Below are 144,179 nucleotides of genomic sequence, written 5' to 3'. Positions count from 1 at the left end.
CTTAATGGTATCTACGCTCTACCTCTTTAACTGTGCATCCCATCGGGCATCCTAGTATGATTTCATCACCTTTTTCACCCTTCCCTGAGACTTTTCCTTACTCTTCTTGTGTGCTGCTTGCATCCAAGCGTCTAATGCCTCAAACTGTGTCGGTTTAGGTAGAGGTTGTAATGAAGATATCACTCGCCGCAACTGATGTAATATGTCGGAATGACCCATACCGTTTAAAAGACAATTCTCCCTCTTTCACAGTAATCTTATGCCAATTTTGAAGCCAAACTATAGTATGGAGCCCTACATTCCTCGCCATGTAAAGTGTCAGAGTATCCTCGGGCGGTGCTTCCTCACCCACTTGAGTTACCACACCTCTGTCTCCTCTACACAGACCTCGTAACAGCCCAAAGCATCGCATGGTTAAGGCAAAATTATTTTCGCTAACAAATTCCTTGTTTCTGCCTCCTGATGACAACCCACCAAACCCAGCACAGAGTTACCCTAACCGACCTATCGCAGCGCGGTGCACTCTGATGTCACCTTTTCCTCCTTGCAGTGGTTCACCCTCCTTCACAATCGCACTGTACACATTCACTCTCACATTCATCAAACCAAGTAACTCTCTGCCTTTCAAATGACCAGACAGTTACAACAAACCACAACAAGTAATTGTCTGCCATTCTAAAAGCTCGATAGAGTTCACTCACTCATGAAAATTACAGGCACTATGACCCTTGACCTGAGCTAGCCACTCGAATCGTTGTAGTCTACCCCTGCGCACAAGGCTTTCCACATGCGATTCTAACAAATCCACTCACACAAAGTTTCCTGTCTCCAGCGGGTCATCAATAGTGCTCCATGACTTCCTAACAAAACAAAGGTCAGACAATTACAACAAATCAGTGTTTTCAACACCACAAATATATCCTGGGATCCTAGGCTACTCTTTAGGCCAATAAATAAAACAAAACCAAAACTTGTGTACCACGAGTGTTCAGTCCGATAAACCACATTCACTCACTATCATCCCAACTCCACAAGACACCACACAATCAAATCATCACAATATAATACACACATCCTCGATCATACTCATGCCACTGTTGACCGTTGTCTTCGCTGCACCGTCTCCGCGGGACTCAGCCAAAGCTCGTCAGTCTCCACTCTCAATCATTGGGCTTTATTTTGGGGCTCTATGGGTCTAAGTCAATTCTAGATATTCTGGGTTCTCCCCTCACTTTGAGAGGTAACCATCCTACTCTGCTACCAACTGATGGAACTGGGCTCCATGTTCTAGATGTACTATGGAACTTCTGGACGATTGTTCTTTGTTACCTGCTTTGTAAGTGTGGACTAGAGAGAGAAACTCATCTGTCAATTATACATTACCCATGACGCCGGAGAAATACAGACTCCTACTCCAAGTTTAGTAATTTATTACGACGCCAAGAAACGTTGAACATCCAAACTCCTCATGACGAGAGTGTAAAGATACATGGGCAATAATAGAAAACCAAATTTACAACTAAAGTTAGGAGGTGCAACTTGCACAGAATCACCAACTTAAGGATCAAAACACAAATGATTATAAGGACTACATCAAGAGATTGATTCATTAGTGGTTCATAAGTAAAAGTATTTAATCTGTCCCTACACTACTTCTACTGTGACATCCCTACTTAGCTTTTCCCAGGCAAGCTCCCTGAAAGGTGTCAGCACGTAAAGACTTCCTAAGAAGCGCACACACGTCAATTGGGTCGAGTAGCATAAAGCTACAGAGCTTGTTTTAAGATGCACTCCTCTCTTCAGGTAAGGAAGAAGTGTTCAAACTCTGTCCTTAACCCCAATGCAAAAGTCGAATACCACCCCCGAATACATTACCAGACCACTTCATCCAATTTGACACTTCTTGTTAGGTAACCTTCCATGAAGTAATGGAAATCCAGTCTCTTGTTCGACGACCTTGGTTCCCAGGCCTTTCCAGACACGAATGACATCCTCCTACATTATCGGCTCCGCTTGTTTAAAGGCATTCTCTCTTCCCTAGGTCTGTCCGACTCCAAAAACAAAGAGTTATTCAAACTAATGAGTCAACTCGGGCAGAGCTGGTGTAGTGCCACTACATGAAGTTCCACGGAGTTGGAAGGAAAATCCATAGACCTACGCTCTGCTCCCTTCCACCCTACCCAATGTAATTATAATAAAAAAGGCACTTACCTGCTGTGGCAGGCTCTTCCTCTACATGGTTTCTCTCTCCTTCCTCATCCTCGCCGTCCTTGTCCATGGAAACCCCTACTGATTAGTCATTCACCCACGCATTCACAAAGACACGTTTAATTACTCACTTATACAGTCAGTAAGACACTCGCTAAATCATCCATTCAGACACTCATACACCCAGTCATTCTTCAATGCACCATGGCATATATATATGTCATCAGTGATGTCCTTGCCCATGTCATGGGTGATATAATACGCGATGTCATCAGCACAGCATTGTGGGGGCGCGAGTTATAGTTAGCTCAACTAACTATAACGGCCGAATATCTCTGACTTTGAATGTGTGAATATCCAACTAACTATAACGTCCATACAACCTGTGGTTTTTACAGTGAATTTCAAAGGTTTTTTTAATGCTAATTTCTAACTATAACGTCCCTCAAACTACAAAACACATCTCTACATTTAATAATATATTTCAAACATCACAGTTCTTGAATAATTTTTAAAGTTTAAAAATAAAGCTAATACATAATACACCTCACAAATGTATAACTCACCTTCCAAATTGATTTGTACAATATGAAATATCAGAAACTCATTAAAGATTTTCTTATGCACACAATCAACGTAATGCACCACTCTCAACAAGGTAAAACCAGTAATGGCAAACTTTACCTCCCTTTCGCCACACAAATAAATGTAAGTAAGAAATCACAATGATTTCTACATAATTTCAAATTGTAATACACCATTCTATTGGTTAGACATATGAACCCTTACCAACTGACTTCTAAAAGTGCCCAAACTGGTTTTGGGATTTTCTGGAGTCGAGACTCCACTGTGCACCATCGCAATGGAGCCGCAAATCAGTACGGGAGTTCAAAAATATGTTACTACTAATAATAGCACTATTTTTTAAGAACACACCACTTCCAAAGATAGTACTGATTTGGAAATGTTACTTTAAAAACATATCACTTATATATAAATCACAATTCCATATTTTGAAACCACAGATAACATTCAACCCTTACCCCATTCTGCTTAATCCCAGTTTCCATAGTAGCAGTTTCTACAACATTCAACTGAAGAAACAGGTCACAAGTGCACCATATTTTCAAGTTCAGCACACAAGGTTACAAAAGCAAACAGCAGGTGTGGTTGACTTTTGGCAAATATGAACTTAATCTATCTACTGTACCTTTCAAACATGTTTTACTAGCCAATAAGAAACATGATTTTTAAATAAAGTAACATGCACCCTATTTTTGAGTGTACAATATTCCTAAACAGCCAATCAATTCTCTACTTTTTTTAAAACAGCATCTTGTCCACCATTTTAGATACCTCTCATTCTACCAACTGACTACCTCAGCTACAGACATCTTTTCAGTACTTCCAGACAACCCTTCAAGATGCTTACAAGATGGATTGTTGGACACAGCTATATTTTCTGATGCAAAAGGTATGCTGAACGCAGTTATTGACAAAGACCTAGCTTTGCAAAATGTGGATATTAAATAGATCGCACAGAGAGGATTAAAATGGCACCAATTGATGCCTTTGGTTAAAAACTTTTTGCATCTCCAACCCCCTGACCTCATGATTGTGCACTGCGGGGGCAATGACCTAGGCACATTGACTGCGGTAGGTCTGGAAATGCCAATGAGGACACCTTTGGACAACTGATGTTGCTCTTACCTCAAACTGTCTTTGTATACTCTAATATATGCCAAAAACAGAAATGGAAGTGGTCAAATCAATTCTGTCCACAGATTGAGAAAGCTAGAAAGAACGTCAATAAAGCTGTTTATGCTTACCTCAAATACCATAGGATTGGCTCCATCTATAACAACAATCTATGTTTTGATATGGATGACATCTACAAAAGTGATGGAGTACACTTCACAAATCAAGGAAACAGACTCTTTCTCAACAACCTAAAACTGTGCATCTGCACTTACATGTTGCTACAACAAACTCATAATGAAAACAAGGGCTCTATTTAGAGCCACCCTATAACACAATAGTTGAATCAAATTGTTTTTACACATACCTATTTTATTTTTTTTTAATTGTGGATTTGTGCACCCAACGTGAATCTGCAAAAGCATGAATTCAATGTACTACAACACAATACCCTTTTCGGGATTAACTATTAATTTTCAATTTTTAATATTTGTAACAACTCTATCAATTTTAATCTTACCATTAACTTCAATCACACTACCTCTTTAAAACAGCTTCACAAATACAACACTACCTTCTAAATTATATACTACTAAATTATTTATTTGAGGTGAATTTGCAAATCCAAAGCGACATTCCAAGGGAGAGCCACGTTGGAGTCGCAACTCCAAAATAGAAAGAAAAAAAAACGCCCCACTTCCATTATTTGGTATTTGCCCTGGGGACCCCATCCCCTGGTGCATTACCTCTGTTATTATTATTTAAAAATAAGGGATCGGGCCACGTGGCCCGCTTACCAGGGCCACTTTTGACCCCAGGACCCCATCCCCGGGACCTGGCCTCAAAGTTGGAGACCCCGGGGGAGCCCCAATGCCCCCCGGTCCCAGCTGGCCTCTTGCCTCCTGCAGGAGCCAGCATTGCTTTTGGACAAAGGGAGCTGCAGGCATGCAGCTCCCCTTGTCCAAAAGCAAATCTGCTTTGCTTCATGGAAGTGAGAGCAGGTTTTCTGCTCTCGCTTTCATGAAGCGAAGCAGAGTTTGCAATGACAGGGCGGGAGATGTACTCCCGCCCTATCAATGCAAACTGCAATGTGCTGGGGCTGGGCACCCCGGGACAATGCTGGAGCCGGCCCTGGGGTGTGGCAGTCCCCAGGGCCTTGGAGAGCTCCAAGATGGGGCACTGTGGCCCCCCTCCCAACATGTGAATGGCCCAGGGGAGGTGGTGGTACCCGGGGCTGAGGGGGCCTTGTACCCCCTGTGCATAGTAAATGAAGTCCCAGGGAGGTGGCGGTCCCTAGGAATGCGGGGCCCCCTGCATATATTTCCTCATTGCCCCAGGAACTGCCCTTTTTGGGGCGGATTCAAGCACCCAGTGTGAATTCAGCCATAAATATTAAAAAAACAAATTTGGGGGCCCTGAGGGTCATTGTAAGACCCCCTGAACAGGCCTACAGGGTCAGGGTGTTTCTACCCTGCCCCCTTTTCTTGTTTTTTTATCCTTTTTGTAACATATTTCTTGTGACTCGGTTTTACAGAGTAAGATGGCTGCCAACACTTCCTGACTTGGAGTGTTGGCAGCCAATCAAAATGAATCTCATGCTCGGGAGGGTACGCGAATCCTCCTCCGCCCTCAGATATTGATATATATATTTTTTTTAATCTCTCGGGAACTACTTAATGGATTTACACTATTTAATAAAAGCATGCTTTCTAAACCAAGATCTACGTTTTTGCCAAATTTGGTGTAATTCTGTTCAGCAGTTCGGGCTGTATTTCTTTATTTAATCATTTATAGGGTGCAACGAATCATCCCCAAGGGGATCTCTCGGCGCCTGAGAAGAGGACACCCATTAGGCAGTAAAGTCTTAAAAAAGCCAAGTTTTAAGCATTTTTTGGAATCAAAAAAGATCGGTGCAGGCACAGTTTTCATCAGGGAGACTGTTCCAGTGACTCCGAGATAAGTAGGAGAAAGCCCGACCGCCCATTTTGGCCTTCCTAATTCTCTTCATGCGGAGCAAGTTGCGATTACTGGATCTCAACTGACACACGGGATGATAGAATTTGAGCTTCTTCTTGACATATGATGGGCCATTCTCCTGGAGAGACCTAAAGACCGTATATAGTAGCTCAAAAATTGCGCATTTCCTAATAGGAAGCCAGTGCAATTGGCGTAGGAGAGGTAGAGAAGGCATATGAGCCGGTTTATTAAGGGTGAGACGAGCTGTGTTTGTTTCGCTTAAGTTGTCTTTTGGGCCTAAAATCAAGATGGCCGCCTGACATACTCGACACAATGGCCACCATTCCACAGGGTTTCGGGTGAAATGCGCTTGCGCCAACCACACGTATCAGTGGCCTCGACATGACCCCAGACTCGATGTACCCAAGCAAGGTCATGACGGGATGCCTGCCAAGTGTTTTGACAATAGACTTTTATAAAAACCGGATGGAACATGTAGGATGACCTAACATCCCGAACTGTGTGAAACCTCACCGGACGACCCCATACCGACCAATAGGATGAGAGCAAATTCTCTAAATTGTATCTTTTAGACCTTATTTCTAATATATAAATGATGTTAGAATAGAGAAGGATGTCTAGCTCTATCTCGTACTTTCCCTTTGCTGACGGAGACAACGGTGACGCTACGTGACGGCTGTGTTCCTGAATCTCTGATAGACTGAATTGCTGCCCAATTTCTTGATGAACTAAAGACTTCCGAAATCTATGGGCACTGATCGATACTTGCACGTCTCTGGTCTCTGACCCGATCTTTGGGACTGTAGCGTGCTGACAACTAAATTTGATGACTTAGAGGACGACCGATAGCCAGAATAGGTAAATATGGTGATTTGCGTAATGATTAATAAATTTACCAGATGGAACTAAAATTCTTGCAGTATTTAGATAAACAACATTATTGATTTACAAGAAAATGTGTTTGGTTGTTTATTGAAAAGGGGGTAGATCAGGATCTTTGAGTATGCTTTAGCTGGACTAAATCATCAATATCAAATCAACTAAATGGTCCATTGATCACGTGGGAGGAGTATCTTAATGTTTAGGTTTATGATGTGTAGGGGTAAGGGTATTAGTGCATAAAAGTGTAAATAATGTTCTCTCTATAGGTTATAAGGTATTCCTTTCATGTCAGTGCTTGGAACATTTATCTCTCCTGTAAGTGCAGGCCAGTGAGAAGAGAAGTGTGAATGTTGGTGTTATGGGCCCCAACAATGATTCTAGGAGTGAAGGTGTTAATGTGATACTTGGTCTGTGACGAAGGGAGGATATTAGGTACGGGCTTTGTCCTGACTCCCGTTACCCAGGTTTCTGCGCTGCAACAGTTTTTTCTGGTAGCAGAGTTATGGTTTTTATTGTTTTGGTTTGGTGATTATTGCCTGTAAATAGCTTATTGATTATTGGAAAGTATTGGTTCATGTATTAACACTCTATGTTGAGTCGTGTTGAGTTCTGTGTTGTTGGCACGGCTTCTGGGATGTAGGAAGTTGGAAGTTTGTAACGATTCCATGGTAGAGCAGAGGTAAGCGCTGCTCTCGGGAAAGACGGAATTGTTGTTGCCCTGTAGGTACACAGGGGAAACCTGTAACGAGTGAAGTTGCACAACGCATTGTCTGGGTTCGGTTCGGTAACATCGCCATGTGTTGCCATTAGAGACCTTTCCTGTATGAAAGAAGTGTATGGTAGAGAAGGTCACCTGTGAAATTTTGGTCTACCAGGAGTCCAGAAGGAGCTCTGATAACGCTTATCACTGGAAAGGTAATAGGTGTTCCCAAAGCTTGCTAGAAGTATAAAGTAAAGGGAAGTGCTACTTCGTTAACATGTGTCATAATTCTGTAGTAGGACAGACTGTTCGCTGTTCTCGGGAAAGACAGAATTCTGTATGAATTAACTACATTTTTCCCGTGTGAAAGTGCGTGAATGGAAAGGCATTTGGGTTAATTGTGAAACTCTGGTTTTATTTCTCAGGAGCATTGGGTCTCAAACTAGGTGTCTTAATTCTGGAGAAACGGTTAGCTAATGCTTGCTAGAAGGGTAAATTAGAGGGATGTGCTACTTTATCAATGGAAGTAACGATTCCGTAGTAGGGCAGAGGTAAGCGCTGCTCTCGGGAAAGACCGAATTCTTGTGAGAAAGGTCATTGACTGTTCTTTGGTTAGCGAAGCGGACAATGGTGACGTTTTTATGTTGTTACTAACAGATTTGTGAATTGGAAGAATGTAAAAAGCTTACAGAGAATTTTTTTGTAAAGGAGGGGTCAACAGGAGCAGGAGCTGCGGCAGCGGCTGCTGACGTCAGAAAGACCGTGCTGGGATTGGCCAGTTAGCCAGAGACGTAGACGCTCCTGATTGGTGCGTTAGTGTATGCCGCGCTAGGAGTGGAGAATTACAGGGTGACGTAGATGCTCCGGATTGGTGCATTAGTGTGAGTCGCACTGGGATTGGAGAATTGCAGAAGTGACGTTGACGCTCCGGATTGGTGCGTTAGTGTGAGTCGTGCTACGATTGGTTAAAATAACAGAACAGTCGTAAAAGTCGAAAAGACTAGCGATACACGAAAGACAAAAAAGATGTATTACGATCCACCTGAAAAGGAGAAAAAGTCCTGGTTTGGGAAAATCAAGAAATGGTTTAAAAGGGACAAACCGATTGTGACAGTTGCTTCCCCCACCGAAAACCCCCGCATCCTTCATGGTTGCGTAATACGGATATCATACGTGTATTTGGTTAGACAATTGGGTAAAATACACTAAGAATGACGGAGTTTTGGCATTTCCAGAGCATTGTTCATTTAATTTAGCGGTTTTGAGAAATTTGAGAGAAAGAATGATGAACCTAGAACCGAGACCTAGACCGACACAGTTTGAAGCATTGACCGAATATAAAATGAAATGCATGACAGAGAGAGACAGAGGAGTGGCGGAAGGTAAAGTACATGTTTGGTAGATATGGGCATGACACTCATGATGAGAGAATGAGAAGGTGGAGGAATGCAAGTATGACTGACGGTCTGTTTCCTGTAAGAACTGCTGAAGAACTTGGAGGTAGAAAATGTACGAAAAAAAGACATAATATAGAACCAAGAGGGTATGGAGTGAATGAGTCGGTGGACAATGTTCTCGATGACATGTTTTATAAAAATCCACCTCCGTATCAACCAGAATCTGAAATGTTAACACAAAGTGCCCCAATGAGAGAAACTTTGTGAATCATTAAGTCAGAACCAGTACCTCAAGAATTAGGGAAAAACAATTACATGAGAGAGATAGAGAGAAAGTCAGATGATAAAATGAGTGGTGAAAATTCGGCAGAATTAGCAAAAACAACTTTAGAATTAACGGAAAAGATAAGAGAATTGACCGAAAATGTAGAAGCTGTAACTGTTCCAGTGACTATAGGCCCTGTGATTCCTATATTTGATAAGCAGAAAGATAGTGAACATTGTTTAACAGTTCCTTATAACAGTAAAAAACAGACTGAAAAGCCAAAGCAGAGTCCAAATGAAAATCCATGGAGACAGACAATGAGTATAATTGAACCAAATGCTTCGATTAACCCATTTTTAGATCCAAATGTAGCAGAAAGGCATACAATGACAATGGAATCAGTGATAGAGACACAAAAGGACTTAGGATGAAATAATATAGAGAAACCAGTAGGCCCATCATCAGAAGAATTGGGCAAATGGTTGAGAAGCTTGCAGAGAAAAGACAAAAAATCCCAATCAATAGATGTGGCCAAACTACAAATGGTACGGGAAGAATTAATAGTAGGAACTATTCCCACAGAAAAATTAAAAACCTACCAAGATGAAGAGTTATTATTTCTGTGTAAAAGCATAACTTGGAGAGCGAAAAATCTGCATGAGAGATTAGAAGAAGTAGCAAATGAAATTGGTATAGATATTGAAAAGGTAAAGGCCCTACAGAAACCATATCGAATAGATTTTACTGAAAAAGGTATTGAAAATTTGAATACCACAGGACGGATAAGTCAGATTAAGGAAATAATGATCTTGCTGAGAAAATGGGGAGATGTGGATAAATGGAGAAGCAGATTGTATTGAAAACAAGATGATGCTTCCGATAAAACTTTTGCAGCTTTCCCCGTTAGAGAAAAGGAAAAGGTAATAACAGAATGCCCCATGAGAGAAATTCCAGGAGGAGGATACGTACATGTTCCATGGACTAGACAAGATATTTTGTAATTTACAAATGATTTCCCTCGACTACGCGAAAAGCCTGTCGAGTGGTATAGGCAAGTGGACAGATTTGTGAAATTATCTAAAGTATTATGGATTGATCTAAACAGCCTGTTTGACATAATAGTGCCAGCAGTTTTATAGACAGAGTGCAAACTGATGATAAATTGTCCCACACAAGAATACCCTAGGGATCCAAAGACGGGAGCCCCAGACCCCGAGGTAATGAAGAAATACAAACAGGTGACAGGTGTCTCCCAAAGAAACTGATTGGGTAAAAATTGACAGATCTCATCAGGAAAGTTAGGAGTCGGTACATGCCTATTACGAAAGATTAATTTTGGCCTTTAAACAGTTTAGTGGTGATGAAAATTTGAGTGAAAAAGATTTGAATCATTTTGTATACAGATTTGTATATGGTTTACGTTCAGAAATTAGTGAAATGATTAAGCAACATACTGTAGATTGGCAAAATAAGAAAATAGATGAAGTATTGAGACATGCAAAATATTTCAGTGATGAGATTGAAGCAAAACAGCGTAAATTAAAAGAGAAGGCTATGTGGGCACAAGTAAAAGTGGCAGAAGACAGGAAGCCCAGTTAGCGTAACAAGCGAATAATACAGGCCCCAGAAAATTCACTCCTGGTAAAGGTAAGGGAAATTTTAACATAGAAGAAGCCAAAAAGAAATTCCCATGTCATAATTGCGGTAGGGTAGGGCATTGGAAATCCGAGTGTAAATTTCCCCCAAGTACTAATAATGAAAATGCATCATTGAATTCACAGGTGCAGAATGAGGTGAGTGGTCAACCGCAGCGACAGCAACAGCTTGTTTCCCAACAGAATCAGGTGCCAAAACCGCCTTTTCCACAAAGCAAAAAATCACAGAAATACAGTAATGAGATGGGATTCTACAACGAAGAACAGGTAAAAAAGCTGCCGCGCGCTAGCGCTGTTTCGCAGTATTGGCTACAACGCGATGCGAGCGATTCAAAGGAAGGTTATTGACGGTGCCGAAGGGAGGAAGAAGAGTGTGTACTTGGCACAACTTTAGAAGTAGACCAGACAGGCCCATTTGTGGATGGGAAAATAAATGATGAAAACATTACTTTCTTAGTCGATACTGGTGCTACTCGATCAACTGTTAGGTCAGCTGATGTTAAGAATCTTCCTCTCTCGGATGAAACAATCCAAGTAGTTGGTGTATCAAACGGACAGATTAAGACTCATTTTACAGAACCAGTGAAAGTTAGCATAGGGAAGTTTTCCGAAATGCACCGCTTTGTTGTGTGCAACACAAGTCCTGTAAATTTATTACGTAGGGATCTGCTGTGCAAAATGAATTGCACCATTTTCTGTACCCCGGATGGTATAGCATTTGAGACCCCTGATGAAGATGTGCTGTATAAGATGACTATGACGAACAGAGAAACTGAGATTACTGAAGCCTATGCTGTATTTAACCCTGATGAATTACCCAAAGAATTGAAACAGACTGTAAAGGCAGAAGTCTGGGATGTCACAGGAGAAGATGTGGGACTAATGAGAAATGTGGAACCAGTAAAAATAACGGTGAAAGAAGGAGTAAGCTATTCAAATGTCCCTCAATATAAACTGACACCTGAAATAGTTGAAGAAGTTACTCCAAAAATTGAGAAAATGGTAAAACAAGGCATTTTGAGAGAGATAATGAGTAGTCCATGTAATTCCCCGATCATGGGACTGAAAAAGCCTAATGGAATGTTCAGAATAGTGCAAGATTTGAGAAAGATAAACAAAATTGTTGTACCTGAAAGGAGTAAAATTGGCCCAAGTAGCTGAACTTGTTGCTTTGACTAGAATGTGTAAGATTGGGAAGAGTGTGAGAGTGACCATGATAACTGACAGCCAGTACGGAGTCGGTGTGGTGCACGATTTTGGCCAAATATGGCTGCAGACAGGGTTTATGACGTCAAGTGGAACTCCCATTAAGAATGCTGAGGTGGTTGGAAAATTGCTTGAGGCGATACAGCTGCCTACGCAATTGGCTGTTGTGAAGTGTGCTGCCCACAGTCAGTCTGGCGATTACATCGCTATCGGTAACAAATATGCCAATGATATAGCGTAATACTGTGTACATAATCAGAATTCAATATACAGGGCAAAGGAGAAAGAAGTGACTTCTTGCATCTTATTGTTTACTAACATTGTGGGTACCTGGGAAGAAGTGAGACAATTGCATGAAGAAGCAGGAGATGAGGAAATGAAGCAGTGGGTAAAAGCAGGATGTGCACCAAGGGAGATAGACCATGTGTGCGTCTATCGGGATGGAAGACCAGTTATGCCTGATAGCATGATGTCTGCCATGGCACGGATGTATCATGGTGAGGGACACATAGGGCGAGATGCCATGATAAGGTCATTTAAGCAGCCCTTGTACAATGCAAAATTCAGACTTGTAGCAGAAAGTCGTTGTCAGAGATGCATTATATGTCAGCAGTACAACCCTGGAAAAAAGACAGTGGTGAGTCTAGGAACAATAGGTCGAGAAGGGGGACCTTTTACCAGAATGCAAGTGGATTTCATTGAGATGCCTACCTTTAACAGGTTGAGGTATGTTCTAGTTATGGTCTGTTTGTTTTCTAGATGGGTGGAAGCATTCCCTATGAGAAGAAATGTTGGAATCAAAGTGGCAAAATTGCTATTGATGGAATTTTTTCCTAGATTCGGGTTCCCAGTAACAATTGAATCAGACCGAGGAAGACATTTCCATAATGAGATCATAAAATTGATTTGTGAAGCATTGAATGTACAACAAAAACTACATTGTGCCTATCGCCCAGAGGCTTCTTGTGTGGTGGAACAAATGAATGATACTATCAAAAACTGGATAGGGAAAATTTATTTAGCCACGGGTATGAAATGGCCTGATGTCTTGCCTCTAGTACTCATGACTATTAGATCAATTCCAGATAGAACTACAGGGTTGAGCCCCCATGAAATTATCATGGGTAGAGCGATGCGTCATGTATTCATACCAGTCAACAAGCTGTTGCCTATAACTGATGACATGGTGTTGGATTACTGTAAAGCCTGGCTGACGCAGTTCATTCTGTGTTTCATCAGGTTGGAGCGGATGCCACCACCCCTGAAATGAAGCAAGCTCATGATCAAAGCCCAGGGGACTGGGCAAGAATCAAAGTACACAGAAGAAGAAACTGTCTGGTTCCGAGGTGGGGAAAACCACAACAAGTGATTTTGACTACAACGACAGCAGTGAAGTGTGCTGGAATTAAGAACTGGATTCATGCAAGTCACACATTAAGGATTCCAAATCCAGTGGATAGCACAGAAAGAGAATATTTTGATGAAACAGAATCTAGTACTGAATCAGATGAGGAAGAGACAAGGACAAAAGACAACCCTGAAAGGGGGGAATCAGAATCAGATCTAACTTTTGTCCCAATAAGTATTTCCCTGAGGAAGAGGTTACAGATTTCTGATACCAGCTCAGACTCAGAGACTGAACAAGGAACTCTAGGTTTAAGGAAAGAATAAGACAGTGAAAAGACAATAAAAGAAATTGCTGAGAGAGAAGTTCCAGATGAAAAATTGAAAGAAATTCCACCTGAAATAACAAATCAAGCTGGACAGGTGCCATATACAGAGAGAGAGGGAAAGATTTCTGCGGAAGACCCCCGAGGAGGTGTAGGGAACTCCAACATCCAGTCAGAAGAAGGGACAACTAGTCAGCAGGAAAATTGCATGCCGGAGATTCGAGGAGGGACAGAAGTAGGGAAAACAAAAGAAGTGGTGGAAAGAAAAGCTGTTGAAAGTAAAAAGCAGGTTGAAACAGAGTCAGAGGAAAGCGAAGATGAAGGTCGAGTTTTAAGAAAGAGAGCTAGAGAACTGAAAAGAATGATAAAGGAAGTAAATTGAAAAGAGCAGCAAAAGACGAAGTCTGGCCAAACAAAATAAAAAGGCTGAGATATCGACTGACACGAGTAAATTCACCAAGAGCAGAACAGGTGAATGAGGTGACAAGTCAAGAGAAATCAAAAGACGAAGAAATAATTGTAATAAAGGAATGCAAACGAACAAGAAAACCCAACCAGAAGTATAAGTCGCTGGAATGGACGTATGTGGCCCTGCCTGAAATAAAAGAAGAGGCGGATAGCCAAGGAAACCCAGAGGTGACTGTACCAGAAGTGGTTGAGGAAGACGAGGAATCGGAAATCCTGAGAGTTATCTTATCCGATATTGGAGAAGAGACGGATGTTCAGGACATTCTGTATTCAGATCATGAAGGAAAGGTGAAGGATGATGAAATGCCAAACTGAATGAGACAAGAAAGCTGCTAATGGAAAGACAATAAAATACGGGAAAAGGACAAAAACTGCTAGAACCAAGTAGGTGCTTAGAGCCTTGGATTAGACAAACTAGTTGTGAAGTAGAAGAGGCTAAGTCAAAAGACACTGTTCATTTTAACAAAAATGGCAAACACAGAGAGTAGAAACGGTAGATGTATATTTTTGAAAAGATGGTGTAAAATGTGTTGTTGTTGTACAGGGTTACTAATGCTTCTGTGGAGTATACTTGCTCTAATGATCTCATTTAAGGTTACCATAGACACAATAGAAGGACATACTGAGAACAAGACTAATGTAGAGAAGATTCAAAAGGTAGTTCTAACTAGAATAGATAGAAACTATTTGCATAAAGGCAGGTCAATAACTGATTTCTCTAACAATGTATTTTTGAAATTACTGTATGAATATGTAAAGACAATGGATGTAAGGGACTGCTACGTTTGTATGGAGTTACTTGCATCTGTTTCGGAGGGAGTGACTTATCACCACCTTCCTGTAACTTATGGAATAACGTAGTGTAATAGCTAGTTTATTTTACCAAACAGGAAAGTTAGAATATTATTTTTCAGATGTAGATAACATATTTTCACAAGTACCATCAATTAACAAGTTAAATAAGGTAAAACATGCAAAAGTATTAGGTGAATTTTTCTTAGAGACTAAAGAACTAACATTAGAGTATATATTTAGAAATAATTTGACTTGCAGTTTAAAGAAAGAAGAAAATGCGTTGTTGGATATGGTTGAAGAAAGGAGATTGAAAATGCAAAGGAAGGCATCTGAAGGAAAGGTGGAGAAGACAGTCTGGGATGTAGAAATGGAAAAACACTTGACAGGAGAAGCTAGTCCAACTATGGCTTTAGATTGGTCTCAGAAAGGGAAACTGTGTATTAGAAGGAATCAGACTGCATATGATAATTACTTTGTAGGTAACAGTGAGTGCTATGATACATACCGAATCATGGGTGGATGGGGATTTAAAGGAGGAAATGATCCAGTTTTTCCTGGATTATACTTTATTTGTGGGAACAAGGCTTATTATCGTTTGCCAGACCATTGGTATGGCACATGTTATGTAGTCCTGGTTTTCCCAAAGATATTTCATATGGGAAGAGGAGAAAAAGATGATGTACATAAGTTAGGTAATTATTTAGCACGTAGAAAGAGAGAATCTTGGTCAGAAATTGTAGGTGACAACTTTGGAGCATTGATACAAGCAGTGGGAATATCTCTGAATGTGAACAAAATTAGAAAGCTATCAACCGTAGTGGATCGCTTGTCAACAAGCACCGCTGGAGGATTTTTATTGGTTAATACTGAAATGGTTGCCATGCATGCCATGGTAATGCAAAAACGACTTGCCCTTGATATATTATTGGCATAAGAGGGTGGAGTCTGTGGAATGATTGAAAGTTCAACATTGTTGTACTTACATTCCAGACGAAAGTAAAGATTTGAAAATTTATATTAAAAATATAACTGAATTGCATGATGAAATTGCACCACTGGAGGTTGAAGGTGTTTGTAAAAAGATTGGTAAGAAAATATCTTCTATTAAAAATTTCTTAGTAAACTTAGGTAGTACCTTCTTAGGTAAAATCGTATTTCCATTAACGTGTGTGATTTTCTTAGTATTAATATTAAGATTAGGATGCCTTTGTCATAAAAGAAAGAAAAGTCAGAAAAAGTTAAAAAGAGAAAATTTAAGAAGAAAAGATAAGAAACAAGAGAGAGAATTTGAAGTAATAGAATTAGAAGAGGTGAAGGAAAATATGTATAAGACAGCCAAAAGAAAATATATTTGGGAAACTGAGATGTGAATAAAAGCAAGAAATCACTTTGACTGCATGAAAAGGGATACAAAATGTTAATGGTGTGGTGATAAAATCACTAAAGGGGGCTTTTAAAGCCAAAAAAGCAGAGATAAAGCCCTTGTTGATATGCCCCATTGTGTGCTGAACTTCTGACCTGTGAGCTTAGTGCAGTGTTCCATGACCTGTTTCTATGCTAACAGGCAGAAGGCAGATTGGGGGAAGGGTTGAAATGTCTTTCAGTTGGAAAGGGTTGAAATGTTTAACCAATAGAAATGTGTGTTTGCTTTTGAGTTTACGTGTGAAGGATTGTGATTTGATGTTTACATGTATATGTGTGGAAAAGGAAAGGGAAACTTTTCCATTCTTTGTTTTTGCTGAGAGGTGCACAGTGCAGAGATTCTGTAAAAGAAAATATGGTGAGTGACTGATATACTTCTTAATCTACAAAAGAACTTGAAAGATGAGTTAATTAATTGTGAGGAGATGTATGTAGACTATTTTGATTTTAATCAGACTAATGTATTTCCCCTGCTAAAGTGTAGGGATTACTTTTTTTCTCTACAATCTTATTGACAGTGTGTGCATGTAGAAACCATTCTGTGATAAGCATTTGTGTTTTTCTTGTGTTTGCAGACAGATAACTGTGCTGTTTTTATATTTTGGTAGAATTAGAAACCAGTCATTGTTTATGAGTTTGTGAAATGAGTTCTATTATGTTTCTATACTAAAATGCAGTACTACTTCTAGATGAAGAAATGTGTTTTGGTATAGTGCAAGGGATGGTGTTGTTTGTCTAGAATCACACAGTGAGTCTGTGTGCTTTTGGGAACCACTGTGAGAGAAGCATTTGGTAACATTGTGTATTTGCTGACAGATAACTGTTTTAACCTGTGATGTTGTGAAGTTTTAGTAGTATTAGAAGACAGTTATGGCTTATGATTTGATTAAATGAGTTAGGCTTTGACAGAAAAGTGCAGTCCTGAAATATGTAGATTGTGTGCAGTTCCCTTACCACTTGCACTGTAGTGAATGAGTTTTGGTAAACTCCTAGGGATAGTGGTGCTTGTCTAGAATCACAGTGTGAATTAGTGTGTATTTGGGATCAGTGTGAGAGAAGCATTTGGTGACATCATGTATTTGCTGACAGATAACTTTTTTAAAACCTGTCATGTTGTGAAGTTTTAGTAGCATTAGAATCCAGTCTTTGCTTATGCGTTGATTAAATGAGTCATGCTTTGACACTGATGTGCTGTACTTAAATATGTAGATTGTGTTCAGTACCATTAACTCTTCGAGACTAGTGAATGAGTTTTGGTAAACTCCTAGGATAGTGTTGATTGTCTAAAATCACACTGTGAGTCTGTGTGCATTTGGGTAAGGATTGTGAGAGAAGCATTTGGTAACATCGTGTATTTGCTGACAGATAACTGTTTTAAAACCGGTCATGTTGTCAAGTTTTAGTAGCATTAGAAGCCAGTCTTTGCTTATGCTTTGATTAAATGAGTCAGGCTTTGACAAAAAAGTGCAGTCCTGAAATATGAAGATTGTGTGCAGCTCCCTTACCACTTTCACAGTAGTGAATGATTTTTGGTAAACACCTAGGTATAGTGGTTGTTGTCTAGAATCACACTGTGAGTCTGTGTGCATTTGGGAACCACTGTGAGAGAAGCATTTGGTAACATCGTGTATTTTTTAGCAGATAACTGTTTTAAAACCTGTCATGTTGTCAAGTTTTAGTAGCATTAGAAGCTAGTCTTTGCTTATGCATTGATAAAATTAGTCAGGGTTTGACACTAAGGTGCAGTACCATGTACTATTCTGTTCACTGTGGCAGAACTGAAAATGTAAAAGTTTTACCTAAGCACTGTCCTAGAAGTAGTCTGATTATTTAGTCAGTTTCTAAGTACCAAATAGATTGCTTCAAATGTCTATGCAGTATGCATGTAGTGTTCTAACATACTGCACACTTGTCTTTTACACCTTCAATTCCCTAGTCAGTATCCATACACTTCCAGGAAACACCCTGTCACTCCCCTTGCAGTCCTCTAGAGACCCATTCAACAGCATGTACTAATCCATTCACTGTGCCAAAACCCAAACACTTATAAATTCACCAAGACACTCTCTTTCCAGTACTCTAATGATTCAGTCACTGCCTAAGTATTCATGCACTGAGCCAGGTCTTAGCACATGGACTTCTTCAAACCCCTATCCACTATGCATGCAGTCCTCTAACCACCTACACACTTGTCTTTCACACCTTCAATTCCCCAGTCAGTATCCATTCACTTCCAGCAAACACCCTATCACTCCCGTTGCACTCCTCTAGTGACCCATTCAGCATCATGTACTAATCCATTCACTGCGCCAAACCCTAATAAATTCACCCAGGCACTCTCCTTGCAGTACTCTAATCATTCAGTTAGTACCCAAGTACTCATCCAGTGACCCAGGCCTTAGTATATGGACTGCTTCAAACCCCTATCCACTATGCATGCAGTCCTCTAACCACCTACACAATTGTCTTTCACACCTTCAATTCCCTAGTCAGTATCCATACACTTCCAGGAAACACCCTGTCACTCCCTTTGCAGTCTTCTAGTGACCCATTCAGCATCATGTACTAATCCATTCACTGTGCGAAAACTCAAACACTTATAAATTCACCAAGATATTATCTTGCAGTACTCTAATCATTCAGTCAGTACCTAAGTATTCATGCACTGAGCCAGGCCTTAGCACATGGACTGCTTGAAACCCCTATGCACTGCAGTCTTCTAACCACCTAGACACTTGTCTTTCACACTTTAAATTTCCTAGTCAGTATCCATACAGTCCAGCAAACATCTTGTCACTGCCTTTGCACTCCTCTAGTGACCCATTCAGTACCAAGTACTAATCCATTCCCTGTGCGAAAAGCCTAGCACTTATAAATTCACCTAGGCACTCTCCTTGCTGTACTCTAATCATTCAGTCAGTACCCAAGTAGTCATGCAGTGAGCCAGGCCTTAGCACATGGACTGCTTTAAATGCCTATGCAGTATGGATGCATTCATCCAATCACCTACACAGTTGTGTTTCACACCTTCAATTCCCTAGTTAATATTCATACTCTTCTAGCAAACACCCTGGCCCTCACCCAGTGTGTCTCCTTATAGTACTGTAATCATTTAGTCAGTTAGCATGTAGAGTTTTAGTGAGGTAGGCTTTAGGGCATGAACTGCTTCAAAGTAGTATGCACTATGTATGTAGTGTTTTAACCATCGTCACACTTGTGGTTCAGGGACATAGTTTCTTAGTCAGTATTTATATAAAATGTGTTTGTACAGTAATGGAATAGTATAATTTTGAAAGTTATTAATATACATTTATTTGTGATTCTTTTTTACAGATACAGAACAGGAGTGTTTCTCATCTGTTTGCACTCTTCTCGTGCAAGATTGTTTGGATGAAGGGTCCTTAGGTGTTTCATCATACTTGCCGTGCCGCAAGTATTTCTTATTAGGATCCCCTCTCGATAGGACTCTTTTGAAAATCTTGCACGCGACCAAGGTGGCATTGGTCTTATTCTGCCCCTCGGGAAAAATAAAACATTTCCACACCACTGAAGAAAAACGTTTTTTGGGTGGTGCCTCCGTCAACAATTCATCCTCAGAAGTATGAGGTGATGCAGGTGATGCCTGCTGCCCTGAAGCCATTTTTGGTTGAAAAAAGTTAGAGCTAAGTGTAAACTTAGTCTAAAAAAATCTTCTTCTCTCCAAAGAGATGGTGCTCTAAAGAAGAATGATTGAAATGGGTGGGGTCTTTCAATAGTTAAAAGAGGAAGTGTAATGAACCAATCAAATCTCTTTTTTTGCAGGTCACATGGGATCCGCGCACCCTGCGCTTACGCAGCACGCACCCAGCGCGCATCCGCGAAATTCAATTAAAAAGAAATCTAGGATTAGATGTAAAAATATATTAGTTTTAAGACTAGTTTAGAGTTTGTCTTCAATTAATATTCACATGAAATACATATATATATGTTTTTTTAAATGTTAAATATTTTGCAGGATCCGCGCACCCACCGCGTCATAGACGCAGATGACGCATTGCGGAAGCGCGTAAATGGTGCGTTATGTACATCGATCGTGTCGAGTATAGGCTGGGAGTCCCGTACCTGTTGCATTGCGCACTAAACACGTACCCAACTCGTACCATGCGCGGATTCTATCAAGTAGGGATCGAGAACGGTGCGCATAGGGTGCGCGGATCCAAAAACATTGAAAAAAATGAACATATAGTTAAAAAAATATTTTGAAAAATATAAAAAAATATGTTTGTAAAACCCATTAAGTTCAAATAACATTTTTGAATTTTTAAAAGAATTGATTGAAAAAATAAGTTTAAAAAATGGTGATAAAAAAGTATTTAAAAAAAAATATAATTAATGAAATTGACACACTGAATTTGAAAAATATAGAAATCCAATCAAAATCATTAAACATGATATCTTCAGAGATAAGTTATAGATAGGAATTATCATTTAAAAAACCTTTGAAATTCAGTGAAAAAACCATAGGTTTCATGCACGTTAAAGTTAGGAATTGGCATTTAAAAATCCTTTGAAATTCACTGTAAAAACCAAAGGTTTCAGGGGCGTTATAGTTAGGAATTGCCATTTAAAAAACCTTAGAAATTCACTAAAAAAACCATATGTTTCAGGGGCATTATAGTTAGCTGGACATTTCCCTCGTACAAAACCCTAGAAATTACTAGTTATAGTTAGTTCAGCTAACTATAACTCGCACCCCCGCAATGCACTGCTGATGACGTCACATATGACATCACTGATGACATCTCAAATGACATCACTGATGACATCACTGATGATGTCATCCATGTGATATATTAGTGCATCTTCTCACACCCCAATATAACCTTTGATACACCGACTCAAAATTTTAGACGGCCATTTTGAAAACCATACATACTCCAATACCAATAACTTCATACCCACTCATTGACTCTTAGGTCTACATACATCTCCCCTCACTCACCTGTACAGTCACTCATACTTACAGTCACTCCGTACAGGACTATCATATGCATTTATACACCTATATAGACACTCACACACCGCCAATTATCCATTGACGTACTGACACACCTAGTCAGTCATGCAAATAATTAATCACAGTACAATTTACTCACCTATACAGTTAAACACACTCAGGTTCATCATGACATCTCCATGAGTATAGTATCCTCTGCTGATGAGGTCAAATATTACATCACTGATGACATATGTGTCTTTATGAAAAATAAATATTTGTAATATATGTATAGCTAAAGATACAGTATTAGCATCAACAGAGGATTGCGGTCGCGTGAGTTATAGTTGCCTGCACTAACTATAAGGGGGGAATTTCATTGGTTTTTTACGAGTGAAATGTCCAGCTAACTATAACATGTGTGAAACCTATGGTTTTTTCAGTGAATTTGCAAGGTTTTTTAAATGCTAATTCCTAACTATAACGTGTGTGAAACCTATGGTTTTTTCAGTGAATTTGTACGGTTTTTTAAATGCAAATTTTTTTTTGAGATTTTTGGTAAAAAATAATTTCCAACCTATGTATAAAATAATATATGTACTATATCTTGCATTATGGAATGGTTAATTTTTTAAAAATTAATGTTTACATACAGTTGTACATCACAGTTATTATCTTCTACAACTCTTGAAAAAAAATTGTATGCATTTTTTGCCGTGCGCGTACGGTACGCTGACGCTACGCGCTCCGTACGTCATAAGTATGGTGCGCTTACGTGATACGATGCGCGTACGGTAAGCTGACGCTACGCGCTCCATACGTCATAAGTACAGTGCGCTTACGTGACACGTACGTGACGTACGCGTACACGCATGCGCGTTGCGCGGAAGCAACGTCGCGGTTACACAGGGGCGTGTAAAGCGCATGCGCGAGTGCGTCTTACGTACGCGCTCTGTAAGCACTCCGTAAGCGTCACGTTTGCGCATGCGTACTTGTTTACGAGCGCGTACCGTAAGCTTACGGAGCGCGCACGGTAGGTCATGTGATCCACAAAGAACACTTTTCATTGGTTGAAACTTCCCACACCACACCCATTCCCCTCATTACTGCTTGAGATCCCCTAGGAGAAGGAGCTGAATTGACATTGAGATACAATGGCAGAGCAGCAGACCTCTTCTGAGAGTGAGCCTAGCAGCACCATCATCAGACAGAGAAGGAGGAAACAAATGGATTCTTTTGTGTGGGAGTATTTTACTTTTCCAGAGGGGCAGAAAAAGGTCAATGCTCCATTGGTCACTTGCACACTTTGTGACCGTGTTTTATCTAGAGGAGATCCAAGGAAGAAGTATTCCTTTGGAAATCACTCTATGATAAGACACATTAGGGATAAACATCCCAGGACCTTTGCTCATCATACTGAAGAAAACTCTTCAGTAAGTCACCGGAGCCCAACCTCAGAAGCTCAGCCGAGTACATCATCGGCAGCTCAGCTGAGCCCTTCCTCTGAGGTGGGAGCATCACCTTCTTCTGCTCCTCTGGACATTAACCCTCGATTTCGGAGGTTTGAATGAGGTGTACAATGTGTTGTGGTCTTATTGTTTTTGGGGAGACCAGTGTTTCCCTTATTAACAATAAGATAGACCAGCACGTTTGTAGACGCTCATAATATTCCCATTCTTTCTTTCCTCCATCCCTGTATTAACCCAACGGCTCTTTTAAGAGCCAACCTTACCTCACAATTTTTTTTAGTTTTTTTTAAGCTTTCCTTTTTGAAAACATTTTTTTGCTGTGCGCGTACGGTACGCGTAATCGCTACGCGAAGTTCGCAGAATTTTTTCTCGCGGAATTTCTCCGTTTAAGCCGTGCGCGTAGGCTACGCGCATTCGGCGATTTTTAAAAAAAAATAAAAAATTTATCTTTGCCCTTGGGGGTCCTTCTGGGACCCCCTGACAAAGGCTAGGGGGTCAGGAACTGTCCACCCTGCCCCCTTTTCACGTTCTCCACCTTTGTTTTTCACCCCCTCAGACTGCGAGAGACAAAATGGCGGCCGACACTTCCTGGTTTCGACTGATTCGAATGTTTACTGAGATCTAACAACCAATCAGAATCGCGCTCGTGCACGGCGGCGTGCGCCTACGGTAAGCTTACGGTACGCGCTCGGAGCGCGCCTATAGATATATATATTGATTTAAATGCTATTTTCTCAGGAAATACTGAACAGATTTACACAAGACCTTCAAAAGGCACATCCCTGACCTGACGGCTACCTCTCTGCCAAATTTCAACTAATTCTGTTCAGCCGTTCGGGCTGTAGCTTGGACTAAAGGTCTTATGGAAAAATGCATGGGGAAAATGTGTTTTGGGACCCCCCTTTTTCTCAGCCCCTGCTTGACGAATCCCCCCGAGACTTTCAGGGTAGGAGCGGAGCGGAGCGCCCCACCTATTTTGAGAATTTCGCGAGGATTCATCAATCGGCGCCAAAGTTATTCCTAATAGAATGTTGCGGATTTCCTATGGAAACATGGTCCTAACTATAACTATCTACTGGCGACCGCCAGTAGATAATATATATATATATATATATATATATATATATATATATATATATATATATATATATATATATATATATATATATATATATATATATATATATAAATTACTTACTGGTGGTCGCCAGTAGGTAGTTATAGTTAGGACCTAATTTCCATAGGAAAATCTTTTTTCATTTGACTACTATAACTTTGAAGTTGTCTGACTAATCTTCATTACATTGTTCCAAAACTGTGTCAAAATAGGTTCTGTGTGTTATAGAAAGTAGTGGTACTGACAGCTTGAAGATGGCCCCAAAGAAAGGTGCTAATACTGCTTCCAGGAAAGTGGCTAGTGACAAGAAGAAGGAGTTTACCACCACCACCATTGGTATGTCACCTCCGATGATTTTGGAAAACAAAAAACTGTGCCTGCTCTACTGGCCTCTGGGGAGCAAGCTGGGAGCAGAACCCCCAAATCAGTGGACCCACCCCAATCTAGGGTCAAGTCCATGTATGTCAAAGAGGCAGCCAGTCTAATCATGGCAACACCAACAAGCAGTTATGTTGACATTGACTTATCTCAATCACAAAGTAGTTCCCAATCTGTTCCAGAAGATTCATTGTCTTCAGGATCTCCAGCTAGAAAAAAGGAGGGTTAGTGGTGCATCATCTTCTTCTTCAAGCCCCCTTATGATGATCTAGACACCACTTGGATCCTGTCTCAGTCTGAGAGTGAGACACACCACGAGACATCTCAGACAAGGGCTAGGGAAAAGGAAGGTTCCAGAAAGTCTTAGTGTTATGGAGGCAGAGGTAAAAGAGGTGGATGACAATGCGCCAGTCATCATGAATGGTAGCCCAGCCCCAGCAGAGACTGACATTACCACATTCTAACTTCCACAAAAATCTCAGTAGAAGTAGGTACTGCAGAGAGTCAAATGCAAAACGCCCTCCTACCGCCAGTTCATCTGACATTGGTAGTAACACCAGTGTATAAGTTGATTTATACTGGCAGTTCTCTGCTTCATGACCAAATGAAGGATCTGCATTCTGCAATGTACCACCAGTCGATCATGGTGAGCACACCAGAAGAATAGGTAAATGCTAGTATGCATTGCACACTGAGTGATTGTTGTTTGTTGTGATATGAACTTGTTGTGATATGTCATCATCATGTGTGTTGAGATTGAGAAGAGATGATTCATGTGGTGGCAGGCCTTGTGGTACTGGGTGTTTGTTTGTTATGCTTAATGTGTTGGTGATGATGCAGATTTGAGATTGACAGTGTTGGTGGCCTATTTACTGACTGATGATCAATAATTTTCCTCTGAAGGATATTTGTTCCTTCCCCTTTGAGAGATAGGATAGTGAGATTCCTTCACCGAGCCCACTCCACACACTCCACACTGCTTTGTTTTTTATTGTTTTATGCTGTATACTCCTCAAAGATTCAGACCCAACCAGTCCCTTAGATAATGCAATGTTTGCAAACACAAGTCTAGTCTACCCCAAAAGTGGCCCAATCTTTCCCTTCTTGCTGTGCACTAACAAAATTGTACTACCATAGGCCAATCTATTGCAGTTTTGAGTCTGGACTCGGGACACTGTTGGTACAGAGTTGGACACCATACTCAGAGTCAGACTTAAGAGGAAAAGAGATGATGAAATGACTCAATGCATGGGGAGAGCATGACTACTTCATGGACTGCCACTAGAAGAAGATGGACATTTTCAAAATCACTGCAACAAACTAATTTGGATGATAGTTGATGACTTTGACTGAAAGTGGTACGTTGATTTTATACTTAATTGGGACAGTGATATGTTGTTGGAGTTGTGTGTGATGCTCACTGCTGTCTGGCAAATTTGAAGCAAAGTGGTGGTTGGGTGGGGGCCTGTTGTTTAAGGTAACTAGAGACTGACATATAGCCATGAATGATAAATAATCACATTATGCATGTGCTGCTGTTAGGCTACATATTTTGTTATATATTTTGTGATGATGAATTGATGATGATCAAGACAGTTTGATCAGACTGATTCCAATAGTTACATTACATGGAGCCACTTTTTGTGGTACTTTTGTTGGTTGTTGTAAAAGTGGTCTTGCCAATTTGCTCACACACCAGGCATAAAATGAATTAATGCTAGCCCCAAAGGACTATTCTTTTTACCTCTTGCACTTCCTCTGACTCTTCACAGTGCACTCCCAGTCCTCCTTATTTTAACTTCTTTCTTTCTCCTATTCCTTGACTCCTCAATATAATTTTTGTTTTCCAAACTATAGGCTTTCTTACCCGGTGCCGAACTGGAAAACCAACGCATATCTTACCGGATCATATCTGCCAGGCACCCAGCATTGACAGACCGTACAAGAGGAGTCAATGCAGATGCAACTCCAAGTCCCAATTTGGCAATACAGTATCATCTTTTCTATTTGTTATCATTTGAACTGCGTGTGTTTGTGTTGTTTACTTGAATCCTACAGAAAATTATTTTGTAATATAATCGATATCTTTCAAAGCTTGGTAAGACAGATCATAAATAATAATGTAACTTGGTCCTTCTTGGGCCAATGGGCATTTGGATTGGATTGGCTTAGCTGTACTATTTTATTCCTCTGGATCCTTTTCCTCCAATAAAAAAATTATGATGGTCGGCTGCTCATTGCTAAGATGAATGTTGTCCTTGTGCAGTATTTGTCGTTGTCTGACCTTTCTCCAAATCCTCCTTCCCATCCATTCATCAAACGCCTAACCCTCTTCCCCGGGCTGTGTGAATTATTGAGGTGTGACTTAATAATTTGTACCATTTATTGATCACACAATTGGTGGAGCGGTTGTGGTGAAAGCAACACCAACTCAGTGCAGGGTGAGAAGGATCTTATTCTTAAGCTCATATAGCCCACACTGGCAAAATATTATATGAGCCACCCCAATACAGTGTATGATATTTTTTTTCAGAGGAACATCTGATTGATAGCATCCTCATTCAGGCACTGTATTAATTTGCATCTAAGGTTAAGCTAGTCCATTTCATACAGTTCGTAGTAGCTCAACATTGTTCTGATTAATTACATTTTTCATTGCTTATCATACTCTCTTCTTGTACCTGAGCATGTTCTAGTAGTCTGGCCTCTGTTAACTGTCATTTATTCATAGCTTGCATATAATAAAGGCATTAACCTAGTTTTCCTTTAAATTTGTCTACTCCACTGCAGTGAATAGTCTCCACTCTCCTTTCCTTATCCTACAGTTTGAGTTCGCCTTGGAGGGATTGGGACCTCGCTTCAGTTCTGATGACTTTGCCTTCAATGTTAAAAGAAGCAATAGCAATGCATGCTGCTACTACTACCACCACCATGCCACCTTGGGAAACCATGCGGCCCTCACTTCATCTAATCAGGTAAGAGAAGTGAACTGTGGTTGATTGATTCATTGTTGAACAGCAATCATTCTAGACAATGGAAATTCACCCCCTGCGAGTCATTAGGGGCTAATAATAATATATAGTAGCAGAGCAGCCTTCAAAGACTAGGAGGAGAGAGTAGTAGGACTAGGAGGAGAGAGTAGTAGGGCAAGGGAGGGTGCCACATACCTATATTGTTATTTACACTATCAGCTGATTTTAACCCCTTCAGCGCGGCGCGGATTACCGCGCCGTGCTGAAGGTTCGTTGCGCGGGCGGGGCCGTGACGGAGCAGTTCCATCATACGCACAGCGCGACCGATGCGCATGACGGAACCGCTCCGTCATGCGCATCGAAAGGGTTAAAACTGGCTGCAGCAAAGGCAGCAGTGCACAGTAAAACAATAACCCCACCAACATTTTAAAAATCATTCATAATGTAAATGTATAAAAACTTTACTCCTTAAAAAAAATCTAAAAACTACCAAACCAACAACTTGCCGACCCCTCTCCCTAACCTCAACCAATGTCCAAGTAGTATCCAAGAGTAAATTGTCCATAAATGAAGAAAAAACCCAACAATGCCCTAACTCCCACTCACCCACCCAAAAAAAGATTTAAAAAGGGGCTGGATAGGGCTGTTAGTTGCTTATTCAGGTGCCTGTCCATCTGTGCATGCTTGGCTTCAATGTCCATCAGCCTTAGCATGATGCAGCACTAAAATTTGCTGAAATAAGGGGGAACAGCAGTAATGGTGGAACGGCAGCGGGCGCTCATTGGACCATGGTGATGGTGTGGTGTTGTTGTTCTTGTTGCCTGGCTGGGGCCTGGGACATCTACAGCATCTTCTGCCTCCTCAACCTCCAAGGCCACCAGCCTCTGGTACTCAGCCCTGATGGCCTCCAGTTTCCACTGCCGAGTCTGGGCTGTAATCTTCTGCCTGCTAGGTGGTTTTGGATCAGCAGCAGGAGAAGCTACATATCAAGATAGAAAAAAGACAAATTGAAAACAATGCTCTTAGCAAAACACATACAAAATTATGCCCTTTGTATGGAGGGAGGAAGGTGATTAATGATGGGTGGGTCGGAAGGATACATAATATGTTGTGCTTAAAAACTACTCTGAGTCCAGGGAGGAGTCTGAAAATTCACCTCCTCAAACCTTTGAATAAAAAAACCTTGAAAAACCCATTCTAGGCAAGTAAAGGTGAGAAGAACACCACTACAGGGGAGCATCTTAGTCCCTTGTTTATTCTGCCTCCCAAGGATTTTTCCATTCATCATTGCATTGGTTTTCAAATATTTTTTTTTGATCTTCACCCTTGGCTTTGCTACTCACCACCATTCAAGTTTTACATTCTCTCAATCCACTTGTCACCATTGAAACCACCCATCCAACCATAAAGCTATCCATCCAAACAGCCCCTCACTGTCTCACTCTAGTCTCATCTCAACAAACGTTTCAGCAACATACATTTGTCATTTTCCCACCCATGCATCCTTACGTTTCTTTCAATCAAAAGAAAAGACCACAGGATTACAATCACCCACCCAGGCAGGCATCTGTTCAGACATATACTTTCACCCATGAAGGCAGGCTTCCGAGCCATATACCTTTCATCCATCCTTCACCCACCCATGCATGCTAGCTACAGCTACCTATAGTATATGCATCCGGCGCTTTCACCCACGCACCTTTCTCTTTCAGTCATATATATTACATACTCTTTCCATCCTTCCCTTTTCCATCAACTCATAGTTAAAGGTCTTGTTCATGCAACATTCTCTAGTGAGTTGATGATAGTAGTGGCCATTAGTCACTCAGCTCAGCTTCTGTTGTGTTCACCTGTTGTTCAGAAGGCAACAACACTACATTTTTACAGTGAGTATATCATTAATTGTCAATAAGCAAGCAATATGAACTACTACCGCCAGTCACTGCCGCTGGCTCACCACCTACTGCAGCTGCATCTGCATCTGCAGACTGGTTGGCGCCGTAACTGCTGGTACCAGCACTGGTGGTCGGTGCAGCTAGGAACAAAATTACACATTTCTTGGATGCAAGATACGCCTCCCCTATTAATTTTTGTATAGCAAAATACACCCTACAAGTTGGATACATTGCAGACAGTATCTTCAATAAAAAATATCAGGTTGGGAGTTTTGGTAGTGGTAATTTTTTTAAAGCCTCAAGTCAAGACAAGCTGTTTAGGAGTGGCTGGAGCTATTTATTGCTGAATCTGATGTTTTGAGAAAAAATGGCATATGACCTTGGTTGGTAAATACAATGGGGCCATCCTCCTCATATGTCATCCCAGACTTGGTGCACAGTCATCAGTTCATTAGCTGTTGCTAATAATACTAGGCCTAGCTAAGAAGACACAACTTTGGGATGTCCAACGTGACCATGGCCACTCTCTGCTTTTAGAGATTGAGCCTTCTCATCTAAAATAACATGCATTGAATACCTTACTTGAGCAATGGGCATGCAATCTGCATGACAGAGGAGGAGGAGTAGTAGTAGTATGTGACCAATAGGTTCTCTGAGTCTTAGAGTACCACCACTAGGCAGTCCACAACATAAGGGGAGGACGTGATGGCGCAAGTGACAACGTGAGAAAAACAGAGCGTAGGGCGCAAGGTGAAAAGTAATATACAATATATACAGGATTGCTGTTTCACATAATGATTATTTGAAGTAGGTACGCTATAATTTTTCAGCGATTTAGCGAACCAAAGTACGGTATGCGCCTAAAATGTTTTTGGTGGTGGGAGAGGGCCGACGGCGTTTCAATCCTTTCAAGTTAGGATCATCATCAGGACCGGGTAGCCATATAGGTAGGTGCTGTAGCACAAATGGATCATTGCCCACAGGAGGAAGGCTTTGGGTGCCAATGCGGCGTCGCAGTATGTCAGCAGCAAATGGCTGATCGTGAAAGTGGAATCGTCCGATGACAGAAAAAGGGGGTTGCAGGGTCGTAGCCCCGATCCACTGCTCAGGAGACAGGTGGAGACCTTGGTAGAGCGTTCGTATCAAGGGATTGAATCCACAGATGGATCGAAACGCCGTCGAAACAAATATAAAGATAAAGGGTAAGACAATAAATAAAAAAGATTGGAAAAAAGTTTTAGACAGCAAGGATTGCAAAGATTAGTTAAGGATCAAAAAGTTGGCCCCAGCACCATAAACAGAGTGAGAAACAAGATGGCCGCATGGTGCAGTTTGTTAGTAAGAATGCACTTACTACTTTTGGTATTCACAGAATGGATTTACGTCCGCACTCGGGCCGAAAATTCCGGCCCGGAGGCGGTGCTTCCGGCCCGGAGGTGGAACTTCCGGGCTGGAGGCGGGGCTTCCGGGCCAGAGACGGAGCTTCCGGCCCCGAGGTGGAGATTTGTGGCCATGGCTAAATCTCCGCCACTGGCCGGAATCCCCACCTCCGGGCCGGAAGCTCCGCCTCTGGGCCGGAAGCCCCGCCTCCGGGCCAGAATTTCTGGCCCGAGTGCGGACGTAAAGTTAGTAGTCGTAAATCCATTCTGTGAATACCAAAAGTAGTAGGTGCATTCTGTGAATACCAAAAGTAGTAAGTTTAGGATTTTGTCTTAAGTTAATTCTGTGAATCGGGCCCACAGTATTCTGACAAAACAGCTGTAATCTAACGGCACTGCACTTGGTCTGCTGGGGCCAAGTTTTAAACGTTATGGTTATATTTTAATGTTTTATGAGAGTATGTTTGTCTATTAAGGATATTGCATTAGGTAAAATTGATGCATGTATTACATGGATTTTTTGTATCTTTGATGGTCATGTAAACCAAAAGAGGATCTTGACTGATTGATTCAAGTAAATAAAAACCAAAGATTGAGATGAACTAAGGAATAACAAAAAGTGGATGAAAAGACAAAAAAATCTAACCAAAAAACAGAGGCATAAACACTACAGTTTAAGGGAATTGGAGTTAGAATGTTTCATAGTAGAGTAATTGTAATCATACAAGAAGTATGAAGAAGTGTAAAAGAAGAAGAGAAACACTCAGGCAAAAGGAACGTGTTGAAAATATAGATGGCATGGCGTTTGCTTTGAAAATTAAGCTATTTACTTTGATTCTCCGGAGAATGAAGATACTGGGCAAAATAGTATTGTGTATGAGGAGATGTAGTCAAAAGAAAATACTTTTTAATAGCAGCAGCTTCTGCACCAGCAAGTCAAGATCTTCTTGGAGAGCCAATAATTCAAAATGAAGCACCAATAGCTATGAATGAGGTGGAGAATGCAATGCAGTAAGCAAGAGAGGAAAGTGTGGATTTTGAACAGTTATTAACACACCTGAAATTTGAACAGGAAGACATTTTAACAAAGTTAAAGACAAAATAGAACATGAATTCCTGCATGAGAAGAAAGAGTGTGAATGTTCTTCATTTAAACCAGTTCTATTATACATAACGGTCAAGCCAGCACTTGAAACAGCTTCTTAATTAAAGCACTCAGCAGTTATTTACAGAAGACTACAGATTCAAATTTGTCATCTGAAGTTACAGCACCAGCAGGATTAGTGCACATCACATGAAAGTTATTACTCTTTATCAACTATTAATGCTACCTGTGGAACGTGACAACAAACTAGAATACCAGAAATTATCTGGTGACGCTTGTCATGAATTAGCAAGAGTATTGAAAAAACTGAAGCTTCTAATTATTGATGAAGAGAGTGTGGCCTTAAAACTAATGCACGTATTGAAAAACAACTATGATATACTGTTTGATGGGAAACATGTAATACGATTTAGTGATCTACTACAACTAACACATTCAAAAAGACAACCCATTTTCAAAACACTTCTAAATGATGAAACAAGAACATTTCTGGGACGTATTGGGTATGTAAATAATTGGCAAATCCTTGAATACAAAGAATTGCTGAGAAATATGTGTCAAGCATCAGATGTACAATATGAAGATACACTGAAGGACATTAGAGTAGGAGTTCTCAGAAAAGGAGGAAAACATACTTTGGATAGTTGCCTGAACAAGAAACTATTTCAATCTAAAATTACAGCAGCACAACTTATGTAGAATTTCATTAAAGAAGAGAAGTCTATAGTGTGATTAGTGCCAACTGTTCCATAGTGCTCTAAATTTAATTAAGAATTATTACAACTGGAGGAGAAAGATATTTTGGAAATTACAGCTGCTGATAAAATGGAACAATACTACTCATAGAGAAACTTTAAGCAAAATTGGATTCTTTAGAAAAGTATATAAAAAACTGTAGGGTTAGAGAAGCGGTTATGTGTCTGCAAAAATTGTCGTATAATTTTGCGTCAGAATTTAGATGTTGAAGAAGTGTTAGTAAGTGGTGCAATGGGTAAAGTTACCCATTTATTTAATTTCCCCAACAGAGATGGGGTGGAATACTTGCTAATAAAATTTGATGAGGTAGATGGTGTCAAACAGATTGTTTGATCCGTTGTACTTTTTTTGCCAGTAAAAGACGTATACGTCCAGCAAAAGCAGTTTCCACGTTCTCTAGCTTATGCTGTAACCACCCACAAATCATAAGGTCTAAATGTAGATACAGCTTTTGTTAATATTGGAAGTACTGTATTCAGAGAAGGTGTTAGACCTGGCACCTTGGCGTGAGTCTCCCTTCCACTTTCTTGTCACTGTGCCACATGTGTTTTGCTGGTGTTAGCTGCTCAGAGCACTGTGCCACTGCCAACCAGTGCCACAGTGCAAGTGCTCCCTATTTAAAATGTATATGTTGGTTGGATTCCATGATTGGCTTATTTGGTTTACTGTCAGACCCCAGTAAAGTGCACCAGGAGTGCCCAGGGCTTGTAAATACAAATGCTGCTGGTGGGCTTGCAGCACTGGTTGTGCCACCCACAGAAGCGGCCTGGTAAAATGTATCTAAGGTCTGCCATTGCAGAGCCTGCGTGCAGTCTGGTACTGTCATGCTGACTGGGTAAGTGCACACACTTGCCAGTCCCTAAACCTTCCCTTAACTTCATATCAGTCACCCCTATGGTAGGCCCAAGGGCAGGGTGCATTGTAAGCATAAGGTAGGACAAGCCCTGATGTGTGTGGCATGTCCTAATAGTGAATTACAGCCATTTTCCTTTTTCACTATTGTAAGGCTACCTGTTTTCCATAGGCCAGAATGGGCTGTTAGAATTGTTACATTCTATGATCCTAACAGACCCAGGGAACATGGTAGAAATTCGAGTTTAGTATGCCTGAACTCAGAATAATAAAATACATCTTTTAGTAAAGTTTATTTTAATATTCTGTGTTTGCAAATACCACTTTTAGAAAGTTGGTATTTGCTTGCTTGACCATTTCAGCCCGCCTCTGCTATGATGTGTATCTGCCTGTCTGGTTGTGTGAGTGACAGGGCTGGGGAAACCCAGAGGGGCAGGGTTAGGCAGCCTGGTGGTGAATAGGAAGATTGGCAGTCAGATGGGTGGGAGGAGTACACCTGGGCTCTGAATAGGGTTGTGCTCTGCTACCACAATGCTGGCCCCACCTCCTGCGGAGCGGCTGATGTCTCTGCTCTGCACCCTGAATAGAAAGGCAGAGTCATGTCAACAGAGTGCTCAAGAACTGGTTTGGACCGGGCAAAGGCCCCTCAACCCCAGAGGAACAAAGGAATTAGGGGTATAAGTATTGGGACCCTGCTCCCAAGAAATTAGATCCTGCTGAAACAAGAAGAACCTCTGCCAGAAGAGAAGGAACTGGGAAAGCTGTAGGAGGAGTAACTGTCCCTGACCTGGGGGATGGGCCTGCAGTGGTTGCCTTGCTGCTGAAGGAGAGGAGAAAGACTACTAAAGACTTTGCTTCAACTTGTGCTTTGAAAAGATCTCCAAGGGCTTGAACTGAGCTTGCCCCCTGAACGAAGTCCCAGGACCAGTGGACGTCACCCCCAGCTCCCCAGAGTCTTTTGGAAGTGCCTGCTGCTTTTGTTGGGCCTTCTGAGGGACGGCGTGTCGCCAGGAGCTGGAAGCACGACGCAAGGAAGAAAAGCTTGCCGCCGTCGGAGCCGCTGTCGTCGCATCTCGCAAAGGGTGTCGCTGCTGCAGCATCGCATCGAGCTGTGAGGCCCGCCATGCCTGTAGACTGTCTGTTAGGGAATGACTTGGAGAGCTCACCTTGGGCTAAGGTGGAGCGGAGTGCTCACCTGGAGATGTTGGGTATGCCGGATTGGGCGTGTGTCACCACACGGTCCATGGCAGCGAGTAGAGGTACTCAAGAGGTCCTGCAGCCTGAGAGGGAGGCCCAGGGACCGGCCTTAAAGAGAAGGAGCAGGGGGCACGGGAAACCGGCCCCTGAAGTTCCCACGGTCCAGGAGGGAGCAGACCTTGAGGGGGATGCCCTGGAACCTACAGGGGAACAGATAGCTGAACTGGGTGACATGCCTGAGCTGACCCATTGGCAGCAGGAAGGAGGACCCTCCAGGGAAGAGTTCTGCAGGGAGCAGAAAGAATGCCCTTCTCTTGTGGGTATGCGGCAGCAGGCTGCAGACCAGGCCAACGGTGATCACTCCGGAACACATTTCATTTACTGGGAGAACGACCTCCTGTATTCTGAGCCTAACGTTGCTGAGCCTGGTTCAGCTCGTGTGCTGGTGGTACCCCAGCGCTTCAGAGCCTTCCTACTGGTGCTGGCTCACGATGTACCCTTAGCAGGACATTTAGGGCAGGACAAGACCTTTGAAAGGCTTGTCACCCACTTCTTTTGGCCCCAAATGCGCAGTAGTTCAGATACTCACTGCAGAACATGCCAAACTTGCCAGGCAAGTGGGAAGAGTGGAAGGAAGCAGAAGGCTCCACTTCAACCATTCCCTGTGGTCGGTACCCGATTCCAGCGAGTGGGGATTGACATTGTAGGGCCACTGGACCCCAGGACAGCAATGGGCAATAGGTTCATCCTGGTCCTGGTGGACCATGCCACCCGGTACCCGGGAGCCATCCCTCTGAGGACAGTGACGGCTCCCGTGGTGGGACGTGCGCTGATGGGAATTTTCTCCTGAGTGGTATTCCCTCTAGAGGTGGTGTCTGACCGAGGTATCAATTTCATATCTAAATATATGAAATCCCTTTGGCAAGAGTGTGGTGTAACCTACAAGTTCACCACACCTTACCACCCCCAAGGAAACGGGTTGGTTGAGAGATTCAACCGAACCCTCAAAGGCATGATAATGGGCCTGGAAGGACCCATGAGGCGTAAGTGGGACGTCCTCTTACCATGCCTCCTCTTTGCTTACAGAGAGGTGCCACAGACGTCTCTAGGGTTCAGTCCCTTTGAGCTTCTGTACGGACACCCAGTGAGAGGACCTCTAAGTCTGGTCAAAGAAGGCTGGGAGTAATCTCCCAGGAAACCTCCCCAGAATGTATATAGTTACATGCTGGCCTTCAAAAACCAGACTAGGCGTTTCAGGGAACTTGCTGAGGCAAACCTGGAAGCCAGCCAGGAGAAGATGAAGCTGTGGTACGACCAGAATGCCACTCTGGTAGAGCTTCAGCCTGGACAGAAGGTATGTGTCTTGGCCCCCGTGGAGCCCTGTGCCCTCCAGGATAAGTGGACCGGTCCCTTTGAGGTGGTGGAGCGCAACAGTCCGGTTACCTACTTGGTGGACCTGAAGTCTCCTAGGAACCCCTTAAGGGTCCTGCATGTCAACCGCCTCAAGCCCCACTTGGAGAGGTCCCAAGTGGGCATGCTCCTAGCGACAGATGCTGGGATGGAGGAGGAGACCGAGCCTCTTCCTGACCTTCTGTCAGTCAAGGAGCAAGATGGGTCAGTGGATGGTGTCATCCTCTCTTCCGCCCTGACCCCTGAGCAACAGAATGATTGTCGCCAGCTGCTGGGAACATTTTCTGACCTGTTTTCCCTGGTTCCCGGTGTCACTGATTGGTGCGTCCATGATATGGACACTGGGGATAGTACACCTGTGAGGCACAAGGCCTACAGGGTGACTGACAGGGTAAGGGCCTGCATCAAGGAGGAGGTCTCCAAGATGTTTGCCCTTGGGGTAATTGAGTCCTCAAGCAGTCCTTGGGCCAGCCCAGTGGTCTTGGTCCCAAAGGCTGCAGCGCCAGGAGCCACACCCGAACTCCGGTTCTGTGTGGACTACAGAGGACTCAATTCGGTCACCAGGATTGACGCACACCCCATCCCCAGAGCTGATGAGCTCATAGATCGGCAAGGGGCTGCCAACTACCTCAGCACGTTTGATTTAACGTCTGGGTATTGGTAGATCTCCTTGACCGATGGGGCCAAAGAGAGGTCAGCATTTTCCACCCCTGATGGGCATTACCAGTTCCCGGTTATGCCCTTTGGGATGAAAAATGCCCCTGCCACCTTCCAGAGGTTGGTCAACCAGGTGTTGGTTGGGCTGGAGTCGTTCAGTGCCGCCTACCTGGATGACATCGCAGTGTTCAGCTCCACGTGGGAGGAACACCTGTGCCACCTCTGGGAAGTGTTGATGGCGCTGCAGAGGGCAGCCCTTACGATCAAGGCGAGTAAGTGCCAGATCGGGCAGGGTTCGGTGATGTACTTGGGGCACCAAGTTGGGAGTGGCCAGGTGGCACCCCTTCAACCCAAGATAGAAACCATCCTGAATTGGGAGTCGCCCAAAACCCAGACGGAGGTGAGAGCCTTCCTAGGTCTCACCGGGTACTACAGGAGGTTTGTCAAGGGGTATGGCAACATTGTTGCCCCCTTGACAGCGCTGACTTCAAGGAAGCAGCCCAGGAAGGTGATCTGGACTGACACCTGTCAGAAATCTTTTGAGGCCCTGAAAACTGCTATGTGCACGGCACCCGTGCTTTTGGCTCACAACTTCTCCAAAGAGTTTATCGTTCAGACAGACGCTTCAGAGCATGGGGTGGGGGCTGTTCTTTCCCAGATTAATGAAGAGGGTCTAGATCAACCTGTAGCCTTTATTAGCGGGAGGTTACTACCACGGGAACAGAGATGGAGTGCTATTGAGCGTGAGGCATTTGCTGTGGTCTGGGCGCTGAAGCAGCTAAGACCATACCTGTTTAGTTCTCACTTCCGGGTTCAGACAGACCACAGGCCCCTCAGATGGTTGAAGCATATGAGGGGTGAGAATCCAAAGCTGTTGAGGTGGTCTATTTCCCTACAGGGTATGGATTTCACGGTGGAACATCGCCCTGGTACAGATCACGCCAATGCTGACGGTCTGTCCAGATTTTTCCGCCTTAGTGATGAAGAACTCCCTGGGTTAGGGTAATTCTCCCCACTCTTCAGCTGGAGGGGACACGTGTTAGACCTGGCACCTTGGCGTGAGTCTCCCTTCCAATTTTTGGCACTGTGCCTCATGTGTTTTGCTGGTGTTAGCTGCTCAGAGCACTGTGCCACTGCCAACCAGGGCCACAGTGCAAGTGCTCCCTATTTAAAATGTATATGTAGGTTGGATTCCATGATTGGCTTATTTGGTTTACTGTCAGACCCCAGTAAAGTGCACCAGGAGTGCCCAGGGCTTGTAAATACAAATGCTGCTGGTGGGCTTGCAGCACTGGTTGTGCCCCCCACTGAAGCAGCCTGGTAAAATGTATCTAAGGTCTGCCATTGCAGAGCCTGCGTGCAGTCTGGTACTGTCATGCTGACTGGGTAAGTGCACACACTCCCCAAACCTTCCCTTAACTTCATATCAGTCACCCCTATTGTAGGCCCAAGGGCAGGGTGCCTTGTAAGCATAAGGTAGGACAAGCCTAATGTGTGTGGCATGTCCTAATAGTGAATTATAGCCATTTTCCTTTTTCACTATTGTAAGGCTACCTGTTCTCCATAGGCCAGAATGGGCTGTTAGAATTGTTACATTCTATGATCCTAACAGACCCAGGGAACATGGTAGAAATTCAAGTTTAGTATGCCTGAACTCAGAATAATGAAATCTTTTAGAAAAGTTTATTTTAATATTCTGTGTTTGCAAATACTACTTTTAGAAAGTTGGTATTTACTTGCTTGACCATTTCAGCCCGCCTCTGCTATGATGTGTATCTGCCTGTCTGGTTGTGTGAGTGACAGGGCTGGGGAAACCCAGAGGGGCAGGGCTAGGCATCCTGGTGGTGAATAGGAAGATTGGCAGTCAGATGGGTGGGAGGAGTACACCTGGGCTCTGAATAGGGTTGTGCTCTGCTACTATAATGCTGCCTCCACCTCCTGCGGAGCGGCTGATGTCTCTGCCCTGAACCCTGAATAGAAAGGCAGAGTCATGTAAACAGAGTGCTCAAGAACTGGTTTGGACCGGGCAAAGGCCCCTCAACCCCAGAGTAACAAAGGAATTAGGGGTATTAGTATTGGGACCCTGCTCCCAAGAAATTAGATCCTGCTGAAACAAGAAGAACCTCTGCCAGAAGAGAAGGAACTGGGAAAGCTATAGGAGGAGTAACTGTCCCTGACCTGGGGGATTGGCCTGCAGTAGTTGCCTTGCTGCTGAAGGAGAGGAGAAAAACTACTAAAGACTTTGCTTCAACTTGTGCTTTGAAAAGATCTTCAAGGGCTTGAACTGAGCTTGCCCCCTGAACGAAGTCCCAGGACCAGTGGACTTCATCCCCAGATCCCCAGAGTCTTTTGGAAGTGCCTGCTGCTGTTGTTGGGCCTTCTGAGGGACGGCGTGTCGCAAGGAGCTGGAAGCACGATGCAAGAAAGAGAAGCGTGCCACCGTCGGAGCCGCTGTCATCGCATCTCGCAAAGGGTGTCGCCGCTGCAGCATCGCATCGAGCGGAAGCGTCTCGCATCATTCCAGAAGTGTCTCACAACGCCGAAGAAGCGTGTCGCCATCGCAGCCCTCGTAGCTGTCGCATTGCACCGCATCGAGAGAAGAGTCTCGCATCGAGGAGGAAGCGTGTCTCCATCGCAGCCATCGTAGTTGTCGCATTGCACCGCAACCAGAAAAGCGCCTCGCATCCACGGAGAAGCGTGCCGCCGTCGGAGCCGCTGTCGTCGCATCTCGCAGAAGGGGTGTCGCCGCTGCAGCATCGCATCGAGCAGAAGCGTCTCGCAACGTCGGAGAAGAGTCCCGCTGCCAAGGCCGCTGTCGTCGCATCTCGTCAAGGGTGACGCCGCTGTAGCTGCAGCATCGAGTCGAGCCTTCACGCAACATCGGAGAAGCGTAACGCATCTGGAATATCCCGTCTTTATTTCTTTTGCACCAAGAACTTCAACGCATCTGCATCGCTGCAACACTTTCATTGCCCTGCGTGTCGCATCTAAGGTACATTGACTTAAAGTGTCGCATTTAAGACCTTAAGAGAAACTAAGCAATCTTCTACCAACTAAGCAATCGTATTGTGTATTTTTAATCGTTTTATGGTCTTGTGATAATCCTATATAAAGAATCCTTATTTTTAATATAAATACCTGTGTGGTGTCCATTTGTAGTGTTGTCACTTGGTTACTGTATGTGTTCACAAATGCTTAACCTATAACGCTCTGAGATAAGCCTTGTCTGCTCGCGCCAAGCTACCTAGAGGGTGAGCAGGGGTTGTTTTAGTAGTGTAACCCCTTACCCTGACTAGAGGAAAGGTTGATTGCTTGTCACAAGTACCTACCTGTGCCAACCAGAGAACCCGGATTCTAACAGAAGGAATGTCATACGCAGCATTGTGAATTAGAACATTGTCCAGTTTATTTTTGATAGACTTTGATGAAAAGAAAGTTAGCGCTGATGGAAGCTGTGCAAGGGAATACAATTGGTTAAGAAGTCTATATGCTCCTCATTTAAGTTAGTGCCCTTTTTATGATAAATGGTTAATCTGTTCAAAGTGAAAGATTACAAAAAAGTGCATAGATGCTCAAGAAAAGGAAGGAGAGAAAGAGAATCCTCAAGGATCAAAGAGGAGAAAACTGCTAACTGATGGAGAAGTTGTAGGCTCCCAGTTTGAAAACAGTTCAGGAATCAACTGCTATGCACATTTTGTTCTGAATGTGCTGTTCCATTTGCCACATGTAGGAAATCAAAGTGAACAAAAAGAGATAAAATAATCTGTTGTGCATTATATAGTTTGCTCTAACGTTTATTGAATGACAGAACTATAATACATTCAATTCCAGGAATCTGAGATCCTATAGATATATCCACCGGATCAGTAGTGTTTTCTCTAAATTTTCAACAAGATGCACTAGAATTTATTATGGTAATGCTAACAGTATTAGAGGAAGAAGTAAATGTTAATGAGTTATTTGGGTTTAGTTACAAATAGAATCGTGACTGTGAAGATTGTGGATTCACGTCCAGCGCTGCAATAAATTCTAAACTATTCCTCTACTTGAAATTCCTAATACTAAACTGTGCCTTTTGACAAATTGTTAAAAAAGGCCATCCAAAATATGGTCTGTCCAAATTGCAGGAACATATATTATACTAATGTTACAAAGATGCAGAGCGGATGGCTCAAATTAGAAACTAAAATCACAAACTTCATCACTGGGCAAATATCAATTTTAGGAAGGACTTACCAACTTTGACTATCATTAGTCATGAAGAGCAGTAAACTCTCTATTTAAGATCCCGAACTGGATGGACAGAATGCAATGACTTTAGTCTAAACTCCAAACCAAGACTACCTATATTACCAAACTCATATATCTTCACCGATGTTCTGAAGTAAATTTGTTGATTAAAAAAACTGCTATATGGTGTTTTTATTAAGTGGTTAATCTGTTAATTAGACATTATTTGGCCTATTGGGGGTAATGTCTGAACAGTTGTTTAAAATGTGACATTGGTTTTACTTTTCACAAAGGACTTTAAATAGCATCTATATACTACATTTTCTAATTACAGTCAAAAACTGAATGGATGTATTCCAATTACAGCAGCTTTAAGTTGGAACTAAAAAGTGTTGTTAAAACAAACAAGCATTTGCAATGCAATCGGTCTTGCATTTGGGACCTTATATGTATTTAGCTATACAGCACATTAGTCTGGGTGCTAAAACATATACTGTTCTTTAACATGGATGTGAAATAAGCACCAAACTGTGTGACACACCTGGTATGGGAAGACATTGAGATAAGTATTGCCTTTCAGCGGGAAATGGTATTGTCCAAAGCTCTGTTTTTAATATAAACTTAGGACCTTCAGTGCGCATATCACTGAAAATACAAGATTTGAAAAAAAGAATATTGTCTACGGGTGCTTGCGGAAGACAGTTTGTATGGACCGGAATCTAGAGAATGCTAAAGTGATTCTGGTATTTTACTGAACTCTGCTGGTCGTTTTTCTATCCAGAGCCCACAAAGTACATACATATAAGTATATACTAAAGTATATAAGTATATACTGAAATATATAAAAGAGGTCTTGAATGCTCGACCTAAAAAAAAGTTATAACCCCTTTTGCTTCTCCATTAAAAACTTCTACACACTACAAAGTGGGATGTTTTGGCCTTTAAAGATACTTTTTTTTAAATGATCTTTGAAAATGATGAGTGATTTTATATTGCAGAAAAGAATTAATATGACAACTAAACAGAGCAATCTAATTAAATTCTGAATGTGGGTGGGCATACTCCAATCAAACACAACCTACAAAAAATTAAAAACTTGTCCCCTTCTGTTTCTCCAATCAAACTTTTGTGTTCTATTTCTGGCTAAAAAGTACTGTATGGGATTTTCTCTACATCGATCATCAGTAGTTTACACATCATTTGGCCTACCAGGGGTGATATTTTGAAAAGGATATCTCAAATTGAAGAATACTTCACATTTATTTCAGATATTGTCCAGGAGTTAATAATAGAAAAAATATTTTTAACATACGTTTTTTCAAAATACTGTGATAAATGTAAAAAAAGCCACTAATTATTTATTTGTAGTGAGTGTAATGCATAGTATCACTTATTTGAAGTGATCTACTGTGCAGCTTAAGGGATTTTATATAATCTGTTGATTGCTTTTTCCCTAATGTTTGAGGATGATGCATCAATCAAACCATCATTTAGGGTGAAGCAGTATGAACGCTGAGAAGAGTAAAACAGGGAACATTATATTCGTATTATATCATAATATAGTCTTACATTATAAGGAATGTGTTTTGTTCTGTTTCTGTAATGTTAAGGCTAAATACTAACATATGTGTATCTTCTTTTTCAATAGTCCCTGCAGTTCAACAATATTAGATAACTCAAAAGAGTTCTTCTATCACACACATATTACTGCCTGATATCCATACAGAGTATTTTTAAATATAAACTGCATTTGAAGTTAACATACAGTCAGTGATCCATGCATTGCTCATGCACTCATTCTAACATTCCTGTAGCTGAAACGCACTCATTCAATCATCCATGCACCATTCATTCACTCACTCAATCATGTATGCTCACACACACTCTAATATTCACCTGGAACTTATGCACTCATTTTTAACATCCAAGCACTACTCATTCACTCAATCAATTATGCATGCACCACTCATGCACTCATTCCCATATGCATGTATCCTTCAATCATGAAATCTAATATCCATGCACCACTAATACTCTCAAACTAATATCCATATACTTCTCACACACACAATTAATCATCCATGCACCACTCATAGACTCATTCTAACATCCATAGAAGTCTCATACATTCATTAACCATGCATGCATCAAATATGTGCTCATACTAACATTCATGCACGTCTCATAAAGTCATTCAGTCATCCATGCAGTGCTTATGCACTCATTTCATAATGCATGCTTGACCCATACACTCATTCAATCATCCATCTACCACTCATATACTCATTGAAACATCCATGCAGTTTTCATGCACTCTTTGTATCATTCATGCACTATTTGTGCACTTACTCAAACACCCAAGCACCACTATGTACTCATTTAATGAGCCATGCACCTCTCATCCACACATTCAATCATCCATATGCTACTTCTGCCCTAATCATTCTAACATCCTTGTACCACTCATTCTAAAATCCATGCATCTCTCAAGCATACAATCAGTCATCCATGCCCCACTCTTGCACTCATTCTAACATACAAGCACGACTCATGCAATTCTCCATGCACGACTCATGCAATTATTGAATCATCGATGCACCAGTAATACACTCATTCTAATATTCATTCATCACTCATGCACTCATCCTAACATGCAGGCACTGCTCATGCACATATTCAATCATCAATTGAGCACTCATACACTCATTCAAATATCCATGCAACACTCATACCCTCATTCTAATATATGCACACCACTAATGCACTCATTTAATCATCCATAGTCCACTCATGTACTCATTTATTCATCCATGGACCACTCATGCAGTCATTCAATCACACATGCACCACTCATGCACTCATTAAATCATACTTGCACCACTCATGCACTCATTCATAAATCCATATACCACTCATGCACTCATTCAATCATCCATGCCACACTCATGTACTCATTCTAACATCCATGCACCACTCATGCAATCTTCCATGCACCATTCATGCACTCACTGAATCATTCATGCACCAGTCACTCACTCATTCAATCACCCATGTATCATGTATGCACTCATTATAAAATGAATGAACCACTCATGTACTCATTCAATCATTCATACACTACTCATGCAGTCATCCAATTATTCATTCATCTCATACACTCATTCATTTATCCATGCAACACTTTTGCACTCATTCTAAGATACATCTACCTCTGATGCACTCATTCAATCATCCATGCACCACAAATGCTCTCATTCAATTACCCATGCACTACTCATTCAATCATTCATTTACCAGTCATGCACTAATTGAATCATCCATGCACACTTATAGAGTCATTCAACCATCCATGCAACACTCATGTATTCATTTTAACAGACATGCACCACTCATGCACTCATTTAATCATCCTTGCACCACACATGCATTCATTCAATTATGCATGCATCACTGATGCACTCATTCAGTCATTGATGTACCAGTCATACACTCATTTAATTGCACATGCACCTGCCATGCACTCATTCTAACATCCATGCACCACTCATGCACTCATTGAATCATCTGTGCACCAGTCATGCACTCAATCTAACATTTATACACCACACATTGAATCATCCATGCACTCATTAACTTACCCATGCAATAATCATGCATTCACTGAATCATCCATGCACCAATCATGCACACATTCATTCATCTATATACCACTCATGTACTCATTGAATCATACATGTACCACTCATACACTCATTTCGTCACCTGCGCACCAATCATGCACTCATTCTAGAAATCATGCATCACTCGTTCACTCATTCTAACATGCATGCACCCCCATGCACTCATTCAATCATTCATGCCCTACTCATGCGCTCATTCTACCATCCATGGACCCCTCATGCAATAATGCTTGCACCACTCATGCACTCATTGAATCATCCATGCACCAGTTATGTACTCATTCACTCACCCATGCACCTATCATGCACTCATCCAATCATCCATGCCCCAGTCATGTACTCATTCAATCATCCATGCACCAAGCATTTAATCATCCGTGCAACAATCTTGCCATCATTCAGTCATTCACACACTACACAACTCAACAATCGCTGCTTCAGCAAGGTGAATCCCGAAGGGGAAAAGCCAGGGAACATGGCGGCCAGCTAGTGGCGGGTCGTGGGTGCTCCTAAGGTCGGGGCTTTAAATATGTGAAAAGGGGCAAAATATCAGCACAGGACAGCTTACCTGCAGTGGGGGAGTAAGGGATCCAAGAGGGGTGTTGGGGGTCTTTTGAGCCCCCAAAGTGATGCACAACGGCATACGTGGTGAACCCAAAACTCAGAGTTGCGCTGGACTGAAGCCACAGCTCAGATTCTTTTCCAGGGAGGGAGGAACAGAGAGCACTCAGTTCGCCTGGGCAGCTAGGAAGAGCTTCACACTGGCTCAACAGAGGGTGAGAAGCAGAGAGCCATTGCACAGCTGCACAGGAGTAAGAAGGAAAAAGGAAAAGGAGGCAGTAATAAGAGCACACACTCGACACGGGTAGGGTGCAGGGGGGGAGACCCCCTCAACTAGTCTAGCAAACCTGATGGGTTGGAAGGCAGAGGGAGAGACAGCTCAGATTATTACTGATGCCCTGCTACTGGAGGAGGAAAAATATGTGGAGCAGGGAAAAACAAATAGATATGTAACACAAGCAAGAAGTGCATTAGGCCAGGCTGAGGCACTGTGTATCTCAGAAAACAAGTCAACAAGGTTTAACATCATAAACTACGCTACAGCAACTCTAGGAGAGCAGGTTGTAAAAGGAGAGGGTGGTGGTTAAAGGGCAAACATGACAAGATCAAAGAAAGGGGTGGAAACCCAAGGTAAAAAGCTAAAGATAAGAACCTTGCTCCTAACCTTTTTTAAGGTAATGCCAAAAAAATGGTTTTGAATATGGGAGAAGAAGGTAAATAGCTGGAGCTGGTCGCTCATAATAGAAAGGAGCTGGCGGAGAAACAAGGCCACATGGCAAAACTGGTAGGGTTTGTCCTGACTAATTCAAACAGATTTCAAGTCTTGACTGTAAAAGATTGTATCAACCCAGAGGAGGGTGTGCAAGATATAGAAGTAGGTGATACAGGTTTGGAAGTAGGCTCTTGTGCTGGTGGATGTAGGTTGGGTTAAACTCTGCAGTGAAAGAAGGATGGCTAGCACTACGAGATGGTGTAAGGAAAGAGCTGGAGATAGCAGAACTACCTCAGATGCATGCACCACCATTGCCAGTGTCGGAATTGATTCAGGCATTCACTATGAAGATAAGGAGTAGGTTTGGAACATCAGAAGCTAACCAAAAATATGTCAGACTGGCAAACAAAGCAAGCATTATATTAAAGGTAAAGAAACATCCAAAAGTAACTTTATCATCAAGTTTATTAGCATCCACCAGTGGAGGCTGTTCCTCCAGTGGTCTTTCAGTAGGAACTTCCAAGAACATCTCAACCGAGTGTTCTGATGATGCACTTACATTCCTAATGTGCATCATCAATTAAAGGAGAAATTACAACACATCTTCCCTTCAATACATTAAACAAAAGAAGGGACAAAAGCAAGCAACAACAATGAAAGAAAGGAACAGAAAGAAGAAGAAAAAACAGCACAGAAAAGAATGGAAAAAATGATAATAAGTACTAACACCAAAATGGAACAATTCATAAGAAAACAATTTAAAAAATTGAACAACTTAAGTATGGCAATCCACATTAACTAGCATTAACACAATACAAAATCCTTGAGATAAAGAGGAGAGCACCTCACCCTTTTTTCTTGACAGGAGAATTCAGGCTGTCTCTACTGAGATCCCACATTGATACCCTTCTCCTCATTAAACAAGGAAAGTCGAGACATGCTACAAGTGTTACCATCATCTAAATTTACCACATTTTTAAAAACCTTGGTGATATGTTTAGGCCCCAAAAAATTTGTTTCACCTTTGGGAGACCATGTAGCTTTCTTAACATAGACAAGATCACCAACCTTCCATGAACGATTACACACACCCATCTTAGCATCAAATCTTTGTTTATTCTTCTTTTGGTAATTTAAAATCCTGGTATCAGTAGTATTGGCATTACTGTCACGCAAACACAACCACAAGGGATTAGGTTTTGAACAAACTCTGCCTTTACGTTTCATGAAAGGTGAGCAACCAGTGATAGAATTGGGTGTGTTTCTGTGAGCCCATAGTTTTTCCCGTAAAATATTTTTGAGAGATGATCCTGACTAAAGGGCTGTTTGTGCACATGCTTTTACAAGCCTATTCATGCTTTCGACAAACCATTGGCTTGAGGAGAATAAAGAGCAGTGCGGTGATGGGTAATGGAGAGCTCTTTAAGGAAAACTTCCATTTCTTGCGAGGTGAATTGGACACCACACACGCAAATGCATCCTTAAGAAATTCAATGATGTTCTTAGTTATAATGGAACTCATACTACAAGCTGAGACCCATTTGGAAGTGTAGTCCACAAGGACTATAACAAACCTCTCATTTGGAGAAAGGGCTTCAAATGGTCTCACAATATCTATAGCCAATTTGGACCATGGTCGCTCAGGCAAAACAACAGGAGAAAGTGGAGCAGATATGATTTTTCTTGACATATCATTACTGGCACAAGAAATACATTCTTTAACACTTGCTTCAACCTGGTGATCAACTTCAGGCCACCAATATGTTTCTCTAACTCTGGCTTTAGTTAAACTGCATCCAAGGTGACCTTCATGCGCGAGATTGATAATCTTTTCACGCATGTCAGAAGGAGGAACTAACCTCTGGCCACGATAAAGTTCACCATTAACAATGTTAAGCTCATCACGTACTTTCCAAAATCCTCTGGCACACTGAGGAACATCTTGAAGAACAGGCCAACCATTCACAACAAAATCCATAACAATATTCCTGGATGTGTCAGTAAGCAAACAGGCTTCCCATTCTACTTTATTCAGAGCAGGTTCCTTGACCCATGCAACAATTCCATCATTACTTCCAGAAACAAATTTATCAAACGGCATCCTGGAAAGAGAATCAGCAGGAATATTTTTTAAACCAGGCAAGTATTCCACAGTGAAATTGTACTCCCAGAGTCCCTCCAACCATCTTTTAATTCTGGGGGTGGTGTTCTCAACGTTCCTACAAGCAAAAATATGAACAAGTGGTTTATGGTCAGACCTGACAAGAAAGGGTAAACCCCAGAGGTAAAACTTGAAATGGTTGATTGCCCAGGTATAAGCTAATGCCTCTTGTTTGATCACTGAGTAGCGTTCCTCAGCCCCCTTAAGAGAACGGAAGGCACAACCAATAACTCTTTAATTGCCATCACTGATTTGAGACAAAACAGCACCTTAACCACGTAAACTTGCATCTGTGGTAAGTATGGTTTTCTTAGTGACATCGAAATGACCCAAAGTAGGCATGCAAACAATACTACTCTTTACTTTGTTGAAAGCAAGGGTGCATTCTTCTGACCAAATGAACTCAGCACCTTTTTTAAGCAGAAGCCTTAATTGTTGTACCACACTAGCAAAATTATTAATGAACTTGGAGTAGTACTACGATAATCCAAGGAAAGATTTGACTTGATCTTTATTGTTGGGTGCCGGAGCTTGAGTTATCGCCTCAACTAAATCGATCTTGGGACTGACCCTTTTGCTGGAAATTGAATGTCCCAAGTAAGATACTGACTCAACCCTAAATTAAAATTTTTCTCTTTTCAGGGTGAGTCCCCGTTTTTGTAATCTGGATAACACTTTGCATAAGGTAACATCACGGCTGGCTTTTTCTTTACCATGGATAAGTATGTCATCCTGAAAAAACAAGACCGAACTAATGCCGTCTAGAACCTCCTTCATCAACCTCTGGAAGCATGTTCTTATGAACCTGTAAGTTCCCATGGGTGTGACAAAGGAGGTTAAAGCTCTGGAATCCTCATGTAGCATGACTTAGTGGTACGCGTACGATAAATCCATTACACTGAAGTAACATGCACCATCAAGTTGAGAAAGATCCTCATTAATGTTCGGTAGGGGTTGTCTGTCGACCCATATGCAGTTGTTCAGGCTTCTCAAGTTGACACACATTCTAATCTTACTTCCTTTGTCTTTGGGTGCCAAAACGATTGGGGCCAACCATTCAGAGAATTACATTTCCTCAATGATCGCCATCGCAAGTAACCTGTCAAGTTCTTGTTGTGAAGGTCCTATTATTACATTTGGTACTTTCCTAACTTTGTGAACAATGGGCTGTGCGTTCGTATTCAAAATTATTTTATGCTTGAAACCATTGATCAATCCTAACTTGTCACTGAACATTGTTGGGTATTTTCCAACAATATCATCATCATTACCCAATTGTGTAACACGCATAACTTGTTCTTTGGCATGCGAGTTCAAAATGATGCCAAGGTCTCTTTGGTGACGCCAACCTAACAAATGATCACCTCTTTTAGTGATGTATACTTTACCAACAGTGTTTTGTGTCCTTAAAAATAATGTTTTGAATAGAGTAACCAATCAAATCAATGCTTTTCTCACCATACGCAATGGGATCAATGTCAGGTGGTAACAATTCAATCTTATGTTTGCCAAAAGTTTCATCCCAAAAAGTATCACTGATCAGAGTGTAAGGCCAACCAGAGTCAGCTAAAACAGGAATAAGTTTGTTGTTAACATAAATATCACATTTTGGCATAGATACAACATCATTATTAACATTTTGTATATCATGTACAGCTTGGTTAGGAACAGCAGTAATAAGGTGACTAGCTTGTTGAGAATAAAAAGTGTAATCTTCAATCAAGTTTACTTTAGCATTTCTAAACATGCATGCATAATGGCCTTTTTTCCGCAATTTCTGCAAAACATGATTCTTGAAAAACATTTAGGATAGTTAGGACCATGGTTTTGACTACCACATCTAGTGCACTTCAACTCTGTGTCCTTATAAAAATTACGGACATTCACTTTTGTTTTGTCATTCTTTCCCACAATTTTATCATGTTTAGGATGAATTCTACAAATAGGAGATGGCAATTCATTTGAATCAATGTCATTGGGATCATAGTTTTTGACAACAGAAATATTATCGATGGATTGAGCAGGACTGCGTATTTCCTTAACCCAATGTGTGGTATGTTCAATGCTCTCTACAATACTGATAGCTTCTTTTAAATTTGGGTTTATAGAAAGTAACTTCTCTTGAATTCGAGGATCATTTGTGCAACGTACGAGTTGGTCACAAATGAGTGAGTCTTTCAATTGCTCAAATTCGCATGTTTGCGCAAGAGATTTAAGGGCTGCTACGTAATTGCCAACTTTTTCACCTTTAGCTTGTGTCCTCATAAAAAATGTATGTCTCTCCATAACCACGCTGAGACGCGGTCCAAAATGTGTTTGGAGAAGTAGAACACTCAGTTCAAAAACATTACCAGGCTCCCCATCACCTCTCCCAATAGGAATGGGATCTAAACTGTCATAAATCTTCCTGCTCTCAATCCCACGGTTGTGAAGAAGAACAGCTTGTTTCCTTACTGCAGAAGCGTTTTCACCACCGATGGCTATAAGATGAGAGTCAAAGAGGGGTTTCCATTTTTTCGAGGGAAGAACGGGTTCCCCACATTCCGATAAAAAATTGTGGTGGTTGGCTCATCCCACTAGCTGTAGACATGCTGGAAGGCAAGGTAAAGCTACAAACTAACAAAACAATCTAAAAAAATTATCTAAAACAATAGAATGGAATAACAAGCTAAAATAATAAAAATCAAATTAAAATTGTAACCTGTCATCGGTATGAGTTTGATAAAGTTCTTTAGTAGGTTTCAGTGGCCAATAAAAAAAATGTAAAATGAGGAAGAGGAAGAGGAAGAGAATAAAGATTTTCTATAAAGAGGAAGGTCTTTTTATTCTTCGTTTCTATCTTTTCCTCTTTTTTCTTGTTAATACTCCAATGTATTTTAACGCTTGTTTCTTTTTTCTTTTTGACTGGACGAAATGTTTGAGAGGCAAGATAGTGTTATAGTAGATCCGCTTGTTTCCGTTGTTCCTTCTCTTCTCTCTTTTTTTATAACTGTACAAGAAACGCTCGAGAGGAAATAAATAAAAAGAAATACCTTTGAAATGTGCAAAAACAACCCTCAGTTGAAGGGAGCATGTGAGAAAAGTTGCGGGTGAAGTCTTTATTACAGCGTTATGCGTTGCCAGGAAACAAGCATAAAGTAAACGGGATCACGGGGTGAAAGACGCAGGTGCGTCAAACATAGTAGTGCATCATGAACGTAATCCGAACGTAAGCACGATGACTTGCAGACTTCTGTGCGCATTCTGGGATTGCTGAGAAAGCGGTGGCGTGTGATCCTCGCTCGGACCTGATGTGCGTCTTCCCTCATACACAAGCACAACAATGGCAAGTCCAAGAGACAGCAGCTGCGTGAGACACACTTGAATGATGCCGATCTCAAACGGTCAAGACATCCAACAAGGTACAAGTTACACCAAAATAGTTTTTATGACAATCGCCCGCTTGTCCAGTATAAAAGACAATATATTAGATAGAAATATGATTTCTCCTTCAGTTTCTTTCAAAAGATTATTTTGAAAAAACGACTGTGACACTGACCTTGCGATAAGTTGATTACAGATTGCTTAGGCATGCTAGGTAAACAGGTGTGTGCTTGTCGTCACTCGTCGCCAGTATTACAAGTAAAGGAACAAGCAAAAGTAACTTTATCATTCAGTTTATTAGCATCCAACAGTGGAGGCGGTTCCTCCCATGGCCTCTCAGCAGGAACTTCTGAGAACATCTCAACCGAGTGTTCTGATGATGCACTTCCATTCCTAACGTGCATCATCAATTAAAGGGGAAATTACAACAAATTAGATGTCTCAAAGAAAGCAGGGCAGGCATGCAGGAAAAGTTGGAGTCAATAGAAAATAACCAGATGAGAAATAATTTACACCTCTTGAAAATCCTGGAGGGGGCGGAAGGGGACAATCTGAAAACATTTGTTGCAAAACTGCTTAACCTCTTGAGTGCCCATGACGAGATGGTCTCGTCATGGGCCGCGGTTGCGCTGTGCCCATGACGAGACTATCTCGTCATGAGCCCCGCCCGCTAATGAAACGCCCGGCACAGGGCGTGGAAAGGGCGGGGCACTCAAGGGGTTAAAGCGGGGACATTAGTTGAGTACTCAGAGCAAGAGATTATTGAAGATATGCAGAGGGTTCAGAGAGAAACTTTTAGGTTACATCCCAATCAAGCAAAGCCTAGGAAGATTTTGGTGAATTTCCTAACATTCAAAATGAAAGAAGAAATTCTCAGTAAAGCACTAAAAATGAAGTCCCTTAAAGGTGAGGGTTTGAAGTTTGAGGTTAGATCGGACATCTCCCATATTACTGCAAATAATCAATGGGAATTAGGCAGAATTCTGGAACCATTTAGACTGCTAGGTGTTACAGCACAGTTAAAATTTCCAACCTTGTTGCGGGCAATGTATAAAATAAAAGGCAGAATTTCAAGAGAGTCAAGGATGTGGAGTTGTTCATGGAATCTATTTCTAGAGTTGACACCACATAAGGAGCATTAAGTGAGGCTCTGTGCAGGCCTTTGTTTTTGCTGACCCCCGTACCCTCCACTTTGGTTATTTGGTTCTTTGACCGGATTGGCATGAATGTAAATGTTGACTTAAATTTGTATTATTTTTTTCTGTTTCTTTTTTTTGTTTTTACCACATTATTCATGTTTTGATGGTAGGTTGAGTGGCCCCCAATCTTTGCTACGGTGGCTTTGAAATGTCAGCCCCGACTTAGTGGCCCCATAGGCTTAGGCCATGAGGAAGGAAGGAGTGTTCTCCAGGGTAAAGGGAGGGGGAGTGGCAGTTTTGTGGGTAGGGTCACCGGGTGGGTAGCATTGAAGGGAGAAAAACATTTAAAAAAATTGTCCTCATTTACAAGAAAAAATGGTTATGCTCCCGTGCACGGGAAGGTTTTGAATAATGAAATAGCTGAGGGTCAGAATTCGAGGGTCGAGCTCCTGTCATGGAAAGTAAACGGGTTAAGAGTGAAAGAAAGGAGGGAAAAGATATTGCAGTACTTGACAGACATCTCAGCCCAAATTAATATTCTGCAGGAATTACACCGCACAGGTGAGGAAATGAAGGAGGTGTTTACATCTAAAAGCTGGGTGCAAAAGGTGGTGTATACTACCAAACATTTGATTGTAAGGGACGTGGCAATTGTGATTAAGAAAATCCCACAGATCTTGGAAAAACAGAGTACTGTAGACAGAGCAGGCAGATGGGTCATTGCAAAGCTAAAAATCTATAATGAAGGGTTTACTGTAGTAGGATACTACAGACCCAATATTGATGATACAAAGCCATTAAGGGGGCCTGTTGAAAGAACTACTGAATTTTACAGATCAAGCCATTCTGGCTGATGACTTCAATGTGTTTGTAGATGACTCATTGGACCGTTCCATTAATAGTCGCTCAGTTACAAATAGTAAGATGCAAACATTAATTAAGACCTCCATGGTACAATTAGGATGCTGTGACATCTGGAGAGAGAGGGTGGGGGCTTAGGAGGGCTTTACAAAATATAGTAAGAAATACAGGCACCAATCTAGAATGGATTTCTTTTTAGTTGACCAAGGGCTTAGAGACTATGTGGAAAAGATCACTCATGTGGGAGCCCATTTTTCAGACCACTCAGAAGTGGCCATGAATCTAGCAGTAGGCACAGGGGCAATACAAAGAAGGTGGACTATGGATCGTACCCTGTTGTTAGATGTAACTTTGATAGAGGCACCTAAATTCGAATCAGAAGAATTCTTTGCTATAAATATGGAGGGTGCACCTGCTGATAGATTATGGGACACATTCAAGGCGTTTTTGAGAGGAAAAATAACTAGTACCCAGTTACTAAAAGGAAAAGAGTTTACCGCAGGAGTTAGTCTATTGGAAAGCCATATCCAACAGCAGGAGCCTGACCTCCAAGAGAAGATGGGGGAAAGTGAGAACGTGACTTTACAAGCTTCTTTACAATCTGGAAAAGAGGCGCTGTCTGCCTTTATTGAAGATAGGTTAAGGAAAAGATGGAGGACGAGTTAAATTGTGTACTCTGAGTACAGTGAGGGCTGTGGAAAGCTCCTAGAATGGAAAGCGAAGGCAGACCAAGCAAGATCTTTTATTAAAGAGGTCAGGTCGAAGAAAACCGGTAATATCCTTGCTGGAAGCAAGGAAATTGAGGAAACCTTTCAGAATTATTTTGGAAAATTATATCATGAGCACCTGGTAGTCACTGAGCGTGAAGTTAAGGCATGGCTGGGTCAGGAAGTTCTGGATGGCATTTCTGATATCAATAGTATAGTGTTAAACAGCAGCATAATGACAATAGACATAAGGAAAGCAATAAGGGCAAGGAAGTAGAGAAAAGCAGCAGACCCAGAAGGATTACCTCTGTAATTATATAAAATACCAGAGGTGGTCTTCTTGCCACACTTGGCTAAGATGTTTTTAGGAAGAAATGGATAATTCAGCTATGTAAGAACTTGGGCATAAGGCAATATTTGGCTTTTTTTAGGGTCTTGAAAACAGATACAGATGCACTGATCGCCTTTACAGTAGCTAAATATTTACACTCTATGTGGATAACACGAAGGAAGCTGATAAACGACACTGTAGCACTTTAATAATAAGCCTATGACCATCAAGTCCTTAGACCTACCTTTTTATATTTTTAATGATCTGTTTCTTATCAATTTTAGTATTTTTTAACTTATTTAAATTATTTTAAAACAAAATGTCTAATAATCATCTAGGAACATGAGATTTATGTATCGAAATGTATTAATTGACTTGTGAACTGTATTGTTTTTTTTTCTGCATGTGCTTTTATGGTAAATCTAACCGCAATAAAGCTGATTTGACTGACTGCTAAGATGTTTTCTCAATTTTTTGATAAGGGTGCAGAGAGACTGAATGGGGTGGTAGGGGGCCTTTTCCATACTGACCAAAAGGGGTTTGTAAGAGGGAGAGGAATCCAGGAGTTGACCTTCAACCTGATAGGGGCAGCCGATATAGCTTCCACTTATAAACTCCCTTAGCAGTTATCTGCAGGTGATGTTAAAACTTTATCACTTGGGTGGGAACTTTTGTAAGGCAATAACCATGATATATAGAAATCCGCAGGCCAGAGTTTTGATCAACGGCAATCTCTCTGCACCCTTTAGTATTTCAAGAGGGACAAGACAGGGATGTCCGTTGGCAGCTAAGATTAGGAAAAAGAGCAGAGTAGTTCCCTTCAAATATAAGGATTGGGAAAATAAGGTTACGTTATACGCAGATGATTTGTCGGTCTTCACATCACATATGGACCTATCAGTCCCTCTATTAAACAACCTAACTTAACTGTTTAGCCGTATTGCTGAATATGCGGTAAACAGAGAGAAAACAGAAGTTATGGCATTGAATTTGGAGTCAAACCTTAATATCTGTAAAAAGGAGATGAGATATCTAGGCATAAAGATCACCCAGAATATTAAGAAACTCCCTGAAAGTAATTTCTGCAATATAATGAAAGAAGCTGGAATCCTGATGCTTAGTTGGTCTCATCTCCCACTGAGGCTTATAGGCAAAGTAAATCTGGTGAAGATAAAGGAGGTTGAAGAAATAACAGGAGAAAATTAACAGTTTTATATGGGACTCAAAAGGCCCTCGTATTGCTTGGAAGAAACGATGCAGAAGGAAAGAAAAGGTGGCTTATGTCTCCCACATCTAATGTACTATGCTATGGAGGGGTGTTGATAGTAACGAATTGCTTAAGTTACTAGTGAAGGATAATCTGCCCCTTATTAACTCATGTCTGTTATTCAAAACTCCGCACCTAAAGATAGTCAATGATTTCCCTAAACTTTGTACGGTCATCAAAACCTTACTGTCGAAGCCCGCTTCTTTGAGGAAACAGGACCCTAGATGGTTTGATGAAAAATGTTCATTGGCGAATAGGAACCTACGTAGGGCCCTTTCAGCCAAACCCAGGTGTGTCCCAGATGTGAAATTGGCAAGGCAGAATTATAATGCAGCGGTTAGAATCAGGAAGGGAGTACTCTTAAACAATCGCTGGGAAACCTTATCTCAGGCAGCCATAAATAAAAAGGGTAAAATGTTTTGGTCTGCTGTAAGGGATCTCCGATCCACAGAACAGTTACTAACCCCCATCAGCTGCACCATATCCAGTGAATCTTGGGTAAACCACTTTTCTAATATTTACGACACTTCTTCATCGGAGATGGACCTGTACGAATTTGGCCCATCCGCTGGCATCCAGATAACACTCCCCGAAGTAGAGGAAGCAATTCATCACAGCATCGGGAATAAGGCCCCCGGCCCAGATGGGTTACCGATAGATTTAATTAAATGGAACCCGGATTTCTGGGCCCCGCTCCTTCTGAACGTTTTTAACAATTTAATGCACGCCCCGCTACCTAGCACTTGGGCCAGGAGCATTATTGTCCCAATATTTAAAAAGGGGGATCGGTCTCAGCCTAGCAAGTATAGGCCGATCTCATCGATTGATAATACCCTTAAAATTTTGGGCAGAGTTTTATACAAAAAGATCCTGGAATGGTCAGAGGAGTGTAGTATTCTAGAGCCTTGCCAGTTAGGTTTCCGTAGCAAGGTTGGTACTAATGAACAATGCCTTAATCTCAACCTTGTAATTGGGAAGTATACTATCGCTCGGAACTCCCCGGTCTATTTGGCCTTTATGGATTTGTCCTCAGCATTTGACCTTGTGAACAGGTCAAGGCTGTGGGCTATTCTACTGGCCTATAGGCTGGATGAGCCACTGGTTCATTTTCTGGCATATCTCCATAAAGACCTCAAGGCTCAGGTGAGGATAGGTATAGAGGTCTCGGGAGTCATTAAGGTCGGAAGGGGGGTCAGGCAGGGATGTGTCCTAGCCCCCCTCCTTTCTATTATTTATATTAATGATCTAAATAAGTCTTTGGTACCTATGACCCAAGATGTCCCCATGATTCTCGGGAGACCTCTTCCTGTACTACTTTACGCAGATGATGCGGTTCTTATAGGCCGCCCTCTCCTAATTCTTTACGTATCCTAGTACAGTCCTTTGTTAAATTCATGGATAGTTTGGACTTGTGCGTTAATTTTAAAATATCATTTTTAATGTCCTGTGGCCCTAGAAAACGCCAGCTTAGTTCTATTGCTGCCGGCAATCAAAAATTGACAAGTACCTGTCAATTTCCTTATCTCGGAGTAGTCTTTGCTGCGAACGGCTCCTGGACTGAGCATCTTACTCACTCAAGGAGCAAGTTCTCAAAGATTATTCATTCTATTTTTAGTTTTCCCCACCCAAAGAACACAGGCGCTATTTTAGCTATTTTAAAAATGTTTAAATTACAATGTGTCCCTGTGGCCACGTATGGAGCTGAGATTTGGGGCACCGCAGATAGTTCCTACATTCAGCAGGAAGAAAACTGGTTTTGTAGAAAGCTGTTGAGTATCCCAATCTCGACCCCACAATACATTTGCCACAAGGAATTGAATTTAAATTATATATCTGATTTTATACGCGCTCGCCCAGCTCTCTTCTGGCTATCAGTCTGGAAGAATCAGGCAGCTACCTTAACTTAAAACATCATAACAGACTTTTTGAAGTGTGAGAAGGGGATGGATATTCCTTGGCTATCTGGAGTGTATCAAAGCTTATGCAGCGTCAATAAGGGCTGCATTTTCTTAAATCCTAGTGAAGCAGAAACTGTAAATAAAAGAGAACTTAGAAGCGCTCTTTATTCATTATATAACACCGTATGAACTGTGTCGGAATCAAATAAACCTACTGTTTCCAGTTATATGGCCTACGAACGGCACTGCTACCCCCTACCAAATTATCTCACCTTACCTATGAGTCGGTGGGAAAGGAGCCTCTTATTCCGCCTGAGGGCTGGGACAGTAAAATTTGCTTTGTGTTTCCCATTGGGTTATCATCCGAAACTCGATTCACTACCCTGCCCATGTGACGGGGTGAGTGGCCAATCAATTAAACACTTTCTGTTTATCTGCAAATAGTACATGAAATATATCAAGTGGCTTCTTTTCCCATTTTTTAATAAGAGCAGGCTTATTAGTTTGGTTTCTGCTTATTCATGTATGCTTGCCTTGGCTGATGAAGACCTTGTTTTTCGTCTAAGCACATTTTTGAGAATTGCCACCAGGGCGCGTAAGACAATGTCTAATCACTGAATTTTATTCACATACGGACAGTTCTTAGCCATCAATTGGATTGGTTTTATATATTAGTGATTTATTTATTATTGAGGACTCTTGTTTTATTCTGTCATCCGCATTTTATGATATTCTGTTTATACAACTGTAATTCTAACTATTATGTATTGTTACTTTTTTCCCTGTCATTTTTAACCATTGTCATACTTTTATGGATACTATGTTTATCCGAATAAAGTTTTGTGAGCTAGGGCTTTTCTCTTAAGGAACAGGAAGGTGTTATTAACCAAACCAGACAATTCCAACATTGGCAAAATGTTTAGGTGCATGTTGTCAGATATTGATGGAGAAATGAAAGGCATTATGTTCAGGTTTTGCGACCCCAAGTACTTTAAGAGAGTCTCAAAATCTTACAAAATATGGCAGAACTTTGGTCTAAGATTCGGAAGGAAGATAAACTCACGTACTATAGTAGATGGGCGCCGATGTGGAGGGCACCAGGATCTCCTAAATGGATGAAGGATTCATTGGCCAGTCCCGCTAAAAGAGGCAGGAATGCGGAGATGGGGGGATATGACAGAAGTAGGAGATTTGGTAACCTGGAACAAAGTGGTAGAGCTGTCCAATAACAATCTCTCCAGGTTTAAATATTTGCAAATAAGAGGGTGGTTTCATTCTTTGGAAGTGGAGATAGGTACATCAAATGATCTGGAAGATGACTTAATGTGTAAGGTACCAGAGAAGAAAGAAGTGATGAGGTGGTACTGGCTACTGGTAGATCTATCAGAGGGTGACTTCAAACGTCCTACCAATCTGTGGGGAAAGTACCTGCCGATGCAGCAGCTTGAAGACCTTTAGCAAGTATCCTGTAACTTCCTCTATTCTATGGTTTATCCCGCTAATGTAAGAAAGAACCACATCTTCTGTCTCCATACAATATATTGGACGCTGTATAGGTTATCGAATTTGGGGGTTGGAAGATCATCAAGGTGTATAAAATGTTGCCAGGAGAAGGCGGATTATATCCATATGTTCCTGGAATGTCCTGAGATTCAGAAATATGTAAGTAGAGACATCTCAGATATAAAGGACACTGAATTTCAGTTAAGCTTACATTTAGTATCTTTGGGGATATCATTTGTGCATGCTGATTTTACAAATGACAAAAAAGTAGTTTTTTTACCTGATTCTCTTGGCACGTAGAGAGATATGTAAAAAGTGGATACGTGATTTGCCTCCGAATCAAGTACAGTGGATAAAAGCTGTTAAAAATATAATAAGCATCGGAAAATAAAAGGAATACATTTTGGATGCCTATTTTAAAATGGTTAGAGTCGAAATGAAGCATGGTGTTATGGGAAGGGTTTGGTCTGATGATTATGTCTTTCTACCTTACAGTCTCTTAATTCTCCTGGATGCTTTGCAGTTCGGTCAGTTGGGTGCTGGGGCAGAGAAACAAGGAAGAACAATATGAGACATTAGGACCCATGGTAACAATCAAACTGCTCTGGATGGTGCTGGAACTGGGGACCCTAGAGCTGGATTCCAAGGTAAATGAGGACTATAAAACAAAATTGAAAAAATCATTGCTTCGGCACTCAAACATTCATTCAAGGATCCATGCAACATTTTCACCCCCATTCTAAAATTGCTGCACCATTCATTCAATCATGTCGGACGCGCGACAGAGTAAGGCTGCATTTTAATTGCTTTTACTCGCTAAAACTGAAATTGCTTTTAACCTTTTGCACTCACACTTGGCACTTTGGTTTCTTTATCTGGCACTCCTCTCACACTGGCAGTGACCCACTGCTCTTCTCCCTGGTCCACCATGTGTTTTTCCAATTGTGTGGAGGGAAATAGCAGTGGCGTAGCTCTTCACTTACGGGCAGGAGGCAGGGGTGGAGTCACAATTTCATCAGTCTAGCTGCTGGGCCTATTTAAACTCATGCCTACCCCAACATGCATTCGACAGGGGTGGCCATACCCCTTGTCCCTTTTCCTTCAGGTAAATTCCTCTATTCTTCTGACCACCTCTTACAACTAAGGGGGGCTATCACTGAAAATTGTTTCACTCCTTATCTCTAATTAAGGACAATTTTATCTGTCCCCACTGCTCTTTTAAACTCTGTCCGACTTTTAAACCCCAGACCACTTCTAAGACCACTTCTCAGAACACCACACCTTATAAAATGTTTTTATTAAACTGTAGGACTCTACCCAAACACTCTGCCAAAATCTCTATTCTACTAGAAGAGGAACTCCCTGAAGCTCTGTTTTTAACCGAAATGTGGCTTAACAATGAGTCTGGTCCTGACCTTGTATAATCCCTCCCCTCTGGTTACCACATCCAGCGGAAAGACTGTGAAAACAGCAAAGGTGGGGGCATTGCCAATATACACAAAGGTCAGTTTAAATGCCACATTACAGCAGATCCTTTTCCTGACTGCGAGAATCTCTCTTTTTGATAGGTTTCTCGCCTATCCATATATTCTCAGGCATTTTAATCTATCATCCCCCTTGAGCCCATGGACAACTTTTCAAAGTACTTCCTGAAACCGTCGCTAATCTAGCCAGCTCCCCTTCCAACTTTATGATTTTAGGAGACCTCAACCTGTATCTAGATGATCCTGTGAACTCAGTTGTCTCTGAGTTAGTTAGAAATCTCTCTGCATTTCAGTTCAAACAAAGAGTTTCTGGATCCACCCACCTCAAAGGTCTATTTGACCCTATCTTTACTAATAGTGGGGAAATATCTGTGGGGTTTCCTATCCCTCTGCCATTGTCAGACCACTTTTTGATTCCACTGTCATGGATCATCACAGGACCACCCTCCTCTCTTAGCACGGTCAGTAGCTAGGAATGCACACGGTCTAAACTTTCACTAGAACTGTGGGTCTCAGCTCTTGAAGCCACCAGGCCTTCCAGCGAACTGAACCTCAACTCTGCCAATGATAAATTTGACAAATGGATTGAGTCCTCTCTAGACCATGTTCTCCCCAAAAAATCCCACTGCAAAAATATCAGGACCAACACCTCACCGTGGTATTTCCCTAAGCTCCGTGAATATAAACAAGTCTGTAAAAGATGCGAAAGAAAATTGAGAAGGGACTACACGGCATCTATCAAACTAAAATATAGGGATGCCATCAAAATCTATCAAGCTGAAATTAAATCCGCACAAGCCTCTTACAATGAGGAAAAAATCAGACTCGTGTCCAATTCCCCGCAGGGTCCTGGGAATCGACGGTGGCCAGAAACAAAATGGCAAGCAGAGCAAAATTCAAAGGGTTAAACAGTCCGTGTATGCAAAGCCAGGAGCAGGATTCATGAGCAAGGAAAGTCAAAGTCACAAAAGGGGGGGGGCACAGTTTCAAAAACAGAAGCGGGTGAAAGGTAAAAGAGGCGTGCAGGCTCGGGACCACTGGGGCAGTCATAAAAGGCATTCCGCTGGTCCTGTCACTCGCACCCACAAATCAAGAAAATGTTTCACCGGTCACAAAGGCGGGTGGAATGGAGACAGGGCACGCAGGATTCAAGACTGCTGGGCCATCGGTGACTCCAATCCTCCGGTCGTGGCTCAGGCACCGTAGTACCTGGAAGAGGTCTTGCGGTTCTCACAAGGACATCCTGGCGGGTCTATGCATGGGGAGGCAGCAGCAAGGGCTGGCAGGCAGCAGATGGACGTAGAGTTTCTCCATGGCTGGCCTCGACATTAGCGGCAACTTGATCCGAGGAAGGGGGAAGGGGGAGAGAACAGCAGCAGCGGTAGCGGCATGAGGGATGACATGCCCCGATGTCCAGCTGGGTAGGATACAGCCGCGGGAGAACCCGGGCCGGACTCCTTAACAACCGAACCAGGCGGCTCCACTGGGCATCGGCTAAATCAATCTCGAAGTCCCGGAGCGACTGGAATCCAGTCCTCGAGCAGTCCAACGGCATCCAGAGCCCCTAGGAGGATCCTAAGCCGAGGCTGGGCGAACAACCGTAGGACGATAATTCTGAGGGAGGCGGTAAAGGCAGAAGTTGAAGCAGTATCGGTGGGAAGAGGTAAGCCCTGCCCGATGTCCGGCTGGGTAGGAGGCGGCCGTGGTTGAAGCCTGGGCCAGAATCTATAGCCGAACCAAGTGGCACCACCGGGCATCGGCAAGGTCATCTCCATATCTGCTGTTTGGAAAGGGGAAAAAGGCGGTGAAAAGGGGGGGGTTTCGGCCAGGACGGCATTCACTGACTGGGAGCTCCCGGCCAGAGCTCCTCACAGGGCGGTCATCTTGCCCCAAGTCCACTTTACTTCAGAGGGTCCCTACGGCCCAACAACCCCTCCTGTTACCACCAGTAAGGCCCACACCTTGGGATTGCTGAGAGCTTGTCGGTGGCCACGCCCCCATTCTCCACCACTCTGCAAAAAGGCCTCCTGGTGCACTACTAGTTAGAAGATGAAGTCCCCATGGCTGCTGAGGGTCCATGGGATGAACACCCCCTCCTGTTACCTCCAGCAAGTCCCACACAGCTGGACTGCTAAGAGGTCTTCGGAGTCCATGCCCCTTTTTCCACCACTCTGCAAATTCACCTCCTGACGCACTACTGGTTGGAGGTTAAAGTCCTCTTAGATGCTGAGGGACCTTGGAGGACAAGAAGCCCTCATGGTACCTCCAGTAATTCCAATACAGCAGAATTCCTGAGACCTAGTTGGAGGCCCACCCACCCTTCTTTGCCATTCTGCAAACGCAACTACTACTCAAAAGCATAGAAATTCACTGAAAAAACAAAGGTTACACAGATGTCATAGTTTGGAACTAGCATTTAAAAAACCTTAGAAATCACTGAAAAAAACAAAGGTTACAGAAACGTTATTGTTGGGTTCAGGTGTCACACATACAAAACTAGAAATATTCAGCCATTATAATTAGCTGAGCTAACTATAACTCGCACCCCCGTAATGCACTGCTTTTGACCTCACATATTACATCACTCATAACATGGTCAGTGACATCACTGATGACAACACTGACCATCTAATCTGCCCAATCTGACATTTTACTATGAGGGAGCCTCATAACCTTGATGCTCCCACGCTAAACTCATAGTAAATGGACTGCTCATGTTTACTACCAGTGCCCACCTTTTAAGATAAGGCACCTATGTTGCAGCAGGGGTAATGGACACTTGGCTGGTTACACGTGACCACAAGTATACATGGGTGTGCACACGTGTGAGGACTGCACAATTTAGATTCCTGTCATGCGCAGTCCAGGATCTTTGCACAGGTAGTCTGGAGCAGAATGGGCCCAGCAGGGATAGGCCTTATAATTTTGGTGTACACATACAGGAAAAAATCAGTGTGGTTTACTGTCTTGTCTGCAGTGAAACTCCATTATAAACTTAAGGGGAAGGCTGTTTCACAGTCCAGCTCTACTTCCCCTTGGTCTACAGACACCAGAGTCATACCGATTACAGCATAATCTGTGTGAAACGATCAACTCTGCAAAGTCCAAAGACATATCTGTACAGCTTATGAGTTCAGAAATGTCATATATCCCGGGCTCAGCTTAGGATCAGAGCCCAGTCCAGTTGTCCCCCTGCTGGGCTAGGTTAATTACTTTTTCTCTCCAGTCGAAAGAGGACAGGTCTCTCCCCACAAAGGGAACAATTGGCAGTGCTCAAGTCAGCTCCTGTGGGGAATGGGTGGGGGGTACCTATCTGCAACAATCAGTCATCTGTCACCCTGTGCCAGGAAGAGGGTATGCCCAAGCCTGCTAAAAAGGAGGGTTCCCATACCTCTGCAGTTAAACCAGGAGGGAGGGTCCGCTAATGTTTGAGGAATCCCTGGCAGTGATGTCAGCAAGGGGTGCAGCTGAGACCCCAGAGCACATGTGGCAAGTAACTCATGGGTGATGCCATTTTGAAATAACCCAGCAGGCTGTGCATGGAGGTGGGGACAGTGGAAGAGAGTTGATGTGGCAAAGCAGGAGAGGCCAAAGGTGCATCCGAGCTGGAACCTCCCACCGCCACTTAAATGGTCCTGAACAAGGGCGGAGAGGTCTCTCTTGGTGGGGCTTGTCTGCTAGACACTGGAACTGGAGGCAGCCACCTTCAATGAACTGGAATGAAAAAAAAAACCTGACTGCCATCTGGGCAAAGGATTATGTGACTAATTGACCCCAAGACTAGTGGGGCACTTCCCCAGGGCCAGGGAAGAAGGTCCCCTTACACCCCTTATGGACTAGTTGGGAGAAAGACTCTCTGTGCCAAGGAGAAGAGAAGCGCAGAGGAACAGCGAGGTGAAAGGCTGGTGCAGGAAGCCAGGGAAGTCACTCCCTGGAAGGGTTATTATCTTTGAGGCCAGGAGGCCTGCTGAAAGTGATCCAGATTTTTAGGGCTTGGCAACAGGTTGCAAAATGACACCCAGAGAGTGAAAACTGGACCCACAGGGCCCAAGTTATTGACAGATGCAGTTAGGCAATCTTTGACTCCCTTCACTGATGATGTAGCGAGTGTGATTCTGCCGCCATGTTCAGCATCGCCCCTGGGGTGGGCCAGGGCCTAGAGGATGCCCCTTAAAAGAAATGCTCCCCTGTGATGTTTGGAAGTGGCCCAGGACCATATCCCTGGGACGTATGCAACAGAAATTGGAGGGGACACCATTGCGAGGCCCCTTTCAAAGTGGAAAGGGGACCCAGGACCCCATTCCTTGGCCCAGTCGTAGAACAGGGCAAGGGAGGACCGGCGTGTTCCCCGCTAAGGCAGGCAGGGGTCTAGGACCCCATCCCTGTGCCCTGATGCGAATCAAGAGAAGGGGGTAGTGCTGCTGCACCCCCCCCACACAGCTGGCCTACCCTGCTGCCCCGACTGCAGGAGCTGGCAGGCTCGAAGAGGCTGCAGGCTTCCATGGTGGCACACTGGAGTGGTGTCTGTGCGGGGAGCCAGCAGGGACAGCCGGGAGTGGGCTACCTGCGCTGTTCCCCATCTTCAGACCTGCACGCAGGGTGTCTGAGTGGGACCAGGCACCAAAGCAATGAAAACGTGGTGCGAGGCCACCAGCAAAGAAAAAACAGATTTTGAAAAAGTCACAGACAGATAGCCATGAAAAAGTCCACATTTTAATAATAAAATCATGAAAAATATTACATACCCAAAGGCATATTTATGCTTGATTTGGGACTGTAGTTTGCATGAAGAAATAGTGAGGATAATAAATAAATTCAATCTTCAACTTTTTCCCTAAAGCAACATACTTTGATGCCCGCAAAATACAGACACATTAATTCTAGAGAAACATATCTAAATGCATTTTTCTTGCCAAACACTCTGCTGATTATGCAGAAAGTTAAGTCAGTCAAACTGCTTGTGAATTAAGGCTTAATTTGACAGAATTAAATACTCGCTCTGTTACATAAGCCAGAAATAAATCTTGCTCAACTAGTTGGACTTTTATTCAATAATTTCATTATGCCTAATTCCATCACGGAGAGTTTGTGTTGTAAAATGCATCCTGCGGTACTTCGCCTTGGCAGCTCCTGGCTTTTCGCATCCTAATTAATTTCGGCTTTTAGCTTCTTTATCCATCTCCCTGCGACACGTGGCGTGGTACATTACCTCCAACAGATAAGTGCAGATGAAGTCAATGAGGGTTGCACCCCCAGGTGACTAAGGACAGACCGTATAGCATATGGTAGTTGTGCTGCACAACCACTGAGCTATACCCCCTCCCTTCGTGGAGAAATGTTGCATGTTTCCTCCTAATGATCGCCCACAGGAGGCCAGACATCCCAGATTCCTACTTATCCCTTCATGTCAGTCTTGAGCTGGCAATATTTTGTACGGTAGCCTGTGGCAAAGACAGCCTGTAACGTCGGTTGCTTCCAACCTGTACATTTTTAGATGTTCTGCTAATGCTGCATCTGAGTCAGAGATAACGCGTTACTGCTTCACTTTCAAACGTGGGCTCTGCCATTGGTTGACAACATAATATATTGTCGTGGCGCTAAATTATTGTTTACATTTCTAAGAATTGCATTTGGGAACACAGAAGAATCTGCACGTTTACTATAAAAAGAAAGGGAGAATAGAAAGCGCCATGTGGCCATGATAATGAAAACTGGGCCATGATTTTAATTTCAGTTTTGTCGTAAGTGTTCTTATAAAGAAGAAGTAGCGCAGGGCGTTGGAAATTGGGGGGCAGATTTACAAGCCCGTTGCGCCTCATTTACGCTGCTGTTACGTCACTTTTGTGATGCAGCGGCGGCGCAAATCCTGCGACATGGTGCGGGATACTTACAACGTGACGTATCTGGGAGATGCGTCACGTTGTAAAGCCCTGCGCCACATGTAGGCGTTCCTGCACAGGGGGGGCGTTCCGGCGCAGGAACGCCTCCTAAAAGTGGCTGAGTGAAATCTACAAGATTTCACTCAGTCACTTTTAGACCCATGCTGCGTCAAAACACTGCGCCTGCCTGAAGCAGGCGTAAGGATTGACGCAGCATTAACAAAATAGGGCCCCCCAGAGCATTGCTGGAGCTGAGCAACTCCAGCAATGCGCCACTTTTACGGCACAGATGCGTGCTCCGCGTTGTAAATGCGGCGCATCCATGGTGGCGGAGCTGTGGCACACAATAACTGGCTCATCCCTCCTGATATGCAGGTATGCGCCAGTAAATAGGCCCCTCAATATCTTGGGGCAGATTTACAAGCCCCTTGCGTCACTTTTAACATGGGAAAAGTGACGCAAAAGTGGCGCAAGGGCCTTGTAAATCTGCCCCCTTTTTCCATTTCTGTGTAGTTTTTTTATTGTGCTGTTATATTGGTGTGTTATTACGTGCCACATTAGGTTGGATTAATATGTTGTGGTGCTGTTATTATATTTTGTGTGGTTGTGCTGTTTTGTTGGTGTACTTTTGCAGCGTTATGTCATGTTGCTTGTGCAGCTATGTATAACACAGCAATAAATCATAGTTTAGGCAACCGTAATTATGATAAAGAAATCCATATTTTACAGGAAATAGTGAAAAAAAATTCATATTTCATAGTTCCTTGGAACATTGGATTTTTATTACAGTGATAGACGAACGTACAAAGTAAGGATGTCTAAATTATGCACCACAAAGCACATATTATGCAGCAATTTCTCTCAAAGATTTTTTGTGAAATCTAAAAAGTATGTGGGAAATGCAATGAATCATAATTGATAATTATGTTTTAATGCAGCTCCTCAAATCTTGTAGCCCTCACGAATAATTGCTGATATTGTGTGTGTTACGGAATTTATATTACCGAGCGGCAGTCGCCAGCAGGTAGATTTAGTTAGTTAGGACCGTGTTTCCATAGAAAAATCTTTGATTGCCTTGCCTAAACCTTTGGTGCCATTTAAAGAATCTTCACGAAATTTACCCCAAAAAAGTGAGCCAGTAATTCTAGTTGTGCATGGGAGATTTTGGGGCTATCCATCAAGCCGGTACTGAGAAAAAAGGGGATCAAAAAAAGTGCATTTCCCATTTAAATTCCCATAGGAGCTATAAACACAACTACAGCCTGAACAGCTGGACATAATTACACCACATTTCTCAGAAAGGTAGCTTTTGATTCTCAGATCACGTTTTTAGTAGGTTTGTCGAGCAGTTTTTGATATATTAAAGGAAATCCAAATTTAGATACCTATGGGCGCATATAATTTGTGACGATTTTGCAATTAATCGCGAATGTGTGCGCCAACAGGAGTAGCATGATTGGCTGGCCGCAAACAGAGCAGAGAGAGGCGGCCAACATTTTTCTTCATTGGAACAGTCCCCAGGGCTCAAATGAAGTGTCAGAAATTGGCATAATGAGCTTAGTTGGATGTGCCCTGACCCCATGAGAGGAATATAGCGGTCTTTGAGGAACCCCTTATGTGTAGAATATGTAAAAAATAGGGTTTTTTCATTTGCAATAGTCACAAATTCGCCGCGACCCTCGGACACCCTGTGCAACACCATAATGTAGTCACAAATATCTGAGAAAATAAAATTAAAATACATTCACAGACTCATTCAGACAATAATGCATTCACCTTTAGACACACATAAAGACTCAAGCAGACACTCACAGACGCAGAGACTCATACACCTATTCACAGTTGCACTCAAATACTAATACAGCCATTCATAGTCTGAGTTTGGGACCCACGTATACACTCACAGACCAACTCAGACATTCATGCACCCACTCGCATTCCCACTATGACACCCGCACACCCACTCACAGACCCACTCAGACACTCATGCACTGTCCCACTCAGAGACAACTGCCTTCACTCAAAAAACCACTCAGGCACTCATGCACCCTTTCATAGACCCACTCAGGCACTCAAGCTCCCACTCACAGGCCCATTCACAGACTCACATACCAACTCTGAGACCTACTTAGAGATGTATGCACTTACTCAGAGACCCACTTAGATACTCACAGACCCACTCACACACTCACAGAGACACTCACTGAAACACTTTGAGGCTCATGCCTCCTTACAAAGATTCAGCGCTCCGTCCATCATCTCCTTGTGTTCGCTTTGTTCGCCCTAAGTTGGCAGGGTATGCCCAGACGTGGGTCCCTTTCTCACTTTGCCACCGGATTCAAACTAGCCTGGCTGATGAGGGCTGTTAGCCCAAAACCGGTCCCAGGATGCTTGTTTCTGATCCAGGGAAGACATGGCTTGGCAGTTTGGGCTGGAATGTTCTCATGAGGCACAGGGTCAAGACTGATTTGCATATAGCTGTGTCTGAACTGGGGTGGCAAAGTGAGCTAAAGAACAATGATGAATTCAACCCAGATCTGTGACTAGGGGTGAGTGTCTGAAACGTTTTAGCGCTCCGTCCTTCATCTCCTTGTGTTTGCTTTGTTCGCCCCAAGTTGGCAGCGTATGTCCAGACGTGGGTCCCTTGCTCACTTTACCACTGGATTCGAGCTAGCCTGGCTGATGAAGGCTGTTAGCCCGGAACCGGTCCCAGGATGCTTGTTTCCGGTCCAGGGAAGGCATGGCTTGGCAGTTTCAGGCTGGACTGTTCCCATGAGGCACAGGGTCAAGCCTGATTTGCATATAGCTGTGTCTGAACTGAGGTGGAAAAGTGTGCTAAAGAACGGTGATGGATTAAACCCAGATTTGTGACTTGGGGTGAGTGTCTGAAAAATGTCAGCGCTCCGTCCATCATCTCCTTGTGTTTGCTTTGTTCGCCCTAAGTTGGCAGGGTATGCCCAGACGTGTGTCCCTTGCTCACTTTGCCACTGGATTTGAGCTAGCCTGGCTGATGAGGGCTGTTAGCCCGAAACTGGTCCCAAGAAGCTTGTTTCTGGTCCAGGGAAGACATGGCTTGGCAGTTTGGGCTGGACTTTTCCCATGAGGCACAGGGTCAAGACTGATTTGCATATGGCTGTGTCTGAACTGGGGTGGCAAAGTGAGCTGAAGAATGATGATGGATTCAACCCAGATCTGTGACTCGGGGTGAGAGTCGGAAAAGTTTCAGTGCTCCGTCCATCATCTCCTTATGTTTGCTTTACTTACAAACCCACTCACAGACTCACTTAGACACACATGAAGCCACTCAGAGAGTCACTTGAAAACTCATGCAACCCTTTAAAAGACCTACTCACAGATGCACACACAGACTCAAACACCTAATCAGTAACCCACAACCAGTTACAGACCCACTCAAGCCCTCATGCACTCACTCACAGACCCGCTCAGTCACTCATGTACCTATCACAGACCCACTCAGACAGTCACACACCCACTCACAGACATGCTCAGGCAGTCATGCGCACACTCACAGACCCACTCACTGATGCACACACCCACTCAAAGTCCCACTTAAAGACCCACTCAGAAACCCACTCAGACACTCACACACCCACTCACAGACCCACTCAGTTACTCACAGAGCTACTCAAAGACCTACTTAAAGACTCATGCCCACTTATAGACCAATTCAGAGACTCGTTGACCCAGTCACAGACCCATGCAGCGAATCATACTCCCACTCACAGACCCACCCCGGTACTCATGCACCCACTCAGAGACTTTCCCACCCACTCACAGACCCACTTAGAGACTCACATACAATCACACACACACTGAGAGACTCATGTCCAGTCACAGAGCCACTCAGAGACTCAGATACCCACTTAGAGACCCACTTAGACACTCACAGACCCTCTCACAGACCAACTCAGGTACTCAGGTACTCAGGTACCCACTCACAGACCCACTCAGACACTTCTTTACCCATTCAGGTAGCCACTCAGTCACTCATGCACCTACTCACAGACCCACTGATTCAGTCACGCACCTACTTACAGACCCACTCACTCAGTTATGCACCCACAATCAGACTCATTTATTCACTCACAGACCCACTTATCAACTCACACATCCACTCAGAAACCCACTCAGACACTCACAGACCCACTCAGGCACTCACATACCCACTCATACACTCATGTTGCCATTCACAGACCCACTTAGAGACTAAGGCACCCACTCAGAGACTCAGGCACCCACTCAGAGACTCACTCAGATACTAATGTGCCTACTCACAGACCTATGCAGAGACTGATACACCCAATCACAGTCCTACTCAAAGACCCCTGCACCCACTCACAGACCCCATCTGACACTCATGTAACCACTCAGAGACCTACTCAAACACTCACACACCCATTCAGAGACCCACACAGAAACGCATGCATTCACTCACAAACACACTCAGACACTCACACACACTCTCATAGACCCAGTCAAACCCTCACAAACCTTCTGACAGAGCTTCTTAGACAATAATGCACCCCACTGACAGACCACTAATACTCTCATACAAGCACTCACAGATGCACTCAGAGACTCATATAGGTTTTTATAGAGTTATTTAGATAGTGATGTACTTAATGTGACACACAGAATCCTTTATCATCATCATCAAGAAAACTTTATTGCGATTGTTTAAATCATAAAAGTACAGTCTTAAAAACACAATTTCCATGATAAAATACATATTCCAGTCAATTTGGGAGTATAAAAATACCAATAGATAATAATCAAAATAACAATGTGGTTTTACAATATTCTAACCATGCTTGATACCAAGATATCAATAAGTGATTTCGCTAGTTAGTTTCCTGCGAATTAACCACATTGAAAACAAGAACTTGGTAACTGAAACCACAATAAGTGAGTTGGTATCACTTCTCAAGATCCTGAAAAAATCAAGATAGCTCCTAATGCCCAGATTTTAACATAACTGGATGATCCATTTTTTCCGAATACCGGCATAAGCCGGACAAAAGAGCACAACATGAATCATGGTTTCCTGTTCAATCGAACAACCGGGGCATACACGATGTAGTCCGCCCGCCCATCGATCGGTGAATGAATATAGGGGAATGGTTCCGTATCTGAACTGTACATATAACTTCTTTGCTAAGGTTGGCTGAATAACATCAAGTTCAGATACAAAAGCGTAATATGGCTTAAAGTCAAAAAAAGCATCAGTCAGGCTTGATGGTTTGGCCAAGCTGTAAGCTTTCATTAAATAATAATCTTTGAGTTTTGTGGCAAGAGATTTCTTGGTAATGCCTGGAGTTGAATCCTCTGGGTTATCCCAGAGGTGTGCCAGACCAATCTGATTGAATGTCTGCCTAACGTACTGGAGCCAGGGGATCTTGTCGGCTCCTAGTGTACCCAAGATTACTTTCAGTTCATCTCTATAGCATGCCAACTCGGTAGTACTCCAGATCCTCCTCCAATACATCAATGGCCTTGATGCAGCAACCTCTGAAATGGGGCGAATATTTAAATCCAACCTCAATGGCATAAGCGGTATATTATTTGGAAGGGTTAGGATTTTCCTGATTAAATTATTTTCAGTACTGACCATATCTTTTGTAGAAGTATGGCCCCATAATTCTGCCCCATAAATTGTCGTGGACCTGGATTGCACAATATAAATTTTGAGAGGGGCACTTATAATTTTTGAACTGCATTTTTTATGGACTTTAAGGATGCCCCCTATAGCCTGGGTAAGTTTTAACTTTGCCTTAAGCTTTTGAGGAGCCCATCCCATTTTATCATTCAAGGTTAAACCTAGATACTCAAAAGTAGAAACTCGATCCAAGGGGATACCTTCCATCATGGGATGTGGATAATTGGAAGATTTTACATTAACCCCTTCCATGCGGGGCGGATTCCCCCGCTGTGCTGAGCGCTGCTTGCGCGGGCGTGGTCATGACGGAACGGTTCCGTCATGAGCACAGCTCAACCGACGCTCATGACGGAACCGTTCCGTCATGAGCGCCGAAGGGGTTAAAGGCCATATATTTTGTTTTGTTTATGTTGACCACCAGATTCCTTTTATTGCAGAAGTTGGTAAACTGGTTCAACACCCGCTGCATGCCCATCGGCGATTTTGACAACAGCAGGGTGTCGTCTGCAAACATAAGTGCAGGATATCTTCGAGAAGCCAATTTAGGGGCATCAATATCTGTAGTTGCCAGAAGTTCATCAATGAGCCCGTTGAGAAAGAGCGAAAACAAAGTTGGAGTAAGGACACAGCCCTGACGGACACCCTTCTCTACTGGAAAGGGGCCGGTCAGATGGCCATGTTTTCCATAACGAACTCTGGCATATGTCCCTTCGTGGAGAATCTTCAGTTGGTAGCAAAGATATGGTGGAACCCCCATGGATAACAATAGATTCCAAAGCTGATTACGGTCCACAATATCAAATGCAGATTTCAAATCCACGAAGGTCAAGTATAGAATCCTTTATATATAGTTATGCATTTTGAATGTGCTGGAGTCTATTGCATGTCTGGTTTTGTTTTGCATATTCGCCACTACTTCATGAATATCGTGGTGTTGTCACAAATATTAAAAAAAATAGAAAAAAGATATTTATAGGGAAAATGAATAACATTTTGGGCAATAGAGTGGCTCTGAGAACAGCCATTATGCCCATTGTTAGTATGTGACAGATGCACATAAGACAGGATGCAGAGTTTCAAAAAACACCATGTTACCATCATCTACGAAATAAACTCCAACACATCTTTAGATTCCATGCATGTCAAAACGCAGTTTATTGTTGTAGATAGAGCCCATGCTAAGGTATCTGAGAAATGCAGAAGCAGTTTTATGAACTTGTTTTCTGGCTGTGTCAATCTGTGGACAGAATTGATTTGATCACTTCCATTTTGCATATTTTGGAATACACCGAGGCAATTTGAGGGAAGCATGTCATTCATTGTGCAAAGCTGTCCTTCATTAAGATTTCCAGTCCTAACCCAGTCAGTGTGCCTAGGTGATTGCCACCACAATGTACAATCATGAGCACAGGGATTTGGCATTCCACAATGCTTTCAACCAAAGACAGCCATTGATACCACTTCAAGCCTCTCTGACCAATCCAAGTAATGTCCACATTACAGACTGGCACATTTACTCCTGGGACAACTATAGGTGGACCCCTACACTCACTCAGATAAGTAGACAAGTAGTGACACAACCTCATCAATCATGCAAACAAATAGTCCTTTACACATGGGTCAGGTTTTCTAGGGCAGACCCTGTCTGTGCACTCTAATTACCAGCTTCACTTGGCATTGAAAAGTTGTTTGGCATGTCTTGAATTCACATTTTAGTACACATAACTAACCTCTGAGGTATGTGTAAGGTGTCCCACAAAGCTTGGTGCTTTGAGCTTAAAAGATTGAGAAATGGGGGCATGGCTAGCAGCCGAAGAGAATGGCAGCTAGTTAGAGAGGCTCCCGCACCCTTGCCCTCTATCCTGCATAATCCTGTGCCCATAAAGATTGCAAACCTGATTTAAGGATGACTGGTCAACCCTGCAGTCCACTGCTGCCAGCGACTTAGCGGGGAGAACTCCGTTGGGGCGAGTGTAGCGAGGAACTCCAATGGCCGATAGCGCAAGAACCACCATGGTAGCGCGGAGACCTCCGACTGCAACTTCGAGGTCAGTGTAGGGGGCGCACACTCTAGAGTCGGCAAGGGGCCGCTGGCTGGCTCGACTGAGGGGACGACCGGTGCCCACTCGAGATCCCAGCTTCGGCGTCATACTAGGCCCAGAATTGTGCGCATCTCCCGGGGCACGGTGTTGGCAGAGAGGTGGGGCGAGGATCGGCACCCCAAGGACTACGACGACTACCTGAAGTGGCGACAGGAGCATACCATCGCAGCGGCCAATAATCGAGACCCCACCTTCTGACGCCGGCAAGGCCCTGACTTGAATACCTCTCCCAGGGCCCGGACGACTACCGAGAACTCCAGTGGATGAGTACCCCCTGCATCGCCTCATTCCCTGCGGCTACTGACTGCATCTGGGTGGGACTCAAACCTTGCCAACAGAGTTGCGATGGGCTGGGGAGGACCTGGAGGTCTGCAATAAAGGTGGGGGGAACAGACGGCCTGATGATCAGCCGCTAGTGCATGGGGCTGCTGCTAACCGTAGTGGGCCAAGTGCACAACTGTAGCGAACTGGCCTCCCCCCATGCCTGGAGACCCAGTGGGGCCAGGAAAAGGCGAACAAGCTCCTGGTAGTCAAGACCCCCCCCGTAGAACGAGCTGAGATCGCCATGAAGATGCCAAGACGAGGAGATAATGATCCAATTCGAGGTGAGACTAACGGCCTAAGGTAAAGAAATTCCTGATATAAGGCAACTCACGTAGGAGCACCAAAATTCACAGACCAGTGTGCCAACTGCTGTACCCCGGTCAACGGACAGTGCTCATACAACACCATCTGCCACTTAGTGCAGTATACTCCTATTGGCATCCTTGCAGGCCCAGACCAACACCTCGTGGCGAGGACACCTGGACACAGTGGTCTATAGGTAATTGGTCCTCGGGAAACCCGACAGGCTGACAGCGAGAAAGGCATCCTCGCTGGGCAGGCGGCGGGGATTACTGAGACTGATCTTGGACATAGTATCCTCCCAGGTGCATCACAGTCCTGACATGGCAACAGGCAAGGGAACGAAAGTAACTGCGCACAATAAGCTGGCTAAATTTGCCTGGAACAAGTCAGTGGAAGATCGCGAGGCACAACTAATGGAGGCTCCAGATCCGCAGAACAACCCAAAACTGCCGTCGGAACCACACTTCACGATATCATGGGCGCCATCAGCGGAGTGCGCACCTCCCTCGACTCAGTCAACATAGAGGTGTCCCTTATATGGGCGAACTTTCTCAAAATGGATGACAGAGTAAAAGACCTTAAAACAGTAACGGCGTCCCTCAAGCAGATATGTCTCAATTTCATACGCAAGTCGCTGAGCTTCAAAGTCAAGAGGCACGAATGGCACAACAACTTGACGAATATGAAGGGCGGGCTCGAAGAAATAACATACGCATACTGGGTGTACCGGAATGGGCCGAGGGGCCAGTAGCTGACCTCTACATGGAAGACTTAATATTGACTCACCTACAGCCCAAGAGACTATCAAGTTATTTCTCGATTGAAAGATCGCACCGAGTGCCAGGAGGTAGGCCAAAGCCAGGAGCCCCCCTGAGGCCGCTTATCGCCTGTGTCTTCAACTATAGAGACAGAGACACCATCCTACAAATGGCACGATCCAACCCTCCACTCAAGCTAGACAACAACAAAATCACGTTCTTCCAAGATATCACTGCCAAGGTCCAGGCCCAAAGGCGTAGCTTCCAGATAGAGAAGAAAGAGATCCGAGATTGCGAAGTGAAATACACCATGCTTTTCCCAGCGAAACTCAGAGTAGAATCAGACGGTAAGACCTGGTTCTTCACTTCCCCAGAAGACACATGGGACTGGTTGGAGGGATGGCGCAGAGTGGGAAGCCAACGTCGAGATTGAAGTTGAGGACCAAGGTCGCACAGAGAAAATGTTGGCACCTCATCTGAAGAAAACTCCGCTAAATCAGAGGGAAAAGAGACAGCGTGCAGATGATAAAACCAAATCTGGGGTTGGGACTACATAGAATTCTATGCAGCTATGTGCTCCGCTGCAGTGGTGAGGCTGTTCTTAAGATGTTACCACAGTGTGGGTCGCAAGTAGACTTGATTTCCAGACTGTCACTACCAAAGGTGCCCAGCTATGGGTTATGACACCTAGACCTCCTAATAGTTGTGTTAGAAGCCAAAAGATTGCAAGCACAATAACAATGGATATGAGCGGGGGTTGGGGGGCAACCAGCCCGCACCTTTCAGTATTTTTTGGGGAGAGAGAGGCACTCTGCCTAGTTTGGGAGTGGGTAGTTTTAAATCCACGGGCAGGGGGGCAGGGAGGGGGGATGGAAGGGGGTGGGGGGATGGGGGTTCACTTTTCAAGGATCAGTTGATTTACAAAGTAGTAATCGTATGCTGCCAATTACAGGCTTCATTGCTGACTTCAGTTACCGGGTAGACAAGCAAGGTCACGTTACACTAGCTATGCCAGTTGAGAATTCTATGCACACGCCACTATTGCAATACCATACTCTGACTATCTTAATACTAGATGATGGGGGATAAAATTGAATCATCACTCTCTATACTTACTTGGAATGTGAACAGGATAGGGGACAAAATCAAACCGGGAATAGTTCAGCAATACCTAAAACGACATGCTCCTGATGTGGTATTATCGCAGGAGACGCACATGGTGGGGAATAAAAGTAAAGCCCTCACACGGTGGGGTTATAAACTCCTAGTACATGCGGACCACACCACGGGATCTCGGGGAATGGGTATCCTGGTTAAGAAGAACCTGGCACTTATCGTGCAGCGTACTTGGGCAGATCCTGGGGGCCGATTTGCAGTCTTAGAGGCCCAATGGGAGGAAAGGGCGCTTAATGTTATTTCACTGTATCTACCGCCAGCACTGGGCAAGGAAGCGCTCACTGATTTAGGCAAAATATTAACTGACCTTCCAATAGGCACCCTGATCCTGGGAGGGACTACAACATGACCATGGATGATAGCATAGACAGACACCCACAACGGCCAGGGGCGGGACCAAATTTGTTAATGGAAGAATTCACCACAGCTATGGCTCTGACAGATGTGTGGCGTATGCTACAGCCAAACGAAACCCAATACACCTATTTCTGTAATGCACACAAAAGCTCATCCTGCATCGACTACTTTCTAACGCACACAGCCTCAATTGGTAACTTCTGAAACCCTCATGCTCTGCCTAGAGGTATCTCCGATCACTCCCTGGTTAGGGTCGAACTTACAGACTGGGAACAACAGCCATGGACCACAATCACTCTAAATCCATGGTTATTGAAAATTCTGAACATCAAAGAGGAACTGTACACGCAAACCATTAATTACATTAAAGAGAACATTGGTTTGGTTGAATCGGCACTAACTATCTGGGAGACCTTCAAAGTGGTCTTGCAGGGACAGGCCCTGTCTCTAAAGACAGGTTACATTCAGAATAAAAGCCACCAGCTAGTCCAATTGGAAGATGAGCTCCAGCAATTGGAGCTCGAAAACACTAATATGCCATCGGAAGACACACTGCACCGTCTCACACTTAAACAAGAGGAATACAAGATCAGAGCAAGGGAACACATGATGGCTAAACACCTCAATACTCAACATAGAATATATGAACTGGGCGATAGGGCCAGTAAAACTTTGGCCTGGATAGAGAGGAGAGAGCAAGGGGACTGGTGGGTGCCGAGACTGACTCTGCCTGATGGTATGACAATTACACATCACAGGGATATAGCGGAGGCATTCGCAGTTCACTTAGAGCAGATATATTCCCCATCCACTCCATACACAGTGGAAGATTCCCGCCAACTCCTCTCTGATAGTAACATACCAACCCTCTCTGAGACTGATAAAGAAGCCCCCGATAGAGAATTGATGGATGAAGAGGCCCAATGGAACTCCCATTGAATTCTTAAAAATAACTGCCTCTCAAGTAGCCCGCACCTACGAGCTATGTATAATGAAAGTTACGAGAGGGGGAAACTGCCCAATGACCAACGCCTTGCATCCATAGTTGTGATCCGCAAACCTGGGAAGCCCGTTGATAATTGCGGTTCATATAGACCGATTTCAATATTTAACGTAGAAGCTAAGATTCTAGCGGAAGTTGTTGCCACTAGGCTGGTCGCAGTTATCTCCTCCTTAGTTCACCCTGACCAATCTAGCTTTATGCCAGGGAGGAACACAGCACTCAACATCCAACGTCTCCACAATGTGCTTGCTCGTAGAGAATACATGGAAGAAGACGCAGTAGTGCTGTCTTTAGACGCCTCCATGGCGTTCGACTCAATAGAGTGGCCCTATTTATTTGAAGTTCTGGTAAGGATGGGATTCAGTCCAATGTTTTTGGGATGGGTGAAACTACTTTATACAGATATACAGGGTCAAGTGAGAGTTAATAACTACACATCCCGTGCATTCACATTACAGAGGGGTACACGACAGGGCTGTCCTCTGTCCCCACTGATATTTTCCCTCATACTAGAACCGTTGGCAGCCTGGATACGTCGAGATGTCATGGTAAGGGGCTTTAAATGGGTGGAGGGGCAGAAAGATCGAATATCCCTGTATGCCAATGATATTTTACTATACCTTGCCTCCCCATACAGATCCATTCATGGAGTGCTAAACATCTTCACAAATTTTGGAAAATACTTTGCCTAGTGATAAACTGGAGTAACTCGGGCTGTTCGTACTCCGGGGCCGGATTCCTCGTCTCTCAGTGAACTGTACGGTCGAGGTGGCAACGTAGGGCATTCGCTATCTGGAAATATTTGTAACGTCCGACCCAACCCTTTTTTATAATCACAATTTAGCCCCTCCGTTGGCCCGGCTGCAAGCAGATGTGAAACACTGGAGGTCCTTACCTTTATCCCTAGTAGGTCATGCTACCATATTTAAGATGATGGCCCTCCCACGCTTTTTATATATTCTCCAGAACTGCCCGCACCGAGTCCCAGATACGTACTTCTCAGCATTTGAAAGTGAAGTTCGTACACTACTATGGGATGGCAGGGCCCCTCGTATTGCAATGAAAAAGTTAACGAAAGGATGGTACGATGGGGGAATAGCCCTCCCAGATCTTAGACTCTACTATTGGGCATCACAATTGGTGGTGAAAAACCACTGGATATACCGCTCCCCTAACGATCCTGCCTACTTATTGGACAGGTATCAGACTGGGCGAACAGGTTACCTAGGAGCACTATATTCAAAAGTCAGAAAAGGGAGATACTTTGGGCCTATCTCTCACACCATAACGATCTGGCACCAGGTGAACTCACGCCTAGGTTGGTCGAAGGTCCTCAGAAAGAGTTGCCATTGTGGTATGCCCAGAGACTGGGTTCTGTCTGTTATCAACCTGGTTTTGACAAATGAGACACTATTGGGATTTCCGTAGTCAGATATCTGATTAAAAAAGGGTCGATCCTTAGGTTTGAAGAGCTCCGGGGACAATATCAGATGGGCCAGGGGGAAATGTTCAGGTACCTGCAAATTAGACATGTCCTCACCACAGCTACAAAAGAAAGGGCCCAGGGTAAAGAGGGGTCAACTACGGGCCCCCGATGTCCATCCCTGCCAGCCTTTTCATGGCAGGTGAACTGCAATGGAAAGGCTGGTGGGGCTTGACATCATAATGTGACCGGCAGTGCCTAACAGGCACCACAGCAATTCTGGGCTGTGCAGGCAGTCCGACTGGTGGTGAGAAAATGACCGCCTGTCAGAACCATGCCGACTGGACTTTCTGACCGCCACGTTTCCAAGCACCATAGTAATCTGGCAGGAAGAAAAACGCAGTACGATGGCGGTGAACCCACAACCAGTAGCCTGCCGGTGGCGGGCTCACAGCCATCGTAATCAGCCTCTGTGTTTGTATATGTTGTTGATACTCTCATTATAAAAGCCAAACTCATTATGTTATTTTGTCTTCACAAACTTTAGAAGACAACAGAGATATGTGGCAAGAATTTGCAGCACATCATTGTGTAGAGGAATGATTTGATTGTTCCACACAACAAATTATATGTTAGTGCTGTTATAATAAGTCCATAACAAGTTTGAATTTTTTCCACTCCCATAAGAACTTGAAGATTTAAATGTTTATGAATCAATTCTAATATAATGTATACATCCATCCCAAACTATATTTTCTATGGAGCCAAAGACAGGAAAGTTACCTCCAACTGAAGTCCAGAGAGGTCTTAAAGGTAAAGGTGTGTACTTGCCATTAGATTTCGAATGGATTATTGAAACTGTAGAGGTGCAGAAAGATTTGAAGAAACACTTATTATTCTAGTGAATGCTGTCATTACCAAGAGCAAAAAAAATGGGAAGAGTCATTGGATGTTAGTAAAATTAAAAAAGCAACATTATATCTGGTACAAAATAATCTTTATTATAAAAAATGTATATGTTCTTTAAGATATAACACATATGGAGGATGACACATCATCATCCGGAGGTCAGATTGAAAAGGTGGATTGCTCCAGATCAGAAAAAAATGATGACCACTACAGTATTTTTCCTCTGCATTTTAAATAGATTTTTGGTGATGTTATTGATCTTTTTCAAATGAAAGAAGCGAAAGGAGCTCCGTTGAGTGTGTGAGAGAAAAGTTTAGAAGCTTGCTGTTTTCTGCATGTATTTCCTACTGGAGTAGGTGGTAGATATGATGAAGGTTTGGTAGAAATACCAGCAGCCGAGTACAGATCAACTCGATTACATTCAGAAGATCCCAGATTTTGCCAGTGTATTCCTCTATATTGTATCTACTATTTGAGAGTGACTTGTCAGGCTTCTCTTTTGATGTAAATTACATTCTCAAAACCGAAGTGAATCTGCAAAATCTCACAGCAAGGGAATTTGTTGACAAAGTGCAAGGAAAAAGACAAAAACCTGGAATACGACTTGATTAATTTGATGGCATACAAACATGGCATCAATGCATATCGAAATCATTGTCCTACTGAGCTGAAATGCATGTTGAGAAACCTAGGAGCACATACTTGGTTTCTAACACTAAGCTGTGCTGAGTATGCTTGGGATGACCTGTTTGAATTCTTGTGAGAAGCAAACTCAAACATAAAGGACATCAAAGTGAAGATAGCTGGAGAACTTTCTTCATTGGAACCTGCAAATGTTTACAGAAATTTCAACCAGAGTTTTCAAGCCATGTTGTGTTTCATCAGCAACAAAATGAATCCCCCTCTTAGTGAAGTAATTGATTTATTTTGGTGTAGTTTACCAAGCAAGCTGTTCCACATATTCACATGCTGTTATGGGTAAAAGATGCCCTGAAATTTGGACTCTGATGAGCCTTACATTCAACAGTATGGTGCATGTGTCATCCCAAAAGATGGTGCTGAGAATGGCTTGAGACATCAAGTTCTACAGTTCCAGACTCATACATGTGGGAAGGCTATTCATACAAAGTATTTAAACAACAATGGGGTCGATTCCGATCCTGGAGAAACCGGGTACGAACCGACGGTCGGAGCGTTTTCTCCATCCGACTCGTACCCGGTAAAAACACCATACAAACATGCAAGTACGATTCGTACAGAATCACCATTTCCGTACGATTCGTCCAAAACACCGACCGACACAAAAACACATACAAATGTGATCCGGGACGGCGCGTACGCGACATGCGGACGGAGTTAGGCAGCTTTTTACGTACCAGCAAGTATGGTTCGTACCGACAGCACTCCGGACGGCTACATTTTTACGGCACACAAAAAGTGCCGCTAAAGCTAGGTACGCCGCGAAGTGTGAGGAAAAGGGGGCCCGGTACGTGCCGGACACCTCCCCAGCCCCCCCGTAGGTCCACGCGTACCCCCACCCCACCCCCCTAGGTCCGCAACGTACCCCCAGCCCCCCCTGTAGGTCCGCACCGTACCCCCACCCCACCCCCGTAGGTCCGCGACGTCCCCCCAGCCCTCCCGTAGGTCCAAGCCGTACCCCCACCCCACCCCCGTAGGTCCGTGACATCCCCCCAGCCCCCCGTAGGTCCACGCCGTACCCCCACCCCACCCCGTAGGTCCGCGATGTTCCCCCAGCCCCCCTGTAGGTCCGTGCCGTACCCCCACCCCACCCCCATATGTACGGTGCGGACCCCCACCCCCCATATGTACGGTACGAACCCCCACCCCACCCCCCGTATGTATGGTGCGGACCCCCAGCGCTACGCGCTGGGGGTCCGCACCATACATACGGGGGTGGGTTGGGGGTCCACACCGTACATACGGGGGTGGGGTGGGGGTCCGCACCGTACATACGGAGGGTGGGGTGGGGGTCTGCACCGTACATACGGGGGGTGGGGTGGGGGTCAGCACCGTACATACGGGGGTGGGGGTCCACACCGTACATACGAGGGTGGGGTGGGGGTCCGCACCGTACATACGGGGGTGGGGTGGGGGTACGGCGCAGACCTACGGGGGTGGGGTGGGGTATGGCGCAGACCTACGGAGGGGGCTGGGGGGACGTTGCGGACATGCCGGGGGATGGGGGTATGGCGGGGACAGGGGGGGTGTTCGGTGCGTATGCGGGCACATGTTTGGACGTCTCCATGTTTGCTGTGGAGGTTCGCTCCGTACGGTGTTTTTACTATACCGTTGTGGATTCGGACGGACGGGACGGATCGTACTTGCGCGTTCGGACGTCGATTTACCGAGTCGTACGTAAAAACGTCCGGGGATGTGTCGGACACTTTTTCCGACCCGAGGACGTGTCGGGTTATATTCCCAATGCGATTCGTATGGTGTTTTTTACATACGAATCGTACTTGCCAGTTTGTACGGGACTTGTGCGATTCGTACGTAAAAAAATCCGGATACGATTCATATGGGGAATATTTCTCCAGGATCGGAATCGACCCCAATATTGTGCTACCAAAATATAATGTCCAAAATATCGTGATATTGAAATATCGTCTGCAAGAAAATCTTTGTCAAGAATATCTATTTAGGATAAGTAACATTGATTTTGAAACTATTTAAGTCATTAATATCATTTACAAAAATATAGGGGCCTATTTTTATGTCTGGCAGATCACCACCAACACCGGTGGTGGTCTGTCCGACAATTGGAATCAGCTCTCTGACCTCCACATTACGATGTGGGTGGTCAGACAACTGCAGCCTGGGTAAAAGACAGATGCCTGGGACAGAATCAGCGATCCTTTTAGGGTGTTGGTCAGGATCCACCTTTGGGATTATGATGTCGGTTTCTGACAGCTGTTCCATGTCAGCCTTTCCGACATGGAAAGGCTGCTGGAAATTGACTTTGGGGTCCCCTAGCAGGGCCCTTGTCCACTTGCGTCCTCCGCAAAGAGACACCCTGAAAATTCATGCATCATGTTGCAGGCACCACATGGTGCATGGATGTTTTTAAAATGAATTTATTTATTTGGCGGCTTGTGCCTTGAAGGCAGTGGCATCTTAATAATGGAAGTGGTACAGCCGACTCCTTGTCGGGTGGTCATGTTTCTGCTACGATGACATTCATAATGGGCCCTATAGTTGTTAGTAATATCATTTTGGAATTATTGTTAAGCATTTTAATATAACATTTAAATGTATATGTTGTAGCTATTCAATTACATTTAGTACATTTCTGTGATTTTTCTGGGTACATAGGGGTACAACATGGAGAGTAATTTAATTTATTAATAATTCATTTTTAATTCATATAAATTATTTAATTGATAACTAATTATGTTAATTGTGTATTTAATTTTTCAAAGTTACATTTTAGGTGCGGGTTGTGTGTTTATGGGGTACAGGGTGGGAAGTCATTAAAATATAATTAATTTATGATTAGTTTCTACTTAATATTAATTATTTAATTGATATTTAATTATGTTACTTATTTTAAATTTTAAGTATGGGTTGTGGTTTTTGTAGGAGTATAGGTTGGGAAGTAAATTAATTTTAATTAAGTAATAATTAATTTTTAATTGATATTAATTAATTGAAATTATTATGTTAATTTAGTAAATGCATTTTTGTTACATTACATTTTAGGAACAGGTTATGTGTTTTGTAGGGGTATAGGGTGGGATGTAACTAAATTAGAATTATTTATAATTAATTTTTGGTTAATAATGTTTTTCTAATAATATAAATTCAATTTGTTTTTCTGTGTTTTGTTGTTTTGGTATGTTTAAAGTGAGTGTAGGAAATTAATTATACTAACTAAAAAATGGAGTTCATTTACAAAAATTATCGATATGATAAATAAATATGTAAAATATGTAAATACATTATTTTTCATATTATATACTGGGAGCTTATTTCGATGTCAGGAGGATGATACTGTTGAGGAAATTGGACCGCCGACCGCCTAATCATGATTCTACCGCACATGGTGTGGTCGCATACTCCAGTTTCTCTATGGGAGCTCATGTTACAGCTGTAAACCGGCCATCACACAATCTCTGATAGAGAAATGGGAGTCTGTGTTTATTCCTGCACCCCATGGCAGGCACCTCAAGGTGCCTGCCACAAGGTGCAGGGATCAACAAGGGGGCACTAATGGCATCCCCTCGATCCCCAACCGGAGGCTGAAAACAGAAGGGGCACTGCAAGGGCCCCCCAAACACACTTCCCAACAGAGTTTCCATGTCAGAAAGGCTGGCATGGAAAATCTGCCGGAAACTTAACATCATAATCCAGAAGGCAAAAACGCCCTCCATTTGGATTACGGGCTGGTGCCGGAATGATAGGCCGGTTTCAATTGCGGCCACTGTATTATAATTAGCCGGTCGAAATTGAAACCGATGATCTATGTCATAAAGCTTATGACTTTAGGTTTTAGGCCTTAAAACCATGATCGTCATTGGGCCCTAGCTATCAGTTGTTGAATTTGTAGGAGCAAATGGAGAGAAGTTAAATAAATGTTAATAATTTGTTATGACTTAATTTTTAATAATAAGGGGCCGATTACGATGCAGCCTGGAAAGGCTGTTTAATTTTCGACCGCCGCATTACAGTGCTAGCAGTCGGAAATTAAACTTGCCAGTGATTTCAGCTGGCATCTGGTGGGCTCAATGAGCTCTTTGGCCAGTCGGAGTCTGGCCCTTAATCCCAAAATGTAGCCTTTCTGCCCTTGGGATTACGGTACTGGGTCTCCGGCAGGCTTTCTATGTTGGGCTTACTGACATGGAACGCCTGTTGGAGAGCAAATATGGGGGCCCGTGTTCATCCCTGCACTACGTAACAGACACCCTGAAGTGCCTGTCACACAGTGCAGTCATGAACACAAGCTCCCATTCCTCCATGGAAACTTGTGTTTTGGCTGGTTTACAGCCATAACACGAGCACCCATAGAGGAATGGAAGTATGCAACTGAACAGTGTTCAGTCGCATCATGATGGGGGAGTCGGGACAGCCTACCGGAGGTCGGTCAGTCCCTTTTCTGAGATGATGTCGGGCAGATGTAAGTCCGCTCAACATCGTAATAGGCCCATAAATGTTTACTTGAGATTTAAATATGAAAATGATGGAAATAATAATTTTTACATTTATATATTTGGTGTTTGTTGATTTATTTGTATGAATAATTGTTATGATTTTGAGAATATTGGGGCTGATTATGTTGGAGGGTGGACTAACGACAGCCTGCCACCCTATTGGAAACCGGGGCCGCCCAACAGAGTGGGAGCTGTCTCGACATAGGCATTACAATGCAACCACCACCATGGCGGTCACAATGGCCATTTTTTATAATGAGGTGGGTGCGGCTGGATGGAGCACATGCCGCAAGACAAAAACGGGTCACTGCACATATCCCTGCACAATGTGGCAGGTACCATGTGGTGCCTGCCACATCGTGCAGGTATATGTAGGGGGTACCATAGGTGCTCTCCAGTTGTCAAAGCTTAGGGCCAGGGGGGGAGGGGGGCCCACTACATCCCCCAAAGTCCCTTCCTGCCAGTCTTTTCTTGGCAGGTTAACCACCATGAAAAGGCTGGCTAAAAGGGACATTGTAATTAATAAGGCGATGCCTAGTAGGCGCTGTCAACATGTTAGGGACTACAACCCCCTCCGCCGCACCAGTGGGCTCAAGAGGCCCATCAGGTATGTGACGGTCAGTCTTTCTGACTGCCACTCCTCCGCCCACCATCCTAATGTGGCGGACTTGAAAATGGTTCCGATGGCGGTTAAACGACCACTGACAGCCTGTTGGTGGCAGTCTCAGCGCCATCGCAATCAGGCCCACAGTTTTGTATTGTATTGATAATAATATTTGTAGTAATTTATTATATGTATTTAATAATGTGATATGTATTTCTTTTATTTATTTAAATTTAAAATATCTATTTTTTAAATTGTTTACTATGGTGTTGAAAATATTGTATTATGTTGAAGTGAATTAGTTTGTTTCTAATGTTGCACTGACTTTAGCGGGAATAGTACATTTTACCCCTCCACAATTCAGCACATCTCTACTTTTGCATTGACTGGAGTGGAAATAGTCAACTTTACCCTCTCCACAATTCAACACTTCCCCTACTCTTGTTTTGACTGGAGTGGGAATAGTACATTTTAACCCATCCCCAATCCAACACTTTCCATATTGTTGCACTTATTGGAGAGGGAATAGTAAAATGTACCCCTCCACATTGCAACACCTTCCTTACTGTTGAAGTGACTGGAGTGGGAATAGTACATTTTACCCCTTCTCAAGCCAACAATTTCCTTACTGTTAAAGTGACTGGAGTGGAAATAGTAAATGTACCCCTCCCAAATCCAACAATTTCTGAACTCTTGCAGTGACTGGAGTTGGATTAGTATATTTTACCCCTCACCAATCCAATACTTCCCCAACTCTTGCAGTGACTGTAGTTGGAATAGTATATTTTACCCCTCTGCAATCCAATACTTTCCCTATTGTTGCACTGACTGAATGCACTCCTCCGCAACTTAAGAATGACTCTACTATTGCATTGAATGGAGTGGGAATAGTATATTTTACTCCAGTGTAATGTAACAGTTTTCCTACCATTGCATTGTGTGAAGTGGGAGTTGTAAATTGTATCCCTCCTCAGTCCAACACTTTGCCTACTTTTGTATAAATTATAGCGTAAATATTATAAATATTAATTATAAAATGCTATATTTCATTTTATATTGTTTCAATCTATGTTGTTCTGTTTTAATTTATTTAGAATTATAATATCTATAGTTATTGTTTTTAATGAGTTAAAATATCATTAGTAAATATAATTGTTTGTTGTTGTTTAGTTCTTTATTTGAAATTAAAATGATTTTAAGTTTTTTATGTTATTGGGGCTGTGTGTATGTGTGGGTGTGTATGTGTGTGTGTATATATATTTATAAGTATATATCTATATACTTTATTAATTTATTTTTACATTACTTTTACATTATGTTTAGTTTTTTAAATAATTATAATTGTTAGATTTGTTTAAATAAATATTAGATATATTTCATTTTTGTTATATTAAATTATTATTTAATATACTAAGGTGCCGATTCTGGTCCGTTAAGAAAAATTACCGTACGACTCGTATCCGTATTTTTTTACGTACGAATCGTACAAGTCCCGTACAAACGGCGAAGTACGATTCGTACGTGAAAAATACGTACGAATCGCTTCGGGAAAAGTCTACGAGACGTCCCCGGACAGTTTTACATACAAATCGTAAAACTGAAGTCCGAGCGCGCAAGTACGATCCGCACCGCCCGTCCGAAAACACAAGCGCATGGAAAAGGCCCCGTACGGAGCAAACTTTGTATGACCCCTACCCCGAGTACACTTGTGCCCGGGGTACGAGTCGTATGGCCCCCCCAGCCTCCCCCCTCCCGCGTACGTCCGCACCGTACCCCCCACCCCCCATATGTACGGACCGTACCCCCCACCCCCCGTATGTGCGGACCGTACCCCCCACCCCCATATGTATGGACCATACCCCCCCACCCCCGTATGTACAGACCATACCCCCCACCCCCGTATGTACGGACCGTACCCCAGGCATACCCGAAACCTCGCGTATGTACAGTCCGTACATACGCGAGGATTGGGGTACGCCTGGGGTATGGTGCAGACATACGAGGGTGGGGGGTACGGTCCGTACATACGGGGGGTGGGGGGTACTGTGCAGACATACGCACCGCACATATGCACTGTTGGCCTATGAACGGTGCGTACCCCAACAGCGCGTATGTACGCACCGTATATATGCAATGTTGGGGTACGCACTGTACATGATGACACGTACGATGTGGGTGATGGCGTGTACGTCACGTACCGGGCCCCCTTTTCATCGTGCTTCGCAGCGTACTTAGCTTTTTAGGCACTTTTTGGCTCCCGTAAAAATATAGCCGTGCGGAGTGCTGTAGGTACGAATCATACTTGCTGGTCCGTAAAACGCTGCCTGGCTCCGTGCGGACGTCGCATACGCGCTGTCCAGGATCAAAATTGTATGTATTTTTTGTCGTACGGTGTTTGTTACGATTCGTACGGAAATGGTATTTCTGTACGAATCGTACTTTCTGGTTTGTAAGGTGGAATTCCCGGGTACGAGTCGTATGGAGCAAACGCTCCGTACGACCATTCGTACCCGGGTTTTACAGGATCGGAATCGGCACCTTAATATTTACAATTTAAAAGTCTAAATATTTAAAAAATGATATGTTATACATAGATATTAGTGACAACAATATTTTTGGGGGGATATGTTTGTACTTACCATAATAGTATGATGATATTTTTTACTTCAATATTTATGTCCCAAAATTGTTGTTGCATGATATCTTAGGAGACAATATTTTGTCAGTGAACCACTGGGAAGTATTGTCATAAAAAATGCAGATGCAAAGGAAAATGTTACACAAGATGTTGTGTTGGCGTCCCACAACCTGTCATCTCAAAAGGAAGAGTCAGCAGCTTATTGTCTGCAGTCAGACATACACTGACATGAAAATCACCATAAATACATACAATATCAGAAGAACAGACTCTTCCAAGTATACCAATTACTACAACCCAATGATTCTGAAAATGTGGAATGCAAATATGGATCTATAATTTGTTACAAACAAACCATCACTGTTGCTCGCTATATGACTTCATATATAACAAAATCAGAGATACAGAGGTGAAAGAGGTAATGTAATGTAATGTAATGTAATGAGGTTTTTATAAAGCGCAGGTTGCACTCCAAGGAGCATCTTTGCGCTGTAGAGAAGGTTCAGTTCCTCATGATCCAGGCAGAGGGGGAAGTTAATTAGACTAGATTTTTGCATTCCCATTCAGGGAGAGCAAAAATCCAGGTTTTGAGGGCCTTTCTAAAAGTTGCTTCTGTGGGGATTTGACGGAGAAGAGGAGGGAGGAGGTTCCAGGCCCTGGAGCCTAATACTGCCAGAGATTTGCCTCCTTTAGTCTTGAGTCTGAATTTAGGAATGATAAGAAGATTGGCCGCTTGAGACCTGAGGCATCGCGTGGGGTTATAGCGTTTGAACATTTTTAGTAAGTATTTGGGTCCCTTTCCATTGAAAGCCCTAAAGGTGATCAAAATAATTTTAAAGAGTACCCTTTTATTGATGGGCAGCCAGTGTAGAAGATTCTTTGCTGCCGTAGCTGAGGTCCTCTTTTTCCACCCTAGCACTAGTCTGGCAGCTGCATGCTGTACCATTTGTAGTTTGTGACAGACTTCTTTGTTAGTCCCTGCATATAGGCTATTGCAATAGTCAATGCGGGAAGTGATGAGGGCAACTGCGACCGTTTTCCTTGCGGAGAAGGGAATTAGGTCGTAAAATTTCCTGAGCCCTTTGATAATTCCAAAACAGGTCCCTGCTACGGCTGTGGCTTGTTGTTTGAAGCTCAGGGAGGGGTCAAATTTGATCCCTAGATTACGGACTGAGGAAGCAGTGCTAGGGGGAGCAATGGCATCCTCAGGCCACCACAATGAGGGATTAAAGGTATTGTCTTTGCCAATGGGAAGGATTTCAGTTTTCCCAGTGTTGCACTTGAGATGATTCGAGTTCATCCATCTGAAAGTGGCGGTAAGGCAGCTTTGGAGCCTTCCCTCGGCTTCCTGGGTGTCATTCTCCAGTATTAGAATCAGCTGCGTGTCATCTGCATATGCAATAGTGTCTATACCAAAGGATGAGATAAGGGTGATTAGTGGGGCCATGTATATGTTGAAAAGTGTAGGACTCAAACAGGAGCCCTGAGGGACTCCAGATCCTACTAGCTTTTCTTCTGATCTGTACTGTCCTAAGACCACCACTTGTCTCCTATTTGCAAGAAAGCTTTTTATCCAGCTCAGTGCGGTTCCAACAATTCCTGCCGCGGCTAGACGGTCCAACAGAATGGCATGGGACACCGTATCAAACGCCGCGGACAGGTCTAATAGAACCAGGACTACTTTCCTTCCCTGATCTAGTGCTCCACGGATAGTTTCAGAGGAAAAGATTAGAGCTGACTCTGTGGAGTGTTGGGATCTAAAACCTGCTTGGTTGGGATGCCAGGTGTTATTGCTTTCTATGAAGGCAGTAAGTTGTTTATTAACAGCTTTCTCCGTAAGTTTGCAGAAGGCTGGAAGTAGGGAGATGGGACGGAGGTTTGTGAGAGTGGCGGGATCCGGTAGTATTTTTTTTTTTTGCAGGGGTTTGACTGCTGCGAGTTTCCATTCCTCAGGGACCAAACCCTGGGTGAGTGAAGAGTTTATGATACTATTGATAAGTGGATTAACAATCTCTATTAGTGCATGGAGCACTAACGGAGGGCAGGGATCAAAAGGAGATCCTGATGTAATTTTGAGGATTTCTGTCTGCGTTTCTTCTTTGCTAACCGGTTGAAAAGAGGTAAAGGTATTAGTTTTTAGTCCAGAGTTGATGATCTTGTTTTCCTCATTGCTGTGAGTTTGCGAGAAGTCTTTGGTCAGTGTTAAAATTTTGCCCTCAAAGAAGTCTGCAATGTTATTGCAGAGGCTCTGTGATGGGGGGATGTCTTTCTGCATAGTTTTAGGGTTAGTAAATGTGTTAACAATATTGAAGATTTCTTTTTGTTTGTTATTACTATTATTAATGGCTTCCGTGTAGTATTCCCTTTTGGCCGTTTTAATCGACCCATGGTATTGACCACGGGCGATTTTATACAGATCTTGGTCAGACTCTGTATAGTTGAGTCGCCACTTTCGTTCCAGCGCCCTAACTTTCCTTTGTTCCTCTTTTAAAGTAGGAGAGAACCACGGGCCGATAGGTCTTTGATTTCTCCTGGTCCTCAGAGGGGGAAGGGTGGACTCCTGGCCTTTTATGAGTGTATTGATCCATTCCCTAAAAGCCTGATTGTCTTTGTCAGGAGCTCCTGACAGAGTCGGTCTAGATATGTCGGCTCTTAGTAGGAAGTCAGGTTGCCCTATCAGATCTTTCCAACAGGGTCCTTTTATATCGGACCCTGGGAGGTCATTAGTTTTCTTGGTCCGAGAGTGATATGTTACGGGGAATTCGAACGGAATATAGCTATGATCTGTCCAAGTTAATATTTGTGGGGTATCTACCTTGAGTGCTTCAATATTGGAACAAATGCAGTCAAGTATGTGTCCCGCCTTATGGGTGGCGGAGGTGGTGAGGATTTTCAAGCCGAGTACATTCATAGTGTCGGTAAAGCAAATTGTAGCCTGATCTGAGTAGGCGTCTAGATGTATGTTGGCGTCTCCCAGGATGGTAAAATTGGCTGATTTGCGGGCTAAGTTGCCTATAGCTTCACCGATGCTATTCATGAAGTCAGTATGTGTGCCAGGTGGTCGATAAATCAGGGCCCCTGAGAAAGTAAAAGAATCGTGTATTTTTAGTGCAAAGCCAACATTTTCCGCCCCTTTGAGGCCTGGTATGAGGAAGGTTTGGCAATTCAGGGTGTCGCGATAGACAATGGCAATACCTCCACCTCTCTGAGTAGATCTATCCTCTCTGGAGATTAGGTACCCTGGGGGTAGGGAGTTAGTTATATCAGGGTTGCTATTAGGTGTCAGCCAGGTTTCCGTCATAAAGAGACAATCAAGTTTATTTTCCATTATAAGGTCAAATATATGTGCGGCGTGCTTTCCCATAGACCTGACATTGATCAGACCGCATTGTAGGTTCCTAGCTTGTATAGGTGGCTGATTTCTTGCTTTGAGGCCAAGACTGTAACTACAGCACCTGCAGGTCCAGGAGCCAGACCGGGTCGTCAGGTCAAGTGATCCAGTGCAGGATGTTGGGTCGGGTTTGATTTTGAGTAGGGCTTCTCTTGAATAGATGATTTTTTGAGCAGGGGGGGTGGCACTGGGCACGGGCGAGGTGCGGACGGGCGCAGACGGGCTTGCCTTTGGCGCGCCTTCGGCGCGCTGGCGGTACGCCCGCTGCGCGCGTCCGCTGCGCGGCCGGAAAATGCACTGTATGGGAGGAGATTACTGGAATAAAGAGTCTTACCAAGAAATTCTACAGTTTCAGTTTGAAAATGCTTTCCTACAGAGAAATAGGATCCTATGAATGCTCGGACCGAATGAGCTTGGCTCGATTTTTCTTCATGTCAAAGGGAATTGCATGGGTAAGCCTTGAAAGCAATCACAGTAGAGTATTTAAGTCTTACATAGAAATACAGTACATAGCAGAATTTGATCTAGAAGGTAGAGACATTTTGAAAACTAATATGTTGGGTGCATAGTACCCAAAAAGGAGTCCCCATCTTCAAAACATGTGTCTCATTGAAGTACTTCAGCACTATACATATCGAAGTAATGTAACTGAAAACATAGAAGGGATTCATGCAGTAGTTGGATATAAAGTTGTTTGGTGAGAAATTCAAAGGAAATTTAATTAACCACAGAAATGTTTACTGACAAACTCTAGAAAGATGAGAATTTTTCTACTTGGCACTTTTGCAGTTCTTCAAGCCATGGCATGCTCAATCAGACTTTCTTTGACATGTAGGCCTGATTATGATGTAATTTAGAGAATATTTCTTACATGCGTTAGTTTATGTTAGTATAGTAACTCCAGATAAAACAATTGATTCACGAACTGTAGTGAGTGCCGTGCATAGCATCACTTATTTATAGTGAAATAATGTGCCTTTTTTGTGGTTTTTTTCAATCAATTTATTGTTTTACCCCTACTGTTTTAGAATGATGTTTCATACAGACCACCATTTGTGGTGAAGAAGTATGAAAGCCGAGAACAGTAAAAAAGGGAAATTAAAATGTTTTAATGTTACGTGAGATACTGTTGCAGCATAAGAAATGTCCACTGTTTTGTATATATCAATGATCTAATTATAGAAATAATAAGTTTATTGTGTAATTCTGATAAGTGTAATACTAACTTACATTTATGTTTCTTTTTTTACAGATGAATACCAACATCTATTACAGGCATGTAATCTCCTAATTAGTTATTTATGTGTTATTCAAGAAACTTACATTGTCAAGGTAGACATCAAGGCTGATAGTGATATAGCCACTGAGAGATCCAGACACTTACCGATATAGCCATTCACGTACCCACTCACACATTGGTATGTGCACCCACACATCCACGTATTCACTCATACAGCCACTCATGCACCCTGTCACCTACCCATACAGCCACTGACACACCAATTTACTCACCCATACTCTACTCATGTACCCTTTCACTCACTGATACAGCCACTCAACACCCTATCACTAACCCATACAGCCCCTAATGTACCCACGCATGCACAGTCACTCACTCACACACCCACTCACTCACCGATATAGCTACTGACACACATACTTACTTACCCACACAACTACTCACACACCCACTCACTCACCCATACTCCACTCATGAACCCTTACTGATACAGCCACTCGTTTATACATAGAGTCACTCACATACCCACTCATTCAAACATAGAGTCACTCACACACCCACTCATTCACCCATACAATCACACACACTCACTCACCCATGCAGCCACTGACACACCCATTCAATCACCCATACAGCTACTCATGCACCCACTCACTTACCCATACCATTATTTACCCACCCACTCACTTAACCATACAGCCACTGACACGTGCACTCAGGCATCCATACACTACTCATTCACTCTCTCATACACCCACTGAAACACGTATTCACTTATCGATACTACATTCAAGTACCGTCTCACTCACTGATACAGACACTCACACACCCACTCACTCACCCATACATCATTCACATAGAAACTCAATCACCCATACTGTACTTGACTTACCCACTCACTCACATATACAGTCATCCTCGCACCCACTCATACACCTTTACTGTCACTCACTCAGCTTCTCACACAGTCACTCACACACTCATAGAGACAGTCTTGGATTGATTCACTCACTCGCTGATACATTCTGTCACACACTGTCTCACTCACTCATTCACATACTCACACACTCTCTCACACACTCATACTGCCACTTACACACTCACTATCTCACTCATACAGCAGCTCATGCAGCCAGTCGTTTACTCATAAACTCACTCATACACTCACTTACTCATTCAGAGAGTCTTTCATAAATTAATGTTGGCACTCATCTACCCTGTCACTCACTCATACAGCCCTTGACTCACTTATATAGACACTAAAGCACCCAATTAGTCACCCATGCAGCCACTCAGCCACTAACACACTCAATGACAGACTTTTAGAACAACTCCTGTTGTAAGCGTATTGCTGCAATCTAGGCAATATGTCCTGATATGTCTTAATTCAGGAGAAATTTATGGTCAACTTCTCTCCACTTCTGATGGCACTCTCTCTCCGGGTACAGGTGGTGAAGCCCTGGAAGTGGATGGTCCCTCTGCAGCTCTCTCCTTCTTTGACCTCTTCAAGTTATCACGTATTGTACCACAGGAATACTTTTTGGCTGTTCCTCTTGAGAGGGTCGTGTTACACAGGCTGCATTTCACAAACTTTGCAAAAGTTTTTGATTCCCTGGATGAGATTGTAAAAAAGTCCCAGGCAATGCTTTGCCTTTTATTGACTGGCCCCTCTTTGCCCGAGTTTTTCAGATGTTCCTCCTGCTCCTCTGGTTGCTTTTGCACTTCCTATTTGTCACTGCTTCCTGTTGCCATTTTGGGTGTTAAAAAATGAGCAAAAAATAGCCCTAAGCACAGTTCCGTACTAGTAGCAGAGGACAGCTTCAAAGAATGAGCCATACATGAATTGGAAGATTCAAGAAGAGAGAAATGGGGTGGAACTTCCTTTGAAGATTAATGAAAACTATCTTCTCCAATCAAATCTCCTTCTTAAATAGTCACACGATCTTTGTGAATACCGATGTCATCGTGAATACCGATGTTGTTGCAAAGACGTGAAATACAATTTAAAAGTGCTTTATATTTAAAATGATCACACAAATAGAAGTTTAAACACTATGGACATGATTCACAAAGGTAAACTGAGATGAAAGTCTAACTTTGCGACTTTGGATATTCACAAAGGGCATTTACGGGTAGCAAAGTTAGACTTTTGTCTCAGTTTTGGTCTGTTAAACTTAAGGCTAAAACTAAAGTTTAACTGAGACAAAAGTCTAACTTTACTACTCGTAAATGCCCTTTGTGAGTACTGAAAGTTGTAAAGTTAGATTTTCATCTCAGTTTACCTTTGCGAATCGGGCCCTATGTTAGTAAACATCTATTGTCAAACATAAGTTGCAATATGTGTATATATGTGTTTAGCACTTTTTCAAAAACATGTGATCTTCTCAACTTTTCCACAAAACCAAAACGTAAGTATCTGATCATTTGCGATGAACAAAGAATTTAGAAAACAAAATCAGTTTTAAGTCCACTGAAACAAATTACAAGGAGTGACACAGTGATAATGGGTGGTCCATTATGCAGGTAAAGTGTATAAAATACAGTAGATATTTGCACAATGACAAATGAGTTACTATTTTCCCTTTACAAAGTAACACAGTTCAGTGCACATTTTCCAGAAAACTGTGGACTCTCCTTAAAAAAATGAGATTCCATTAAGATCCTGTTGTTCATCTCAGCTAATTGTAACCTTGAAGGTAAACACTTACAAATTTAAACATAGCAGGTGCCGCAGGTAAGCTCCACTTGAGGAAAATGGAAACAATCCTAAAACAATCCTAACATCCTAACATCTTGGGCTTGGTGATCTGAAAGCAAAAATTATAGGAAATTAACTAAAGTGAGTTAATGACATCCCCTTGCAAGAGTAGAGAACATTGTTCTCTCCTTTCAATACACTAAGGGGTATATTCACAAGAACATGTGATAACTACTGCAAGAGTAGCATAATGCAACTTCCAATATCGCAGCCTATCGCGGGAAAATAACCCAGTGACTACGTTGGATTCACAACAAGGAGGTAGCATGCGATAGTCACCAGATAACGCGCTGAATGTCTGTGTCAAAATCAACTCCACGCCGCATAAATGCGATACGCAAATGCAAAAACACTTGCGATGAGGCCAACAGCGGTACAAAAAGTAGCAAAAACCAGCCACAGGTCTGCAAATCCCATACGCCTGGCAGAACAATGCACTATAAAAACCACAGAAAAATACACCAAAAACAATCCAAAGTGCGTAGCAACATGGATGCACCCTGACACAGCGCAGGGGCAGGCCAAGGAGAAGAGGGAGAGGAATACGGGTTGCAGACCGCAGGAAAACATGACCAGTGTCCCGGAGGTGACAGAACACAACCAGCAACTGACCCACAAGCAGAACACCTGGATTGCAGGTGGAGTTCCGAGGAGGCCAATCCAGGTGGCCAATAGGCACCGGCATTACATGACTACCTAAACCAGGCACAAACCCGCTGCCAACAGGAAGGCAGCAACGGTGACAGGAGGTGGCAGTCAAGCGCCAGCAGAGGAGCTGAAGGAAAGCCAGGCCACAGTCATCAGTGTGGAGACGGTGCAAGGAGTAGGGAGTACAGACACAGCTCGAGAGGACCTCATACAATATCAACAGGTAGTGCAATGAACAGGGACTGGGGGTGGGGGGAGTTGGCAAAATGGCACACATGCACAACAAGGTGTACCACACTGCACACCCACAGTCACCCATGTTCATGGCCCATATCCCCTTGGCACACTGTAGCACACACACATAGCAAGAACAGCACAACCACAATGACAACAACGAGGATCAACGCACATAGCCAACACTGCAGAACAGAGAACACAACTGGCTCCGCACATGCACAGAAGCATGTCTACTACATCTGACGGAGCCGGAAACTGTGAAATGAAAATGTACGCGCACGACCTCACATTCATCATGTAGACCAAATGTACACTTTCCAGCAGAAGAATCCTGAACCCCCAAACAGTCACAATGTACATTGCTATACAGTCTGCATGCAAACCTGCACAATGCGCCAACATATATGTCAACACAAAGTCAACACGCACCTCCCCTTCACATTGCAGAGGGGCACACAACACATACAGCAGAGCACAGAATACAACACATCAGTGATGCCGGAGAGGACCACCACACCGTCGACACCGACGCCCTACCACAGCACATGGATATCCCACACAACCCCCCACCAGGACCCAGACAGCCAAGCTACTCAGAGGAGAACGACCCAGCCTGCAACAGACCACACAGCAGGAAGCACCCGCAAGCACAGCTGGCTCATGACACTTCACCCACCCACACATCGCAACCCAATGCCATGTCCCTGCACGCCAAAAATGAGGTGGCCCAACAGGTGTGGGTGGGGGCCGAACCCATGGAATGCAAACCAGGACACATACGTAGGTGTCCATCACCCTTCAGGGGCCACCAACACCTCACTAAGGAGACCCACACTGCCATAGAGACACATGCAGATGCACATTCACAGTACAGAACCACGGGCAGGGGCGCTCAAATAGAAGTCACACACACATGTTGGTTCTGTGTACGGTGGCCCTGGACACTCCCCTTACGAACTGAGTGGGTGACGACAAAGCTACATGTTCAAGCTGCAACCTGCTGCCTGCAGTGACACGTCTGCATATGATGTAAACAGCACAATGTAATGTCGCAGACCCAGGGCCCTCCTACATATAACAAGACCACAGGGACACACGCCAATATCATGTTGAACTGGCTACAGGCACATGTGCCCGGCCCCTTTATTGGCAGGACCACATGTACAATGACGCCTGTGCTGGATGTGTGTGGGGTGAGTGTAAGCCAGTATGCACGGAATGATTGGTGCTGGCAACAACTTGAACATTGCATACCAGTGCAACAGAAACAGAAAACACATGCATAACAGAGTCAACTGCACAGCAACATGGTGGGAGCTGGAGTAAGGACAGAGGTCACCCAATAGTCAGGAGGTTCCGTGAGTTGCAGTGCACTGAGGTAGGGGCACTAGAGATGAGCGCGCTAATGTGAAGGTAATGCAAGGATTGTGTCCCTTCGTGTTAATCCTGATGCAGATGCAGTGGGGTGTGTTACACCTGCATCAACTTCTTCATCAACATCCCAGGTCTCCCACACTGCCTGAGGTGACAGTTGCATGTGCAGTCCACAGTGCAATACCCAGTAATGGTTCCAGGTGTATGGCTCAACTACCACCTCCAGTCTACTTTCCTTCCTTGGGGATGTGTCCTCCTGCCATCCCATTGTTTGTGCCATCTCCCGTCCGCACACTTGACACATCTTCCTCATCATAGTCCCAGCCCTTACCAACTGCATGAGGTGACATTGCTGCGCAAAATCTCCACAGCACGAATGTCAATTAGTAATGGACAATGGCTTGCGGTGCACTGAGTCACTGGCACCTGGAGTGCTGAGCAGGGTATCAGGCCTATGATGGCATCCACGACAGGTCTGAGCAACTCCGTAAGTCTGTCAGGACCATAGTGTCGACTGCGGCAGATGGCTGTTGGAGGTGGTCCTTGTGGTGGTGGCGTGTGCCTCCTGCAGTGATGCCACGTCCGGGCCGGTCAGGACTTGATTTGGTGTGTGTGCCCTGCTGGGATGTTCTTAGGCCCGGAGGATGTGTACAGTGCAGGGCCACAGAGAAATGGTATTGGTGACCCCAAGGCCAATGTTTCAGAGGCCATCCAATTTTCAGAAGAAGGGGTCCCAGACCTGACTAGTACAGAGTTAGTGGCCCCGGATGCACAGCAGCCAGCACATACACCAAGCCACGGGATGGTGACTTGCTGTGTAGTGCGGCCTGAGCGGGTCACCATCAATGTCTGAGGTGTATGTTGCGGAGGGTATCAGGGGACAGTGGAAGGTGTCCTCCAGGGCATGACGCCAAAGCTTTGATTTTATCCGGAAGCAGCAAATGGAGGAGTGGGGGAAGCGACAGCCTCATTGTCACCACCAATTAGGTATCAGCTACATGAGGATGAAAACTGCCCCCTAGGCCATAGACTCACACGCAACCAAAGTTCGACCAGAGAGTGTCCATGATTGTTGGGGAACAGACTTAGTGGCACCAGGGGTGAGAGGGGATGCTGTCTGTGATGATGCCGGTACGCTGATATGAACTCAGCCATTGCAAAATGAAGAGTCTGTGACCTACTGAACTGCAGTGTAGGCCAGAGGCAGTGGTCAGCAGTGGCCCACAGCCACCTGTCGTTGGCTGGTGAGGCACAGAGTTAGTGACACAAGGGCATTTGTCGGTAGTGTTCGATCACCTCTGTAACGATGATCTTGTTCCCTCCGGACTGCAACGCGTCATCCTCTTACGCCTCTCCGTGCGTGCGATGACATGTATTCTGCCATCTGAATAACCGATGTTCAGTCCCAAATCTGTGACCTACCTGACCGTGGTGTAGGCCTGAGGCAACGGTCAGCACGGCCCATTCACTGAGTGTCGCCGGTATAGGTTGGATGGTCCCACCGGCCTGCGTAGTTCAGGTTCAGTGGCACCACGTGTGTGGACTCTGTCATTCATGCTTTTCACCCAGGTTCTGGATATGGGACCTACTGGTCCGCAGGGTAGTCCTGGTCCCTCATCCAAGCTGGCATTGAAAAGGTTTAGTAGCACCACGTGTCGCAGGCTGGCATTGAACAGGGTTAGTGGCACTACGTGTCGCAAATAGCCCATATGGAACTATGCCTCACTGATCGGGTGGGCCTGGTGCTGTGGCCACTGGCCCGAAATTGGGGTCATTCATGAATCTGGACACATTTTGGCACAAGTGACCAACTGGGCTGAAGAGTAGTCCGAAGGCGGAAGTAGAGTACATCAACGAGAAAGGACTCAAGCGGGCCTGTGTTGTGGAGGCCATGATGGACTGAGGAGGCTGCCAAGGTTGCGGCCCTCCAGCTTGGAGCCTGAGCCGGCATGTGGTGAGACCTCCTTGACACACGCCGGAGTTGGCAGATGATCACTGTGGTCGGGCAGCTCAGGGGCAGGCTGACGTGTTTGTGGTCCAGCGTGCCGGGGTCCGGCAGGTGCACGGCATCACAGGCAACTCCACTCATGAGGACGGCCTCAGCCTCGTGGCGGGGTGAGAGGCGCCGCCCTGGCAGAGACGTTGTGCTTTACGGAAGAGGAACACGACCAGAGCTACATGCTTTTTTTGCACACCTCTTCGCTGGCATGGTGTACGCCGGGCCATCCCACTCAAGTCACGCTGGGGGGGTGTAACATGCAACATTTCCGCAAGGACCCCCACTGGCTGGGGTGAAATGGTTGCGTCCACTGTCCACTAGACTCCATACACCAGAGGTGTGTGTCGCCATGGATATGGGTGTGTTCTGCATACTGCGGTCTGTCTAGTACATCTCAGCCCCTCTTGGCATTGTATACTTTCCCAATCATGGTTCTACTGCATTGTTCACACATGCCTGGTTGCCACCTCTCCCCACATTCGGCTGTTGTGTGGCTGAGGTGCCATGTCGTTGATTGCTCATGTTCACGGCTTGGCCAGGTAACCATTGTAGTTGTTCTGTTGTGTCTGGTGGGTGGTCATGTTGTTATGCATGTTGGTAGTGATTTTGTGATGTGTGCATTGCCAGAGTTGTGAGTTGCATGGTTGTGGAGTTGAGGTGAGTAGGGTGTCCATTTGACACTCGCCATGGGGCTGTGCATTTCCATTGTTGCCATCCTGGGTAGGATGGTTGCTGATAGACTGTCGGAGGGTGAAGGAATCATGCACAGTGGCTGGGTATTTGGAGGCAACATTGTTGGAGGTCCACGGTGTTCTGTTGTTGCCTGCACATTGATGTGAGACGTGTGCTTCCTGTTGTGGTGATTGTGTGCTGTGTTACCAGGGGGCACAGGTGGGACATGTGTGCTGTGGATTGCCCCCAACATGTGCATGCATCCTGCTATGGCGTATTGTCCTAGCTTGGTCTCCAGCGCATCCTGCGCATTGTATTGGACGTATGGGGATTGGGGTACCAGGGTGATGGTGATGTCCAGAACAGGTGTGGAGGACTTGGATGTGGCTGGCTGTGAGACTCCTCCGACTCTAGCAGGTGGTGTTTGGGGGGTGCCAGGGGCCAAGAGGTGCAGCCAATGCAGCAGCTTGGTGGGGGATGGGATGTTGGCTGTTCGCTATGTTGGTGCCGTAGGCCTGTTAGGCGATGATGGTTGTCCCTTTCAGCCTGTAGTGGACGGGGACATTATCAGATGTTGGGTCTGTGAGGCTGGTGCGTTTCCTGGGGGTCCGCTGTCTTTGTCTGCGCTGCCTCTGTGGTTGTCCAGGGGGTTGTTCCAGGTGTGGGATGGGGTCCTGGGGTGGTGTTGGTGGGTGTTTTGGCCCTCTTGGGTGTCCGGGCCGCATGATGAGTGGCTCCTTGACATCTGTTGCACTTCCGATGTGGCCCTGGGCTGTGCTCCCTTTTGTGGTTCTGGCTGCGGTCCGACTTAACACCAGGTCAGAGCAGGTGTAGATTTCCTGGTGCTAATGGGCCTAATTGCCTGTTTTGTGTTTTTATCGCCGATCTGTCTGGTCCTTGAGAATGTTGATGTGTGGTGTTGTTGCGGCTTTTGGCACGGGAACGCCCACCCTGCATCTCATTAGCGATAGTTGCGGTGGTCCTCTGTGGCGATGTTTTTTGCGGCTGCTATCGTGGATAAACTGGTGCTGTGGGCTGTTAGCACCAGCTTGTGAATGGGGAGGTAAATTTATCATGACTTTGGCTGCGATAAAGTGCCATTCATTCAGCGATAGCTCCTTGTGAATATGTCCCTAAGGGCCGTATTACTAGTTTGGTGGTCTGACTGCTGTAGGATTGTGTCTGCCCCACATTACTGGCAGTCCAAAGACCACTGTATTAGAAGTTGACCACGGGCTGGCGGTGTGGATGCGCAGATCTTGCAGCCGTGGTGAGTGATATTGCAAAATATATTAATGCCTGTGTGTGCATTTCGACTGCAGATGTGTCGGATGAACACATATGCACGACATAAGTGGAAAAATACCATATACCCATTACTGGGATTCAGCACATATGTGGGCAGTCCTGGCAATGGGTACATAGTATCAAAACAACTTACCTGTAGATTTCCGCAAACAGGGTTGTGATCCTTGGCGTGAATATCCTACTGTGAACGGGGACCCGGAGAAAGGGATCCACATCAGAATATGTGTGGAGGAACAAGAAAGGGGTTAGTACACACCCCAATTCCTTCATCATCCCACCTTCAAGCAGGTGGTCAGACAGCCTAGATGCACTCGTGGAACAGGCAACTCATAATATGGATGGCAGTGCAGCTCCCCTGTACCGCCCTATGTTGGCTGCCTTTCCTGGACTGTGCCCACTATGGCCGGTGGTTTGCTGACGGTCTTAAACTGATCCACCAAACTCACAATACAGCGTTTGGACCGCCAAGCTCACCACACTTAATCTTCCATCACTGACACAGCAGTACATTGGACGACCAAACTCGTAATAAGGCACTAAATAGAAATCTGCAGAACTAACTTAAGACAAAATCCTAAACTTACTACTTTTGGTATTCACAGAATGCACTTACTACTGTTGGTATTCACAGAATGGATTTACGACTACTAACTTTACGTCCGCACTCGGGCCGGAGATTCCGGCCCGGAGGCAGAGATTCCGGCCCGGAGTTGGGACTTCCGGCCCGGAGGTGGGACTTCCGGACCGGAGGTGGAGATTTCGGCCATGGCTAAATCTCCGCCACCGGGGGCATATAAACAAGGGCTTTAGCTCCGCTTTTTGGGCTTTAAAAGCCAAAGAAGCGGAGATAAAAATATCGCCCTATCAACAACAGGGTGCTAACATGCAAAATCGCATGTTAGCACCCTTTTTCACTACGCTTCCCTTTGCATCTCTAATGAGATGCAAAGTGGGCGTTCCAGAGCAAAATAATAGGAGAAATGTCGCTAAGCGACATTTCTGCTATTATCAAGCTTCACGCTAACCCTGTAGGAGACAAAAAAAGCAGCGCTAACCACGGTTAACGGTGCTTTTTTACGTCTGCTAATTTTCAAACTTAGCCATGTAAGCCAATGGTAGGTGGATTACATGGCTAAGTCCACCATGGGCTATCAACAAGGATATCCCTATCCTTGTAGTTTTATCACTGCATTACCAGCCATAACCTCCCAAAATGCCGCTATCGCTGGATTTTTTATCACCTAGGCGGTTAGCGTTGTTAATAACGCGATAACCAGTCGATATTATCCAGCGATAGCGGGCGTTAAAAAAATTAACGCTAAGCGCCCTTAGCGTTAATTTTCCCTGTTCCTTGTTATTATGCTTCATAATGCCTATGTAACTGTACTCAGAACATTTTGAGTGATAATGGGGCATATTATCAAGAAATGGCGTTAAAATTATCGCCGCTTTAGCGGCAGAAAACTGCCACTAAAGCGGCAATAATGGGCTTGATAATATGCCGCAGAAAATTCCAATAGAAGCCCATGTTGACACCAGAACATGGGCCTCTATTGGAATTCTCAGGGGCATATTATCAAGCCCATTATCGTCGCTTTAGCGGTAGTTTTCTGCCGCTAAAGCGACGATAATATTAATGCCCTGCTTGATAATATGCCCCAACGTGACTAATGGAATTTGCATGACTCTAAGGGGCATATCAGCAACAACCAGCGATAATTATCGCTAAGCGCACTTAGCGCTAGGATAATTATCGCTGGCTAGCGTGGATTTTTATCGCTGAGATAGTATGCTATTAGCAACGCTTATCTCAAAAGCGCTAAAAATCCTAGCGCTAATTGCCAAACGTGTGATTATCGCTGGAAACCCGGCGATAATCCCACGAAGTTTGGCGATAGCTTGTTGATAGGGCCTCACATACTTAGCCATGATATCCACCTTCCATAGGATATCATGGATAAGTCAGTTTCAAAGCAGGCGTAAGGAAAGTAGCGATAACAGAGGTTATCGCTACTTTTCCTGTCGCTATGCTGCTTTGCGTGAGGCTTGATAATAGGAGAAATGTCGCTTGGCGACATTTCTCCCATTATTATGGGGAGGAACGCCCACTTTGCATCTCATTAGAGATGCAAAGATGGGCGTTAAGGGAAATGGAGATAAGGCAAGGTTTCACGCGATAGCGTGACCTTGCAGATAAGGCGATAAAATGATTGCCACTTTTCGTCCGAAAACAGACGCAAAAGCTGCGATAATTTTTTAACGCCTGCTTGCTGATATGCCCCTAAGTTGTGCTCACTGCAAACTGTAATTGCCCATAGTAGATAACGTTTGTGGATTATGTTCTGTCAGATTCGTATTTATCTGTACATGTATTTTAAGGGTACATAAATCATTTAACTGATATTTAAAAAGAAAAAATATTGTATGTGTTTAATAGATCTGTGTTTTCTTGAAAGATCAAAATAGAAGAAGGTATCTAAAAACTGCCAATTGAACATGCCAGCTCTCCCTTTTGTGCTTTGCCCCATCCATCCCTCCTTTCCTCCTCCGAGAAAACAAGGCCTGCCCTGACAGTCACTGCAAAGTAAACATGCAAATAGTGTATATGCTCTTTCATATGTCATGCACCCTGTTTGATTACCAGAGCCTAAAATTCGTTCAGTCTTTGTGCTGTTTAGAGAAGTCCTCCTGTTAGGCTACCTAACCACGAATAAGACAAATACAAAAACACACAAAACAAGCATTTTTTAAGCTGGAACCATTAAATATGTGTTCTGACACCATTATTTGCTTTAGCAGTAAACAGACACATTAATGTTTTGCAGATTTCTTTAGTGCATGCACATTGTTTATAGTTGCTGGGTATTAATGGCTCAGGTTTGGGTACTATTTTATACCTCCCATATTTCTACTAGCCGAGATGCCTACAGAGTTACAGATGACTTTGTAGTGCATTTCTGTTTTTAAGAAATGCTGCTTTGTTCTGCCTAAGGCTCGCTGTTCTCATTTCCAGGACTTGCTGACACACATGAATCACTCTGTAGATAAAATAAAGGATTGCTTACCCTATGTTGTAGCATTTTATTTCCTGTTGCTCTGGAATAATATCCACATTTTTGCCACTGGATATAACTGCTATCCTTTAAATTGAGTTGTGGTAAACGAGTTTTCAGCCTCATTTTCGATATATTCGGAATTTTCGCTTCTTCTATGATCTTCCTCTTGTTTCTCATTATTTTATATGCTGCTGCCTTCTGCTACACAATATCCTGCCCAGCTCAGCTGTCATTGCTTGCCAAAAGCGACACAGAGAAAAGGGGAGGATTGGAAGCTTCCAATGGCTGCTCACAGAATGTCCTCATTAACCAATGGCACCATTGAGTTTGTACATTATGCGGGAGGGGTTGGTTTCACTTATAGTTTCATGTATAGTAATAAAATATTACTTTACGTTACAAAAAAACTAAACATTCACTGAAAAAAACAAAGGTTACAGTGACATTATAGTTATGTGAAAATTTCAATGAACATGTAATGTTTTAAACTAAAAAAAACCCGAAATGTGCTAGTTATAGTTATCGCTCTTAGGCACTCAGGGGCACCCAACACCCCTGCACCTCATTAAAATATCGGCACTAAGGAATCAGGTTGCTGGGGTCTCTTGGAGGTTTTGTGAGGATTGCTATGCTCACCTGTCTCCCTAAATTATGTATAGGCCGTAGTTTTATTTAATTTTAGTGGAAAGGAGGTTTTTCTTCAAATTTTATGGCAGATCCTTCGCAAAGGTGTGGTCCTCTATGAATTTGCAACAAAATGTTTTTTTGTTTTTTTTGCTGCAGTTGGGGTACCCTTGGGACCCTACCACAAGTCCTAGGGTCTGAGGGTATCCCATCCCTTTATGTTTTTTGTATGTTTTTCTTAGGACTCAGTAATACCACGAAACTATCCTGGCACTACCATAGTACATATGGTATTTTAAAAAAAAATACTTATACACTCCATGCTATGTTACTACTGCAATGTGTCCCACTGCACTGTATGCCACTGCACTTTATACGACTGGACTCTATGCCACTTCACTGTATGCCACTGCACCGACATTTAAATATAGGCGAGAAGGGCGCACCACCCACCACTGCACTACATACCACTGCACTCTACACATCTGCAGTGGATGCCACTGTACTCTATACCATTGTACTCTAGGCAACTTGACTGCAGTGCACTATGCACTGCCACTGCACTCTATGCCAAAGCACTATATGCCACTGCCCCACATTTAAGTTTAGGTGCACCACAGCACTCCACTGCACTATACACCATTGCACTCTACTCAACTGCACTTTACACCACTGGACTCTATGCCACTACACTGTACTCCACTGCACTCTACTGCAATGCACTGTATGCCACTCAACTGCATGCCACTGCACTCTACGGCACTTCACTGTGTGCCACTCCACTGAACACCACCACTGTACTGTACACCACTGCTCTACATGCCATTGCACTGTACACCACTGCACTCCAAGCCACTGCACTGTATACCACTGCACTGTACGTCACTGTGCTGGATGCCACTGCACTCTATGACTCTTCACTGTATGCTGCTCTACTCTATACCACTGCACTGTATGTCACTGCACTGTACACCTCTGCACTGTATGCCACTGTATTGTATGCCACTGCACTCTACGCACCTGCACTCTATGCCATAGCACTGAATAATGCCAGAGCACTGGATACCACTACTCTCTACACACTACACTCTATGCCAATGCTCGTTATGCCACCTCACTCTATGTCACTTCACTTTATACCACTGAACTGTACACCACTGAACTGTACACCACTGCACCCTACTCCACTGCACTGTAAACCTCTGCACTGTATGCCACTGTATTGTATGCCACTGCACTCTAAGCCACAGCACTGAATAATGCTAGAGCACTGGACAACACTACTCTCCACACACTACACTCTATGCCAATGCTCTTTATGCCACCTCACTCTATGGCACTTCACCTTACACCACTGAACTGTACACCACTGCACCCTACTCCACTGCAATGTAAACCTCTGCACTGTATGCCACTGTATTGTATGACACTGCACTCTTCAAAACTGCACTGTATGCCAATGCACTCTATGCCACTGCACTCTATACCACAGCACTGAATACTGCCACAGCACTGGATGCCACTGCTCTCTACACACTACACTCTATGCCACTGCTCTTTATGCCACCTCACTCTATACCACTTCACCTTACACCACTGAAATGTACACCCCTGCACCCTACTCCACTGCACTATATACTTCTGCACTGTATGCCACTGAACTGTATGCCTCTAGACTCTATGCCAGAGCACTGTAGGCCACTGTACTCTACACTACTGCACCATAAAAGACTACCTTCTATAGCAGTACAATGCATGCAAGTGCACTCTGTGCCATTTTACTCTGCACCACTGCATTCCATGGCTCTGCACTTTTTGCCATTGCACGCCACACCACTGCACTCTACTCTAGCCAACTTCACGCTGCACCACTTCATTCTTGTTTGCACCACTCTACTCTAGGCCACTGCACTCTATGCCACTGTACTGTACGCCATGCCACTCCACTTCACACATTGCCACAAAACGCCACTCTACCCATTTCCACGCAACTCCACATACTGCCACTGTACTATATGTCACTCTATTCTATGCCACTATAGTCTATGACCTTTGACTCTATGTCACTCTACTCCACACCACTCTACTCTCCGCTATTCCAAGCTACTGTACTACACTCCACTCTACAATATGCCACTGTACGCTTCATCTCTCTACTGTAACCCACTTTCTGCTTCGCTACTCTACTGTATACCACTATATTAATACCCTCTCTATTGTAGCTCACTTCCCTCTAACCCGCTTCTCTCTATGCCACTCTACTGTATGCCACTAAACTGTACACCAATCTACTCTACCCCACTTCACTCTACCCCATTTCACTCTATGCACACTGTACTGTACACTACTCTACTCTGCGCCACTCTACTCTTCATACCACTGAACCATATGTGACTCTATTCCACTCCATTCTATGGTACTCTACTCCACTGTACTTTACTCCACTCCACACCAAGGCAAGAGCTCCAAACTGATCCAGGAGACAAAGTACACACAAATATATATAAGGCTCTTGCCTCGGGGTGCAGGTAGAAGCAGGAGAGCTCCCCGCTACATACTACATATTCTCACACTGTGTTGCTCAACAAAAAACATCTGCACTCATAAGCAATATAATTATTTTTCTCAAACTGTGACAAAGTTAGGGTGCCTATATATATATATATATATATATATACATACTTAGCAGCTATAGTCTGGCCGCGAGAGAGGCTCACCGCGAGGGAGCGGGCCTGTGATGCAGCCAGTGTGGTTGCATTTGTACGACGGGAGCTTGCGCTCGAGGTGACAGATGGTGAGCACAACAGACAAGACAGCCTCAGGTGCATCAACCCACAGGGGTTTTTTAATTTTGTCACAAACTTTAACATCAAAACAAACTCAAAGTAGTTACATTATTCAGGCACTACCAGGACCAGAAGGCTGAGGAATTGGCCCCGCCCACTGGGGCACCCTGGGAGTAAATTTGTGCAGGAAAGCGATTTGGTGTTTTTGAACTTTGCCATTGAAGAAGGGAACTTCGTTTCCAAAACGCGTCTGGCTCAGTTGAACATTCGATGCATCATGATCGCCCTTTCTGTTTGTAAGCTGTCATCATTAAACATCGAAAAATCACGCAGCTGTTGGTCTCTCTCATTTGGGCTAAACCTTGTGATGGATATATATATATATATATATTCACTGAAAAACCCATAGGTTTCTTACACGTTATAGTTAGGAATTAGCATTTAAAAAACCTTGCAAATTCACTTAAAAAACCATAGGTTTCACACATGTTATAGTTAGGTGGATATTTCACTCGTAAAAAACCAATGAAATTCCCCGTTAGAGTTAGTTCAGATAACTATAACTCGCGCGCCCGCAATGCACTGCTGATGACGTCACATATTACATCACTCATGACATGGTCAGTGACATCACTGATGACATCACTGATGACATCATCCTTGTGATAGAGTGGCGGTCGCGCGAGTTATAGTTATCTGAACTAACTATAACGGGGGAATTTCATTGGTTTTTTACGAGTGAAATATCCACCTAACTATAACATGTGTGAAACCTATGGTTTTTTAAGTGAATTTGAAAGGTTTTTTAAATGCTAATTCCTAACTATAACGTGTATGAAACCTATGGTTTTTTCAGTGAATTTGTACGGTTTTTTAAATGCTAAGTTATGTATGTATTATTATTTTTTTTATATATTTATTTTACAATAAACTACGTATTAATTATTATTATTATTTTTTTTTTTTCACCCCGCGATTTTTTTAAAAAAAATTAAAAAAAATGTTCTGCCTTCGGGGTCCTTCAGGGACCCCCTGACAAAGGCTAGGGGGTCAGGAACTCAATACCCTGCCCCCTTTTCACGTTCGCCACCTTCCTTTTTCACTGTCGCACTGAAAACAAACAAAATGGCGGCCGACACTTCCTGATTTCGACCGATTCGAATGTTGACTAACATGTAACCACCAATCAGAATTACACTCGCGCACGTGAGGGTGCTCGCACGGTGCTCGCACGGTGCGCGCACGGTACACGCTTATAGATATTTATATGCTTTTAAATGCTATTTTCTCAGGAACTACTGAACAGATTGACACCAGACCTGCAAAAGGCACTTCCCTGACCTGAGGACTACCTCTCTGCCAAATTTCAAGTAATTCTGTTCAGCCGTTCGGGCTGTACCTTCGACTAAAGGTCCTAAGGGAAAATGCGTGGGGAAAACGCGTTTTGGGACCCCCCCTTTTTCTCGGCCCCCACTTGACGAATCGCCCCGAGACTTTCAGGGTAGGAGCTGAGCGGCGCGCCCCATTAGTTTAGAAAATTTCGCGAGGATTCGTCAACCGGCACCAAAGTTATTCAAAATAGAATTTTCAGATTTACTAAACTAACTAACTATAACTATCTACTGGCGACCGCCAGTAGATAATATATATATATATATATATATATATAAATATATATATATATATATATATATATATATATATATATATATATATCCAAGTACCACTCCAAAGCGCTTCTCGGCACCATGAACAGAGAGACGGACACCTTCTTCTTTGTAGAAAACTGCAGCCGCAGTATCGTCTTTATTTAAATCATATACTCAGTGCAAATGAAACGGGAAGACGCGTTTCGGCCAACTGTGTGGCCCTGCTCACATGATTGCGTTGCAAATAGGTAACGTTTTTATACATAACAGAAAGGAAGGGGAGGTAACATAGCTTATCTCGCTATTGGTTAACTACCAACTGCACAATCATAGACATAGAAAAAATACATAAATGCCTCATAAATCAAGAGGTGGTCATTGGCTTATTACGTAAATAGAAATGTTAACTACAATCCAAATTAATGTGTTAACAAATACTTAACATCAAAGAATTCATGAATAATCAATCTATTTCGGTTTTTAAGGTCGGAAAAACAAAAAAAGTGCCATAACCGATTTAAAACACTGTAGAGCCATAGGGTTCATATTAGAAAAATACATCCTAAGACAATGCTCGACAGGTATCACTGAGAATATATAACGAAAATTACCACATTGTCAATTAACAGTGTGCATATGTGTGTTATGTTCTCTAATGTGATATTAGTGTTTTATATCAGGTACAAATACTTGGAGGCAACAGGTAGTAATCTACGACCATTGAATAAAATTCATGTAATTCATAGGTAGCTCGCTAATAGCCAAACACAACAAAATATGTGTGTAAGATAGGAGGTCTAGTCTATGTTGTGTGATGCGTGGGGATACCAAAATAAAATTTAATAAAACTAGCCATATAAAGTGCAAAGTGTTAAATTAAATCCTAAGTCAAAATTAGGGCATGTATTAATCCCAAACCCCTAACTCGATAATGTGACCCGTGAATAGGTATTAATTAGGTAGTTAATGAGAAAAAGTGAGTTGATTAATCTAAAGCGAAAAAACCCTTAAAAATGCAATCACTATGTTTAAGGTTATTTGAATAAATACAAGAAGGAAGAAACAACGAATACCAGGTATGAACCTAGATACTCAAACAAACCACAAAAACATAGTACTCGCTAATATTTACAGGTCATTGTCCTCAGACGAACTACATCCAAATAATGAGAATATTAACAGTCAAAGTTTTCAGTTGAGACATAACAATTATAGATAGTAGAACAGATCTTCACATAAATGTAACCCTCTCGGAGCCTTAGAATCTAGTTCCATTATATATTTTGTTTCCAATTGTCTGAGTTGTTTTTCACGGTTGCCCCCCCGTTTGTTAAGTGGGACATTGTCTATTACAAAATATTGCAAGACATTGAGATTGTTACCATGTTCTGTTTTTATATGACGGGCCACCGGGTAGGAAGGGTCGGAGTTAACTATGGCTCGTAAGTGCTGCAATATGCGCACATAAACCTGTAACTTCGTGCTGCCGACGTAGCGGAGGCCGCAAACACATTGCAGAATGTATACCGCGTGATCTGTCCGGCATGTAAAGTGTCCTCTGATATTGATGGATTCATCAGCAAATGGAGTGCAATAGGATTTGGTGTTAATCCCAAATTTGCATGCCCTACATGTGCTGCATTTAAAAAAAACCTTTTTGGGGGATAACCAAATGCTCTTAAGGTCTAGTTCCGGACTAGTTTTAACCAGATCACTTCTCATGGAATGTGCCCTGCGGTAGGTGAAATTAGGCTGTGTGGGCAGAGTTTGAGAAAGCACCATGTCAGTTAAGACAATAGGCCATTGGGTTTTGATGATAGAGCGAATAGTGTTGGCCTGTCTGCTATAGGTTGAAACAAAACGACAGACAGTTTTGTCTTGATTGACATTGCTGTTGTTGTTGCAATTGTCAATAGGGGGATCCGAGATGTTGGTATTATGTCTAGGTGTGGTAACTAGTAGAGTTTGTCTATCTTTACTGTTTGCTTTGCTCAGGGCTTTTTGTAGTTTATTGGCTTGATACCCTCTCTGTAGAAACCTGATTTTTGCTGCTTCCTGAGCTATGCGAAGTTGTTCTTCATTACTACAGGCTCTACGTATTCTCAAAAATTCCCCGTAGGGGAGACTGGATATAGTATGTTGCGGGTGAAAGCTACTGGCGTGAAGTAGGGTGTTGCCTGCTGTGGGCTTCCTGTATAGGCAAGTCTGAATGGTGTTATTTTGAATGTAAACAGAAACATCCAAAAAATTAATAGATGTAGAATCAATATGGGAGGTGAAGTTAAGGTTCAACTTGTTGCAGTTAATAGCTCTTACAAAATCTTCAGCTTGTTGTACTGTGCCTTCCCAAATGATGAATATATCATCTATATATCTCCACATTGTGATGATATGTTGATCACACAGATCCCTGTGTTCGCCCATGAGGACATGCTCCTCCCACCAGCCCACATGTAAACATGCGTAGCTGGGAGAGAAGCATGCCCCCATAGCTACTCCTTGTTTTTGTCTGTATATAAGCCCATCAAACATAAACATGTTATTGTGTAAACACCAATGTATCATTTTTAGAAGGATTTCATTGTGTCTGTACATGGAAATATTACGTTTCTTCAAAAAATAATCTACAGCAAACAGTCCATCATGATGCCTAATGCTGGTATACAGAGATGAGATGTCTAAGGTCATCAACAAATAATTCCCTGACCATTGGATGGAATTAAGTTTGGATAAAAAGTCCTTAGTGTCTCTGAGATATGTGGGCAAACCAGCAACATGTTCTTGAAGATAAAAATCCACATAGCGAGATGTGTTCTCAAAGATACTGTCTTTGGCAGAAATGATGGGCCGACCTGGCACGGGATCCACTTGTTTGTGTATTTTAGGTATTAGGTAAAAGGTAGGTAGAACCGGAAAATCTTTATTCAGAAAGTTCATTTCATCCTTTGAGATCAGACCTTCTCTTTTCCAACTATTTAGATCTTCTTTATAGTCTTTAATGATTTTTCTAAAAATGGCTGCATTGGAACGTTCGTAGCACTCTAAATCGTTGATGTGTCTGTATGCCTCTTCTCTGCATTGTTTTTTGCCCCACAGCACGATATTGCCTCCTTTGTCTGCATTGTTAATAACCACCGACGAATTGGACTTTAATTTATCCATAAGTTGGAAATAACTTTGTTTTTTTTTGGAATAGACTTTAGATTTCGTTTTCTTGGTTTTCACATAAAGTTTTTTGAGTTCGTCGGTGATGCGATCATGGAAGATATCTAGCGCGTCACGAGGCATGATGGGAACAAAGGTAGAAGGTGCTCTGAACGGACTATTCCCAGGAGCCGCTAAATTAAGACCTTCGACATCAGCGATTTCTTGTGTATTCTGTGGAACTTGTAAATTACCAGTTGACTCATGTAACAAGGAGTGAAGTGTTGACAAAGTGGGGAGTTCTTGGATGGTAAGAACTGATTGAATTGCTTCTGTTGTTTTGTGTGGTTCAGTTTTTCCATGATTTTTAATGGTGTAGAATTTAGATAGTTTTAGTTTGCGTATGAACTTGTATACGTCAACTCTTGTTTCTACATAGTTGAAATTGCTCTCGGGACAGTAGCTTAATCCTAACGAGAGCAGTTGTTTTTCAGCTAGGTTGAGTTGGATGTCGGTGAGATTAACAATGGTTCGATCTAGCTCTTCAGGTGTTAATGCCAGTTTTTCCTTCTCCTCTGCTGCCCTCTGCCTTTTGCGGTTGTTGCATTTCCGCCTTTCTCGCCTTCGCCGATTTCTGTTGTTGCATTTGGCTGATTGGGATTTCTCGGTCGTAAGGACATTTTCCGCTGTTCCCTGATAAAATCCATCTCTTCAGCTAGAGATAAGGGCCCCAGATTACTTGTGTTATTGCCATCCGGAACGCCACTTCGTTCAGAGTCCGTGTCGCTGGGAATGCTACTGATATCAGAAGTCGACGACAAGAGGGTATGTGAGGTACTCGCTATATTGTGAATAGATCTTGGTTCTTGTGTTGCCCCCTTTCGTTTTTGTTTCTTAATGTAGTCGTACTTTTTGGCAAACGTGAATACTTGGCCCTGTTCGTAATCGTTCTTATCTCTTGTGAATTTGTACGCTTTTCTGGCTTTGATGATTGCTTCTTGTTTGTTTAAACGGGCAGACATATCGGTGATGCTTTTATCAATAAAATCTTGGTTGCTTGACATCCTGAGTTTTTCTATTTCTTGTTGAATCCTTGTAATCTCGCTGATGTTGACATCTCTATCGATCTTGGCGTATTTCTAGTAGGCAGACTAAGCGCATTGACGCTTCTAAATTGCTATCAGCCCATTCTTTTAGAAGTAATGGATTGGGGTTTTCAAAGCTGGGTGCTAGCATGATTCTGAGTCCCCTCGGCACTCGTCCAACCTCATTGTATTTTTCCAAAGATTTAATCTCCCACCATTTTGTTAGCTCGCTTCGTTTGTTTTTTTCCAAAGCTTTTAGCAGGTTTTTCAGATCGGATACCTGCGATAACTCAACTGATGGCTGATTGCTATTGGCGGTGATTTTGGGTTGATTGCTAAAGAGTTCATCAGCTGCTCTCTCTCTCTCTTGCAACGCTTCATCCGACATGCACTGAATCTGTAGGGCTATGATTAATTAACAACAGTCGGGAAAATCAATCAAAGTGGTATTTCCCGTGGCTCTGCACTTAGCATATACCTCCCCTCCTGCAATGTGTGGCTATCAATATATTCTCGACTTACTGTTACAGATCAGAAGCTTCATACGCGTCCTCCGACACAAAGTGAAATCCGTCACGGTCTCAAGCGAGAAAGGCGAGAAACGCCGTTCAAAGCCAACGGGCAGGGGGCTGTCCTTCGAAAAGCTTCCGTAGAGCTGCCAATCCAAGGGCCTGAAACAAGAACAGCCAGCTTGTGGGGAGGGGTCCGTCTTAGGAAAATCAAGCCAATTTTCCGCAGGTAAATCCAAGTACCACTCCAAAGCGCTTCTCGGCACCATGAACAGAGAGACGGACACCTTCTTCTTTGTAGAAAACTGCAGCCGCAGTATCGTCTTTATTTAAATCATATACTCAGTGCAAATGAAACGGGAAGACGCGTTTCGGCCAACTGTGTGGCCTTGCTCACATGATTGCGTTGCAAATAGGTAACGTTTTTATACATAACAGAAAGGAAGGGGAGGTAACATAGCTTATCTCGCTATTGGTTAACTACCAACTGCACAATCATAGACATAGAAAAAATACATAAATGCCTCATAAATCAAGAGGTGGTCATTGGCTTATTACGTAAATAGAAATGTTAACTACAATCCAAATTAATGTGTTAACAAATACGTAACATCAAAGAATTCATGAATAATCAATCTATTTCGGTTTTTAAGGTCGGAAAAACAAAAAAAGTGCCATAACCGATTTAAAACACTGTAGAGCCATAGGGTTCATATTAGAAAAATACATCCTAAGACAATGCTCGACAGGTATCACTGAGAATATATAACGAAAATTACCACATTGTCAATTAACAGTGTGCATATGTGTGTTATGTTCTCTAATGTGATATTAGTGTTTTATATCAGGTACAAATACTTGGAGGCAACAGGTAGTAATCTACGACCATTGAATAAAATTCATGTAATTCATAGGTAGCTCGCTAATAGCCAAACACAACAAAATATGTGTGTAAGATAGGAGGTCTAGTCTATGTTGTGTGATGCGTGGGGATACCAAAATAAAATTTAATAAAACTAGCCATATAAAGTGCAAAGTGTTAAATTAAATCCTAAGTCAAAATTAGGGCATGTATTAATCCCAAACCCCTAACTCGATAATGTGACCCGTGAAAAGGTATTAATTAGGTAGTTAATGAGAAAAAGTGAGTTGATTAATCTAAAGCGAAAAAACCCTTAAAAATGCAATCACTATGTTTAAGGTTATTTGAATAAATACAAGAAGGAAGAAACAACGAATACCAGGTATGAACCTAGATACTCAAACAAACCACAAAAACATAGTACTCGCTAATATTTACAGGTCATTGTCCTCAGACGAACTACATCCAAATAATGAGAATATTAACAGTCAAAGTTTTCAGTTGAGACATAACAATTATAGACAGTAGAACAGATCTTCACATAAATGTAACCCTCTTGGAGCCTTAGAATCTAGTTCCATTATATATTTTGTTTCCAATTGTCTGAGTTGTTTTTCACGGTTGCCCCCCTGTTTGTTAAGTGGGACATTGTCTATTACAAAATATTGCAAGACATTGAGATTGTTACCATGTTCTGTTTTTATATGACGGGCCACCGGGTAGGAAGGGTCGGAGTTAACTATGGCTCGTAAGTATATATACCAACAGGATGCCCAAAGCATATACACACACACACACACACACACATATATATATATATTTTTTTTCCACTAAAATAAACAATGGTTACTGGAATGTAATAGTTAGGCTCAGATTTCACTCATACAAAACCATAGAAATTCAGCAGTTATAGTTACCTGAGTTAACTATAACTTACTCATCGCAATGCACTGCTAATGACCTCTCATATTACATCACTCATGATATTGTTGATGACGTCACTGATGACATCTCAAATTACATCTCTGATAACGTATCCCGTGATTGTGAGTGTTTTCTAAAAGTGCTAAAGATATATACTAAGACACTACAAAAGTTAAATGACTATAGTTTGTGAACTGCTAATGAGTGAAACTCTTTGTAACATATTTTATGTGAGTGGCTGTGTGTATCAATGTCCGAGCAGGTGTCTGAGTGGCACTATGGGTGTCTGAGTTTATATGGGTGACTGAGTGGCTGTATGAGTGGCTGTAAGGGTGAGTGAGTGACTGTGTGTTGCTGTGTGGTTGAGTGAGTGGGTGTGTCAGTGGTATATGGGTGAGTGAGTTGGTATGTGTGAGGCTGTATAGGTAAGTGAATGGGTGTGTGATCGGCTCTGTGGGTGAGTGAGTGGGTGCATAAGTAGTATGTGGGTGAGTGAGTAGGTATGTGAGTGACTATATGGGTGAGTGAGTAAATGTGAGAGTGGCTGTATAGGTGACCATATGCCTGTGTCAGTGAGTGTATAGATGAGTGAGTACATGTGTCAGTATCTGTATTAATAAGTGAATGGATATGTGAGTAGCTGAATGTGTGAGTGAGTAGGTATATGACTGACTGTACTGGTAGGTGAGTATCTATATAGGTGACTGACTCAGTATATCAGTGTATATATGGGTATAGGAGTGGGTGTGCTTGTGTCTGTATTTCTGTATGACTGGATATAATGGTAAGTGAGTGGGTACATGACTGGCTGAATGGTGAGTTAGTAGTTGTATGAGTGGCTGTATGAATGAGCAGATACCTGAGTGGATCTATAAACCAGTGATTGGGAATGTGAGTATTTGTATGGGTCTGTAAATGGATATGCAAGTGATTATGTGGGTTTGGTAACTCGTGTATGAGAGGTTGTATAGGGCTGTGAGTGTGTGTGAGTGGTTCTATTGATGATCTAATCAGTGATGTAATTTGAAATGTCATCAGTGATATTATCAGTGATGTCACTGGCCATGTCATGAGGGATGTAATATGTGAGGTCATAAGCAGTGCATTGCGAGGGCATACATTATATTTAGCTCAGGTACCTATAACTTCTGAATTTCTATGGTTTTTTACTATTGAAATCTGAGCCTAACTATAACATCCTTGTAAACTTTGTTTTTTTCAGTGAATTTCCAAGGTATTTGAATTCTATTTCCTAACTATAATGTCCCTGTAACCTTTGGTTCTGAAAGTTAAGTTCTATGTTTTTAACTAGTAGTTGTGTTTGCAGAGAGTGGTGAAGCCTCTAACCAGCTCTTAGCAATCATACTGTGTGGGATTTACTGGAAGAAACAGGAGGGGTTCTTGGCCCCCAAGGTCCCTCAGCATCTAAGAGTACTTCATTCCCCAAATAGTAGTGTGCCAGGAAGTGCATTTACAGAGTGGAGGAGAAAGGGGGCAGGGCCTCCCAACAGGTCTCAGCAGTCCCACTGTGTGGAACTTACTGGAGGGAACAGGAAGGGTTCTTGGCCTACATGGGCCCTACAAGTAGTGCACCAGGAGGCGTTTTTGCATGATTGTGGAAAATGTGGGCAGAGCCTCTGACCAGCTATCAGCAATCCCACTGTGTGGGACTTACTGGAGATAATGGGGCGGGTTCTTCAGCCCCCAAGGACCCTTAGCATCCAAGGGGACTTTATCCCCCAACCAGTAGGACACCAGGTGGTGTGTTTGTAGAGTGGTGAAAGTAGGGGCGGGCCTTCAATGACGTCTCAGCAATCCCGCTGTTTGGGACATGCTGGAGGTAACAGGAGGGGTTGTTGGCCTCCAAGGACACTCAGCAGCTAAGAGGACTTCGTGCCCTAACATGTTATGTGCCAGGAGGCCCCTCTGAAGAGTGGTTCTTAAAGGGGACAGGGCTTTGGGCAGCTTCCCCGTGCCGTTGTTTTAAAAATAAAATGTTGTTTATTATAGGCAGGGGCCACTCTCTCACCCACTCACAGACCCACTCAGATACTCATGCACCCACTCACAGACTATGACAAACTGGGTGTCTGTTGCAGTACTCCCCACTTTTTGCCTGCTTTTAGATGCAACTTTGACCGAGGTGTACTGTGTCCCTGCCAACCAAGTCCTCGGTACCAGTGTTCTTTCCCTAAAAATGTACCACAACTGGCACTATTTCAGCCACTTTGTAAGCCACTAGTAAATGGTACCGCTCTTACCTAGGGCATGGGTGCTGGGGCATGGGTGCTGAAAAGGGTCCACTGGCGCTGCAGCATGAATTGTGCCATCCCAGAGATCCCTCACAAATTACATCACTCATGACTTGGTGAGTGTCATCACTGATGACATCTCAAAGGACATCACTGATGAATCACTGATGACATGGTCAACAGAACCACTCACACAGCCACTCACACCTCCATAAACCTCTCATATGCCCTTCAGACATCTACACAACAAGTCCCATACCAATTCACAGACCCATATAAGTACTCAAACATCCACTTACTTATCCATCGAGACACTCAGCCACTCACTCACTTGCCCAAACTGCCACTCACATAACTAAACACTCACCCATACAGCTACTACACATCATGTACTCACCTACACAGTCTCTCAAACACCCACTCACTGGCCCATACAGGCTCTCAACACAGCCATTAACTCACCCATACAACCAATCACACACTCACACACCCACACAACCACTTGCATATCCATTCACACATCCATGCAAGTACTCACACATCCACTCTCTCACCCATACAGCCATTCAGACAGACAAATACTCTTCAATATCCCAATGGCACACCAATTCAATTAACCAAACTCCTACTCAAAAAGCCACTCACTCACCCATAAATCATATATACACACCCAGTCACTCACTCATACAGCCTTTCAGAAACCCACTCGCTCACCCATGCAGTCACTCACACACCTACTCCCCACCCACACAGCACCTGGTATACCCATTCACTCACTAATACAGCCATGCACTCACCCACACAGCTACTCTCACACTCACGTATACACCTATATGGTCACCCCCACAGCCATATAGACACTCAAATTCACAAATTACATGCTAAAAGTAGTATCACTCATTAGTAGTTCACCTAGTATACTAATTAAACTTTTTGTTGCAGCTTAGCATATATGTTTAACAGTCATAGATTATTCAAAACACCTACACTCACTGGGTGATGTCATCAGTGATTTCATCAACCAGGTCATGAGTGATGTAAAATCTGAGGTCATAAGCAGTGCATTGCTAGGGCATAAGTTACAGTTAGCTCAGGTAACTATAACTGCTGAATTTAAATTTTTGTTATACAAGTGAAATCTGTGCCTAAATATAACGTCTCTGCAACCTTTGTTTATATATATATATATATATATATATGATGGTTACAATTACGATATCAGCCCACTTGGGCGTGATGGTTACAATATTGGCCCACATGGGCATGATTGACAAAGTATATAATATGTATAGCGTGTAACATGTATTTATAATGTGGTACAAAGATACAAGTAGAATGCAAGTGTATGCGAATAATGTGCTAGTATTGAGTATGCACACTAGAAGATCAACATTGATTTATTTGAGATAACTTAAAAAGAGGCTAACACATGCTTCTTTAGTTGAATGGTATATATTTGTTTCCACAGTCGTATTGATAAAGTTCACTTGAACTGGATTCAAAAAAACGCTCTAACAACAATGTTAAAAAAACGCATCAGTAACTAAAGTATCGAAAATAATTAGCATAAAAGACTACATTGACAATGTTGCAAATGTATGAATTGAAAGAAATAAATCATTTAAATAACTAAGAACAATGCCTAAGTTAACACCACGTACGAGCGTTTTACTAAAAAACTACGAGTCTGTTTTTTATGTCATTTGGAGATGTAGTATTGATTTGCACGTGTTGCACTTTAAAAATATGGCCGCGTTTGTTTGATTCGTACCAGTGAGCAAGACTGCTTGGCAGTTGAAACGCGTTTGGTAGCGGCAGAAGAATAAACGCTTAAGAAACCACACACCGCGTCGTCATCATTTCTGAAATATTTACATGACTCGCCCCGAGGAGTCACAAAACGATGACACAACTCTTGTTCAGGAGTGGCAGGAAATACTCGAGGAGCAGGCGAGAATTTAATTGACTGCCACCCCCCAAAACGCCGAGAAGCTGAGAAGCTGAGGAAAGAGGCAAGGTCAGCGCCGAAGTACAGGAAAACGAATGGACGAGTCGGAGGACTTGGAGTGACGAGACCCTTGAAACGGGTAAGACTGACTACGCAATATCGGCGGGGGAAAGAGTGAAACTAGTACACCACGAGTGATTCAACACAGAGGGGTACCGCGGTTGTGGTTTAAGCAAGTGTGCTTGTAGATTGTTTGAAAATGTCTGCCACCGAAGTCAAGGAGCGCGAAGAGGCAGCACTTGAAGTATTTAATGATGCAAATACGAACCAGAGTAATTCAGTTGGAACCAGCAACAGTGGAAGTAATGAATCCAATGTCACAATGCGTTTGAAAAGATTAGAAAAGCTCCAAAAATCGGAACTTTCCAAATGGTGGGAATCAAAGTCCCTGCAGCGATACCTAGAAGTTCAGAGAGTGCCCAGGGGGTTAAGAATAATGGTGGCACCAAGCTACGAGGAGCCCAACCCAGAGATGTTGAAGGAGTGGGCCGCTAATAATAACGATGCTTCCCGTAGAATGCTGGGAATCTTAATAAAATACGCGGATAGAGACAGAAAGAAAATTATGGCTGAAATAGATCAATTATTGGAAGAACTGAGCAAAGAAGAAAATCAGGAAGCCATCAAACAATCCAAAATTGACATCAAAGAAAGGCTAAGAAAATTAGAAATTTCAATAAAGGAACGCAAAGCGCAGAAGTTTTTGCGAGACAAACAGGATTATGATCGAGGCCAAATTTACACTTTCGCAATAAAATTCGACAGCATAAGGAAACAAAAACTAGGAAAAGCAAGCAAAACGGGCCCAGAGCCACAGTCCGAGCAGAGCAGTCTCCAAAGCTCTGAAGTCGACACAGACCTAGAAGAAGAAGCAAATGCCCAAAGAGCAGTACCCACAATAATCGAAGAGTTTGATTTTTTACGTGAAGAGAGGAAGTACAATCTGCGTCTAAGGCCACCAACACAAGGTACAACAATGCAAAGAGGAAGAGGCAGAGGTCGAAGAGGTGCAAGGGGACAGCATGCAGTAGGCAGAGAGCCGAAAAAGCAATCAATGAAGTAATAGATGATAGCAAGGAAACAACGATCATCAATCTGACAGACATTATTCTCACCAAAGATGAGCAGGAAATTCTGAAATTGGGATTATCTTTCTGTCCAGAAGCAGAGTTGAATTATGTACAAACACGCATTGACTTATTCAAATTCATCAGAACGCTAAAATTAAAGAAACATTTTTCATCAAACCCATCGCTAAAACACACACCAGTGGAACAATCACCAGAACATAAGAGCAGTCTAGCAGTAGGAGACATGAACCTGCTTATGTAAATGAGAGCCTTGGAGGCAGAAAACGATAATGAATCTGTATGCAGTGCGTCACAAATTGCTCAAGAAGAGAACATTGACATTTACCAAGATGCACCAACAGGATTCAAAAAGAGCTCGAAATTCACCCCAATGACTCCAAGAGATGTAACTGATGTATATAGCGATTTGGTTTTGAATGAATTGAAAAACCTGGGTAAACATTCATATCATACTATGAATAAATCAAACAAGACACAGAAAGCCTATCATGTATTGATTAAGAAATTGTCTTCATCTGACAATTGCATTGTACGCAATGCAGATAAAGGAGGCAATATTGTTCTATGGGGGAAGAAACAATACCTCACAGAAGCATACAAACAGTTGAATAACAAAAGTTGCTACGTTAAGGTTGAGGAGCAAGTTATGTTGAATAGTAACGATCATTTTAACGACGAGCTAAAGATTTGGTATGATCAAACCCTCATAAATCATGATGAACTGATGTTTTTGAAAATAGATCATCCAGTTACCCCGGTACTTTATTTAATTCCGAAAGTACATAAAGATCTGAAAAACCCTCCAGGCCGCCCGATAATATCAGCTATGGGCAGTGCACTAGAAAATACATCCAATTTTGTTGATTCATTTCTTAACCCGTTGGCCAGAACACTCCCTTCATATATACAAGACACTGGGGATTTCCTGAGGAGAATCCATGATCTTCCCTGGGAAGATGATTATTTCCTAGTAACCATAGATGTGTCAACATTATACACAAGTATTAGACACAAAGATGGCCTAAGAGCAGTGGGGCACTTTCTCAATACCAGATCTATCAAACATTGGGCCCATACCCAGATGTTAATCAGGATGGTCGAAAAATGTATGACCAGCAATTTCTTTCTTTTTGATGGGCAACTGTACCATCAAATATGCGGTACCGCAATGGGCACCTGCTGCGCCCCCAGCTATGCTAATTTGCATATGGGCTGGTGGGAGGAGCAGGTGATCCGAGTACAATATCACAATGAATGGGACAACCATATAATGCATTGGAGTAGATTCATTGATGATCTTTTTCTGGTATGGAGAGGCTCTGAAGAAGAAATTAAACTGTTTTTAGCTCAGATTCAAAACAACGAACTTAACCTGAAATTCACAAGTGAAATTAGCAAAGAAAGTGTCAATTTCCTTGATTTAACAATCTATATTTCAAATGGTAAAATGGAAACAAAACTGTTTAGAAAACCTACCTCCGGTAACACTTTATTACATGCCCACAGCTTCCATCCTGTAAATCTAAAAGGAAGCATTCCTTATGGAGAAAGCTTAAGAGTGAGGCGCAATTGCAGTGCACCCGATGAATGCATAAGGGAATTGAACACCCTAACTAAGAGATTCAAAAGTAGGGGTTACCCTGAGACCTGGATAGCCAATGGAATAAATAAATCATCAAAAAAGAAAAGAGAGGAGATTTTGTTTGATTCAAATAAAAAATCAGCTAAAAGTGAGGGGAACCAATGTAGGTTCATTACTAATTTTAGCAAGCAGCATGATGAAGTAAGAAAAATTTTGAACAAACACTGGCACATAATTAAAAATGACCCAGTGCTTGGTAAACAAGTTGCTAGGAAACCACAGATTACTTTTCGTAAGGCAAAATCTTTCAAAAAGGCACTAGTGAGCAATGTCATGAAAAAACAACCAGCAAAGACGACCTGGTTAAATAAGAAACAAGGTTTCACTAAGTGCGCTAAATGTAAGGCGTGTTCACATGGAATAAACACGTCACAATACAGAGTAGGGCTCACAAAAGAGATGAGGAAAATCAAAGGCCGGTTTACATGCAAGACAGACTATGCAATTTACGTACTGCAGTGCCCTTGTGGCCTGCGCTACGTAGGTAGCACAATTCTGGAAGTACACAAGCGCGTGTTACAACATCTAAGGGCGATAAAAAATGGAGACAAGTTATACCCAGTAGCTCGGCACTTTGAGCAAGTCCATAAAAAAGACACAAAAGGACTAACCTACTATGTAATTGATTCAGTGAAAGCAGATGTAAGAAGAGGCCACAGAGTCAAAAAATTGCGCAGACTCGAGTCTCGATACATCATAGAATTAAATTGTAAACAACCTGTAGGCCTGAATATGGAAGAAGACTTACATACTCACTTGTAGATGTTAATAGTCAAGTGCTGTCCAATAGAAATGTTTTTAATTAGAAATGAAATATATAAACTTAACAGACTCGAAATAATAGCTAGATATGTTTTAGGTGATGCAACTGTCATAGGTTGGTCTAAGCCCACTTGGGCATGATGGTTACAATTACGATATCAGCCCACTTGGGCGTGATGGTTACAATATTGGCCCACATGGGCATGATTGACAAAGTATATAATATGTATAGCGTGTAACATGTATTTATAATGTGGTACAAAGATACAAGTAGAATGCAAGTGTATGCGAATAATGTGCTAGTATTGAGTATGCACACTAGAAGATCAACATTGATTTATTTGAGATAACTTAAAAAGAGGCTAACACATGCTTCTTTAGTTGAATGGTATATATTTGTTTCCACAGTCGTATTGATAAAGTTCACTTGAACTGGATTCAAAAAAACGCTCTAACAACAATGTTAAAAAAACGCATCAGTAACTAAAGTATCGAAAATAATTAGCATAAAAGACTACATTGACAATGTTGCAAATGTATGAATTGAAAGAAAGAAATCATTTAAATAACTAAGAACAATGCCTAAGTTAACACCACGTACGAGCGTTTTACTAAAAAACTACGAGTCTGTTTTTTATGTCATTTGGAGATGTAGTATTGATTTGCACGTGTTGCACTTTAAAAATATGGCCGCGTTTGTTTGATTCGTACCAGTGAGCAAGACTGCTTGGCAGTTGAAACGCGTTTGGTAGCGGCAGAAGAATAAACGCTTAAGAAACCACACACGGCGTCGTCATCATTTCTGAAATATTTACATGACTCGCCCCGAGGAGTCACAAACGACGACACAACTCTTGTTCAGGAGTGGCAGGAAATACTCGAGGAGCAGGCGAGAATATATATATATATATATTTATATATATATATATATATATATATATATATATTCACTGAAAAAACCATAGGTTTTACAGACGTAATAGCGTTATATAGTTAGGAATTAGCATTTAAGAAACCTCAGAAATTCACAAAAAAAAACATAGGTTTCAGGGTTGTTTTAGTTAGTTGAATATTTAACTCATATAAAACCAGAGAAATTTGCCTGTTATAGTTATTTGAGCTAACTATAACTCGCGCGCCCGCAATGCACTGCTGATGATGTCACATATTACATCACTCATGACATGATCAGGGACATCACTGATGACATCACTGATGACATATCAAATGACATCACTGATGACATCAATCATGACATCATCCACGTGACAATCTGATGCACATACTGATGCTCTAATATAAACTTTGATACACCCATTCTAAAATGCTGACTACTATTTTTGAAACTATACATAGAAGAATGCCATATACTACATAGCACTACAAAGAGTGTATAGGTCTTCTTTTTCTGACGACACTTGTCTATTGTTTATTGTGAAAATCATGTGTTTATAGGAGATTTTAAGGACAACATTATTTAATATTAGAGTGCACCTACCAAACATAATCTGACTGACTATTAGACAAATGAAGCTTGGGTAATTGTACAAATGCAAGAGTTCTATGAGTGTATCACTTTATAACACCATAAGTACTGCCCATGTGATTACAGAACAAATAAGGCACTGCCTAGGACCACAGAGGCTTCAGGGACTGCTGAGGCCCACCCTACATATTTAGATAAAGACCTGGAGTGTGGCGATCCCCGAACTTCAGTTGACCTCGAACCTCCCGAACAATTAGAAAACAATACCCGGGAAGGTGGCACTCCCCTAGGCTGCAAAACGTCTCTGTGCCCTTCCGTGCCTAATTTACATGTGACATTAAGATCCCCAGACCTACAGAGACCCCACAATATAATAATTGGATTGGCCACGGAATATTACCCACCCACCTAAGGCCTCATTTAAAAGAGTGGGTGCGACCCCGTTTTTCTTTTCCTTTTCTCTCCATTTTTACCATCTGCATCCCCTCTATTACAGCGATACGAGGTTTTACTCCTCTCGCTTCAAGTAGTCGAAACCGTATTTGCTATCACAGGGTGGAAGCCATGCACCACCATGTAATAGCAAACACAAATGTCCAGCAAATGCACACCCCGGGACATTGTATGAGCTGCGCCTGAGAGGTCGCCCTCCCTACTACCATGATGCATTTGTTAGTATAAACGCATACTAACACTACTTACACACTTGTAGTACAGCGTCCAGAATGTAGTGAAGAAGCAGAGGAAGCGCAAAATCTAAAAATATAAATCCTACCTAAAGTCGGATGACAGTTCAATGAGCCGACGACCCTGGCATGAGTAGAAACAGTTACACAAACAAAACGGGTCTTTTGCACAACGCAAGCAATTTTGAAATATTGCTGAGTGGTGCCTTCTTATTGACTTCTTCCACTCGTCGCCAAATGTATGTAGTGAAGAGGCAGACAGCAGTGAATCCAATAAGTAGATTTATTACAAGAAAACAAGACACCTGAAACAACCACCAACAGGAGCAGACAGCAAAGCAACCGTCTAATCCAGCACCGTGTACAAACTCCGCAAGGTTCCCCTCATGACAGCCCTACATTCTAACATTACATACTGAGGGCCATATTAGCAAGGAACGGCGTTAAAATTATCGCCGCTTTAGCGGCATGAAACTGCCGCTAAAACATCGATAATGGGCTTGATAATATGCCGTCGAGAATTCCAATAGAAGCCCATGTTCTCGTGATAACATGGGCTTCTATTGGAATTCTCTACGGCATATTATCAAGCCCATTATCGCCGTTTTAGCGGCAGTTTCCTGCCACTAAACCAGCGATAATTTTAACGCCGTTCCTTGATAATATGCCCCTTAGATTCTAGTAGAATTACATACTAACATTCTACTATGACTTACAATGGAATACTACACAGAGCACATGACTTTATAGCAATGAGCTCATAGTTTCATCCACAAGTCTTGACACCGGTAGGGGTAAGACTTTCGCTTCCCACTCCCTGTATTGCATAAACGTAAACTAACACTTCTTCCACAAATATGCTACAGCACCCAGAGCACATCACTTTACAGCAATGAGCTCACAATTTAGGCTCACGGTTTAATGCCTGAGTCTTCACACCAGTAGGGATGAGCAGTTCGCTTCCCACTCTCTATATACTATAAACGCATAATAACACTACTTACACACTTATACTACAGCGGCTAGTATCCTACACCGCCCAGAGCCCATCACTTTACAGCAATCTGCTTGGTTTCATCCCCAAGTCCAAACACAGGTGGGCGTAACTACTTCGCTTCCCACTTCCGGTATACTATCAACACATAGTAGCAGTCAGTACTTCACTTTCCACTCCCTGTATGGTATAAATGCCTACTAACACTTCTTGCACACGTATGCTACAAACACCAGACCACATAACTTTACAGCAATGACCTCACGGTTTAGACTCTCGGTTTCATGCCCGAGTGTAGCACCATATCATATCACCACCATGCCACTTTGAGCAACACCGCACTTTCAGACCGTTAACAGTGATAACTACCTACTGGTGACCGCCAGTAGGTTATCAAGAACAAATTACAACAGTTCCTTCATTCTTTTAGCTTTCAAAAATTCTCTCTATTACTGTTTTTCTACTTTTCCATATAAATAGTTTTTTTAATATTCAAATACACATCTAAGTCAGAAATGCAACGTATTCTATCAGCACACTTTCTAGAACATTCTACAACACGTGGAGTTTAAAAGTTCATCAATTTTTTTAAACCTAACGAAATATTTTTGCTTAATTTTTTCAAAGATTTAACACCACGTGCATGTTAAAAGTTCACGATTGTTTTAAGTTCGAACAGTGCCTTCCAAATGCAAGTAGCAGGTGTGGTTGAGTTGAGCAAATTTTTTCCTATAATATGTACTATGATATGTACGTGCAAACTGCTTTTTCGTAACCAATCACAAACATACTTTTCCACTAAACGAATGTGCACCCTACTCTTAAAAAACAATGCTTTTCATCTCCCAATCAGGTACCGTTTTGTATGCGAAAAGAAACTAGTTCCCTATCTTTAAACCTATCTCTTATTCTACGAAGGAACTGCATGAGCTACATGCATCTTTCCATACCTTCCAACCATACCTTCAAAATGCTAGTGTGGATCGTAGGACATAGCTATGTTTTCTGGTGCAAGAGGTATGCAGAACAGAGACATATTGACTTAGACCTAGGTTTACAAAATGTGGACATTAAATGGTTTGGACAGAGAGGATTGAAGTGGCACCAATTGTTGCCTTTGGTTAAAACCTGTTTGCATCTCCAACACCCTGACCTCATGATTGTGCACTGTGGCGGAAACGACCTAGGCACATTGACTGGGGTAGATTTGGAAATGCTTCTGAAGGACAACTTTGGACAATTGATGTTACGTTTGCCTCAAACTGTCTTTGTATATTCCAATATATGCCAAAGACAGAAGTGGAAATGGTCCAAACAATTTTGTCCTCAGATTGAAAAATCTCGGAAAAAAGTCAACAAAGCTGTCTCTGCATACCGCAGAGACCACAAAATGGGGTCCATATACAACAACAACATACGTTTTGATATGGCCGATATATACAGAAGTGATGGAGTACACGTCACAGATCAGGGAAACCGAGTTCGCCTGAATAACTGGAAGCTGTGCATATGCACTTATATGTAGCTCCAACTAATGAACACGAGGGCTCTTTTTAGAGCCACTCTATAACTTATAACTTAGGACCCCTATTTTAGGGCCATAGAACGCCAACTCCCGCACCCTCGCCAAAATGTATTCTCCACACAGCTGTGGCGCAGTGGCCAGACCATCTCACTTTGCAGCACTGACCTCTTGCTTTGATCCCCAGCTCTACTCACACATAGGGGTGAGTAGTTTGCGCTCTACAAATACCATATTGATTTGCCTTTGCACTCCCTATACAACACCACCTAAGCACCATACACAAGCTACAATGTTCTAAACAAAAGTTCATCCAAGTACCTATAACTACATGCTAACACTACTTGCACAGATGTGGCACAGCGGCCAGAACACATGACTTCACAGCATATGACACACAGTTTGGGCTCACGCTTTAATCCCCGACTCTGGCAGCAGGCCAGCTTAGCAACATGAGACTAAAGACAATACCTCACATATATTCCGTACCCCAGGACTTTCATACCAGTACGGGTCAGTAGTTCGTCCTAGTAGTTATAAACACATCCGGACACTACTTCCACAACTGTAGTGCAGCGGCCACGGAACATGACTTCACAGCATAAGACACACACTTTGGGCTCACGCTTTAATCCCCGAGTTCCGCACCAGCTCACCTTACCAGCATCAGACTCTACCCAATACCTCACTTAATTTCCATAGCCCACCACTTACACACTGGTATGGGTAAATACTTCGCTTCGCACCCCCTTTATAGCACAACCTAAACACCCCACAGCGTTTACAGTGCTCCTACCCTCCTATTTTTCACATTATTCCTCCTTTTTTCACCTTACTCGCTTCAACGGAATCACAAAATGGTGGCCAACACTTCTTAGTTGCAACCGCTCGCACCGCTCGCAGCCAATCAGCAACAAGCTCGTGCTCGTAACGCCTCAGCCAATCAGATGGCAGAATTCCCAAATATCGTAATCTGTAAATTTCGATACTTCTCAAAACCTACTGAACAAATTTACACCAAATAAACAAAAGCGTGCTTTCTAGATCAAGACCCTTCTCTCTGCCAAATTTGGGGTAATTCCGTTCACCCGTTCGACCTGTAGCCTTGTCTAAAGTTTCCTATGGAAATTAACATGTAGAAAACATTTATTGGGACCCCCTTTTTTTTGGCCCCCCTTGATGACTCACCCCCAAACTTTCAATATAGGAGCTGATCTCAACAAAGAATTAGTTTTGAAAATTTCGCGAAGATTCGTCAATCTGCGCCAAAGTTATTGGGAATAGAATGTTGCAATTTTCCTATGGTAACTAGGTCCTAACTGTAACTACATACTGGCGACCACCAGTAGGTAATATATCTATATATATATATATATATACATATATGAAATACGAGGTTTGCCTTTTGCGGGAAGCACTCGCCGGAGACTTAGTTCCAATAAGGAGCTGCAGGCACCTCAAACATGCGACAGTCACTTGCGACGCGTTTCGGGCCATCACCGCCCTTCTTCCATGGCAAACTGTCGGTTGGTGGGTCAAAACATATGCCTCCAGTGCATCCCCAAATTTAAATCAAGTCACGCCCATGTGGGCCGGCAGAATACAAACGCCGTGACAAAGAGGATTATGGGACTGGAAGTTTTATTACAAAGTTGAATAATCCAAGTGGATCTGTTTAGGCCTTTCCAACAATTAAAACATGAGTTCTTATTCAAAGTTTGAGTGCAGCACAGCTCCCCATTATCAGGCCATCACCAGCTCACGGAGTCAGCTGTCCCAGTAAACAGCACCTGTTATATATATATATATATTACCTACTGGCGGTCGCCAGTAGGTAGTTATAGTTAGGACCCCTTTTCCATAGGAAATCCGCAACATTCTATTTTGAATAACTTTGGCGCTGGTCGATGAATCCTCGCGAATTTCTCAAAATAGGTGGGGCGCTACGCTCCGCTCCTACCCTGAAAGTCTCGGGGGGATTCGTCAAGCGGGGGCTGAGATAAAAGGGGGGTCCCAAAACGCGTTTTTCCCATGCATTTTTCCATAGGACCTTTAGAACGAGCTACAGCCCGAACGGCTGAACAGAATTACTAGAAATTTGGCAGAGAGGTAGTCCGTAGGTCAAGGAAGTGCCTTTTGTAGGTTTAGTGTAAATCTGTTCAGTAGATTCTGAGAAAATAGCCTTTAAATCAATATATATATCTGAGCCCGCTTACGGTACGCTTACCGTATGTTTACCGTACCCGTACGGTGGCGTGCGCGAGCGCGATTCTGATTGGCTCTAAGATCTTAGTAAACATTCGAATCGGCCGAAACCAGGAAGCGGCGTCCGCCATTTTGTCTCTCGCACTGAGTGTTATTTATCAAACATGATGCCCAAAAACATGTTACGGGGCTGTTTTGACAACTCCCTCCCACATAGTCATGTTGAGGGAGTCCCCAAACATCCCCCAAGAGCAAAAACGTTTTTATTTTTTTTTCGGCAATTTCGCCGAGTACGCTTACCGTACGCTTACCGTAAGCGTACGGTAAAAAATAGAAATAAAAAAAACACTATCCACACTTACCCCACCCCCTGTGCTTTTGGTGGCCGTAGGCCACCAAAATTACAGGGCTTATTACATCAGTAAAAAAACTATATTTTGGCAACATGAAATTATAAAATCGAAATAAAAAAAACACTATCCACATTGACCCCACCCCCTGTGCTTTTGGTGGCCGAAGGCCACCAAATGTACAGGGCTTATTAAAGTTGATAAAAACCGTGCACGGAACGCACTGCGTTAAGTGGGCGCGCACGCCTCGAATGGCGTAAAGTAACTTAGCATTTAAAAAACCGTACAAATTCACTGAAAAAACCATAGGTTTCACACACGTTATAGTTAGGAATTAGCATTTAAAAAACCTTGCAAATTCACTGAAAAAACCATAGGTTTCACACATGTTATAGTTAGCGGAAATTTTACTGATAAAAAACCAATGAAATTGCCCCGTTATAGTTAGTGCTGGCAACTATAACTCACGCGACCGCAATCTTCTGCTGATGACATATGTGTCTTTATAAAAAAAAATATTTGTAATATATGTATAGCTAAAAATGTATGGAAGAAGACATGGGCAAATAAGTGTCTAAATACAGTATTAGCATCAGCAGAGGATTGCGGTCGCGTGAGTTATAGTTGCCAGCACTAACTATAACGGGGCAATTTCATTGGTTTTTTATCAGTAAAATTTCCGCTAACTATAACATGTGTGAAACCTATGGTTTTTTCAGTGAATATATATATATATATATTCACTAAAAAAACATAGGTCTCAGGGGCGTTATAGTTAGCTGGACATTTCCCTCGTACAAAACCCTAGAAATTCCACCGTTATAGTTTGTTCAGCTAACTATAACTCACGCCCCCGCAATGCACTGCTGATGACGTCACATATTACATCACTCATGACATGGTCAGTGACATCACTGATGACATCACTGATGACATCTCAAATGACATCACTGATGACATCATCCAGTGAGTCTGTGTTTCTGTAAAGTTAAAATATATTTAATATATATAGGGAAAGGCCTATGGAAGAATGAGTGGGTGTATAAGTGTGTGAATGGATGATTTTGTAGGTGTGTGACTGACTCTATAAGTGAATCATTAAACATATCTTACTGCAGAAAACTGTGTGAATGTCTCTATCTGTCTGTCTGTTGGTGTATAAGTGGCTGCATGGTTTTGTGAATAGCTATATGAGTGTCCATATGGGTTATTGATTGGTTGTCTGAGTATCTGTATGGGTGCCTGACTGTTTGTGTGGGTGGGGTGTGTGTGACTCTGTGCATAGATGTGTGAGTGGGTGATTCTATGGGTGCATGGTTTTAAGAGTGCATCTGTAATGGACTGTATGGTTGGGTGAGTGTATGTATGGGTGTGTTCGTGATTGAATGTATATCTCAGTGGTACATGTGTCAGTAACTACTTATGTGAAAGGCAGTATATATGTGTGTAAGAGTATATAACTGGCTATATGTGAGCGTGTGTGATTGTGAGAGTGGCTGTATGGATGAGTGTGTGCTTGTATCAGTAATTGTATAAGAGCGTAAGAATGTGGTACTATTTTTATGAGTGAGTGAACTTGTGTGTGTATAATTGTATAGGTGAGTAAATGGGAGTGTGATTAATTATTTGCATGACTGACTAGGTGTGTGAGTACCTCTATGGATGATTAGCGGTGTGTGAGTGTCTATATAGGTGTATACATGCATATGATAGTCCTGTACTAAGTGACTGTAAGTATGAGTGACTGTACAGGTGAGTGAGTGGATGTGTGTGTAGACCTAAGAGTCAATGAGTGGGTATGTAGTTATTGGTATTGGAGTATCTATGGTTTTGAGAATGGCCGTCTGAAATTTTGAATCGGTGTATCAAAGGTTATATTAGGGTGTGAGAAGATGCACTAATTTATCACATGGATGATGTCATCAGTGATGTCATTTGAGATGTCATCAATGATGTCATCAGTGATGTCACTGACCATGTCATGAGTGATGTAGTATGTAACGTCATCAGCAGTGCATTGCGGGGGCGCGAGTTATAGTTAGCTGAACTAACTATAAGGGGGGAATTTCTAGGGTTTTGTACGAGGGAAATTTCCAGCTAACTATAACGCACCTGAAACCTATGTTTTTTTTAGTGAATTTCAAAGGATTTTTAAATGCCAATTCCTAACTATAACGTGCATGAAACCTATGGTTTTTTCAGTGAATTTCAAAGGTTTTTAAAATGCTAATTCCTATCTATAACTTATCTCTAAAGCTATGATGTTTAATGGTTTTCATTGGATTTCTAAATTTTTCTATTTCAGTGTGTCAATTCCTTTAATTATGTTTTTTTTAAATACTTTTTTATCACCATTTTTTGTACTTATTTTTTCAATTCATTCTTTTAAAAATTAAAAAATATTATTAGTTTTTATTTTTATTTTTTTTAATTGTTAATTTTTAAAAAATATTTTTTATAATTTTTAAAATATTTTGTAAACTATTTTTTCAAAACTTTATTTTGTATTTTTTGTTTCCATTTTTTTTTGGATTCGCGCTCCCTATGCGCACCATTCTCGATCCCTGCGCGAAAGCATCCACATACGGTCTGCGTTGGGTACGTGTTTGGTGCGCGATTGCAATGCGACCGGTACGTGACTCCAAGCCTATACGCGACACGTACGATGCACGTTACGCGACGCTTGCGCGCTTCCGTGATACGTCATGTGCGTGTATGACGCAGTGGGTGCACGAATCCCGCGAAATATTATTAGAAGGCAAACTCTAAACTACTCTTAAAAGTAATATATTTTTACTTCTAATCCTATATTCCTTTTAAATTCAATTTCGCGGAAGCGTGCTGGGTGCCTGCTGCGTAAGCGCACGGTGCGCGGATCCCATGTGACCTGAAAAAAAGAGATTTGATTGGTTCACTACACTTCCTATTCTAACTATTGTAAGACCCCACCCATTTCAATCATTCTTCTTTGACCTTCTTTGGAGGAGCATCTCTCTGCAGAGAAGAACTTTTTTGGGCAGATTTCCACAGCTACCATTCTTTTTATTCTAAAGAAAATGGCTTCTGGACAGCAAGCACCATCTGATTCAGAACATTCTTCAGATGATGGGTTTCTTCCAGAAGCTCCTCGCCCTCAACGATATAGTTCAGTGGTATGGACATTTTTTACCTTTCCTGATGGAGAAACAAAGACAAATGTAACGAAGGTGACGTTCAAAATTTGCCAGAGAGTCCTATCAAGGGGATATCCAACTAAAAAATACTCTTGCGGGACCGCAAGCATGATGAAACACCTCAGGACTCTCCACCCCATCAACCTGGCAAGGGAAGAATGCAGAAGAATGCGTCACAACCCTCCGCAAGCAGTGGCAAGTACATCTACAGCACCGCCAACTGTTGTTCACCCGGACATACGTCCCGAATTTGGACAACTTAAAATTTGTTGCATTAAATACAACAAACTGCTGTGTTACGGTGAGCAGTCCGTTGAGCTTATCTGCAGGGCGCAGAGAAACCATCACTGTTCATTTTTTTTCTTTTTCCTAAAGATCACTTTTTGTTCTTCATGTTCCCTGAGGAGAAATGAAAACAATTCTCCTTGTTGTGCTTTCCTACACCAATTGGAGAATGGTGCAGCATTCACACACATATCGAGATTTACGATTTCTGATAAATCTGGAGATGTGTCTTATTCAGTGCAATCATGCTCAACAACACTTATAGAACACCCTTTCAACGCAAAGTGGTGTGTATGATGAGGTTTTATTTACCTGGAGTAGAAAAAGTACACAGAGTGCCTTTTCATCACTTTGTAAATATGAAAGAGTGTCTTGCGCAATAACTATGTTACAAAAAGTGACATATTACTGTTTTTAAAATTACTTGCGAATGATAGAAGGTAAGCACAGAGTTTTGTCTGCAAAGATGCTCAAAGAAGAATGATTGAAATGATTGCGGTCCTTCAATAGGTACAATGGGAAATATTATGAACCACTCAAATCTGTTTTTTTGGAGGTCACATGGTATCCGATAACAGAGAGATTTCAAAACTACATAGGTATAAACTAGGGGTGGGCGGAATTTGCGGAATTAACCTTCGCAAATTATCGCGAGAATGTTTAAAATTATCGCAAACAAGCAGAAATATCGCGAAGATGCGGAAGTTTTTTTCCGGCATGTTCGCGAGATTTTCTGCATGGTTGCGGGTCGCCAACTTACCCATGTGGTTGCTTGCGGGCGCGGCCATCTTGTTTTGAGTTGTTCTCGCGGTGCATGATCGCGAGAAGAAAGACGTGATCGCGCGACGCATGACGTCACTGCGGGCGCGAACTGTCGCGAGACAGCGCAAATGGCTAAAAACAATACAACATCTCATGGAGAACGCGACCGGATCAAGAAAACTTGTCGGCGAACGCAGGGATTCAGGTAAGGCGATCGCGCGCGCGCGAGAATGTATTATTTTACAGCGCCAGCAAGAAACAAATTATCGCCAAGCTGAGGAAACCGGAATTTTTGACATTTTCGCGCTCTCCGCGGAACGCAAAAATGTCAAATTATCGCAATTTCCGCGAACGGAACGAAATTTTTGCCCAGGCCTAGTATAAACAGAGTGTTTTTAAAAACATGTTCAAACTTTGTAGCTTCTTGCAGATCTGCCCATTCTGCATATTAACACTTAGTTAAACTTACCTTCACAGTAATAGAAATTAAAAATGGTATACATTTTTTCCAGGTGTTTTTTTGCAATGTAAATTGATGTTAATTGCTTATTTTAGAATTAGGATCTGTGAAAGAAAAGAAAAAATAGTTATAACATGTAATAATACATTTTTTAGAACACAGCATAATTTCAACAAAGTCATTTGTTTTCCTTTTTTGCTGTTTGTCAGAATATATTGAATTTCACTAGAAATAGTGATTTCAATCGTACTCATCACTTAACAGCGGGCAAAAAAAAAAACAATCAAAAAGATTGTTTAAAAAAACCCAACATGCTCTTCTCAGTAAAATACCAGAAAATACAAATCACACATATATGAAATGTTTATGGCTAACAACATTTTATAACTTTAACTTATAAAAACTGTATATGTTGTTGCTTTAAAATATTCACTGAGTCAATGAGCACGAAAAAGTCCATAATTCACACATATACCTTTCCTTGTGGCCAAATGGTAATTTTGTACTCCTTTTTATGTAAATTGTCCAATGGTAATCCTATTAAATTATAATAATAAATTCCTCAGAGAGTGAATTATCTTCCTAAAACTTTGACTTTAAAAATATTAGGTAGGAATTTGGTAATTCCCTAGGCAAAAGTTGTTTGAAAACCAACTGGGACTCATTACAAAGTGTCCAGCCATTGTCACATTTTAGATAGGCAGTGTAATGTCCAGATGTTGTGGAAGGACCATCATGGAAAATTATTGCAATTGCTACAAAAGTCCTTCCTGATATTGATAGTTGTGTTGCTACAATTGCTTTATTAAAGTATCCAATTTTCTTCCATCAGCTGTACAACGTTGCATCATAAAAATTATGTATTGTCCATATTTTGTTAAAAAATAATGTGGATAACATTTCCTATTTACATTGGCTACACTCCATGTTTTGATTTGCACCTTTAACTAATTTATTGAAATACACTGATTTACAGTCTGGTAATGTTAAATATAGAAATCTTTTAGTGTCTATATTAGTGGTACATGTATACAATACATGCAATTTTCACAATGATGTTCCCATTTGTAAGAAAGGTCAAAAATATTTTCTATTTCTACACATTCATTTTCAAAAATGGTAAGCATATACATTAACAATTCCTGAGCTCCTTGTTGGATATTTTGTGTAGAACCAGAACACTCATCCAAAAGATTACGAACATCTGAAACAGATTGTATTTTACTTGCATCTCTTGTCAATTTTTTTCATAAACAGAATGCAACAGAGAACAAAATCTTTTTTGCCGATTCTGCATAATTTGTTCTTGCAAACCTTCAAGATAAAAAACAACATTGACCACTACATTAGCATCGCAGTTGACACCTGAACTATTTTCAAACTGAAAACCAACAATCTCTTCAACAGTGTCCGGTTTATTTTTACTTGCAATCACAACATTATCTTGTTCTTTTCCTTTCTCTACACCTTCAGTACAGATATCCTCCAACCACATGCTTTTCAAATACAGGATATTGACCTAAATTTGGAGCATACACCCTTCTTAACCTATTATACCCTTTTACACAGTTTGCATCTGCAGCAACCTTTGTCTCATCAAAATCAGTCAAAAACAAACCAGATAATGTTCTGACTTGCGACAAAGCAACATATGCTATACCCTCTTTAAATACGGTAGATTCAATGTTCACTAATGCACTGTCTACACTTAATCCTTGAGATTTATGAATAGTCACTGTATACGCCAGAGAAAATGGAAATTGTTTCCTACGGACATATAAATCTTTAACAAGCAAAAAACAAACTGAACAACGAGCGATTTCTTTAACTTCTTCAATCTGATCAAATTTAATATTAAAAAATTCAATTCCTTCTTTTTTCTCATAATTAACAAAATGCACCACTTTACCCATTGCGCCATTAACTAAACCTTTTTCTACATCCAAATTACGCCTTAAAATTACCCGACAGTTTACACATACATATAGTGTCTTTTCTAAACCAGCTATTTTAGATATTTTTTTTCCTAAAGAATCCAATTTTGTTTTCAACTTTCCCGTCAAAATAATAGTGATTCCTTCATGCTCTATTTTATCGATGGCTTCCATTTTTATAATTTCATCATTTTCCAGTTTCAATAGTTCTTTGTTAAATATGGAACACTCGCGCAGTGTTGGCATTAAGCAGATCACTGATTTATTTTCTGCAATTTTCATGTACACTTTTGCAGGAACTACATTTTCATTTGGAAACACATTGCATAGTAATCGACACTCCAAAGCTTGTTTGCCATGTTCTGTAAGAATTCCAATTCTTATATCTTGAAGCATATTTCCATATTCAGCATCATTTGCCTGTCGCATATTTGTTGTCAGTTCTTTGTATTCAAAATAAGTCCAAATGTTCACGTTACCAACACTACCAAGAGACTTTCTGGTATCTTCATGTGCAAGTGTTTTAAACACTGGTTGTCCTTTTACCGGAGTCAGTTGCAGTAGGTCTCCAAAAACTATGACGTGTTTTCCTCCAAATAACACATCATACTCTGTTTTAAGAATTTGCTGCATTCTTAAATGCACAAAGGCAAGCATAAAGTTTGAGACCATGCTTACCTCATCAATAATGATTTTCTTCAGGACTCTTGAAACTTCACAACAAGCTTCTCCAGATAGCTTGTGGTATTCCAATTTGTTCTCAGGCTCTACTGGTAGCATTAGTAAACGATGTAAAGTAATTCCTTTAATGTTATGTGCTGCAAACCCAGTTGGAACAGTGACACCACAAGACAAATGCGACTCAGTTGTTTTCTGCAGATAACTTGTAATTACTTTAATTAAGAAACTTTTTCCTGTTCCAGCTTGGCCACTCACATACATTCGGATAGGTTGAAATGATGTACATGAGCACCCTTTCTTTTCATGAAGTAATCCATGGTCAATCTGCTCTTTCACTTGTTGATATATTTGTTTCTGTTCAACATTTAGTTGTTCTTCCAAGTTTCCTAACTGTATTACATCTTCTTGAGATTGATACATTGCTGTTTGCACCTCATTCATGGCAGTCGCTGCTTCATTTTCAACAATTGGTTGTCCTAGTGGATCTTGACTCAGTGCAGCAGAACTTTCACTGTCTTGAGAACTGTCTCTAGCAATCTCAGCTGCAATTGTAGCTTCTTGATCAATTTCATCATTCAACATTTTCACATAATTTGCAAAAGCACTGCATTGTATGCTATCTTTACAAACATTAAATGAATCTCCATAGCTCTGAAAATCTCCAAGTAATTCCAGTTCTGAACACCATGGTTTGAACATCTGCAAAAGGGCTAAATAGTAAAATTCCCTTTTGTCAGCAGTGTCGCAACTCCGTTTCCTGTGATTGATTACATTTCCTTTCCTTTGTTTCACCAGACATCCTTCGGAACCAATCACTGCATATTTTCCATCATTGCTGTTCTCTGTAGTATTCCGTTTAAAAGTATAGTTTTGCAGCACTTCATAGAGACACATGTTCTCAAGATGATGACTTATGTTTGGGTAATATGTGTCCAACATATTCGTTTTCAAAATATGTGTACTTTTTGGTTCTTTTTCTGCTAAATATTCAATTTCTTGAACAGATTTCAGTTCCCTATTTCGCATTGCTGCAAGACCTAGACTCACCCAACTGATTCTTCTACTTTTAGAATATAGACTTGCAGATGATAACTGATCTGAACATTCATATGCTCCAATTCCACGATGCGAAAACATCTTCAAACTGAAACTGTATCATTTCTTACTTAGAGTCTTCTCGTGAGATATCTCTTCCCACATTTCTTCAAATTCTGTCTTTTCTGATTTAGTAATGTAGGACGTTACATATCGAGCAACAGCAATGGAATTGTCCGCAACATACTGAATATCCATGCTAGCGTTCCACATGGATAAAATAAAATAAGTGAATTGTAGTCATTTATGTATTTTGATTATTTGGTATAGAACTTATCCTTTGACTTGTACTTTCATCAATACTACACACTACAAGACCTGGAGATATCAAGCACTATTTCAAAATGAATGGGATTGGGAATGGGGTAATATAAACAATTATTATACCCTCAAAAGTAGTTCATATCATGAACTATCAATACCATCCCAAGTGCCTCAAAATTTGACATTTAAAACAACCCAACAGGTGCAAAACATTCCACCAAAAGCATCAACCAGAAAAAATGTGTGGAGAATGAGAAAGCATCTCACGTGCGCAACACCAGAGGAGCTGCTGGCTGGTTCTCGCCAGTGTGCTCACGAGTTTCTCATCATCGATGTCTTTCTCATGAAAATAATGTGAAAAAGAAATGTGTAAAAGATTGTATGAAAAAAGTACACCAGGGAAGGTATATTAGGCAGCCCAAAAACCAATCAGAAAGAAAAAAGTTCTTAGAAAAAAGACCCGTGTGGTCTTACAGATAAGATTAGGTATGACCCACGTCTGTATTTCGACCCGTTTTATTCCACTCTGTGAGTCACCCCAAGGTTAAAACCACGGTCATGTTCAATAACCACATTTATGAATGGCCAACATGTTTCATTGCCTACTTAACTTTGCAGCAAATTCATCAGGGCGTCATGGAACTGCGATCACCTCCCTGGGATAGATCTGTTTTGAAACAGAAATCGCTGCATATATGCAGAGAACATAAAAACACATGTGAGGTTGACAGAAACATGAAGGAACCACATTATACCCCCCTTCAAGCCAAACGACACACCATTTCACAGGGGACATTACCTCGTGAAAGCCAAGGGCCCATGTACCAGCTCTCACGAAGTCAATGTTTTTAAATGAGCACTGTCAGTTGCTCTATTGGTCCTAATGCCCACACACATCCGTTGTTTTGTGGTGCTTAGACCGTCATCTGTCGAGACAAATCAAATACTTTAGGAGGTGCCCACATGTCAAAAGTCTTGCACGCTCGCTCGTATCACTAAGTCTTATCTCAGATAAAAACCTGTCACTACCCAAAAGTCTACTCACAGAGGATAGTTGGCAAGAATCTATTTCAGACCGATTAAGAGAGAACTTTTCCCTTGTTGCTATTTTTCAAGAAACAATCCGTTGTGTCAAAAGAGAAGTATTTTGTATCTAATGTTTATTTTGCTTTACTGCATATATAAAAAAGAAATACTTAAAAACACATGTTTATCTATACAAACAAACACAATTAAAAATCATTACATGTTACATTAGATCGTATCAGTTAAAAACATATTACAATACATGTCATTTACGTTTCCAACCAATGTGAGACAATTATAAGAATCCTATTATGACCAGCATAACAAGGAGACAGACGAACAACAAGATTCAAATTACTCTTTTTCTGTGCACATCAAAAAAACCTCAAATACAGCTTTTCACACGTTAACGTATTTGTGCGTTATTAAATCTGTATTGGGACTTTGATTTATGCAGATCCACTGCGTCGACGCGTTTCGATGGTTTTTAGGGATATGACCATCTTTATCAAGACAAATATTATGCTGTCTCCGAAATGCGAGAGATTCCTAAAACAAATCAAAATACAAACAATTACTTTTACTGTTCAGGTTTGTTTTGCGTCTTGATCCAAGAGGTTTGTTTTATACAAAAATTGGTCCACTCTAGGTTGTATATTTGACATTATCCTTAATGTGTTAAAGTTTATACAACAGTTAAAAATGGAAACAGTTTCTACCAATGTTCTCAATTTTCTCTATTTGGACCAAGGGAGTCTGATGTTATGAATTTATTCATTAAATGTCGTCTATTTCACCTTGTCCTTCATAGGTTTCCTTTTTATGATCTTCTAGTATGATTTGGCAAGACTTAATTACATACATTTCCTTAATCTTAACACCGAGACACTACATTGCCCAGATATATTTTTTAAGCCATGTTGACCAATATTTTTTGGATTCCTTATATTACACGTTATATGCTGTTCCTCACCTCGAATAAGCGAGACCCTTGTGTTAGCTCCTGGTTCAGTAGACTTTGAGCAAACACCAACTCTCCATCTATTTCTGTTCTGATATTTGTTAATTTGGCAAGTCGCCTATTCACTATAATGAAAGGAAAATATTAAATACCTCCAGTTAACTTGCGTTTTTATTACTTTGCTTACTAAGTCCTACCCTTTCCCTCATTGTGTTATCAGGGTTACCTTTTTAGGCGGTATTAGAGGTGTATATTGTAAACCTTCTTTTTCCTTTGAAATGTCAGGACCAGATGGTCACACCATAGGAATTTGTATTGTTAAATTTTCTTCGTTATCGGCAGCGTGTCTACAATTGAAAGAAAAAACGGAGGGGTATCTTAATAAGTCTGCTCAGTCTATTTCCGTCGTATTATTCAGGACCCTACGATTCATTGCCTACTCTTACCTCAATTACGCTTTCATTTGTCCGTCGTGTTTTCTCACTGGATCGGAGCCATCTCGCTATCTTTCTCTGCCGTATCTTATTTATTTTGTGCAAACTAGATTCCTATTGGTCTGATGTCGACACGTGATACCTGTCATACTTGTGAACCTTTCTAAGCCGCGCGGTAATTGGTTGTTCATTGATGCGATTCACCTGGTGTGTGTTCTATCTTGTGCCTCATAGAGGTATTCAACAATTGGGTCAGAGAGGTCACATGAACCCGCCCTTTCCCTAGTAGCTTTTTTTTATCTTTTTCTTTGTCACTCCTCGTGTGAACTTTATTGTTACTTGCATGTTTGTCAACAAATTGTTACAACGATCGAGAGACTTGTTTTTATTAAACTTATTGTCACATCTTAATCGTTACTTACAACCTTCTCTTTCCTAATATATAGCGTATTAACGCATCTTTTGTAATTGGTTACTAGCTGCTCCTTAATTTTTAGTATAGGGTTTCTGTATATATAATGCTTGTTTTCTGGTCCAATTTTTAGTCTTTTTGTTTACACGCATTGTCTAAGGACTCTGATTAGAATTGAAAATATTTTTCTATCATAGTGCTCTGATTGTGATTACTACTCTCAATCACATTTAGACATGCATCTTTTAAATTGGTAAATGCTGCAAGAAAAGATTATTACTCTACGAATAAAAGTTTCATCCAGTCTTCCCTTGAATTAAGGCCCTTTTCTACGGTGTTCAGGTAACAAATGAACCATTGTTCTCTCTTCTTTCTCAGGTAATCTACATTACCACCTCTCCTGTTTATCGTGATCTTTTGCAATATAAACCACTTAAAATCGTTACAGTCATGGTTATTCTTTACAAAATGATCTACCAGAGGGGCATTTTCTTTTTTGGTTCTCAGTGCTGATCTGTGTTCTAACAAGCGTACTCGCAGTTCTCTACCTGTCTCACCTACATAACCTAACCCACATGGGCAGGTTAGGAGGTAGACAATGTTTTTACTGCGGCAATTGTTTAATGTGGTAGAGGTTAGATTTTTGCCGGAGAAGATGAAGTTTCTCCCTTCAGCGCATTGTGCGCATATTGAGCAGGAGCCACA

This window comes from Triturus cristatus, chromosome 8 (assembly GCF_964204655.1).
Source record: "Triturus cristatus chromosome 8, aTriCri1.1, whole genome shotgun sequence".
Lineage (NCBI taxonomy): Eukaryota > Metazoa > Chordata > Amphibia > Caudata > Salamandridae > Triturus > Triturus cristatus.
Note: the sequence above shows the minus strand (reverse complement) of the source record.